Source organism: Aureobasidium melanogenum, assembly GCF_000721775.1.
Source record: "Aureobasidium melanogenum CBS 110374 unplaced genomic scaffold scaffold_11, whole genome shotgun sequence".
Taxonomy (NCBI): domain Eukaryota; kingdom Fungi; phylum Ascomycota; class Dothideomycetes; order Dothideales; family Saccotheciaceae; genus Aureobasidium; species Aureobasidium melanogenum.
Genome location: NW_024470063.1, coordinates 1 through 130,658, shown reverse-complemented (window position 1 = coordinate 130,658; position 130,658 = coordinate 1). Strand labels below are relative to the sequence as shown.

The 130,658-nt window shown below is 49.9% G+C and overlaps 54 protein-coding genes across 54 annotated transcripts in view; 27 read left to right on the top strand and 27 right to left on the bottom strand.

Annotated features, from left to right (window-relative positions):
- Positions 1-2,116, top strand: part of M437DRAFT_49184 (uncharacterized protein) — a gene marked incomplete at both ends in the record, with an annotated part of 3,275 nt that extends 1,159 nt beyond the window's left edge. The window contains one exon of the mRNA XM_041021795.1: positions 1-2,116. This exon is cut by the window's left edge and continues 307 nt beyond it. Within this exon, the coding sequence (XP_040879406.1) occupies positions 1-2,116 (2,116 nt within the window).
- Positions 2,117-3,137: 1,021 nt separating this feature from the next.
- M437DRAFT_75546 (O-methyltransferas-like protein family 3) lies at positions 3,138-3,884 on the bottom strand (the record flags this gene model as incomplete). The annotated part of the gene is made up of 1 exon (XM_041026446.1): positions 3,138-3,884. The coding sequence occupies one exon, from the start codon at positions 3,882-3,884 to the stop codon at positions 3,138-3,140; it is 747 nt and encodes a 248-aa protein (XP_040879405.1).
- Positions 3,885-5,038: 1,154 nt separating this feature from the next.
- M437DRAFT_84725 (uncharacterized protein) lies at positions 5,039-6,608 on the top strand (the record flags this gene model as incomplete). Its single annotated transcript, XM_041028151.1, has 2 exons — positions 5,039-5,536; positions 5,562-6,608. 2 exons carry the CDS (start codon positions 5,039-5,041, stop codon positions 6,606-6,608), a joined length of 1,545 nt encoding a protein of 514 aa, XP_040879404.1.
- A 243-nt stretch (positions 6,609-6,851) lies between these two features.
- M437DRAFT_49302 (uncharacterized protein) lies at positions 6,852-8,519 on the bottom strand (the record flags this gene model as incomplete). Its single annotated transcript, XM_041021816.1, has 2 exons — positions 6,852-8,058; positions 8,287-8,519. 2 exons carry the CDS (start codon positions 8,517-8,519, stop codon positions 6,852-6,854), a joined length of 1,440 nt encoding a protein of 479 aa, XP_040879403.1.
- A 509-nt stretch (positions 8,520-9,028) lies between these two features.
- Positions 9,029-9,820, bottom strand: M437DRAFT_75544 (uncharacterized protein; the record flags this gene model as incomplete). Its single annotated transcript, XM_041026445.1, has 1 exon — positions 9,029-9,820. One exon carries the CDS (start codon positions 9,818-9,820, stop codon positions 9,029-9,031), a length of 792 nt encoding a protein of 263 aa, XP_040879402.1.
- Positions 9,821-11,062: 1,242 nt separating this feature from the next.
- On the top strand, positions 11,063-12,945 carry M437DRAFT_84722 (uncharacterized protein; the record flags this gene model as incomplete). The annotated part of the gene is made up of 3 exons (XM_041028150.1): positions 11,063-11,274; positions 11,326-11,645; positions 11,744-12,945. The coding sequence occupies 3 exons, from the start codon at positions 11,063-11,065 to the stop codon at positions 12,943-12,945; spliced, it is 1,734 nt and encodes a 577-aa protein (XP_040879401.1).
- A 2,250-nt stretch (positions 12,946-15,195) lies between these two features.
- On the top strand, positions 15,196-19,792 carry M437DRAFT_75543 (uncharacterized protein; the record flags this gene model as incomplete). The annotated part of the gene is made up of 3 exons (XM_041026444.1): positions 15,196-15,380; positions 15,444-15,546; positions 15,605-19,792. 3 exons carry the CDS (start codon positions 15,196-15,198, stop codon positions 19,790-19,792), a joined length of 4,476 nt encoding a protein of 1,491 aa, XP_040879400.1.
- A 1,154-nt stretch (positions 19,793-20,946) lies between these two features.
- Positions 20,947-21,864, top strand: M437DRAFT_49454 (arad-like aldolase/epimerase; the record flags this gene model as incomplete). Its single annotated transcript, XM_041021838.1, has 1 exon — positions 20,947-21,864. The coding sequence occupies one exon, from the start codon at positions 20,947-20,949 to the stop codon at positions 21,862-21,864; it is 918 nt and encodes a 305-aa protein (XP_040879399.1).
- Positions 21,865-22,195: 331 nt separating this feature from the next.
- Positions 22,196-23,356, bottom strand: M437DRAFT_66249 (uncharacterized protein; the record flags this gene model as incomplete). Its single annotated transcript, XM_041024709.1, has 4 exons — positions 22,196-22,612; positions 22,667-22,801; positions 22,861-23,160; positions 23,213-23,356. 4 exons carry the CDS (start codon positions 23,354-23,356, stop codon positions 22,196-22,198), a joined length of 996 nt encoding a protein of 331 aa, XP_040879398.1.
- A 2,556-nt stretch (positions 23,357-25,912) lies between these two features.
- M437DRAFT_49189 (putative delta-9 desaturase) lies at positions 25,913-27,341 on the bottom strand (the record flags this gene model as incomplete). Its single annotated transcript, XM_041021797.1, has 2 exons — positions 25,913-27,236; positions 27,292-27,341. The coding sequence occupies 2 exons, from the start codon at positions 27,339-27,341 to the stop codon at positions 25,913-25,915; spliced, it is 1,374 nt and encodes a 457-aa protein (XP_040879397.1).
- A 3,979-nt stretch (positions 27,342-31,320) lies between these two features.
- M437DRAFT_49778 (L-lactate/malate dehydrogenase) lies at positions 31,321-32,361 on the bottom strand (the record flags this gene model as incomplete). Its single annotated transcript, XM_041021892.1, has 3 exons — positions 31,321-31,710; positions 31,760-32,046; positions 32,109-32,361. 3 exons carry the CDS (start codon positions 32,359-32,361, stop codon positions 31,321-31,323), a joined length of 930 nt encoding a protein of 309 aa, XP_040879396.1.
- Positions 32,362-33,087: 726 nt separating this feature from the next.
- Positions 33,088-34,368, bottom strand: M437DRAFT_66246 (uncharacterized protein; the record flags this gene model as incomplete). Its single annotated transcript, XM_041024708.1, has 3 exons — positions 33,088-33,537; positions 33,590-33,863; positions 33,914-34,368. 3 exons carry the CDS (start codon positions 34,366-34,368, stop codon positions 33,088-33,090), a joined length of 1,179 nt encoding a protein of 392 aa, XP_040879395.1.
- Positions 34,369-36,129: 1,761 nt separating this feature from the next.
- M437DRAFT_49485 (uncharacterized protein) lies at positions 36,130-36,692 on the top strand (the record flags this gene model as incomplete). The annotated part of the gene is made up of 2 exons (XM_041021844.1): positions 36,130-36,242; positions 36,296-36,692. Coding segments are annotated over 2 exons (510 nt in total), but the record flags the coding sequence as incomplete, so codon positions are not given.
- Positions 36,693-37,404: 712 nt separating this feature from the next.
- M437DRAFT_75537 (NAD(P)-binding protein) lies at positions 37,405-37,917 on the bottom strand (the record flags this gene model as incomplete). Its single annotated transcript, XM_041026443.1, has 2 exons — positions 37,405-37,781; positions 37,830-37,917. 2 exons carry the CDS (start codon positions 37,915-37,917, stop codon positions 37,405-37,407), a joined length of 465 nt encoding a protein of 154 aa, XP_040879393.1.
- A 971-nt stretch (positions 37,918-38,888) lies between these two features.
- M437DRAFT_84713 (EF-hand) lies at positions 38,889-39,494 on the top strand (the record flags this gene model as incomplete). The annotated part of the gene is made up of 4 exons (XM_041028149.1): positions 38,889-39,054; positions 39,114-39,254; positions 39,312-39,404; positions 39,466-39,494. 4 exons carry the CDS (start codon positions 38,889-38,891, stop codon positions 39,492-39,494), a joined length of 429 nt encoding a protein of 142 aa, XP_040879392.1.
- A 284-nt stretch (positions 39,495-39,778) lies between these two features.
- M437DRAFT_49744 (bis-tetraphosphatase) lies at positions 39,779-40,405 on the bottom strand (the record flags this gene model as incomplete). Its single annotated transcript, XM_041021888.1, has 2 exons — positions 39,779-40,285; positions 40,346-40,405. 2 exons carry the CDS (start codon positions 40,403-40,405, stop codon positions 39,779-39,781), a joined length of 567 nt encoding a protein of 188 aa, XP_040879391.1.
- A 512-nt stretch (positions 40,406-40,917) lies between these two features.
- On the top strand, positions 40,918-41,197 carry M437DRAFT_34199 (uncharacterized protein; the record flags this gene model as incomplete). Its single annotated transcript, XM_041019272.1, has 2 exons — positions 40,918-41,090; positions 41,143-41,197. Coding segments are annotated over 2 exons (228 nt in total), but the record flags the coding sequence as incomplete, so codon positions are not given.
- A 901-nt stretch (positions 41,198-42,098) lies between these two features.
- Positions 42,099-42,959, top strand: M437DRAFT_33752 (uncharacterized protein; the record flags this gene model as incomplete). Its single annotated transcript, XM_041019258.1, has 3 exons — positions 42,099-42,221; positions 42,276-42,400; positions 42,431-42,959. Coding segments are annotated over 3 exons (777 nt in total), but the record flags the coding sequence as incomplete, so codon positions are not given.
- A 1,287-nt stretch (positions 42,960-44,246) lies between these two features.
- M437DRAFT_49530 (ARM repeat-containing protein) lies at positions 44,247-47,213 on the bottom strand (the record flags this gene model as incomplete). Its single annotated transcript, XM_041021849.1, has 2 exons — positions 44,247-47,036; positions 47,091-47,213. The coding sequence occupies 2 exons, from the start codon at positions 47,211-47,213 to the stop codon at positions 44,247-44,249; spliced, it is 2,913 nt and encodes a 970-aa protein (XP_040879388.1).
- Positions 47,214-47,665: 452 nt separating this feature from the next.
- Positions 47,666-48,062, top strand: M437DRAFT_75531 (sm snRNP core protein Sme1; the record flags this gene model as incomplete). The annotated part of the gene is made up of 3 exons (XM_041026442.1): positions 47,666-47,806; positions 47,861-47,954; positions 48,013-48,062. The coding sequence occupies 3 exons, from the start codon at positions 47,666-47,668 to the stop codon at positions 48,060-48,062; spliced, it is 285 nt and encodes a 94-aa protein (XP_040879387.1).
- Positions 48,063-48,153: 91 nt separating this feature from the next.
- Positions 48,154-49,031, bottom strand: M437DRAFT_84707 (nagb/rpia/CoA transferase-like protein; the record flags this gene model as incomplete). Its single annotated transcript, XM_041028148.1, has 3 exons — positions 48,154-48,281; positions 48,350-48,856; positions 48,914-49,031. 3 exons carry the CDS (start codon positions 49,029-49,031, stop codon positions 48,154-48,156), a joined length of 753 nt encoding a protein of 250 aa, XP_040879386.1.
- A 356-nt stretch (positions 49,032-49,387) lies between these two features.
- M437DRAFT_49114 (uncharacterized protein) lies at positions 49,388-50,241 on the top strand (the record flags this gene model as incomplete). The annotated part of the gene is made up of 3 exons (XM_041021782.1): positions 49,388-49,516; positions 49,572-49,865; positions 49,924-50,241. The coding sequence occupies 3 exons, from the start codon at positions 49,388-49,390 to the stop codon at positions 50,239-50,241; spliced, it is 741 nt and encodes a 246-aa protein (XP_040879385.1).
- Positions 50,242-50,855: 614 nt separating this feature from the next.
- Positions 50,856-51,794, bottom strand: M437DRAFT_49071 (uncharacterized protein; the record flags this gene model as incomplete). The annotated part of the gene is made up of 1 exon (XM_041021770.1): positions 50,856-51,794. One exon carries the CDS (start codon positions 51,792-51,794, stop codon positions 50,856-50,858), a length of 939 nt encoding a protein of 312 aa, XP_040879384.1.
- A 4,222-nt stretch (positions 51,795-56,016) lies between these two features.
- On the top strand, positions 56,017-57,552 carry M437DRAFT_49206 (kinase-like protein; the record flags this gene model as incomplete). The annotated part of the gene is made up of 1 exon (XM_041021800.1): positions 56,017-57,552. A coding segment is annotated over one exon (1,536 nt), but the record flags the coding sequence as incomplete, so codon positions are not given.
- A 1,253-nt stretch (positions 57,553-58,805) lies between these two features.
- On the bottom strand, positions 58,806-59,534 carry M437DRAFT_75526 (orotate phosphoribosyltransferase; the record flags this gene model as incomplete). The annotated part of the gene is made up of 1 exon (XM_041026441.1): positions 58,806-59,534. One exon carries the CDS (start codon positions 59,532-59,534, stop codon positions 58,806-58,808), a length of 729 nt encoding a protein of 242 aa, XP_040879382.1.
- An 828-nt stretch (positions 59,535-60,362) lies between these two features.
- M437DRAFT_66235 (translation elongation factor 1-alpha) lies at positions 60,363-62,098 on the top strand (the record flags this gene model as incomplete). Its single annotated transcript, XM_041024707.1, has 4 exons — positions 60,363-60,367; positions 60,439-60,565; positions 60,795-61,933; positions 61,990-62,098. 4 exons carry the CDS (start codon positions 60,363-60,365, stop codon positions 62,096-62,098), a joined length of 1,380 nt encoding a protein of 459 aa, XP_040879381.1.
- A 1,647-nt stretch (positions 62,099-63,745) lies between these two features.
- Positions 63,746-65,559, top strand: M437DRAFT_49399 (tannase; the record flags this gene model as incomplete). Its single annotated transcript, XM_041021825.1, has 2 exons — positions 63,746-64,088; positions 64,139-65,559. 2 exons carry the CDS (start codon positions 63,746-63,748, stop codon positions 65,557-65,559), a joined length of 1,764 nt encoding a protein of 587 aa, XP_040879380.1.
- A 485-nt stretch (positions 65,560-66,044) lies between these two features.
- M437DRAFT_49296 (uncharacterized protein) lies at positions 66,045-66,665 on the top strand (the record flags this gene model as incomplete). The annotated part of the gene is made up of 2 exons (XM_041021814.1): positions 66,045-66,361; positions 66,413-66,665. 2 exons carry the CDS (start codon positions 66,045-66,047, stop codon positions 66,663-66,665), a joined length of 570 nt encoding a protein of 189 aa, XP_040879379.1.
- A 323-nt stretch (positions 66,666-66,988) lies between these two features.
- On the bottom strand, positions 66,989-69,150 carry M437DRAFT_66232 (uncharacterized protein; the record flags this gene model as incomplete). Its single annotated transcript, XM_041024706.1, has 5 exons — positions 66,989-67,135; positions 67,330-67,547; positions 67,684-68,445; positions 68,754-69,022; positions 69,071-69,150. 5 exons carry the CDS (start codon positions 69,148-69,150, stop codon positions 66,989-66,991), a joined length of 1,476 nt encoding a protein of 491 aa, XP_040879378.1.
- A 696-nt stretch (positions 69,151-69,846) lies between these two features.
- M437DRAFT_66231 (uncharacterized protein) lies at positions 69,847-73,567 on the top strand (the record flags this gene model as incomplete). Its single annotated transcript, XM_041024705.1, has 9 exons — positions 69,847-69,855; positions 69,908-69,996; positions 70,047-70,878; positions 70,963-71,462; positions 71,766-71,808; positions 72,105-72,340; positions 72,504-72,983; positions 73,059-73,148; positions 73,210-73,567. 9 exons carry the CDS (start codon positions 69,847-69,849, stop codon positions 73,565-73,567), a joined length of 2,637 nt encoding a protein of 878 aa, XP_040879377.1.
- Positions 73,568-74,286: 719 nt separating this feature from the next.
- M437DRAFT_75522 (uncharacterized protein) lies at positions 74,287-77,503 on the bottom strand (the record flags this gene model as incomplete). The annotated part of the gene is made up of 7 exons (XM_041026440.1): positions 74,287-75,319; positions 75,369-75,560; positions 75,609-76,040; positions 76,091-77,148; positions 77,209-77,226; positions 77,277-77,301; positions 77,361-77,503. 7 exons carry the CDS (start codon positions 77,501-77,503, stop codon positions 74,287-74,289), a joined length of 2,901 nt encoding a protein of 966 aa, XP_040879376.1.
- Positions 77,504-78,447: 944 nt separating this feature from the next.
- On the bottom strand, positions 78,448-79,101 carry M437DRAFT_49141 (uncharacterized protein; the record flags this gene model as incomplete). Its single annotated transcript, XM_041021785.1, has 2 exons — positions 78,448-78,696; positions 78,769-79,101. 2 exons carry the CDS (start codon positions 79,099-79,101, stop codon positions 78,448-78,450), a joined length of 582 nt encoding a protein of 193 aa, XP_040879375.1.
- Positions 79,102-80,074: 973 nt separating this feature from the next.
- Positions 80,075-80,546, top strand: M437DRAFT_84693 (uncharacterized protein; the record flags this gene model as incomplete). Its single annotated transcript, XM_041028147.1, has 2 exons — positions 80,075-80,212; positions 80,286-80,546. The coding sequence occupies 2 exons, from the start codon at positions 80,075-80,077 to the stop codon at positions 80,544-80,546; spliced, it is 399 nt and encodes a 132-aa protein (XP_040879374.1).
- Positions 80,547-80,581: 35 nt separating this feature from the next.
- Positions 80,582-81,100, top strand: M437DRAFT_49544 (ribose 5-phosphate isomerase B; the record flags this gene model as incomplete). Its single annotated transcript, XM_041021852.1, has 1 exon — positions 80,582-81,100. The coding sequence occupies one exon, from the start codon at positions 80,582-80,584 to the stop codon at positions 81,098-81,100; it is 519 nt and encodes a 172-aa protein (XP_040879373.1).
- A 975-nt stretch (positions 81,101-82,075) lies between these two features.
- Positions 82,076-83,477, top strand: M437DRAFT_49158 (uncharacterized protein; the record flags this gene model as incomplete). The annotated part of the gene is made up of 3 exons (XM_041021790.1): positions 82,076-82,347; positions 82,398-83,031; positions 83,085-83,477. The coding sequence occupies 3 exons, from the start codon at positions 82,076-82,078 to the stop codon at positions 83,475-83,477; spliced, it is 1,299 nt and encodes a 432-aa protein (XP_040879372.1).
- Positions 83,478-83,908: 431 nt separating this feature from the next.
- M437DRAFT_29994 (uncharacterized protein) lies at positions 83,909-84,127 on the top strand (the record flags this gene model as incomplete). The annotated part of the gene is made up of 1 exon (XM_041019172.1): positions 83,909-84,127. A coding segment is annotated over one exon (219 nt), but the record flags the coding sequence as incomplete, so codon positions are not given.
- Positions 84,128-85,112: 985 nt separating this feature from the next.
- Positions 85,113-87,380, bottom strand: M437DRAFT_49748 (uncharacterized protein; the record flags this gene model as incomplete). Its single annotated transcript, XM_041021889.1, has 2 exons — positions 85,113-87,033; positions 87,154-87,380. Coding segments are annotated over 2 exons (2,148 nt in total), but the record flags the coding sequence as incomplete, so codon positions are not given.
- Positions 87,381-88,445: 1,065 nt separating this feature from the next.
- On the top strand, positions 88,446-89,415 carry M437DRAFT_75518 (putative dioxygenase; the record flags this gene model as incomplete). Its single annotated transcript, XM_041026439.1, has 2 exons — positions 88,446-89,171; positions 89,233-89,415. 2 exons carry the CDS (start codon positions 88,446-88,448, stop codon positions 89,413-89,415), a joined length of 909 nt encoding a protein of 302 aa, XP_040879369.1.
- A 113-nt stretch (positions 89,416-89,528) lies between these two features.
- M437DRAFT_66224 (putative MFS transporter) lies at positions 89,529-91,130 on the bottom strand (the record flags this gene model as incomplete). The annotated part of the gene is made up of 3 exons (XM_041024704.1): positions 89,529-90,101; positions 90,159-90,582; positions 90,637-91,130. 3 exons carry the CDS (start codon positions 91,128-91,130, stop codon positions 89,529-89,531), a joined length of 1,491 nt encoding a protein of 496 aa, XP_040879368.1.
- Positions 91,131-91,950: 820 nt separating this feature from the next.
- On the bottom strand, positions 91,951-93,280 carry M437DRAFT_84687 (uncharacterized protein; the record flags this gene model as incomplete). Its single annotated transcript, XM_041028146.1, has 4 exons — positions 91,951-92,205; positions 92,259-92,390; positions 92,444-92,764; positions 92,819-93,280. The coding sequence occupies 4 exons, from the start codon at positions 93,278-93,280 to the stop codon at positions 91,951-91,953; spliced, it is 1,170 nt and encodes a 389-aa protein (XP_040879367.1).
- Positions 93,281-95,544: 2,264 nt separating this feature from the next.
- M437DRAFT_84686 (MFS general substrate transporter) lies at positions 95,545-98,207 on the top strand (the record flags this gene model as incomplete). The annotated part of the gene is made up of 12 exons (XM_041028145.1): positions 95,545-95,562; positions 95,621-95,994; positions 96,054-96,161; positions 96,211-96,291; positions 96,341-96,412; positions 96,476-96,535; positions 96,593-96,790; positions 96,840-96,928; positions 96,981-97,224; positions 97,286-97,376; positions 97,693-97,950; positions 98,010-98,207. The coding sequence occupies 12 exons, from the start codon at positions 95,545-95,547 to the stop codon at positions 98,205-98,207; spliced, it is 1,791 nt and encodes a 596-aa protein (XP_040879366.1).
- A 306-nt stretch (positions 98,208-98,513) lies between these two features.
- M437DRAFT_66221 (uncharacterized protein) lies at positions 98,514-101,462 on the bottom strand (the record flags this gene model as incomplete). The annotated part of the gene is made up of 4 exons (XM_041024703.1): positions 98,514-100,156; positions 100,203-100,342; positions 100,394-100,719; positions 100,773-101,462. The coding sequence occupies 4 exons, from the start codon at positions 101,460-101,462 to the stop codon at positions 98,514-98,516; spliced, it is 2,799 nt and encodes a 932-aa protein (XP_040879365.1).
- A 780-nt stretch (positions 101,463-102,242) lies between these two features.
- On the bottom strand, positions 102,243-103,917 carry M437DRAFT_84684 (MFS general substrate transporter; the record flags this gene model as incomplete). Its single annotated transcript, XM_041028144.1, has 2 exons — positions 102,243-103,504; positions 103,557-103,917. 2 exons carry the CDS (start codon positions 103,915-103,917, stop codon positions 102,243-102,245), a joined length of 1,623 nt encoding a protein of 540 aa, XP_040879364.1.
- Positions 103,918-106,077: 2,160 nt separating this feature from the next.
- On the top strand, positions 106,078-107,634 carry M437DRAFT_84683 (uncharacterized protein; the record flags this gene model as incomplete). Its single annotated transcript, XM_041028143.1, has 2 exons — positions 106,078-106,103; positions 106,956-107,634. The coding sequence occupies 2 exons, from the start codon at positions 106,078-106,080 to the stop codon at positions 107,632-107,634; spliced, it is 705 nt and encodes a 234-aa protein (XP_040879363.1).
- A 1,540-nt stretch (positions 107,635-109,174) lies between these two features.
- M437DRAFT_49799 (ribosomal protein S17e) lies at positions 109,175-109,754 on the bottom strand (the record flags this gene model as incomplete). The annotated part of the gene is made up of 3 exons (XM_041021897.1): positions 109,175-109,267; positions 109,325-109,525; positions 109,608-109,754. 3 exons carry the CDS (start codon positions 109,752-109,754, stop codon positions 109,175-109,177), a joined length of 441 nt encoding a protein of 146 aa, XP_040879362.1.
- Positions 109,755-110,066: 312 nt separating this feature from the next.
- On the bottom strand, positions 110,067-111,614 carry M437DRAFT_75514 (uncharacterized protein; the record flags this gene model as incomplete). The annotated part of the gene is made up of 1 exon (XM_041026438.1): positions 110,067-111,614. One exon carries the CDS (start codon positions 111,612-111,614, stop codon positions 110,067-110,069), a length of 1,548 nt encoding a protein of 515 aa, XP_040879361.1.
- A 629-nt stretch (positions 111,615-112,243) lies between these two features.
- Positions 112,244-113,681, top strand: M437DRAFT_49074 (uncharacterized protein; the record flags this gene model as incomplete). The annotated part of the gene is made up of 3 exons (XM_041021773.1): positions 112,244-112,901; positions 112,950-113,317; positions 113,421-113,681. The coding sequence occupies 3 exons, from the start codon at positions 112,244-112,246 to the stop codon at positions 113,679-113,681; spliced, it is 1,287 nt and encodes a 428-aa protein (XP_040879360.1).
- A 629-nt stretch (positions 113,682-114,310) lies between these two features.
- M437DRAFT_34912 (uncharacterized protein) lies at positions 114,311-115,162 on the bottom strand (the record flags this gene model as incomplete). The annotated part of the gene is made up of 1 exon (XM_041019293.1): positions 114,311-115,162. A coding segment is annotated over one exon (852 nt), but the record flags the coding sequence as incomplete, so codon positions are not given.
- Positions 115,163-115,564: 402 nt separating this feature from the next.
- M437DRAFT_49149 (uncharacterized protein) lies at positions 115,565-119,347 on the top strand (the record flags this gene model as incomplete). The annotated part of the gene is made up of 4 exons (XM_041021788.1): positions 115,565-115,993; positions 116,147-117,419; positions 117,473-117,562; positions 117,612-119,347. 4 exons carry the CDS (start codon positions 115,565-115,567, stop codon positions 119,345-119,347), a joined length of 3,528 nt encoding a protein of 1,175 aa, XP_040879358.1.
- A 927-nt stretch (positions 119,348-120,274) lies between these two features.
- Positions 120,275-121,310, bottom strand: M437DRAFT_66213 (uncharacterized protein; the record flags this gene model as incomplete). The annotated part of the gene is made up of 3 exons (XM_041024702.1): positions 120,275-120,408; positions 120,506-120,865; positions 120,929-121,310. 3 exons carry the CDS (start codon positions 121,308-121,310, stop codon positions 120,275-120,277), a joined length of 876 nt encoding a protein of 291 aa, XP_040879357.1.
- An 893-nt stretch (positions 121,311-122,203) lies between these two features.
- M437DRAFT_66212 (uncharacterized protein) lies at positions 122,204-124,214 on the top strand (the record flags this gene model as incomplete). Its single annotated transcript, XM_041024701.1, has 4 exons — positions 122,204-122,576; positions 122,678-123,518; positions 123,573-123,589; positions 123,742-124,214. 4 exons carry the CDS (start codon positions 122,204-122,206, stop codon positions 124,212-124,214), a joined length of 1,704 nt encoding a protein of 567 aa, XP_040879356.1.
- A 730-nt stretch (positions 124,215-124,944) lies between these two features.
- Positions 124,945-126,428, bottom strand: M437DRAFT_75510 (mannan endo-1,6-alpha-mannosidase DCW1 precursor; the record flags this gene model as incomplete). The annotated part of the gene is made up of 3 exons (XM_041026437.1): positions 124,945-125,386; positions 125,448-126,282; positions 126,338-126,428. 3 exons carry the CDS (start codon positions 126,426-126,428, stop codon positions 124,945-124,947), a joined length of 1,368 nt encoding a protein of 455 aa, XP_040879355.1.
- A 918-nt stretch (positions 126,429-127,346) lies between these two features.
- On the bottom strand, positions 127,347-128,297 carry M437DRAFT_66210 (AN1 zinc finger protein; the record flags this gene model as incomplete). Its single annotated transcript, XM_041024700.1, has 2 exons — positions 127,347-128,148; positions 128,200-128,297. The coding sequence occupies 2 exons, from the start codon at positions 128,295-128,297 to the stop codon at positions 127,347-127,349; spliced, it is 900 nt and encodes a 299-aa protein (XP_040879354.1).
- Positions 128,298-128,691: 394 nt separating this feature from the next.
- On the top strand, positions 128,692-130,124 carry M437DRAFT_75508 (Queuine tRNA-ribosyltransferase; the record flags this gene model as incomplete). The annotated part of the gene is made up of 5 exons (XM_041026436.1): positions 128,692-128,733; positions 128,788-128,945; positions 129,001-129,093; positions 129,147-129,687; positions 129,747-130,124. The coding sequence occupies 5 exons, from the start codon at positions 128,692-128,694 to the stop codon at positions 130,122-130,124; spliced, it is 1,212 nt and encodes a 403-aa protein (XP_040879353.1).
- Between the last annotated feature and the right edge of the window lie 534 nt (positions 130,125-130,658).

Here is a 130,658-nt window from a genome sequence, read left to right as displayed (position 1 = left end):
ATCCCTCTCCAATCGCTCGTCTCGTGCTAACAGCTTGATCCACCCGGGTGCAATGACAAGTGATGGCAGAGGCAGCCTCGCAGGTATGTATAGATGTGGGAAACAATACCGTGACCAGTACTCAATCGTTTCTGCAGGTTACCCTAATGGCGTCCCCTACAGCGGCATGCGTCCCCACTCGGCCTCGAACCCCATGCCGCCGAGCTATAGCTTCCAGATGGCCAATGGAGGCCAGTTTTATCCTTCAGGCGTCAAAGCCGAAGAGCAGGCACCAAACGGCTACACTCACCAACCCGCCCCTATCAGCGAAAACCGCCAACCCAACGGCGTCCCCGACTGGTCCATGTTCGCACCCCAGCACGCTCACGATGGCTTCATGACACAGTCTCATCCAAGCCAGCCGCAGATGCCTGTTAAAGCTGAGGGTAGTATGGAAGGTCACAGTTACAACTCGTCGAACGAGCACAGCAACGAGCAGCAGTTCTTTGGTGGACTCTATTCACATCCGTCGGGCTTCGGCGAAGATTCAGGTGCGCACCACCTGTCTGGTTTTCCAAACTGGAACATGGATCTCGTGCAAAGCGATCCATTGCAGGCCAAGGCCAATGCATTGCTGACGTACGTACTTTCGAACAGAACATCCTCAAGCAATGACGCTTGCGACGAGATGAGAAAGTGCTTGACTGTTGAAAACATCAAGCACTTCATCGAGAAATTCACCAGCTTCCAGGGTCATTGGCCGATCATCCACATGCCCACTTTCGAAATCCTCAAAGCCAACGATGGCCTGGTATTAACCATCATCTGCATCGGCGCCGTCTACTCCGAAAAGCGAGACCTGTATCAAGTTCGAAGAATGATGGAGCTTGTCAAAGACGCTGTCAAGAACGCTTCAAGAGTCCACAACGTCATCAGAGGCGTCATCCAAGAAGGCAACCAACCTCTAGGCTCACTGGAATCCGATATTGAAGAGCTGCAAGCTTTGTACATGCTTAAGGTATTGTTCTGCTGGCATGGCACTCCAAGCCAGCGTGCAGATGCTAGAAAGAACTTCGACAGTGTTGTCGAAATCGCTCGCCGAATGGTTATTTCCCCTGCAGTACCTGGGCAAGCTACTTACAGCGTCCTCCACCAGCCCGGTCCGATATCTCAAGAGGCCCTTTCAACATGGACTTGGTCTTCCTGGATCGCACAGGAGAAACGTAGCAGAGTTGCATTCACTCTATTCCTACTTGACGCCGCTCTTGTTATGTACTTCAACAATGAGCCCAAGTTTGATCCACTGGAATTCCGTTTGCCGTTACCTTGTGACGACGCCGCTTGGGAGGCCAAGACTGAGCAAGAATGTCGCGACGCGCTCGGCCTGAATGGCCCGTCCAACCTTGGTAACAATGTTTGCGGCAGTCAGCGACCTCGCCAGCCTGACATGAGAAGTGCTATGCGAGGTCTGATGGAGCCCAACTACACTTTCGCGTCACGATCCACCAACATCTACTCTAAATTCATCCTTATCCATGCGCTTATTGTCCAGATCTGCAAGTTCCAAAGGTCAAGCTTCTTGCAGAACATCACTGGCCAGTTTGGCCATGGTGCTGCAGCAAGCGGTCCTGGCACCCCACTTGGACAGAACGACTGGATTGCTTCGGACGGCAATAGCAATATTGGCACTCCTGGTGACACGCCGCAGGCTCACCATGCGCAAATCCAACCTATTCTCAAGTCCATTCAGCTCGCCATGAGCAAGTGGAAGTCAATCTGGGATATGGACATAGCTATCCAATACCCACAAAACGGTATCGGCTATCGCCGCTTTGGTTTCTCGCGGGACGGGATTCATTTCTTTTACCTTGGTCAATCGTTGTTGCGCTCAACAAAGGCCTCGGAGTGGACGGCACCGCCGGATCTTCGCTTCTTGCAGATTATGGGTCTACTGAAGAAGATTAAAGGCTTTGTCGCCAATGAAAACACTCAAGGAGGCTTAGATACCGGTTCCGTCGGCGATATCGATGATACTTATGGAGTCGGTGACCTTACACTCGACATGAAACTGCTATTCAAGCCCATGGGAGAGGCGGACAGCCCGATAGCAGGTGTTCGAACAGATACGATACGATGAGCATAACGACACCTCCTCAATACAAGCATACTTTCACTGGATTTGTGAAGGTCAATGATCCTGGAACTTATCTATCTTCTCGATGAAATCTGCATGATTTAACAACAGTCAGGCATTTTCTCACCTCGATTCAACAACACGGTCGATGATTTTTTTTTATCTCATGAACAAAAGTTCGGGAGTAGGACGGCAGCCCGTCCTGCGTCCCAGTTCACGCATTCCTTACGCTTTTTCTTCTTTCCGGAGTCGGTGCATATAAGGACGATGGAGTTCTGACAAAAACAAAAATAAATATAGATAGATGGATGGGGGAAAGAGACGGCAGTCCTACACTGCTGCTGGTGTGGCTGACATGAAGGTTCATGAGTCTCTCTGTTCTTGCTCTTTCTTCTTTTTCTCTTTTGTCCACACATTACTTGGTTTGGCTTGCTATCTCAACGCATTTTCAAGGAGTCCGAGGCTATCTCTCATTGCAAGCAAAAACACGAACGGTACGACGGATGCCTGAAACAAAAACGAGGCAAAGCTCTTCTTTCAAAAAGGCTCGAGTCACCTCTCTGCTAGGAACATTGGTTTCTATCAAGAGGCTTGGTCTCGCCTTTCTAGACATGTAGATTTCAAAAGAATGGTCTCGCGACCTTTAAGCTCTGCAAATACAAAACTTGTATCAACACATACTGTACCTTCTATATCTAGGTTGCATTAACATCAATTGTCTAGCAATAGACATAAGTCTTGTAGAACTTGTCAGATACTAAGCAGTGAACTATTAAGGCCAGGTTCACGCTATCTACATCATAAGGGAGAGGGGTAGACTAGAAATTCTGATCACCATATTGCTCAGGAGGCTGATCGAGTACTGACTGAGGGTGATGAAGCGTCATAAAGTCGTCATTCGAAAAGAAAGAGAAGAGAGCAAAAATTCCATAGGGTGTAAAGACCGGATAGTTAGGAGCTTCAACGGAGAAGAAAAGACGAAGGGTAATGGCAATCCAACAGACACTAGCACAACATGCTCCAATCACTGGACGATAGCAAAGAGGAAGCCATCATAATTGCCCTCTCCCACAGTCTGGATAACGGTACCAGTGACTCTTTCATCCTTGCCCACTTTCTCAATGACTTCCCGAGCACCACTAACATATCCCGGTTTGTCAGAGCGCTCAATCCCACTGGCAATTTGTCCACCCTGTACGACATTGTCCACAACAATAATAGCTCCCTTCCTGCATCCCTCGATGGCAAGATCGACGTAGTTCCAGTTGTTCATCTTATCTGCATCCACATAGACCATATCAAACTTGTCCAGCTTTCCAGCCTCAATATCGGAAAGAACAACAGGCAGTGTCTGCATCCCAGCTCCCACATGAACAGTAATCCGATCAGAAAGTCCAGCATTTTCTATATTCTCTCTAGCAACCTCAGCATGATGAGGATTGTATTCCAGCGTCGTGACTTTGAGGCTAGGATTCTCAGATGCCAGCCATATACTAGCATAGCCTCCCAAAGTACCGACTTCGAGAAAGTGCTTTGCGTTTATGGCTTTGGCTTGAAGAGCTAGAAATTTTGCAAATGCGCGCGAGGAGTAGATGGCAGGTAGACCTTGAGCGGAGGCGTTGTCGAGGGTACTTTTCAGAATCTTGCTGTTGTGGGTGGTTGGAGGGTCGAGGTGAGAGAGGGTGTAGAGGTCTGTGGCTACCCATACGGCATTGGGATCTGGATCGCAGATGCCTGTGAATGGACCTGAAGTTTGCTGTTGTTGGGTCATGTTGGTCGGGTGATCTTGAGGCAGATGTGCAGATATCACAGTAAGCTGTGGCTCAAAGCAGAACTCAACTGATGGAGAAAGAATGAGCTTGAAGGTAGGAGATGTTGACAGCGCCTACCTCGACTCATTTTATATTCAGACCATCATCATCACATGAAGATAGCACAACACAGTGGTCTGACATCTTATCAATCGATCCCTACCTATCAATCAGATAATCACGCAGCGATCGTCGCTGTTGCTGGCAATGGTGGTCGCTGACTGCTGCCTGAATCCTTTGATGGAAAGGTGTATGCCCGTACGATGGTTCGGTGTCCGAGCATCTCGGCCGACAAGGACCGACGTAGGAGTGAGTCACAATCAGGCATCTATGCGCGTCTACCTGCCTTGCGCATGAGAAGTGGCAGCTACTGAGATACATGAGCAGAGATAGTTGAACTTGCCGCGTTGTTTAGCTGCGGGGCGAGGTATGCATTCGTCAGAACCTAAGTAGGGAAGCAACGAAATCAAGTGCTGAGCTCGAGAAACACACGATACTCTGGAATAATAGACGGCATCCAATGACTCTCCATACGCTGAAGTATACAACGCGTGTAGCTACACGAATGCACGACAGTATCAGGAAACGGATGGTGCTCAATGAGAAGCGACAACTTATCAGCTTTCTGTAGGCACACGCCTGCTTCCGAAAACAGCTGAGTCTTCTCAAAGTGTGCACGATGCTCTTCAATATAGTCGAAGGGCGACGCAAGTCATAGACCTAGCACATGGGGAGGAGGGAGTCATTCATTTGACGGATCTCCTTTGAGCGCTTCTCCAAGCTGAAGAAGATCGTGTATCTCATCATGGCTATACGCGAGACGTTCTGACGATGGAAGAAATGCGCAGAGTCACTCTCGACGTCCATATGATCTCTCATTGTCTCAAGGTCCAGTAGATATTTTAGATGAGGTCGTTCATGTTCATTGTTTGCTTCAGCTGCGAGCAAGGTGTGGTGAAAAGGCGCGAAAGATCGGCGCTGAGCATGACGCATAAATTGTGCAATGCATAAAGATAGAGACGTGTACAACGCGTTCTCCAACCTCGACCCTATCCCCATCAGATATACCACGCAGACAACTTACATTGTCACTTGTTGTAGAACGGGCATCAAGATGCCGAACTCATCTGCTAATATATCCAAAGTTGGAGGAAGAGGTCAACGCCCATCGAAAGGCAACGCAAAAGAGATCCCATACGATCAGAGGATGAACGACCTAATGGTTGAAAACATGAAAAAGTACACAAACATGTCCGATGAAGAAATCGACGAATTCGTATATTACTTGGTAGCAATGAACTATCTCAGACTTCCCAACCACATGGGTGGTGCCATCATGCCAGGGAACAAACACTATCGAATGGACGGCACCGAACATACCCTCGCAGACGTAGATCACCGTATCGTGGCACAGGAAATCGAGAAGCAAATTGCAAAGCAACCCGAGGATCGTCGGACGGAAATGTACAAGAAAGTCGTAGAAGGAGTAAAACATGCGCAGAAGGAGCCGGATTGGAAAAGACCAGCTATTGAGCCCAATAAGGATCCTCCAACGCCTTTCTCGACCTCCAAAGCTATATGTGGCATCTCTCCTCCTGAAACTTTCAAGGGCGTTCGCATTTCTGATGGATTTACAGAACGAAGCCAAGTCTAACCAGCAGCTTATCGATGACCTGGCTTCAGCAGTTGGGATGAGCGACAGAACAAAGGGCATGGTACAAGCTCAAATCATTCACCGCGATGCGTCGGGAGACGACAAAAGGCCTGCCTTCGTCATGTTTGGCGGACCCGAGGGAGGCAAAGTATCCGGTGGTCGCTTAGGACGTGATCATCAACTCACAGATGTACCAAACCATTTCGTCCGCGACACCATTATGGATTACATCAATTCAGAAGTTGAAGAAGACAAGAAAAAATATGCCCGCACAGCAGTCTTCTCCGACCTCAGCCCGTCAGAAATAGCAGCATACTCCGCAACAGTATCAGCATCGAAGGACGAAGAACGCCGCAAAGAAATCGAACAAGAACAGCACGATGAGGACATCTTGAACATCATGGAGAACCATAAGCCGAAGCCAAAGTCCCTAGACGAAGCCCTAAACATTTTGCAACAGAGAGACTTGCTCGACAGCATCCCTGACGAGGATCTCGATCTGACTCAACGTGGAAATCATGGATACTTTGACACCGACTTCGAAGGCGTCTTCAAATCCGTCGTGAAACCAGGGTCAAAAAAGCTTCCGTTTGAGTCAGAGACAAGACCTCCATTGGAGATAGACCTCGACTGCGATCAGATTCGCGCATGCATCAAACGTTTCACTCGCGATGGAATCTGGTCAATTGATCAATTCAGACTGGCCTTGGGGCAAATCGCGCGACCAGAACTGACCAAGTTTTTGGGTTTGAGAGGGCCGGGTGAGGGTAGAACCTTGAGGGTTCGTACAGTTTGTTGGCAGTTCTTCAAGTGGAGAGAGGTGCTGGGTCTAGACATGACTAAAAGCTCACAGGATGATATCAAAAAGATTCAGGAAAAAGGCAAGAAGCGCGCAGCTGGTGATGACGATCAGACTCCGGGAAAGAAAGCGAAACCATCAACCGCTGAATGGCTGGATACAGCTCAACAGTCAGCCGTGAGAGTGCAAAGAGATCCATCCAATCGCAGTAACCCGACTCCAACAAGATAAACAGCCACACCAATTGATTTGACTGAGTGAGAATTAGGTTCGTGTTTCGTGTGGTTGACAAGCCTTTCTACTTGTACACCATGTCCTGCTTAAGTGCAAAAGTTATTGAGCAAAGAGATGGTACTGCGCAGAGCAACGACTTGGCCGAATCTCCTTTTCATGTAGCTAGCAACGGAAGCAATCCATTCTCCCTAACCTTGCATAGACACACTCTGCATCTCACGGCCCTAACTCATTCGATTTTCACATGTCCCACTCGACGAACTTCTTGGTGATCTTCTTGACCTCCTTTTCGACATCCATTTTCTTCTCAGGCAGCAAACTCACACCACCTTCGTCATCCTCATCGGAAGCCTTCTTCTGCAAATCCTTGATGCACATACCGATCATGGCGTGCACAGTGTAGACAGCATCATTGCCGGCATTGTGAGTGTTCCAGGACTCAAGCTCAAGCGCATACATGATATGAGCCAGACCACGAATAGACTGCTCACCGGTGATAGCGCGCCACATAGCAGCCGTGTCCTGGAACTCGAGCAGGTTGGCCAAATTTTTGGGATCGTAGCCAAGTTTGTGAAGGTATGCAACGTCCTGCTTGGTGTCATGACCGAGGAAGATGATGTTGCGCTTTTCTCCGTCATCTTCTGTGGTGTTTTTGGCATCCTTTGCGCTGTAGGGGTACTTAAAGCAGGAAGCTACCATACGAGGGACGTCCTTCAAGTTGACAAACTCGCTTTCGCCAAACTCGAATTGGTCCGGACAGCCGCGGACAAACTCAGAATTTACATAGTGCTTGTACTCGTTGATGCGGAAGTGGCGAGCGCGGATAAACTTGTGCCAGTCCTTGCCAGCCTCGCCGTGGAGAACACCCTTGACATCGCGGGTGTCAAGGGTAGCAAAGTCAATTTCGGTGATTATGTTGTGGTTGCGTTCGTAGGACTCGACATCGACCGCGATGTAGATGACATCGAGATTAGGGTCATCTGATGATGCTGGAGAAAGACCGAGCGAGACTTGAGTACGTCCGACCTGGCGGCGCATGTTATACTGCTGGAGGGCACGTGCTTCCTGCTTTGCTTCCTTTGCGGCCTTTGATCTGCCTTTGTTCTTTCCTGCATCAACGGCAGCGTCCATATCTTGGCGGAAGTACGAGATATGCTCAGGCACAGGCTCATTTTCGTCTTCAGCAAGACGGCCGAAGTGAGGAGCACTGCTGCTGAGCCGATCAAAGTCATCCTTGTTTGATGACTTACCCAAGAAGTGAGGTCTGAGGAGTCTGTGCTCACTGTACTCGAAAGGAAAGACAAGAGTACCTTCGGGATCGTTGGGCATGCGAACAGCAAAGCTCGGGTAGGTACTATCAATTTCCCAAAGCAACTGCTTGAACTGTGCAAGAGGTACGAAGATGGTGGGCCTTTCAGATTGGAAGTAAGGTGAGTGAATGTACCATCTACCAAATATTAGTCTTCGAACAGAAACTGATCAAGTTGTTCTTCCATAGTGAAACCATAGCGGCAAGTTCGGCGGTCGAAAATTTGAGAGACCACTTCGAACAGGATAAGTTGCAGAATTTATGGTGAACCGCTTTGCGCCTGCAAATATGCTATTTGAGGACAGAAAATGATGGAAGGATAGGGCACGCAGAGTAGAAAGAGTAAAGAAATTGAGCAATACTTACAGATCCCAATCGCGCCCCCAGAATTTGCCGCCGGCAAAGAACTGGATGGAGACAGGCTCGCTCTGTGATCTCTTCATGTACTTGTAAGGAAATTTGGAGACGGCGTTGATGGGCACGAATTGCATGCCCGTGGGAGCAGTCTCGCAGAAATTGTGCGCTGTGCCATTAGCAGAAGAAGAAGTGTTGGGCGAAGTGCCCAGCAGTGCGGCAAAGCGCTCTGCTTTGGAAGTCATTGCTGATGCTGTGACAGATGAACTGTCTGTGAATGAAGGAGACGATTTGGGAAGCACGCGTGGTTGAAGTTGCGTGTAGTCGCAAGCTCGTGCGGTAAAGAATGCGCTCGAGCTGGTGAAGATTTTCAGAGGGATTGCAATAAACTGTGAGTGAAGGTAAATTACCGTGTTAAGCAAATTCGTTGTACAGATGCGCTTGCAATCGCAGGTTTGTGAAGTTCGTTGTTGCGACTTGAAAGTGAAGGCCAAAGTTCAGCGTCTCCAACAAGTTCGAGCACAGCCAGCCAGACGAGACAGTCAACCATTCGCATGCCTCCAACCACTACACAAGCAGCAAAGTCACATAAAATTCTATATATATTCTCTGGTCGCGAAATTTTTGGGTAGGCTTTACTGTAGTCGGTTTAAGAGTTGCAATGATGGGTATATACAGTAGAATGGCTGAATGCAACAAAAACAACAGACCCAATGCGCCATAACAGATGCAATACTTTTCGCCAGAAGACTTCTTACTCGAAGAAACCTCCTTCGCTGTCCTCATCTTCATCTTGTCCGCCCATGGCTTGATCCTCATCGGCCTTCTTTGCAGGCTTCTGGGCTGCCTTCTTCTCCTTGTCCTTTTTGTCCTTCTTTTCCTTCTTTGCTCTGGCATTTGACGCCTTCTGAACAATGCTGTCGTCGTTGTCGAGTTGGGCAGGAGCAGACTTCAACAGCTTGCCGTTTCTCAGGGCATCCAGCTTACCTTCTTCCATGCACTTCTCGACTACCAACCACATATCTGGGTCTCCTTGCTTCTCGACCTCGACTTCATTGCCATCGGCGTCCTTCTTTCCCTTTGTCGGCCAGAGTGCTGAGTAGGCCATGTCGAGAGGGTGGTACATGGCGTAATTCAAGTCGACCTTGGCTTCGTGTATTTGCTCCTCGAGATCGGCCTCGCCTTCCTTGGCTCTCCTCTCCAGCTTCTTGAGGCGACGCTCTGCTTTCCGTCGCTCGAAGAAGCGCACCATGTGATATTTGCCAATCAGGTCTTTTTTGCGTTGCTGGCTCTCAGCTTGAGCGAGTTCCCACTCGCAGGACTTCAACTCTCGCTCATGGTTGAGGCGGACGTCGGCGGGGAGGTTCTCTTTGTGTTGTAATAGACGGTTCAGACTGCGGATGCGCGACTTGATGGGGTTGATGGGATTGGTCTTGCGCTCGAGTTTGCGGTGAGGGTGTGGGTTGACCTTTCGTTTCTTTTCTTGGCCAGGAACTTGGTCTCGACGAGAGGGATGAACTTCGCTGTGAGGACGCTTGGTTGCCATGATTGCTGTTTGTAGGGAGAAAGTGGTTTGTTTGGAGATTATTTTTTCGAAAGATCGAGACAATCCACAGGCACGGGAAGGGCAAAGTCAGCCCGATTTGTGGGGAAAACTCACCGCCTTGGCGTTGACTTCCGCCCCTTCACCCTCCCCGTGGACTAAACCATGTAACGCGTATCTATAGAAATGCAGAATAGTAATAGGAACTAAGACGGTATCCACTGAGAGGTGACAAGTTGTCGGCCCTCGTAGACTCGTAGACATGCCTCTGCTTGCTAAAGTATTTATGCCTTTTTACAGTCTATATTTTGCTCTTCACTGCAGTCGGAGTATAAGCTCGTCCATCCCGAGTTCTCTATCCTCAAGCATGCGCCGATAACTATAAAGCATGTATTGAGGAAGAAGGAACCTTAAAATTCGATCTTGACAGACAAGCATGATGAAGTCCCGTTCTTGCTCTTGCAACACGACGCTATGTTCAGGTAAGCAATGGATTTCGTAATCGATCTACTCATTGGAAATGCTGGCTGTCATTGAGAGCTGGTCAGATGGTCGGCTCATTTTCTTTCTTCGGTCACTATCGTTTTGCCAGTTTCATATTCTTCCTTGCATCCTCCTGCCATCCTGCTAAGACGAGCGTTCTTGCCTATGCCACTTTGGGTTCAATTGATTTCTCTGCTTCTTGTTGAGAGTGACTCTCAACTGTCCCAATTCTAGGAAGATCTCTTTCGCTTATCCATGTTAGCTGAGTCGAGCCAATAGTGTCTACTGAGATTCTTACATCATATCTTGTTCGTCTGGATTCCATTGCCCCATGCTCTTATCCTGTGAGGAGACAAACACTGCAGAATCGATGGATCTTGGAGAGTGTGCCCTTTAAGATGAGTCCGAGAGCCAGCGAGGAGGCTACCGCTGGTGCACCTTGCCCTGTTTTGAAGACTTTTGTGCATCTCTATAGCCTTTTTCTACGCCGAATAGCAGAGTGGAGAGTCATCTATTTCCATCACGTTCATGAACCCTGGCCCAGTAAACTTGTGTAGTTGCTGCTCAGTTCTTTGTCGACCCTGTCCAAGATTTTCCATTCATCTCTTTTCTTTCTCCTCGTGCGATATGCTTAGAAGTATCTACACAGTCAAAGGCAGTTAGTTGTTTGTTGTCATGTGGTTATGCGGTAAGAAATCAATACCTGTAGTAGTAGAGGTTTGTGCAGAAGAGAACAGACAACATGAGTTGTAAGCACTGTGCATGTCAAACCTCAGGTCATCAGCTGGCAACCAACCTCTAGAACGTTCCGGTCTGATCCATCGTGTTAGTGCTTTGCCAAAAGACGTGATTTATGAATTTGCGACCATCACGACCACAACACTGACCTACCAAAACACCATCGCAACATATCCAAGGCTATTGCTTAGCATCATCAACTTCAGTCAGAGAATCCACGATGCCATCTCCGAGAAGTCAGTATCAGTAACCCATATGATGTTGATATAATAACCCTTTCTAGATAGCAAATTCATCGAGAACTTCGACGACGACGAGTCAGACCCACCCTCGCCAGCACCACCCGCATCACCACCATCTCCAAAACGTCCATCTAGACCAAACATCTTCTCGGATGCGCTTGCTGAAAGGTTTTCTGCTATGGTGCTTAGGACGCAGCCTCGGGCACCGACACAGGTCCATGCACCTGATGCTGTTCAGGGTAGTGGGTCAAGTGCTGTGGCTGTTGAAACGCTTGTTCAAAGAGCAATGGATGCTTTTGATTGGCTGCAAGAGGTCAATCCTGAAGGGAGTCTGGAGGAGAGCAGTGCACTGGTCACCGAACAAGGTAAATTAACCAGAGGCTGAGCCTCCCCAGCATGGCTCATGTGCCTCTGGTTCCACGATACATTTACCTCAACAAGGACAAGACTCATGCTTGCTTAGGTACTAGTCAGCACGAACAACAAGAACCATCAGCCAAAACTGCCAACGTCTTCCTACATCAGCTCTTTGACAAAGTCCTCGAAAAACAAAAAGTAACCCCAGAAGAGATGCGCCAGTCCACCAAGTACATCAAAGAAAGCATCCAAATACTCGAGCAAGATCTCGAAGTCTTTGCCGAAGAACGACTCCAAATCTCTCTGGAGCTCCAGAAATGGTTCGTCATTCACAAACACGACAGTGACTGGGAAACAAAGACCTATTGCTCCAAGTGCTTGCTACTTTTCGAGCAGATTGATGAGCTTTACTTTGCGGCCTTTTCGAACGTCAGAGATATGATGGAAGTACTCGAGAAAGGTCTCAGGGCATCTGCCCTGTTTTACAAAAGCGATGACATGCCTGATTCGGACTTTGCGCAAATCCAAACTCTCGGTGAATTCTGTGCGCCACTTTTGCAACATCTGGAATCAACTGAGCGTATGCTGCAAGCCTTAGAGGACGATGCTGAGGATAGGAAGGGTTGGCCACAGGTGTATTCAAGCGAAGAATACTCTTCAATGATCTCGCAACTTGAGGATGATCAGGATGAAAACCCACAATCGAAGAGCGACCAAACCAAGGCCAAAGCCAATGCCAAGTCATCAGCCATGTACTTTTCCCAGGTCAACAAGGTCTTCGGCAATGAAGTCATTCCTCTTGCGGAAGTTGGACACATTATCGGAAAAAATAATCAGGTCTTATTCGCCATCAATACCATCGGTGACGTCTCGGCTCAGCAATGGTCAAAGTCCGATGGTCAGTGGTTCCGCATTGGTCATTTCTCCAAGTTCTCCAAGTGCATCAAGGGCACTCTCGCCTTGCATCAGTTGAAAGATGAGTTAGCGCAGTCTGTACCTGCTTTACCTCGGAATGGCCTTGCGTACTTCAAGGCACTTGCAAGGCAACATGAGGCATCTATGATGAATATCGATTTTGGCCTAGAGCAGCTCCAAGCTTGTCTGAGGAATGTTTCTTCCAATGGTACTGGCCAAGAAGTCGCAAACACTCCAGCAGACGTCGGATCTACAGCTCGACCGCAGGCTGAGCCAGTTACTGCTGAGATGGCGAACGAAGACCAGGATGCTGAGATCCACGATCCCAAGTCGCAACAGGTGAACAGCAAAAAGAGCAAGTCGAAGAAGCAGAAGAAGAAGGGCAGGCGATGAAAGGGTAACATCCTTTGGTCTGATATTATGACCAGCAAGAGGAGAGAGAACCTTTGCAGCAAGTAGCGTTGATCAAGAAGATGCGAATTTTCTTTCTGAACATGGCTCTGAGCCGAAGACGTTGCTGTAATTCTACACGTTCATATCAGCAGACCTGCTAGCTGGAAAACAGCCAAGGAGAGTGCCTGTCGTGCTGGGGAAGTACGGAAGGCGAACTTGCCCAGCACTCGAAACCACCATGCATGCATAACAAGGCAAACGAATGACACGCGTGACCTGCGATAATCAACAACTTGGGATCATCAATCCGAACATCCGGCATGATATCTGTAAAGAGTGAGAGGAATGCAATGCTTTTGCTATGAATGTAAGCATTTGGGTCGGTAATAAGGATACCGGAGGATCTGTAGCTGATACAAAGGTAGCGATCTGCTGTGATGTGGGAGATCTTGTCTCAAGGCTGAAAGCGTAGCGGTTCCGCGGTAAGCCTATAAAAGCAAATCTGTGATTTGACCAAACGTGCGGCGCATGTGAAGTGCGCAATTTGACATAATCCAATGTGACATTCGTCGACAACCAAGGCTCATGATCAGAATAATGTCGTATTCTTGTGAAAACATGGACACACTATTGCTAGACGTCCATCTGACATGGCAACGATCGAAGTTATAGCACGATCAGAGCGAAGAGGCTGACAACGGCGTCGTTATGGTTTGGGCACGGAGGTGTGCCAAAACCCCTTTGGTTTGCGCTGTCTAAAACGAGCCAAACTGCCGAATACCGTTGGGCGCGTCGGATGTGAAAAAGAATTGCAATAATTTGTGTACGAGTACGCTTAGAGGTGACGATATTTTTGTCCGGAAGGGAAAGCAAGCATGGGAACTGTGCTACACATCAGGATTGTTTAAACGAAAAACGACAGACAAAGCGAGAAGTCGAGACAGGCATTTTATTGAAGTGGTTGCGCCTTGTCCAAAGTCGAGAAGCAGGAGGTCGAGGCTAGAGGCTAGACAGGGTCGCAAGCCACAAAAATGGCAGGCGATGACGAGGGCTCTCGGAGGTTTGGCAGCGCCCATCAATGCACCACATCTACCCGCAACCTTCTCGAGTCGACGGAAAGTCGTCACGAAATGAAGTCAACGGGACATGCAGATTCGTTAAGGCATGAAGGAAATCTGACACAAGAGAAGAATGAGGATTTGCAGAAAGTAGCAACTTCAATCTGAAGCGAAATGGAAGGCCATCTCCCCGTGCGCGCGCGACATGGAAGGAGTAGCAAGCTGTCGGGACTAGAGCCAGTGGCGCGCCAAAGTTTAAGCCCATGCGGAAGTGCTGTTGACTAGTTTTAGCTCCTCCTAATTGGAGACCTGAGAGAGTTGCAATACAAGCCCGAAAAAGAGAGCAAGAGTTGGGCAAAAAGCAGTGGTAGGCTGGTTAGATAGCATATCTCTCGCCGCAGAGCAGCCAGACAAACGCAAAGGCATTTCTTTGTTCTTGTTGTCGCAATTGTCTTGCAGTAAGTCAGAGGACCCCTGCAGGCATCAGTAGGGCGGCGCACGGACGTTATAGACGTTATTCGACGAACACCCAGTGGTAGCGGAGACGTGTGAAGCTGACTCTGAGCGGTGGGCGCGATTCTGAGCTGCTCTTGTTCGCGCTTGTTCGTCTGGCTCTCCTCATCCCAAGGCCGTCGTCCTCGTCGCTCCTTCCCAAACACCTGCGACTCTGGTCGACTCCAGTATTCATCTTCCCCAACGACAAAGCAGTGCGTCGATCGACAGAGTGCAGCCGTGTTTTTCTGGCTACCCACACTCCGAGCCTCCGGGACGCATCCATCGTGCATCCTTGTTTGACAGACGTTTGGGCTACAAAGTCGCGGCCTCTTTTTGCGCCAGTGAGACAGCACAGTCAGCACCCCTCTTGGACACTCGACACGACACGACTGGAATTCTTTTCTTTCTTCGCATTGCCAGCCCAACATCTTGGATATTGCTGGCCAATAGATCACCTTCCGGCTACCAAATTAGCGTCATCTGCCTGCTGCTTGACCTGGTGCTACTCGACTACCCTCGTGACACGCGCCCTTCGACGACCACGAACGAACGCCCCTTCTTGTTGACCCTCTTTCCTGCTCAGACATCTTCCTGCTGGTGCATGCTCGACACACTCACTACCACCGTCACTATTTCCGGCCATCGTGCCGCCGCTGCCACTCTCGACTCGACCTGATCCAGCAAGAATTTCGCCGCCATGGATCCTAATGCCTTTATGGTTGGAGGTGGCATGCAGATGCAGCAGAGACCACAGCCTCAGAATGACCAGCACACCAACGAACTCCTGGCTAGGATCGTACAAGAGTTGAACAAGAATCCCATACACACAGGATGGCAGGCTGGCTTCGACCTTCGCACTCGTGCCGTTTGCATTCTCAACCTGTGAGTGCTGCCATAACTTGCTATAATGACCCATAGTCGCATGACTGACATATACCCAAACAGAGTGAAAGCACTACGTCTACTGAATAGTGCTAGCGACTTGGCGAGCGCCGTCCAAGTCGCAATGCGCTTCGAGAGTCAGATCATCGCAAACAGTCCCTCCGAGGTCCGTTCACGCTTTGTAAACACATTTCCTCATTCCCACATGCTGACTTCTGGAACAGGACCAGTGGATGGCTGGCATAAAGCAAAAATTGAACGAGATCAGTCAGGCCCACCAACAAGCGCGTATGAAAGCACAGCAACAACAGCAACAGGCCATGGGAATGCAAATGCAGCCCAGTCGCTCGCATCAAGGCGAGATGGCTCCACAAATGCCCATGGCGCCGCAGATGATGGGCCAGATGAATATGCAACCGCACATGCAACAGCCTCAACAACAACCACCGTCACAGCAGCAGCAGCAACAACCGCAGCAACAGATGGCACAAAACCAGCAACCCCAAGCCTACACTCCTGAGGAACAAAAGCAAATAACAAATCTTGCACGCAGCATGATAACTTCAGTCCCCGAAGATCAGAGGAATCTCATGCGTCAGCGTCTGCTAGCCCAAATACCTCCACAGCAGAGGGAACACTACCAGCGTCAAGGAGTTGACCCTCTCGCCAAACACTTCCAGCAGCTCGCAATGAAGAAGTTCAATGCTTCGAGGAGGCCTCAACAGGCTGGAGGACCCATAGACTTCTCATCTTTTGCTGGTCAACAGGCCGATGCCATGAAGATGGCTGACCAAGGTCAGCTTGTCGTGCCAGCTAGCAACAACAACATGGGAATGGATCCTGCAGCCGCCAACATGGCCAACATGGGTCAGATGAACATGCCGCCTGCTATGCAGAACAACCAACAACAGATCCAAAACATGATGGCTCAGAGACAGCAGCAGACACAGGCTCAGATGCGCAACACCCAGATGCAGCAACAGGCCCAGGCTCAAGCTCAGGCTCGTAGCGCTGCTCAGCAACAAGCCCAGCAACAAATGCTTCGAGGGCAGCCCGGTGGCCTTAACACCACTCAGCCTCCACAGCAGAGCCCTGCCATGTCGATGCTTAACCGTCCTATGGTGCCACCTGGCCAACCCTCTCAGACCCCCCCTCAAACTCGTCCCCAGCCCACACCTCAACCTAATCAGCAGATGAACCCTCAGATGATGGCTCAGTTCAGCCAACAGATTGCGAACAATCCTGGCATGTTTCCTACTCCTAAACCAGACTTACAGATTCCTCCTGGAGTTCAGCTCCCTCCCCAGTTGAGGGCCAAACTCGAGGGAATGCCACCTGATCAACAACATCAGATCCTACAAAGGATTCGCGACTCACAAAAGGCACCGCAGCCAAATCAAGCACAACAGCAAATGATGATGAACGGCATGAACCCCGGAGCGCCTATGGGTCAGCAACTACCAAATGGCACTATGGGTATGCCGCCACAAGTTCCTTTGAACCCCCAGCAGCAGATGGCCATGGGTATGCCTGGAGGTCCAAACCATCAACAGATGCAGCAGCGACTTTTGTTGCAGCGGCAGCGGGAGATGGACGCAAGGCCGTTCCCTCCAAGGGTCCTGAACGAAATATGTTCGGTGCCACCGAATGTCAAGACATGGGGTCAGTTGAAGGAATTTGTGCAACAAAATCAGCAGAATTTGCCTCCAGATATGATGGACAAGGTCCGTCGCTTCCAGTCACTCGTCATCCAAAAGCAGCAGCAGCAAGCAGCGATGGCCAATGCCAACGGCACACCTGGATCTCAGATACCCGGCCAATTGCCACAAGGTGCTATGCCCAACCACCCGACAATGGCCGGTAGCCAAGCCCCTCAAGCACCGATGGTACCACAACCATCTCAAATGGGTCAAGGGCCAGGTATGCCCAACATGAACGCAAATCCTCAGAACATTGCCAATATGGGCAACATGCCCATGCCTCCGGTCACAGAGCAAGAATTACAAGCCTTCAAAGCGAGGATTCCTGCAGCTCAGGGCTGGTCGCACGAACAGCTTCGAAAGAACTTTATGCAGTGGAAGTATTCACAAATGCAGAAGCAGAATCCCGCCATGATGAACGCGATGCGGCAAGCACAGATACAGCAGTCTGGAACACCTGGCATACCGCCTCAGAATCCTATGGCACCTCAGGTACCTCAGATGGGTGCTCAATCTGCTGCCATGGTGCCCCAGTTGTCTCAACAGCACAATGCGAACATGCAGCAGCAGAACACACCAGCGAACAAGAAGGGTCAGAAGCGCCAGGGTGCAAGCGATGATGTTGTCGAGATCCCCAACCCAAACCAGTCACCTCAAAGACCTGCACCCAACAACGCACAGCAGAAGAACCAGAAGCCAACTATGCAGCTCGATCCTGAGCAGCTCAAGAACATGCATCCTGACAAGATCAAACAAATGGCACCAGAACAGCGTGCTGTTATGCAACAGTCGATGCAGCAATTGCAGCAGAAGATGCAAATGGATGCTCTAAAGAGAGCACAGTCCTCAACTAACCAGAACCAGAAGATGTTAGACGGGCAGCAGGCATCACAATCGCAAGCTGCACAACTATCGCAGGCTCAACTGCAGACTCAAGGTGGTTCACAGCCTGCGCAAGTCTCGCAGCTCAAGGTACAGCAGCAGAGAGCCAGACTAGCAGCCATAACTGCGGAGACAGAGGCTAGCTACAGGAAGGGTCCTCCTCAGCAGGTGACTGACACCAGCTTCAACGAGGTCGTCCTGAAATTGCGTGGTTGTCGAGACATGATTGTGAAGCTGGATAAGATGCTGCCTACTGCCATGACGTTCGTCAACGACAAAATTGTTCGCCAGATCTGCCTGGAGAGGGCTAAGCTTCTTGGTGAGATGCGCTTGGATGGCAACGTCAACGAATACCTCTCGTTGTCGATACAGCAGATTAACGAGGCCGAGTCGAGGATTCGTCAGTTCATCATGCAATGTTTGCAGCACATACATAAGTTGAAGTCAACCTCCTCACCCGAGCAAGCGCAGCAGAATGCCGACCAAGCGAAGCCCTCGCAAGCACCACTGGCAGCTACCGCTGCTATGGCGAGAACAGCATCCAAGAGCGGAGACCGATCCAAGCCACCTCCAGCGCCTACATCGGCCGTGCCTCCTCCATTCCCTGTCAGTCATCCTTCCCCCCACGGTGTACCCGTCTATGACGGCAGTATTCAAGGACTTACACCCGATAAGCTACAACTCCCTGCCAACAAGCGCAGAAAGACCGGTCAGCCTGGCAGTTCAGCTTCTACACCTGCCAACGCAGGCACAACCCCCGGCAGCATGCCTAGCCCCAGCATCAAGATGCAAAGTCCTGATGACAAGAGGAAGCAAATGCAGCCCAAGGTTGAGCCACCACGAGGTCCGGAGAAGAAGTTCAAGTGCGCAGACGAGTACTGCGAGTTCCATGTCACCGGCTTTGAAAAAGAGGAAGAGCTTCAGGCGCACACAGCGGAAGCACACAAGCAGATCGAGAATCCTCTTGACTTCTTCCTCGAGAATGCGGCTGCAGCGTTTGAGCTCGACATGGATGGTAATGAGAAGGCACAACAGATTGACAGCAAGCCGGTTCTTGCCAGCGCTAAGCCATCTGCACTGGGACCAAACACAATCAAGAAGGAGGCACTCAAGGTTGATGGACACACTCCTGGCAAGACCATCAAGGCAGGCACGCCTTCTCCATTCATCAAGCCTGGAACGCCACCGACCACTGGCCGTACACCGCAAGGTCAGAAGAGATCTGCGCAAGATGAGCCGATCTCGGCATCGCCAAAGAAGAAGACCATGCTTGACACTATGATGGAGAAGGCTGGCGTTACTATGCCGCCGACCGAGAAGCCTGCTGTGCCTGAGGAGGATCGTAAGCAAACTTCGACATCTCCTAACATGTGGAACAGCAATGACGCCGATGACAACTTCATGAGATCTGTTCGTGAGAGTCTCAATGGTCTTGATGATGGGCTACAGTACTCTGATCTGGACTGGCCCGTTGATCCCTCGCCTGATCTCACACCGTCGAGCTCCAATTCTGGTACTTCAGCGGCAACCTCTAACTTCACCGACATTAGCGAGCACGATCGTCTCAAGATCATGTTCGAGAGTGACCCCTTCGGTCTCGGCTCTGGTATCCAATTCGATATGAGCGACGACCTTGGCATGGGTATTATGGGAATTCAATCTACATTTGACAACAAAAAGGAAGGTCAGGACAAAGCTACACCACCACCTGACGTTAGTTGGGACGCCTTGTTTGGGCCCAATGCTGGCTTGGACAGGAACGACACCAATTGGGACAAAGATCCCATGGGCAACAGCATTTTTGACGGCGTTACCTTCTCCGACATTTAGGTCACGTTGCGAGAAGGAAGGAGTTTTCTGTTTCTATTGAGGGTGGAACACACATTTGATGCATTTTCGAGCGTGGAGTTTTTGCCTTGGTGTTTTACCGTCGTTACAGGGGCCTGAGCAATAGGCGAGAAGATTAGTCGTGGTTTTGTGATTCCCAAGCAAGTAGCTTAGCACGTTTTGAACTTGACTTTGCTGTTTTCCAGCAGTGCTTCATCTCTGACTGTCCCTTTGCCAATGTGTCCTCTCCGTGTGCTGAAGTCTGCTACAAAGGTCCTGTAAACATGCACGGTAATCTCTGCATCGGAGAGATGTCCAGGGAGAGCTGGTAGAAAAGTGGCTCTCACGGGTGCTTACCACTTCTTATGAGCTATTGTGCATTTTTACAGCTCTGGTCTGCTCCTGTGCAGCCGTGGGGGATGCATAGAAGTCTCGTACCTTAATCTCAGAATGAGCTATAGGATCCCATTAGAAGCTATCACAATGCACGATACTTTTCAGAAGCAGAGACACATCCGCTGAGAGCCGGTCTGACAAAACACTGACCTTCTAACACGACCAACCATCCCTGAGTTTGAGGTCTGTCGTAAGCGTAACTGTTTGAATGCACGATTGTATTTGTGTCATGAACTCATCCATAGAGAGTCGCTGAGATGGAGGCTCTCAATGGAAATGACTATGAATCAAAGCTGATCGTGCATTGCGACAGCGATCACTCTACTTGTTCTTGTGGCGGAAGCAGGAACACTATCATGCATCTTCTTACATATTGTTGAAACTTCAAACATTCCGTGCCAACGTGGTGGTGGTGGACAGCGAGACTGACTCTGAAGTAACGATTGCGATAGGGCAACTCTATCCGGAATGGCAATTTTATGCGACGAAAGTGGCGGATAGAATGATAAGCACCCTGATCAACCAAACATCGGGCGGGGTGTCCGACAGATAGGCAAGCGACGGCCGACCTCAACAACCTAATGGGCAGTCGTCGCCGACGTTCATAGGCATATCTAGAGGTAGGCACGACTCATTACGACTTGTCCAATTCATCTTTCTTCTCTACTCCTCTGATCCACAAAGTCGCTCCACACTGATCACATAGACATTGTCCTTTCTATACCACCCTTCGAGCATACACACATCACACACACACAGCAATGGCTCCCTCTGCTGTCTCGGCTCCCGAGCCCCCCACCACCACAATGGCCATCAAATCCACCAAACCAGCCAACCCGAACCCGGACCTCGAAGTCGAGAAAAAAGAAAAGACCCCCCTCGAAGCAATCAGCCAAGGCGTCTGCCTCCCCGGCATTCCCAAATACGTCTCTTTCGATGCGCACCGCCGCGACATGTTGCAACACATGGCCGGCGCCTTCCGCGTCTTCGCACGCAAAGGCTACACCGAAGGCATGAGCGGCCACATCTCCGTCCGCGACCCCGAAAATCCACATACCTTTTGGACAAACCCACTCGGCAAGCATTTCGGTCTGCTCAAAGCTTCAGATATGATTCTGGTCGATTATGAGGGTAAAGCTATTGGAGGCAATATGTCGCGTCCTGCTAATGCGGCTGGGTTCTTGATTCATTCGGCCGTGCATAAGGCCAGGCCTGATGTTATTGCTGCGTGTCATACGCATTCGCCTTATGGAAAGGCTTGGAGCACTTTTGCTAAGCCCTTGGAGATGTTGAATCAAGACGTCTGCTATTTCTATGGCGAGGCGCAGGCGGTGTATAAAGAGTTTGGTGGTGTTGTGCTTAATGAGGAGGAAGGTATTAAGCTTGCTAATGCTCTGGGACCAAAGGGCAAAGGCATGATTTTGAGAAACCATGGCTTGTTGACTGTAGGCACTACAGTTGATGAAGCTGCGTATCTTTATACGCTCATGGAGAGGAGTTGCGAGGTTCAATTGCTTGCTGAGGCGGCTTGTGCCAGTGGCATCGAGAAGGTCATTGTGCCTGACGAGTCTGCTGAGTATACCTTCAGGATGGGCGCTGACCCTGACTCTCTTTACGAAGAGTTCCAGCCTGACTTGGAATACGAGGATGTCATGACGAATGGCGATTTCAGGAACTAAGAGCTTCGCATAGTAGTCGGTATGTAGTTCATCTTTACGAATTCATGGTTTTCTTCTTTGGAACTTTTTCAGTTTTGCGAGAACGGCGTCCATCGAAGTCACGTCTACACTCATGGTCTCCGCTGTTCACATCGAGAGTCAGTCTCAATATTGAAAGGAGTGTCTGGACGGTGAACGTCTTTCAATAATGCTGCTGATTTTTTATTCGTATGTTTCTCGACATCTTCTGTCTCAGGGCCTGTATTGAAACCTCGAATGACTAGTCCAGCAATACCAGCAAGCTTAATGTTCAGCGTCCTCTCTCACTCGTTGTCCTCGGTGTGTGCGCTCATCATGTGCTCGAGCTTCGCTTTCTCTTCTTTCCAGGGGCTGGCCTGTTTCTAGGATAAAGAGCCTCGGTCACGAGTCTGTGTCTCCTGGCTTGCTCGCGCTCTTCTTCGTCAAGGTCTGAATCTTCTGCCGAGTTGTAGTTCTCCTCATCTTCCCTGCGCAGAATAGTGATACCACCATCGTTGTGCATAACCATATTCTTGGGTCCCATCTGGGCAAGGGTCATCTTGTAGATTCTCTCTGCGCGGTCCCTCTCGTCAAAGTCACTATGTTGGGGCAGATCGGTCATCCAGCAGACAACAAAGGCGCGTAGGAGTCTCAGTTCTAGATAGATGTGAGCTGCACGAACAGCTCTACCCATGGTCTCCAATTGCTGGGCCGTTGGGATCAGCTTGTCTTCAAGGTCTGGCCACAATTTCTACCTATATGTCAGTAGCTATAGGGAACTAGTCTCTCACGTCAGAGCACTTACTTGAAACTCCTCACGGCCCTTTTGGCAGCTGATTTCAAGGCCCCGAATGATTGGGAAGTTTTCGAAGATACGGTAGAGTGTTGAAGGCCATTCCGCTTCAAAATGGTCGATATAATAATCTCCCGTGTAGAGACGCTAAATACAAGAAGTTAGATTTCCGTACAGCCAAATCGGATGTGTTAAAAGCGTCGTACGTATGGACCATCTTTAATCTTCGATGCGTTGGCTACATCGGCTGCGACAAGATCGATGGCCGAGTTTTGCTTCTCGGCGGGACCAAGCTGGAGAGGGACCAACCGATGTATAACCACCGCAATTTCGATCATTTGCTGAGACGACAGTCCTGGTCGTTTCATAAGATGGTCTTTCCAGAGGACCAAGAGAGCGCGCAGCATTCTGAATTCGAGAGTGATTTTTGCCGTACGGAGGGTAGTTGATAGCTCGACGATGTCCTGGGAAGCGAAACGCTCTGCCTTGAGGTCCGGCCATAATTTCTGAAGGCGTCAGTATGGTAGACATCAAGCTGCAGCCTGTTGTCTCACTCACCTCGATCTCGCCGACTGCTTGGTGGGCAAGGTCTTCGGCGAAGTCTTGATCGATGGCGATGAGTTTGCGAAGAGTAGTGTCCGGTGCTTGATGGCTGGCCTGGTCGTCCTTGTTGAGGTCGATGACAGTGGGAGGATCAGCCATGATCGAGGCCTAGGATGGTGTCAGCGCGTTGGATTATGTGGTAAATGCGTGTACAGAAGATCTGCAAGACTTACAGTGCGCCAGTCGCACTAGATGCGGTTTTTTATACAGACGAAGGATGGCAAAAGTTGTTGTGGGACGGAAGGAAGGTTGTGGAAGAAAGCTGAGAACCAGATAGACAAGTGAAAGGTTCTGGTGGTCATTCACAATCTGGAAGTGACGACCATGAGTGTGCTTTCCGTTGCAATGAACAAATCCGCGTTGTTTTTCTGATGGCCTACGTAGCACCTGCGTTTTTCGTTCGTGGCTTGAATATCTTGGAAGGTCCAATGTAGAAGGCGCGAGACTGACTCTCGATGAGCTCTTTCCAGATCACTTAGGTGACTTCACTTCTGGATTGGTCAATTCTCAGAAGAGTTGGAATCAAATCCTTGCTGTGACAATAGGGATGACGAGATCGTATGTCTTCATGTGGCTTTCTCAGGTACTATGGACGATACTTCTAATACAGGAACCTGAGAGTGACTCTCATCGAGCGAGAGTGACTCTCATCGAGCAAGTGCTAGCGAATTCGTTCAATATATCTGCTCTTTAAAGTGCTGTTCTATCCCAAGAAACATGGCGCCATGCCCCCAGAGTCCTTACCAATCGTGCCTACACATTGCAAAGCTACCACAAAATACAGAAAATCTATGTTAGTATGGAAAGACTGCATCTTCAAAAACAGTCACATAGCCTTCAAATTTAAAAAAAGTATGATAGATAACACTCTCGTACAACCACGACCAGACTTCTATAGCTGAAAAATGTATCTATCTCTTCTCCTTATGCCGAACTCAGTCATAGTATAGCTATATAAATGCACAATTATCTCATAAAGAATATGGTGACCACAGAGACATCCCTACTAAAGGCTATCTCAATGGCCAGTTTTATTTTCAACCTACAACTATGCATTTCCATAGCTTACAACAACCCTTACATCTGGAAATCGAGAAGGAACCATGAGCAAACCCTCTAGAGCTGGAAGATCATGCCTACCTCCCCTCCATGTGCGAAAGACTGTTATGATGTAGCTATAGAGATGCACAATACTTTCGCAAATAGAGAGAGCCCTACCAAGGGCTATCTCAATGGCCTGTGTTATTTCCAACATACGACTCTGCATTTTGACAGCTTACTATAACGCTTGCATCTCGAGCGGAGAAGTAGTCAATCCCAACTCATACCTGTCTTCACCACTCAGAAAGGCTCAGTACACCAAGTTCATACTACCATCTCCCTGGCAGCCATCCCAACACCAATTACTTTGATCACGATCAGACAGCAAACAATTCAGGACGTGAAGTTGCAACAGCTAAAACACAAAGTAAGTTGAACCGAAGTCTGGCCATGAAGACAACCTCCACACCGGTGTTTTGAACAGAAACGAAATTGGAAGACATTTCCTCACGTGGGCCAATGGGCGGTGAGAAAATGCAGGGAATTGCAATGTTTACATTGTTCGTGTTTTCTTCCCATATTTTCCCTATGATCGATTGGATGAACGATTGTTTGGATATTATAGAAAGAAAAGAGGTGCAGGAGAAAGTCGGTCGTCCAACAACGGCAAAGACTGCAGCTCGAGAGAGAGAAAAAAGGATAAAAAGAAGCAAAAATCCACAAGAAGCCCAGCCGATAAGGTTGTGGAGGTGGCTACTGGGGAAGGAGATCTCGTGCTCCTCTTACAGTTTCAGGCAACCAGGCACGTGGTCAGCAATTGTCATTTGTGATATTTGATGTTTGTTATTTGACAACTGTGGTTCGTCAAAAGCAGTCAGCAAACAATCAGGTCCTTTGGGAGGAGTCAGCAAACATCTTGGGGTCTAGTCGAGAGTCACTCTCACGATGCTCAATCCGTATGGTTCGTCATCATTGCAGATGCGGGATCGAGCTCCGTGTCCTCCACGAGTCCCGTCGGTAATAGAGTGCCTAAGGTAGTTATTGAGATGCAAAAATTGTTCAGTAGACAAGCTTGTTGACTTCTCCCTGTGGACTAACGAATTTCAGGTATAGCTATGGAAATGCACAATAGTAATAGAACCCAAGATGGTATCCACTGAGAGGCCACAAGTTATCGACTCTCCATGGACATGGCTCTGCTTCCGGAAACAACTGTGCCTTTTTATAGTCTACATTTTGCCCATAGCTACAGTTGGGAGCAAGTTGCTAGTCGAACAGACGATCACCTCAATGGATATTTTTGCAGGTTGTGGATGGTTAGATATCACAGCGTAGTCACAGGCACAGAGGAAGAAGAGTGATTTCAAGGCGTAAATGACATTATTTGCTCATCCTAAGGATGTGCAACCCATGATAGGGAATTGTAGGTAGTCATATCTAGAAGTTTGCAACAAGACGCGTCTAGAGCGATCGTGATGGACCCAAACCAAGAGTAGGGAAGAGGAGACGCGAATGCTACCAAAATATACAGTATGATGATCGCTGAAAGGCGAGAAACAAAAAGCAAAAAATGACAAGGTTGTCTTAGGCACCAAGCCTCGACGGGGTATCTCTTCATGCAGCGCCAGCGGAGGCAGAAGGCTCAAAGACCTTAGTGGGTTGGAGGCCAGCACGAACGACACGCTGGCCGTTCGAGTCCTTGGCGATGAAGGCATCCTTGTTCTCCTGCTGGGCCTTCTTCCAGATCTCGACTTCCATACCACCACGGATGACACCAACTCTCATGGTGGAGAGCAGGTTGTGTGCAGCGTTGGAGTGGAAGTAGACACCACCGTTGAACATGGCGGTAGCATCCTTGCCGATACCAGAGCGGATCATGGCCTTGCCACCAGGGTGGTCGTTGAAGAAGTCGGTAATATCGTGGACGATGCCTGCGACACTCACTAATTGACGACCGTTCTTGCACTGCTCAACATAGTCATCCCACTCCATGACGGGCAGAGACTCGAGGGGAGTTCCCCAGTCAAGCTCAGCACGCTTGCGGTCAATCTTCTTCTGGAGCTGCTGAACACGACCCTTCTCAATCTCGTTGGAACGGAACTGCTTGAGGTCGTAGGCAAGGCCGAGCTGCTTCCAGGTCCAGATGGACCACTTGGTGGGGTCGTACTGGTGCCACTCGATGGCGTTGCGGTAGTCGGAGGGGAACTCGTGGTGGAAGTTGTGGTAGCCCTCACCAAGGGTGACGACAGCGGTGATGACGTGGTCACGAGGAGAGTTGCGGTCATCGAAAGGCTGGTCACCGAGCCAGTGGGCAAGGGAGTTGACACAGAAGGTGGCCTGCTGGACAAAGAAGATACGAAGAATACCGGCGTAGATGAAACCACCGAGGTAGTCACCCCAGCCGAGACCGGCAACGAGAGTGGGGAAGATGAGACCCATGAAGAAAACAACCTTGAGGTAGTTCTTGTGCTGCCAAACAACGACAGGGTCGTCGTTGAGGTCAGAGATGTCGGTACGGCCAATTCTCTTGGGGTTCTGCTTCATGAGCATCCAGCCGAAGTGAGAGTAGAGAAGACCCTTGCGGACGGAGTAGGGGTCCTTGTCGGTGTCGGTGTAGCGGTGGTGAGCGCGGTGGTCGCGGGCCCACCATCTGATGGAGCCCTCAACAGCACCACCACCAACAGCGGCGAGGAAGATCTTGAGAGGAAGAGTAGCCTGGTATGAGGTGTGTGCCCACAGACGGTGGTAGCCGGCAGTGATACCGAGACCAGTGGCGAAGTAGTAGGCAACTGCCCAGATGGCGGTCTTGAGGTGAAGAGGAGTCCAGAAAGCCTGGACGCAACCGATGAAGGGGATGCCAACAATCAGGAAGACGTTGAGCCAGTTGACGTGCTTGTACCAGTTTGCTCTGGTCATAGGAGTCTCAGTGATGTGAGGCCTGGATATTGGTTAGTGTCTTGTCGATGAAAACAGCCAATTGATGGCGGACTCACTTCTTGGGGTCGTAAGACTTGCTGCGGTTGGGCTCGTCCTTGGAGGCCATGGGGGAGCCCTGCTTGACAAAGTCAGGGTCGACGGCCATCATGCCGGATGCGGGTTGGTGCGAAGGCATGTTGCACAGTCCTTGAGAACAAGTGCAGCGGATGCGAGAGTCTCCTTCGAACAAACGAGTGTCGAGGGGTAGGATTGGTGTGGGTGGAGAGCACTGAGAAGAGAGAAAGAGAGCAGCGCTGGCGAACTCAAGTTTTTGAACCGACGCGAGCTTCGGACAAATGTGGCATGGCCTGATAGACGAGGCGAATACTGTGGGGGAACCTAGCACTCCCGATGGCCAGAATTCACCGTCTTTCGCGCGACTGTTGGGCTGCCCCCAACCAATTCATACGCTACATTGCATCACCTTGCCACTCTAATGGGATGCACAGTCGTGGTACAACACCCCTGCTGCTCTCTGTACCTGCATATATTTGAATGTACAACTGTCTGATCACTCCGCTGTTCCGACCGTCTGCTCGTTCACGCAGCAGCGACAACAACAATTCGTTCAATCCTTCACAAAGGACCCTGAGACACTACTCACATTCCACCGCCAGCTGGCCAATTTTTCGCCACCAGGACTTTTGCCTTTATGGATGGCACGCGAAACATCCGGCCTGCTTGCCGATCTCCTCTCAATTCTAGAAAGCTGTTCCCGAAGCCCGCGCGCTAATCCCGAGGTTCATCGTTGGAAACACGTAAAATCAACTCGAGTAGAAGCCTCCAGACGCTGTTCATCTCTGATCATCTTTCTTTGCTTCTTTACGTCCTTGTCAATGCAGCCGACCACGAATGCAATTGTTGTCCCCTTCTCATTTTCGAGTCAATCTCCTTGTCTCCGCGTCGAGCCTCAGTTTTAGATTGCCAGTGTTGTCTGAGATCTGGTTGAATTCCACTGGTGCTGACCTGCCAAGCATCATCTCGTGCGGAGGCTAGCGTCAGTTGACCAAAAAGGCGTGTCACCTCATGCTTCCTTTCCCAGCAGATGGCCGTTGATGGCTCCAGGCACGCGCGCGATCTGACGTTTGTCTCGACCTGCCTCCTCATTGCGCGTCTTATGCAGAGATATACCTCATTATTATCAATGCTCTTCCATCATCAAGTCGATGCGCGACTCAGCCCTGTATGGTCTCAATCCGGCTCTTTCCAGATTGAGGGTCCTCGCGGTTACTCCCGGCATACATGAAACTAAGCTGTCTTCCCAAAGAGGGAGTGGTTGCGAGCCAATCACGGCCGTTGCTATCGAGCTGCCTTCCACCTGGCACCTGCTGTTATCCATGTCCTATCCCCAGACTTTGTGTCATGCAACCCAAGAGTTCAACATAATTCTTCAGTGAGCGATTATGCATCCTGCTCAACCGACCACTCAAAGGCGTACTCACGTTGAATACATGGACTTCGTATTGGCTCTTGATCCTTTCAACAAGAAGCAAAGCTCCCAGCTGCACCACCCTTATCGTTCAGACAGCCCACGCACATTGATCGCTGGTACACCTCTGAACCATATGCATGACGGTTTATCAGCGCTTCCCCATACATGAATCAAGAGTGAACATACTGGGGTTCCTCAGTGGACCTCACGTCATTTATCTGGTATTGGATATCCTTGAATGTCATCAGATTGTTGCGTCTCATAATGCCTTCTCTGAACTGAAGCGATACATCCGGACGAACAAATCGCTCACACCTTGTTCCTGGTTGCTCTTACTATCTGGCCCCCATTCGATTTTCACATGCAAATTTTCGTACTTGCTTGGGTTGTTCAACGCTTTCTCAATCATTCGAGTATTGCATGGGGCTCGAGATAACAAAGCTACGTGCCTCAGGGAACAAAAACGCAACCAATGAGCTCCATTCGATATCGCTCATTCACATGGAGCTCAACACCCTACTGCGTCATCTACTTGTTATGCTCGTGCCTTGCCGAATGCTGCAGTTGCAACGAAGACAAGGATAATCACGCAAGTCAGATAGCAAAGCCAACACATCATGACTGTTGACGTTTCTCAGCTGCTATAAAACCAGACTCATTCGGTTCACCTTCGGTAGGCCATAAGAAGTTTCAACTCAACAGCGAGCCTTGTGCATCAATCTTGCGATCTACAACATAGACTATCAGTAGCCAGCAGTCTGCTTGAATCTTGTGCACAGCCAGGAGATAAACACGTCTGACGGCTATATTCTCACGCTATCTCTTCTATCCGGCTCCACCTAAGGTCGATAGGACATGTCTTCGTGCTGTCTTTTGAGCAATGGCATCAAGTTCTATCCACTAGCAAGGCAGGTATCTTGTGGTATAGATACTGGTCATTACACAACTGCAAAAAAGCTAAAAGAGACATTTTGGAGGCAACTGTATTCCTGCTTCCCGTTCGCTATTTACAATATTTGTCGATCATGGCTAATAAAGTACACCACAAAATGTGTGAACCAGATGTAGCTCCTCCACTTCCCTCCATACGCTCTTATAATTATGAATCTGTTCACTATGTTCCTTTTCTGGTTTTGAAAACCAGAGAACATACGTCCATGATCACAGAACTGTGGACCTGACGAGTTTCTCCTTTCGAGATAGATGTTAGCAATAACGACTATGCTCCATCAGTGGTGTACCTAGCCCCTTGATGGCAACCAGTTCACGAGCCCACCTCCTCGGTTGGGAATACTCGGCTGTCCTGACATCACCCCAATCGTAGGATGTATGTTCTTGTGCGGATCTATTCTTACGCCTGAACAAACGAAACTTGTAGGTCGGAGCGCTATCATGTTGTCTAGTATGTTTCGGTGATATCTTTTGATGTAGAAATAGGAGACTTCTGCCTGTCCTGGGTGGGTTGTTCCATACATTGACTTGCCGCATCTCGAAAGTCAAGCAATGTAGAAAAGTATCTACTTGCTTTTCGTCTTGCACTAACCGTTGCCGAATGATAGTCCGGCTCTCGATGCGTGCGGTAGTGATCCATCCTTCGACGTCTTCGATATCAAATTGATTCTCGATATTCGCGATTCTATCCTGACTTTTTCCTATTCTTCTTCTCTGTACTACAGGAATGACGATCGCTTCATCATCGCTTATCAAGTTCTGTCAAAGTACAAGATAAAGGGAAAATCAACATCGCAAATGCTAAGAATAGAAAGGCTTGACTATAGCTGGCAATGTAACAGAAACTCACTCTTTCCAAAAACCCATATATGACGATGTATATGAGTGCACAGATACATGAGCCTGTAGGCTTATAATAAGCACACTCACATTTAGATCAACAACTTTGCCTCTCGGGAAGTCAGGAGCCGCTATAATATGTTCACTTCAACGGGTCACACAAATCCACCCGACAAGCACGCTACATAATGCGGCTTTGGTAGCATTTCTGTCAAGTTCAATCCAGCGTCTCTAGACGCACAGGCGGAAGAGAGTATGCATCCTCTTCGATTGGAACAATCGTCACCATTTCTGGGCTTGCGGTCTTGGTCTCTAGAATCAATCCATAGTCAGGAGAGGCAGTAGGTCAACGACCCTTGAGTCCTGCTCCCTCTCTCCGCAGAACCTCACAATCGGAAATATTTACCGAGTCAAGCAGGGGTTTGGGGAGCACGAGTGACTTGCCAGGATCATGGACCTAGGTTCGGCTGGTGGGGTGGTGTCGGTTGCTCCAGCTCTGCTAAGGGGACATTTGCCTGAGCCAGACATGTCCATGAGGGCGTCCTTCGTACATGGCTTGGAGCGATGCAAGGTGGTTGTGGTTGTATTGTTCGTCGATTCTTAGCGGTTTTGTGTCGTTAGAAGATGATGCTTGTTGCCTCTGTGGGAGGTCCACTTGGTGTTTCGGCTTCACTGTGGCGCATCCACTTCAAAGTGTGACTACCGCTTTGAGGAATCTGGTTTTGGTAGTGGAAAGTTTGGGGCCTGATCGCGGCTTCTTCTCTAGTAGATATTGTTTGAGATGTGTTCATTACGTTCATCGCACCTTCTTCAGGCTCCATGTCTACTCCTTGGACTGCTCCTTCTCCACATCGTCAATGATCTTCCTCAAACTCTTGCCGCTCTGCTCGAACTCCTTCCTCTCACTGTCATTGAGCTCAATCGGGATCTGTCTGACAATACCCTTTCTGCCGATAACCACCGGCATCGAAAGGCAGACATTCAAGTCATCTTGGTAGTGACTGATGGGTCTGATGTTGCATTGGTCAAAGAAGATTGACTTGCAAATGGAAGCAGCTACGCCACCAATACCGTAGGCTGTGGCACCCTTGGACTCCATGATTGCAGCGGCTTTCTTCTTGGTGTCTTCTGCGATGGCATTCTTGTCGATGCCAGCATCTGGAAGGGCGCGTTCAAGAGGTACGCCGCCTATCGATGCATGAGACCATGCAACCTAGTGTCGGGTTAGTCAGGATTATGAAAGATACACAGTCACAACTAACCATCTGCGATTCACCGTGCTCACCCAGCACATAAGCGTCAATAGAGCTAGCGGCCACACCACACTTCTGAGCAAGGATACCACGAAGGCGAGCACTGTCGAGGAAGGTACCGCTACCAAGAACTTGGTTCTTTGGAAGACCCGAGAACTTTTGAGCGTAGTAGGTCAAGATATCTACAGGGTTGGTGACCAGGAGAATGATAGTGTCCTCGCGGAAGGGCTTCATGTCCTCAATTGCTGAGCCCAGAATCTTGAGGTTGCGGCCAACAAGGTCGGTACGGCTCTCTCCTGTTACAGAATCAGTACACGAATTCGTAAGCATCGACAATGGTATTTCTTTCGAAACTTACCCTTCTTCTGTGCTGCACCAGCAGTAATGACGACGATATCACATTGTCCAGCTTCCTTGTGTGTGCCAGCGCGTACCTGAGTACTCGTATCGCCATGGAAAGTAGCATCAGAAAGGTCCTGTACCTGAGCATCACGAACATCCTCCTTAGGATCGACAAGCAGGATCTCTCCAGCAACAGGGTTCAGGATCAGCGAGTAGGCGATTGTGGAACCGACCTCTCCAGATCCCAAAATGGCGATCTTCGAAGTCATTGACTTTTGCGACATGGTCCTGATTGTTTGTGTGAAGATTGTGTGTTTGGGTTTCAAAAACGGCCTCTGTTGAGTGTTTGAAATGCTGTTGATGGGTGAGGTAAAGTGGTAAGTTGAGGTTATGTAGGTTGCTTTGGAGGTGCGAGATACCCTTGCAGAAAGAGAGGGTGTTAGAGTAGGGCGAGCAAGGAGTCCACCGGATCGTGAGGCTACGCGTAACGTCATTTTGATTGTGTTCAACGAACTTCGGAGAAGGTGCTGTCCAGAAAACGCGTTGCAGATGTTGCTGAATTGGAAGTTAATGACGTCGATATGGGTCATCAAGGTGTTGAGAACAGAACTGTTCTCAACAAGATTCTTAGCGTGTTGCCATCGAGCAATGAATGGTTCTCTCGTACTCTTATTCGAAGAACATGATGACCCTTTCAGAGACGTCGAAGTCATGTCTATTGGGGACTGAGTGGCATCACCAGAGGTCAGTCTCGTCGAGGGGGTCTTTGTCACATAGAGCCATCTCGTCCGTTCGTCAAGAACCATAACCACGTATTGAGAGCTGAACATTGAGACCACACTGGACACAAGAACAATCAAAGTGAGAGCAATGAAATTCGTACTATTCGTGACCTCGGATATCATGTGTTACTGGGTGAGGTCCGTCCATAAAACAAAGCAAATATTAAAAGCAACTTTTTGGCCGTAGAAGAATCGAAGATATCATGTTCCAGCTCATTTCGGAACGCCGATGCTGTTCCAAGTGCCGTGCGCGATCGATCCTGTTTCCTCATCGCGACGAGTCGTGCGAATAGCGTATGAGGTCTCCACGCGGACGCCATCATCGACATCATAAGGGTGGGCCTGGCTACGGTTGCTTCTTGTGTAGACCATCTTTTCTGTCGAGGCGTTGCTCTCAATGTCGAAGTCGTCCGAGGTTGGGGTTCTGTCCTCGAGTTCGTACTCATTGATAGTACCTGATTTGTCGACTTCACTAGGAAGCTTTGTGCCCTTGTATGACCTGTTGTGGGCTGAATGTAGGTTGTGGCCAGATCTACCATATCCCGAGCCTCTTCCAGTAGCGTTGGGATCGTATGGGCCTGGGAGCCAGAATGCTTTGCCGAAGAGAGGACGAAGGATGGGTACGTTGATAGTGAAGATACCGATGAAAGTTTCGCGAACACCCTGAGACGTCATTAGCATGTTTCTTATACGAGACAAGACATCAACCACATACCCATCCGTTGATGTTGGCGGCAGATGGTGCTGCATCAAGCGACAATACAACACGAATAATAGCAGCAGCGATGACGAACAATCCTGACGAAAGGACAATTGCAATGACGATCTTCTTCTTAAGAGGCATCTTCAATTGCCAGAGCATTGGGATCGGAACCATAAGAATGGCCGCGTCGGTCAAGATGTTGGGAATGGCGACAGCGAGGAAGTTTTGTGGTCTGAAAGAACACTTCCATGGAGGCACGGGTGTCACCTGCCAGTTCTTCTGAGTGCTAAGATAGTGTTAGACAGAATGCATTGACCCACAGACTCAAGTACTTACGGGAAACAACCAAAGATGAGTACAAACCAGACAACAACGTAGCTGATACCAGTGAACCAGAAGAGGTACTTGATCATCTTGTTGTGGAAAGAGCCCAGCGTCAAACGCTTGTAGAAAAACAGCATAGTGAATTTCATGGACCAGATGAGAGCTGGGTAACTGCACCAGGCTGTGTACTCCAGCTTGGATCCATAGGTTATGCGATCAATGTCCGCTTGAGTGGCAGTTCGAAGCCATTCCTCGGTGACCACTGAGCTCTCACCAGTGTGGTGGACGATATGTACGGTGACAGCATCGATTGTGTTGAAGATCATGACAAAGAAACAGAACAAGTCGTCCCAGTAAAGACCTCTTAATCCGACAGTTCGTAGACGGACTGCATAACGAGTGAAGAGGATGAACATCGAAATGGCGTAGAGAGCCCAGATCTCTTGCAAAATGGAATCGAGAGCCATGGTGGTCTACGTCTACCCTGAAGAGGGCTCGAAGATGGGCATCCAATAAGAGCTGTATTGAAATCGATGGATCAAAGAGAATCCAAGACTTCCCTAGGGAAGAAAAGACAAGAAGGTAACAAGAGGGAGGATGGAATTGTGTCAAAAGGATACAGCCAGCAGCAATGAGAGGGATTCAGCCATAGTTAAAGTGCGAAAGTATGATGCAAAATGGTCTCAGCCTACCAGTCGTAGAGTTGAACACTAAAGATAGCCCTGAGTCAATAGGGCGACGGTCAAGCCTACTTTAGACTTGAAACGGCTAGGTATTGCCCGTTTGCAGAGTCGAGATCTGTCAGCTCTCTTCTTCTAGAAGGAACGTACACAAACAGCATTAGAATGACTCGTTCAACAGGGCAGCATTCCCAATACCACCAAAGAAGTGACCTAATGCCCCTAGGAACAATTCAATGATGAAAAGATTCGCGCAATGCCTCGATAGTCTAGTCCAACCATGTAATGATATAGGCTTCAGCCACACTCGTGGAGTGACAAGGTATGGGTATCGGCTAAAGCAGATTTCAGCTTCCGAGTATCTGGAAGCTGGTGGCCTTGCAGTCGTGATTGGGCAATGCAAGTAGTTATTTCGCATTGTGTGGAACAGGGTCGGAAAGGTAGCATGGCGGCAAACTCAGTAGCAAGCGAGAAACGGCATTTCAGATCCGTACCCGGCTGGACGATTTGGGTTTGAGAAGGCGATTCCAGAAAGGCAGGTGCAGGTTGGAGCCGAGAGGATCAGACCTCAAACCGTTGTGCATAACTGTTGCCGGCGGAACGGGGAAAAAGGCTCCAGGCAGTTGGATATTCCATCGAACACGCACGTACTCGCCGCACTATCAGAGAACGGATTGATTCGACATAGAGTAGATCTTGTTTGTGACTCGGTAAACTCTATACATAGGCGGTGAATCTCGACTGATCATAGATCAGATGGATTTGAGATCGATGTGATTAGAGATTGAGGCCAAAGCATTGTGGGGCCAGGGTACAGTCCGTGGTCAAGGCTTACGGCGCCCACGTGTGCTTCTGCTAAATGTCATGGCAGAAGGGTTGAGCGGGTGAAAGAAATTGTGACAAGAGTCAAAAGACATGTCGACAGGACAAAGCCGCATGTGCAAGCGAGTGAGGAAGTTCTGACTCGCCTTGTGCGACTCCGTCGACGTTGTGCCGTATATCGATAAAGTTTCAGCTGCCCGCGGGACGGCACTTGAGGTGGAAATCAAACAATAATGTGGCCTGGAAGTCGTCTGAGTATCGAGTGGAAGCGGAAGCGCATGCAAGGCCAGGGTGGGTTGGTTGAGCGTGCCCTAGCAAGGAGCTCGATCGGTAGTATCGTCAATTGAAATCATGCATGCGCTGAACGAATGCGGCAGTAGTAGCGACTTGGCCATGACTCTTGAGACTTCAACCAATTCTCGAGCTGCGATGACACCACAGGCCGACGGCCAGGTGAGATCATGCAATGGAGCAACGGCACGCGAGGCAAGCCCGTCCGAGGTGATGCCTCAGCCTCTAGTTTCTACTTTATAGAACAGGACGGCACTTCGAGTACTGTAGTCTGTAGGTATACAAAAGACTTGGCAGTCGACTGCGGGGAAGAGCTTCGAGATTCGAGAAGATCTTGATTGCAGAGCTCGTAGGGCTGACTCGATGCTGTGACCATTCCCAGCTGCACTGCTGCAGTAGACTGCCGCTGTCTGTCAGCTCTTCCAGATCAACATTATGGCTGCGCCCAATCGTCCGCGCGTCTTCCTCGAAATCACCATTGGAAATGAACCTGCAGGTCGTCTAACCATCGAGCTCTTTACTGATCGGACTCCAAAGACATGTGAGAAGTACGAAATATTGAGCTTCCCTTTGTATACACTTGCACTGACTCCGCCGACAGCTTTCGCGCGCTGTGTGCAGGTTCGCACAAGAATCTCAGCTATGCCCTCAGTCCCTTCCACCGCATCATTGACGAATTCATGGTACAAGGCGGAGACATAACCCGCGGCGACGGTACAGGCGGCGACAGCATCTACGGCGGCGACTTTGAAGATGAGAATCTAGGTTGGCGCGACATGGATGCTGCCGGTCTGGTGTGCATGGCCAATCGAGGAAGGGCTACCAACAGCAGTCAATTCTTCATAACTCTCGACGAGTGCCCGCACCTGAACAACAAACACACCATATTCGGACGCTTGGTGGGAGGTGAAGACACTCTTGCTCGCATGGCAAAGGTCCAGGTCGACAAGGACGACAAACCCCTCGAGCCGGTTCTGATCGCTCGTTGTGGAGAACTTGAGCGCAGGAAGAAGGCTCCCGTCGCATCACCCGAACCAACGAGCAAAGACAGAGGGCGAAGAAATAGACGCGGAAGCTCTGCATCACTCTCGCGCTCTCCCTCCCCACGACCCAAGAGGAGCCAGCCAGTACGAAGACAAAGCGACCACATAATCGACGAAACTCTGCGCGGTAGAGTACGCGCAAGATCGGATGACGAAGATGTAGAGTCGTCTGCAAAAGAGCGTGCCATCGAGTCCGATTCACAGAGCCCAGACAGCAGGTACAAGCGGAAACGTAGTCCCAGTCCGTCGCGAGGATATGAGAGAAAGAAGGCCAGTCGCGAGTCAAGTCGAAGTCCGATAGACTCACGCCGGCGAAGAAGAAGCTTGCCAAATCAGTACTACGATCATGATGCACCAAGTCAATCGAACGATAGTGATCGCAGACGACACAGGAATAACGATCGGTACAGACCTGGCAATGGTGGTAGGAATTACGACAGAGACGGTGGAAGAAGAGGTGGAAGGAACTCATACCGCCCACCAAGGCAAGAAGAAGGACGTCTGGGTGGAGATTCATACGGTAGTGCTGGGGCAGGAGCGGGCGAAGAGAGCACCGTCAAGTTCAAAGGCAGAGGCCATATGAAGTTCAGGGAACCAGATAGGCGCTGGTAATGATCATGCGTAACGTGAAATGAACAATTAGATGCAGCACACTGCTTCCTTTTCTTTACAAGCGACCTTGCTCCCTTCCAGCGGCTCTGAGGCCACTGTCTCCATCAACGAGGACACACCAACCTTCTCCACCTCTACCTCCATCACCACCTACCGCTGCACCTGGAAATTCCTTCTTCGCATACTCGAGGATGTCGTCGTTGAAGCTGCCAGGCTGAAGCCACACAGCTCTCACACCAGCCTCCTTGGCCTCTTGCAGTAATTTCTTGGTAACGGCGGGAGGTGTGATGACGCTCAAGCCCGTCTCTTTTGGCTGCTGCAGAGCTGAAGGCGAAGACACGGTATCGTAGTCCTTGGAGGCGACAGAGACACTTGGTCGTGATGGATTGAGTGGTGTGACTGGTAGCGAGCGCTGGAGGTACCATGCAAAGACTGTAAAGTGTTAATGGAGGTTGTGAAGGTGCATCGAAGCATATCTACCTCTGTGGCCGAACTTGGAGGGGTCGCTGCTTGCGCCTGCAACGGCAAAGCGAGGACTGGCGAGGAAGTTCTTTACAGCTGCGTTCATGTCTTGAGTTGTCATCGTTATCGTTCTATGGAGATATCGATGGAGGAAGATACAGACTTGAGGTGATGACTGAATGATCACATGCGGACTTATGGAGTTAAGGCTGTGCCGAGGTATGAGACTCTGGTTCTCTCCGCGATCAAGTCAGATTGTTAAATATACGACCCTGGTCATCGGATAGTTTGCAACATGTCGGGACCGATACATCCTTCTAGGCCACTTTGTCCCACAGAGAGATATACTCAGAGCTCTGTGATGGATCATGACTATTCCTTGATAGCTGCGTGTAAGAAAAGCGAGAATGTTCAACTGGTGATGCTTTTCTCTCAACCGCGAGCAGATTTACGTAAAGACACACCTGTCCAATAAACCATGACACACATAACCGACATGTAACAGCCAATCGAGATCAATCTTCACAGATAAGCTGCTCCAAGCAAGTTATATTGTCTGTACAAGCACTGCAAGAAGAAGTAGAAAGTGATAGGTAAAAGGCAGGCACAGTTGCCTAATCGGGGAGTGTGTTGATGAGTTCCGCATGGCAACGGGCCTGAAAGCGTGCTGGGCCGCCGAATGGCCGCAGCGCAGATTCGACACAAACACATCAAACGACTCCTTTATACTGCTGAGGGGTTCTTACAGACGCAGACAGCCTCACGGATACCTCCTCAGTCGCCAAAAGCCCAGACTTCATTTGTTTAGAAGGAACTAGACAAAGACAAGAACACACACAACCAAAAGATGGTGAGTTGATCTGTTTACTGCGGGCAGACCCTGCATGGAGACCCGAAAGTCAAGATGCAGCCAACCAAAAGTCGCCAATCGCCCTGTTTTGTGTCGGTCGATAACTCCCCGTCCCAAGAACAACACACCACAACAACGGCCATTCCACTCTTCTCCACCACTTCTCTTTCCCGCAACACAGCACCTCTACTACAGCGCAACGTCGCATACAGATCAAGACTAAGACAATGGATCAGGCCAACACAACAAACTACAAGGAGGCTTTCGCTCTCTTCGACAAGCGCGGTAACGGCCGTGTTCAACTCGAGTCCCTGGGCGACCTCCTTCGCGCATGCGGCCAGAACCCCACCCTCGCTGAGATCAGCGACCTTGAGAAGAGCATTGGCGGAGACTGTGAGTCTCGGCAGAAGAACAATCGACCATGAAACACAGCGACTGACATGCTCAACCAGTCGACTTCGACTCATTCTCAAAAGTCCTCAACCGCGCCGGTGGTTTCCGCGACCCTGGAGAGCCCGAGGAGTACTGCCGCGGTTTCCAAGTCTTCGACAAGGACATGACTGGCTTCATTGGTGTCGGTCAGCTCAGATACAGTACGGCTGCCCCTGAAGACGACGATTGCCAAGAACAAGACACTAACATATGCGCAGTCCTGACCAACTTGGGCGAGAAGATGAGCGACGATGAGGTTGACGAGCTGCTCAAGGCTGTTGACACCAGCAGCGGCGAGATCAACTACGTTGGTAAGCAGACTTCAAGATGTCCCTCTCAAGTGTATCGCATGAATTGACACCTACTTCCCAGACCTCGTCAAGACCGTTCTCGCAAACTAAGCGCCCTTTCTACTCTATACCCATACCCTTTACCTTTCTCGAAACAAAACAATCTTGGCGCTTTGGCACGGGATATGAAGCATGGATGGCGTTTTTCTGTTTTACTCTGTTTAATTCTGGAACGAGAATGAATTATATCGCGACCCTTTGGAAGAGACGATCGATATCTGTACAGCGGCAATTCTACCTTGATGGGGCTTTTCAAACACACCCGTCTATGACCTGCTCTCCAAGAGCTCTATATCTTCTGTAACACGGTGCAATAAGCCGTCAGACATAGAACGCTATAACGAAGACTCATTCGAGAACTTCTGAGCGTCCTTCTGAATCTCTTCTGCTAGCCAGTGGGCCTCTTTCTCCATCTCCTCCATGCTTCTAGGCTGTCTCTTGTCATCCTCGACTTTGGGGAACTTGCCCTTTCTCACACCCTCTTGTTCTCTCTGATGCCTGCCCACGTCTCCTTCATCACCTTCTAATTGCTCATAAATCTTGTCACCTCCGCCGTGCGCATCCATGTCGCCATCTACTCTTGGTATGAGATGAGCATGCACATGGGGCACGCTCTGTCCCGCAGCCTCGCCATCTTGTATCGCTATGTTGCATGCCGAGGCATTGTAAACGCGCTTCAGCGTCCGCGACGCCAATTGTACTGTGCTGAACAGATCTGTGACTTCATTGGCGCTGAGCTGATCGATGTGTTGGACGCGACGGAGAGGACAGACGAGGATGTGGCCAGGCAATAAGGGTTTAAGGTTTACGAGACAGAAGGATAGAGGTGTTTTGTAGAAGACCTGCGTTTGGGTTAAGTCTTGGTCGGTGTGGAGGGGTCGCTGTGTCTGGAATTGACTGACTTGCGAGGTTACAGTGAATGGGCCGAATTGAATGGCCTTGGCCAACGTTGAGGGTGGCATCTCTGCCTGGCTATCAGAGCTCATTGATCTCTTGTGTGTTGTGTGATTTGTTGCTGTGGAGGGTGTTCTTTGGAGATTCGACCCGCGACGCGAGACGTCACTGCCACATGCTTTTCTTCAACCATCTCTCTACCATGAGCTCTGAACCACAAACTCAGCACTACATACCTTCGTATGGTCCTGTACCTGGTACTATCTTCTTGTCGCGAGAACATAATGCTCATATATCAACGGTATGTACTGTCAAACACTGACATCTAATCGTGCTCCGCGACCTCCAATCTCGCCTGAGCATCCAAGCTCTTTTGCGGTGTGATTGCCCGAACCCGGATCTATGGCGCTATCGTTTGCTCCTTCATTATCTGCAAGCTTGAGGCTCAAAAGACCCCTCGCCAGAGCTGTAGCTATATCTCAAGCTTAGAGCCCATCTTGATTTCCTTCTTCTCATCTCAACCTCAAACCCCAACACTCCAGCATAACCATTACCATTCACCTTCAAGCCTAAACCTAAGATGCCTTTCAACAACTCCTCCACCTCGAGCTCTGGCTCCAACTCGGCTTCCAGCGGCAGCGGCTCTGCGTATCAGATCATGTCAAGTGGCACCAACGACCAGGGCAACCACTACTGCTCGCGCGACTACGGATCCAGTGCTGCCAATGGCAACTCCTACCACTACTCCAACACGTAAGTTCAACCTACAAGTTTTCGAGGAGCGATGGCAATGTGAAGGAAACAGCGATGGCTCGTACTATTATAGCAATCCCAATGGCTCGACCTACTACAACTCGGGCTTACAGCAATCCCAATGGCTCGACCTACTACAACTCGGGCTCTGGCTACTCCAGCTACACTCCTCCTGGCGGCAAGTAGAGACCAGGCTGTTATAGCATCGTTGTTAACGTGTGCTTGGCTTTGACGGCCTCTCTACGGTACGAGAGACAGCGAGTATAGTTAGACGAGATATGATGTGATGCAAAATGCTTTCGGATGCAAAGGTCTTCGGAAGCGCGAGGGTGAAACGATGTGGGTTCTGGGAGCAACGTTCCTTGTCTTTTTGGGAAAGATGGTTGCATGACAGAAGGCAGTTGGTAGACAGTCACTCTACCTATGTCCAGACTCATTCAGCCTCGAGCAAGATAAAGCCTTGCACATATCATTTGTTTCTTTCTTCTCCATCGCCAAGCAGTAACGACACTGACAAATTCGAGTCCCATGTCCAACTGTTTCTCTTATCGAAAGCGGTTCGCTTGTGCATCCCAAAGACAAACCCCAGGTTTGAGACACGCGATTGCGAAATTTCAGGTCAACGTCTTTTTCGTCGACAACGGTCCTTGTGGCTTTTAGATCATCATGCCGACGCCTCGAACCTAGCGATCGCCATAGTATACCAGCTTTCGAGGGCTGTGTTATAGTCTTTTTGCACAGCGTGACCCGTTTAGCAGACTCACAAACCCCCAAAATGCAAACGGCATGTAATAGAAGCAAGGTTTCTGACAGGTAGGGAAAGTTTGATACTTGCACTTCTTATCTTGATGGGTGTGCCCTCCATCTCTCCGTTTCTCCTTGTTTGATCTTTGCTTTTGTTTCTGTCGTGTCGCTCGTCTCTTCCCATGCTCGAATCAACGTGAACAGAATAAGAAAGCAACAATGGTTTCGCCAGATGTTGCAGAGTATAATTTACATCCGATGGCGATTATTGTGATGCCAATTCCACTTGCGATACTCGCGAGCATCGCACTCTCGATACGGTTATGGGTTCGATGCTGTCTTGTTCGAAGTTTCGGTCGTGATGATGTTTTCTTGATACTTGCTCATGTGAGAAGGGCAACTCTTGCTGCATCGGCAAAGTCTACTAACACATCATTTCAGATCTGCTTTCTCGCTGCTTGTGGAATCTTCATAGCCATTGGAGTTACAGAATGGACCCAAGGTCTTGAACCTATCGTCAAACTCGCAGAGGTAAACCAAAGCCTCTTCACTCTCTGCATCTCACAGTATCAGACTGACGAGATATAACAGCTCAGTATCCTAGGCATAACATTCTATCTCCTCAACCAATGTTTCTTCAAACTCTCCATGGCCTTCTTCTTCCTCCGCATCCCTAACCGTCCTTTACACCGCTGGATCATCATCGTCAGCGTCACAATCTCCGTCGTCTTCAACCTTATCTTGCTCGGCATCTCCATCGGCCAATGCGGCAACATCGCAACCATAAACCTCGATAACCTACACTGCCTCTCCTGGAGCATCCAAGGCCCATTGAACTATTTCTGCGCCGCCCTCAACGCAGCTGTAGATTGGATCTTCGCCATCCTCGCCATTTACATAGTCTCTGGCCTCAGTCTTGACACGCGATCAAAGGCGTCTGTGTACTTTATCATCTTACTTGCTTCAGCGGGAAGTATAGTTTCCGTGGTCAGGATCCCATATATCCCTGGCTTGCGACTGGATACAAACTACTACTCGCGCCAAAACGATATTATCGCATATACCTCACTCATCGAGTCTGCAATCGGTATAATCGTAGCGTCCATGTCGGTAATGCGACCTCTCGCCGCTCGCATCGCCCAAAAAGCGAAAATTGCACTGAGTAGTGGGAGTAGAAGCAGATCAAGTGCAAGGAAAGACAACACTCCTCAAAGGATAGAAATGCCAAAGCTGGACAACGGTGGTGGGAAAGAGATCAAGTTGTATCAAGCATTGCCGGATCCGACGCCGACATATCTTGATATGGAAACGAGTGGGACTGCGATGGAGATGGATTATTTGAGTGTTAGGGATGCGAGTGTGGATGTGGAGAAGGGGAGGGAGAGGATTGAGTGTAGGGATTGGGCGAGATGAGAGGATGACACTGCGATGTACGGCACAAAGCAGCGACAACAACACTACGACTACCTAGCGGTTCACGCATCTCTGGTAGTCTCGAAAGAACCGAATGGCTCGGTAACACAGGACCAGTCAGAGCATCGTACACGACACGATGTTACCATCTCCAGACCTCCGACTCGATCATCGATACTCATCCTGGATCGCAGCCGTTGATTTCACAGCAAGCAGACCAGAAGGAGAGAACAGCGACTCCACCGCAAGATCGAGGCATCACGGCCATCAACCAAGTCCCACACCAGACAAACCCATCCAGAATCCCCCAGCCACGGGTCTTCAGACCTATCCACGTCCGCCCAGCAAAACCACCCGCCATAAACCCACATCCTCTCCCTCTCCCTCTCCCACAAATCAGCAAAACAAATCCCCGCTCTAGGCTCAGTCGTCTAGAGCCTATCAGCGAGCGGGGTGAAAGCCACCAGATAAACCTGGTTTCATTTCAAGATTGGTCCGACTCTGAGAATCGAACCGAGGACCTTTCCAGCGGGGGGCGCCCAACTACCTCTAAGAGAAGTTGGCGTGAGACCGCTGGGCTACAACCACCGCTTGTCGGTAAAGCGATGGTTGGGAGGTGGGAGGGAGGGGGTGGTGGGGGTATATAAGGGGTGGGTGAGGGAAGGGCGTGGTGGGCTTTACTTATTAGTGATCAGGAAAGGTCTTTGCGAGAAACCGATCACCAACAACAAGACTGGAATCTGACATATGGCAGGAACAGAGACAGAAGCATGATGGACCAAGTCTTGAGTGAGAATGGATAGACAGCAGAATCTTTGGAAGTAATCTTTTATTTCTACCAAAAAAAGAGCGAAAAAAAGGCTAGCAATGCACTAAATGCTTTTTTTGGAGAACCCCATTCTTCCTTTGTTCAATCAGCAACAACATTTTTGTAGACGCTGTCCAAGAATCTATTGACGTCGAAAGGAAAAGCAGGCAGGAGCGATGGAACAGCCACATCTACCCGGCAAAGCGGAATCTCGCAGCTTCCAATCTACCGAGGCCTTCTCTGGGTGCAACGTTCCTTCTCCTGTACGAGTTTGTGAAATCTTGCAGAAGTGTGCGGATCTTGCGTATATCTCCTGATTGAATGCGTTGCTCGATGTTGCGCAACAGTCGCTCTTGTTCTTGCGGGCTGATGGATCCAGCAGGAAGCATGGAGACTGTGTTTGCCGTCCAAGTCGCGGTTGCCTCTGGCATCAATTGGAACATTGCGAGCAATACTCCAGAAGCATCTGGGAAGCAATCGGCCGGGAAAGTGTACATCATGCCAGTCATGAGGCGTTGTACCAACACTTCGCCTTGCTGGGATGTGAGTGTTTTGACAGCGTTTTGGATCTCTGGTGGGTTCAGGCGGCGATTAGGATCCTCGCTGAAAGTTGAGATAGGTGCGTTCTCGCCGCCGTAAGCGAGGAAGTCACGCAAGAAGTGAAGAGTCGCCAGAATTGGCTCGTCCTTGAGGAGAGTGAGCGAGGTGGAAGCGGCGGACAGAAGAGTAGGTGTCAGCTCATTTGCAATGAATTGGCGTGAATGATAGGCTTGTACGTCTACACAGAGACGGAAAAAGTCCTCGATGACGTCGGGTAGTTGTTCAGGAGGCAGGTCGTTGAGCGCGCGCAAAAAGGTAGTGGCTTGTTGCACATAAAAGTTGAAAATTGCTTGTGTCGTCTCAGGAGTGACACCTTCTGATTCGTCGGTGAACTCACGAACGATCGAATCAGTAGCCCAGAGGAAGCAACCTTGCCTTGATGCAGCGAAGCCAGATGCCAACTTCTCGGCTAGATCGGGAAGCAGGGGTGCGGTGTGTGTGCGGTATGCGAGCACAATGTGACGCCAGCATCTACAGACGCGCTCAAGAACGGGAGAGAAGTTGGAGAAGTTGTCGGCAATGGCGGCCAGAACAGGGAAAATCTCCTGGCAGTATTGCACGGCAGGGTGTGGCTCACCAGGTCTAATCTCTGGTTGAATCCATTGAACAAAGATAGTAATAAGGTTGAGGTGGTCTGCAAGAGCCAGCTTTTCCTTTTCACCAGTGGCAGACTGAGCCATGTCCATCAGACGCTTGACGACAGGGTCGCAGCACATCTTGAAAGAGGCATAGATCTGATCGATGGGCTGTTTTGAGAGCACCGATGCCATACCTTCTGTGATCTCCTCCTGACTTGTTGGCGGTAATCTGTTGATGACGGTTTCGTAGAAGGTCTGGAGTTGGTTGGCGAAGCCCTTGAGGAGCTCAGCGCAGTCGTTGCAAAAGAATCTGAAGGAGAGAGCAGCAGCGGTGACGACCTCTTTAGAAGGATGATCAAACGCAGCCATAATAAAGTTGAGTTGAGCTTCAAGAGTGTCAGGATGTTGAGCGGTCCACTCGGTGTATCTTCCAAGTGCCATGACAGCCTGGAAGCGGACCTTTTCTTGATCCGGAATCTGGACGATCAGAGGGATCAATCTGGGCAGCATGATGTTCTCGTCCGGAGGAACCATACGACCCATGGCGCGCATACTGAACAGAGGAGCCTCGAGCTTCTGCCACTCGGGGACATTTCCTGCGCTCGCTTGGGCACCATACGTGTTGACCCATTCTTCAATCTTGACATATGACTTTTGAAGACATTCAGTGACGCCAATAACCTCACAACAGTCCTTCAATACGTCGCCCATCTGATGACGGAACTCACGGAATCTGTCCTCCTGTTCGCGATCACCATCGAAGAGGTCGTTGTCGTTGCCGCTTTCAGGCTTGGGGAATTCGAGGTGTCCTATCATGATATCGACCAAGTTGAGGTAGATGTCGACGAACTGCATGCGAGCCTGCATGTAGCGTTCCAGAGTGATGTACTGCTTAAGTTCGTACCAGAAGATGAAAGTGCTACTGATGGCTTCCTTCTCGGTATCTCTAGCAGCGCATTCAAGTACAGCCTCAACCAGACCACGGAACTCTTCAGGCAGACGAGCGATGAGAACGACCCAGGCTTCACCAGCCTCTGCGAAAATGCGCGTAAGACCCTTGAGCATTTCAAAGTCTTCTGCCTCGGCAGCTTGTGCAATCTTTGGTCGGATGGCCATGATTCTAGGGTAGACGGTCTTGATGATGGCCATGCATTCGTCAACGTCTCTTGTTTCTCTGAAGATGGCGCAAAGAGTTTCGACACTGGACTCGAAGGATACGTCGGCTTCCAATGCATTCATGACAACGTTCAGGAGAGGTGAGTTGACAATGTCGTTCAACGGGACTTCTCTGATCCATGATGTGATACACTCCATGAGTTGAGGGTTCTTTGAGGCAGCGTCTGACGACTGAGCGTATTGGTTGAGCAGCGTGAGGACTTGGTTTCCGTTCTCTTCCAACAGTTCGATTGTTCTATCCCTCAGCTCATCTTCGGTAAGGTTGATCTTTCTTCCTTCTGTAACCTCCTCGGGCAGGACGTGCAAGAACTCGAGGACGCAAGCAATGCCATTGGGGTCGTTGCCGAGGGTGGAAACGACGAGCTGTAGTACGTCCTTCCATTCGAGCATTTGGATAGCGAGATTGGCGAGGCAGACACATAGTTGTGTGCGAATAGGCTTGGGGCCCTGGCTAAATTGGGCGAGTAGCGACAGCAAAGTGTTGCGCAGTTCGGGCAGAGATTCGCGAGGCAGCTGGTGGAAGTCGAAGATGATCTTGCCCTTGAGAGTCGTTGCGGCGAAGAGCTTTGATTCGGTAGAGGCTTCAGGCGAGTTCAGGATCAGAAAGGTTGTGTTCCATGCTTCGTTCTGGTATGGTTAGTGGGGGATGGAGGGGGCCATGTGGTGTGTGATTTTGCATACAGATTTCTGGAATTGTTCGAGAAACTCGTGTGCCTGGCCCTTCTGTGAACGATCGACGTTGGACTGCATAGTCTGAAGAGCAGCCAGGACTGGCGCAAAGGCCTGGGTGCCGTTGGCGGCCATGGTGGTGGGATGTCCTGTACGGAGCGACCTGCACAGGAGCAGCGACGATGAGCTGGGAGAGGGAGATGGATGAAGAAGGCGTGGCTGCTTGCTCGAATTAATAGGCCCTAAAAACAAATAAAGCAGTGGGCAATGAATAGACAAAAGGAGCGAGTTTGTTGATTTGAATCGGGCTGGTCTCCATGTTTCTTTGGCCGCAATTGACACTGACGCAGAAACACATTTTGTCCGTGCGCCTGCTGCTTTCACCTGGAGACTGCGGTCTTGGTCGCTCCTGCTGCGCTTGCTCTGGCTGCTCTTGCTGTTGCGACGAGACCGTGTCGCATCCACTTCATCACCACAATCTGTTCTTCAAAACCACTCGCCCATACCCTGTCTCATTCTAGGCATCAACACAGCCGACTGCGACTTGCCATATCGATCCTACACGCACAACCAAACCACTAGACAAGATGGAGAGACGCGGACGCGGAGGTGGTGGAAAGGTGCTGCTGCCGCCAATCAACTACATTTTCAAGCTTCTTCAGACCCGCGCAAAGGTCTCGATATGGCTGTTCGAACAGCTGGGCATCCGTATCGAGGGTACCATCAGAGTCCGTCATGCTGCCACCTCATTTCATCTGCGCGCATGCTGATCAAATATACAGGGCTTCGATGAGTTCATGAACCTGGTCGTCGACGATGCCATTGAGGTCAAGCAACCCACAAAGTCCGATCCTGAAGAGTCGAGAAGAAGCCTCGGTATGTCTACATCTGCCATGCGACATGTCTCGACTCGTGCGCTAACCTGTACTCTCAGGCCAAATCCTCCTCAAGGGCGACAACGTTGCTCTCATCCAGAGTCTATGAGTTTGATGAATTTCTTATCTTCGCAAATGCCTAGAGCAGCTATGACTTGCTCTGCGTATCCGCCATCTACCATGAGCGCCTCGCCATCATCTCAAGCCCTCACCAATCTGGCCTCTGACCCGCCATCTCCGAGCACCACCGCATCTACCTTCCAGTCCCATGGATCAATCGGCAGACGATATTGAGAAGGAAGCATTTGCTCAGCAAGCGCAAATCCCACTAGGATACCAAGAGGTTAGAGAGAGGGGACATTATTCGAAAAATGCTAAAAAGGCGTCGGTACATACCCAAAAACGGTTTCTTTCTGTTCTGTCCATCTGCTGTTTGTGCCGAACAATACCGTGTGAGGAAGTTGTCGTAGTAGCCTTTGCCATGACCCAATCGATTCAGGTCTTGGTCGAAAGCCATGCAGGGCATGAGAATCACATCTAGACCTGCTGCATCTGGAGCTGGTGAGTCTCCATTACTAATACCTTTCCCTCCGAACGAGTTTGCACGATCTGGGACAGTTTCTTTGGGGATTGATGGAATGCCCCATTTGTCAGGCAGAAGCGAAGCATAGTCTTCTTCATCGGCCAGCTGCAGCATGTCCATGATGGAAGCGGGCAAATTACCTTGACGAGGTTCCTTGGGTTTGTAGATGTACGGCACAAAGACGTGCTTTCCTGAGCTCAAAGCATGTTTGGTAAGATCTCTAGTGTTGATCTCGCCAGAAGGCATCGACATGAAGATGCTGATAGAACGAGCATTTTTATATTCTGGCAGTGACAAGAGCAAATTTGTGGCATTGACGGCTTACAGGATGTCAGTTTAACTATGGGAGACATGGCGCAACTACATGAAGAACGGACATTGACGTTGGACGTGATCTGACGGTAGCGAAGATAGGAGGCCGTGCAGTTTCTTTCTCACAGCCTTTTTGTCCGACAGTTGAGATTCGGCACCCAGGTCTAGAGTGGCTGACGACATTTGAGATGAAAAGGTCCTTGTAGCAATTTTGGATGTATTGACAGTGCGAATAGCAATCGTTGCTCTTGCAAGGGCATTCAGCATAGTGTTGACCGAAGCAAAGTGTTTCAGTGTGGAGAGGAGGCTGAGGAGCTATTTCGGGCAGGGGCTCGCTGGGCTTCTCCTTCTCCGTGTTTTGGGCCCGCCAAGCGCGTCGTCGTCCTCAGAGTCGCAATAACCATTCGCTCAACCTTGTTTTCCACCCAGTTATTCTGTTTGCCTTCGAGAAAAACACACGACCGATCCATACCCTGCTCGCCTTGATATCCGTCTACCAACGACGAAGACACCACAAACGCAGAGCGCCACAGACAGACATGAGACTCCCCTCAGCATACGCCCTGACGGCGACCCTCGCCTTTGGCAGCGTCGCTTCAGCCCAGGTCACCGACGCCAAAATAGTCGGCACATGGTCAACAAAGTCCAACAAGACCTTGACTGGTCCTGTACGTTATGTCTCCTCATTACGCTTTGTTGAATGCTCGCTAACCATTACTGAAGGGCTTCTTTGACCCCGTCAGCGACACCCTGATCGAGCCCGCGCGAACGGGCATCTCATACTCCTTTACGTCCGATGGTTTTTACGAGGAAGCCTACTACCGCGCAATTTCCAACCCTACCGACCCCTCATGCCCTGGCGCCATCATGCAATGGCAACACGGCAGCTACGTGATCAACTCCGACGGTTCCATGGATATGACCCCCATCGCCGTCGATGGCCGACAATTGCTATCCCAGCCCTGCCAGAACAGCCACTCGGTTTACACGCGCTACAACACCACTGAGCACATGAAGGTATGTCAAACATCCTTCTTCGGCGATTCTCAAGTATCAAAACTAACAAGAATAAAAGGCATACCGCATCTACACCGACCCCTACCACAACATCCCGCGCCTGGACCTCACCGAGTTTGACGGCAAAATCATGCAGCCCTTGTACCTCGTCTTCTCTCCTCCCCAGATGTTGCCCACTCAAACTCTCAACCCCACTCTCGGCGCTGCCTCACCCACCTCTACCTCAAAGGCCAAGCGCGACATTCCCAGAGAGGTTCCTACAAATTTCAAGACTGGTGTTCAGAGCCAGGTCATGAACCCTGACCGCTGGTGGTGGATGGGTTTGACCTTCACTGGTATTGGTGGTCTGCTTTACTTTGGTCCTAGAAGAATGTAAGAGCCTGGATGGGAAGCAAGTTACATATTACGGAGTTTGTTGTTTTCAAGGGCAGAACTTTTCAAGAAGGAATGAAGAGTACACACGATACACCTCTTCTCTGTCACGGCAGTTTCAAAGCATTTCTCGGTTGTAGATGATTTTATGGGCGTTTATGTTCTTATTTCTTTTTCCTCTTTTTATGTTCAGACGATATCTCTGGGAGATTGGGCTCACGCTGCTTGAGGGTTTGAATTTGTAATTATGGGATGCTTGGAGCCTATGAAGAATTGATTAACATTGATCTCTTGTTATTTCTCCTTCCTTTGCAATATGTGAATTCGATAATGAGATGTTCGGTGAATGGCTCTCCCTGTGAATGAGCCTGTTCAAAAGAAAAATGCAAAACACAAGGTCAAGTATGCTCGAGACTTTCCTTGACGAGAAAGTCTTCTTCTTTCCACGCCCCTTGCGCAAGAAAGTCTTGGGGGAATTCCATAGCTCCTCCGTTGTCTTCAAGAACTGTCGAGACTCCTTTTCTCCCGAACGTTGGTCGTGTTGACAGCACGCGAGCTGCTTCTCTCTTCAGCTCCGCGATGTCGACGACTTTGTTTCCTACCTTTGTCTTCGCGTGCTTACCACTTGATCGGTCTTCCCTTCCTTCCCAACAACCTCAACATCTCCTTTTGTCTTTCTCTCTCCTTTTCTCCATCCCTTCTTCCTTCCTTCTCCCAATTTCCTTCTTCCCTAACCATCATTTCGTAGAATCCCTTATCCCACCCTTCACACCTCAACCCCAAACACCAGAATCTTATCCCAGGCATCTCGCCACCTGTATCCGGAGCCTCGAACGCAGCGAGGATGTGTTCAGTCTTGAGGAAGGAAGTCTTGAGGTGCGTGTCGCGATGCCAAGATTCGTGGATTTGAAGGTGTTGCGTTAAAGCTGAAGACGCAGTATCATCGGAGACATGAGAAGGCAAAGGACCGGAATAAGTAGGAGGGGGACAGAGGTGTTGTTGCAACAGCTCTGTAACCCATTTTGGACGGTTTGGAGAGGTGAGTTGGTTTGCCCAGAATGCTTTTAGCGAGGAAGGGAGTAAAGAGGAACATCTGTCGATGTCTAGACGATCGGCGCGGAGGTAGGTATACATCCCAAAGTAAATGTATTTTTGCCCCGACTTGAGGAACAAAGGGGCATTGTGCATAGACTCTGGCTTTGGAGTGTTAGGATTGTTATCTTCTGGTAGACGCAGGATTGGAGTCACAAGGCTGCCGTGGAGGCCTGGAGATGAGGGCGCTAAGGGCTCGGTTTGGTCGTCGAGGAGGTAGAATCCACGACCGGGGAGGAGGGAGAGTTCGTCTTCGGGGACGCTGTAGAAGGAAGGGAGCCAGCGGGTGCCGCCGAGGTGGCTGAGGATGAAGGAGCGGTCGAAGCGGTGCATTTCTTGAAGCGAAGGGATGGTAGAGGGTTCATCTGCAGGTATAGAGGGTAGGTCTCTGAGATAGGTGGGTTGCCATGTTTGGGTCTTGGTTTCTGGCAAAGAAATAGTCTCTTCTTGCTTCTCTGATTGCATGCCCTCCTTGTGTTCATTCTGCTTCTCTAATGACACTTCCCCTTTAGGTTCATCACGATCTCTGATTGTTAAAGCTGCCTCAGCTGCCTTAAGTTCTTCCATCTTCTTTGCCCTCTTTCTCGACTTCGACTTTTTTTTCGTCTTCACAGAAGGTAGCGGCGTCTTCTCTCCAGTCTTGTCGACATGCTCAACTTCATGAAGTCCGGGAGCTTCGACTGTCATGGACTTGTTTGTTCTCATGGAGGAGGATGGCATCTCTTCCTTAGCTGTGATGTTGGGCTCAACTCCAGAAAATTTGGGAGCTTCAGCTTTTTGTGTAGGACCAAATCTGCGATGGGGTGGTAGTTTTCTGAGCGGCACCTGTGCCTTGTCAACTTCAGTCTCAACCTCAGCATTCTCGTGAGTGATGCTTGGAGCCAAGTCCCCCTTCATAGGAGCGTTTCCGAGTGTAAATGATGGTACTTGTGCCTTTGCAATTAGGTCTGCAAGTAATAGGTCTTCAACCTCAGCAAATTCGGGAGTAATACTCGGAATCAATCTCTCCTTTGCAGATGCGTCGTCCTTGAATGATATCAAACTTTCTGATGCTTTGGCTTGCTGAGCAGCGTACTTCTTGTGCGGAGCCACTTTTCTGATTTGCAGTTCTGGAACTGCTTTGACCTGAACTGGGCTGGCACTCTTCTCTGAGGGTTTTTCGATCTTGATCGGGACTGCTTCGATTTTGGCTGCGCTGACATTTCTTTCAGAGGATTCTTCAATCTTGGTAGGGACTTCTGAGGAAAGAGCATGCAAAGGTCCAGAGCGACGAGAGGCGTGGCTGTTTGTCGACCATGACTTTGTTGATGTCGGTCGCTCATGTGTGTAAGTCACGTCCTGGTCAATGCTGACATTCCGAGCGACCGGAGCAATGATCGTTGCATCTGGAGTATGACTTCCTCTCGAAGGCGTAACGACCTTACTACGAGGTGAGAGATTCCACTCCACAGGTTCGTCTGGTTTGTGAGCTAACAAAGCGTCCCAACTGACATCTGAGAATTGGACCTCTGGGTGACTGACTGCCTCAGGCTTATCCTCCACAGGGATCTCAGCATTTTCCGACAACTTGTCGTTGACTTCGCGCTGCTGGGAAGGCTTTGCATCCTCCCTTAATTTTGCAGCCCATGCCTCTGCATCCTCTGCTTCGAGCAGATACGCCGCACCCCCACGATTGACCCTGCTACGGAGAGTCTTGGCCAAAGCCTCCATTTGCTCTGCTGCTCTGAGGGATACTTCCTCAAACGTCGCATTGCCAGAGAGAGAAACACCAGCATAAATACGCATCAGATTGACATTCTTCATTGCCGATGCAAGCTTCTGCTCTTGACTTCTTGGCTCCAACTGAATGCGACGAGTGCAGTCTTCATTATCTCTTACCTCCTCTCTCGCTTCAAGGTCCAGGATCTGATGGCGGAGCGAAGAATTATCGTACGACAACAATTTCTGCATATGCTGAAATCGATACTCAAGGTTCTGGAGTAATTGCGAGGTTTGCAAGTTGCGGAAGTGAGCATTTAGACCATCCTGGAAGCATTGCTGCTCTAGGATGTTGATGCGGTCTTGAAGTTGACGGACTATGGCGGGGTCTGTGTGGGCGGGCTGTGGGTTGTGAGGTATGTAGTTGTGAGGCACTACTGCGTGCATGGAGGTTGCGAGTGGCTGATCCATGAATCTTGGGTTGTATGGATTCCAAGTGCTGCTGAGAACATGATCTGCCATGGCTGGTGACTGCATGCCTGAGTTCATGGTTATGCGGTTGTGGAATTATGGGTGATTGGTGAAGGAAGGAGTAGAGTTGTAGAATAGGTCGAAGAAAATTAGATGAGCAAGGTGTGAGAAGTAGACGAAGATATATATGGGATAGTGGAAGATGATGTGACAAGGTGGAAGCTGTGAAGCGTAGGAGAGGCAGAAGTATGAAAGAAGTGGAAGGAGCTGGAGGACTAAATGCAGGAGAGGGTGAGTTGGAAGGAAGTAACGGTTGAGTTAGTGATTAAGGCTGATCGGAGTGTGAGACTATGGGTAGTCAAAATAGCCCGACTTGTAGCTGCAGTGAAATGTAATTTCAATGGCCAGCTCCGATGCTTTGTGATTATGTTCGAGAAAGAACGATCGGACTCTTCACGGAAGGTGTTGACACAGCTGTCTAGCCGTCACGCGTGTGACACTTTTGACCAGAGGTTGGTGGAAGACTGCGTTTGTCGTCGAGGAGTCAGAGATGGCAAGAACGGTGAAGTGAGACTCGATGATAGAGCAGCCAGCAGAAAGGTCCTTGTATGAGTACGGAAACTGATATCGTGTGGTACAATATTGAGAAATTCGTGAAACATAAACAGAAAAAGAGAGCATACAAATCTGGCCTACTCCCGAAGTCTGCAGTATCGCACTTCGAAGTGAGGGTTGTACTTAACTTTGCCTATACAAATATCACCACCTTCAATGATCTTGTTGGCGCTTCTTTCTACGACTTCTTGGAGCAAACAGGAGTACCCTGCAAGAGCTCCAAGGGACAGCTTGCATTGAACGACTACTTCCTCTCTCCAGCCAAGTCAGTCAAGCGTGAGGTTAACGACATACTAGGCCCAGAGTCCCCGCTTCTCATCTCCAGATTCCGATTTGCAAGTTGGTGACTGAGATAGTCACATGTTTGTAGTCGATAGATGATAGAGTCGTGTGATATGTCGGCCAACGTAGGTTTGAGCTAACAGAACACAAACAAGCTATTCGCAATGGGTTATCCAGTTCATCAATCAATAATGCCTGTTATAGATTTCGATGATGATAGTTGGGGTTGGTGGCTCTCTCAGTAGTGCAGCTACGCAAGCATGGTTCGGGTTGGTTGAATGTTGCAGCTGCTTTATCAGAAGCGAAGAACAGTGCAGCAACGATGGCGGTAAAAACTTCTCGAAGTTAAGGTGGGGCACAATCAAGCTGCATGTGTCAAAAGGAAGACTGCAGAGCTAATTTTTGTCCCTGACGATGGAAGCAGCGCTATGGCTGCACGCGTTTGTTCCCCGGAGAGCCAGCTCAGCGTAGCACAAAACGGCTGTCGTGGCATATCTAGAGTCGTCAATAGTTCATGCCTCTGAAAGTAGACTGCAATGTTATATCCTTCAGAGGATCAGACTCGTTTCGCAGTGGTTCCAAGATTATCCTTCGAGGTCAGATTGGCGCGACCCCACCTTGTTGCAGGTAGAATAGGGACAAAACTCAAGAAACCAATCAGTAGCGAGGCGCGCACAAGGGGTGCTTATAACCGAGATGGTGGAATGGCATCGATGCGCGCATGTCTGCAGGAAGAGGTGCAAAGATGCAATACCATGAACTGAGGTGCCTCAAGGCGCTTCAAGGCTTGCGGCACTGACCAACAGACGTCAAAGGTCGACTCGTGTTGGTGACAAGCATTATATCATATCTGACAGCGGTTGCGTGCACTTTACAAGTAATCGAGAACAATGTCGGTCGAGGTGGCTGGCTGGATGATGGCAGAATTATGAACAAGCAACATGATTGACCAGCCTCGCGATTCAGAATGTTGGCTTCCATTCCATCCGGCTGGGGCGATCATCTGTCTCCACCCACACACCGCGTCGCTTTCCGGTGAAGCTTCTGCGCCTCCCATGCAACATGCGCCCTTTAAGGCCATGGCACGCTGGATGTATTTCAGCCTCCTGATCCCTGTGTAACTTGTGTGAGGATGCACTGCCTCCCCTTCCCAACAGCACCCGGTCGCTGTCCCCCGCATTGCCTGGAACTAGATTAGACCATGGTCCCGCACAATTGTACGACCTGGGTTCGAGAATAGTTCCTCGTACAAGTCTAGCCTGCCTTGGTCTCGTTGTTTGGATGACGGATACATGAGCGAGGGTGCCGCGAACTGTGAATGGTCAGCTCCATCGTTATGCCACAGCTTTTCCCACTCGCCAGTAGTAATAGCCATGGGCTTCACCAAGACATGTCCAATTCTCGACGCGACCTACCCAGACATGACCCCTCAAGAAAACGCTCTTCCTCTGTCCTTCGAACTTTGCACAGGATTGGCGGCTGGTTGAAGAGGGACGAAGTCGATCCTGCTTTGCCTGATGATTCGTCACACCAGCAGGACCCTCAAAAGCAAGCCTTGAATGACCACCACCTTGCGCCAACACAAGAATCAGGAAACGATGGCTCAGTACAACAGGATGCAATGCTGGCACCATCAAGGTCGCGGGGAAATAGCTTGCTCGGCCGTACCTTGTCCAAGTCTAAAAAAGTTGTTCCCGAACTGTCACGACAATTCACCACCAAAAGGCAGAATTCCGAAAAAAGAGAAAAACTTTTAGCAATCGAACCCAGTGCTACAGAAAGAAGAGCGGTGAGCGCCGAACGGCGACCTCGAGCAATGAGTCCCGGACACTGTCATTCTCCATCATCATCTCGCTCAGCCCCAGATATCAGTACCCCAGGACATATGCGTTTGCCATTTGCCGACACTCATGCAGAGGGTTACTTTGATACTAGGCCTCTCCCGTTTGGGGACGGCCAGCATGACCACCTATTCAATCCTCCTCCCCAGAACAATCCGCCTTTGTTAGAGGCGGCTGGCGAAGCTACCTTTCTGGACGACCATGAGCTGCAAGCAGAGCTCGAATCGACGTGGATCCTCAACTTGAGTATGCACTTTCGAGATAAATCTGATCGTGAGAAGTTCTTTGTTACCTACGCCCAACAACCAAACCGCTGGTGCAGGGTGACTGTGTCTTGTGACTACAGAGACGCCCCTCCATCATCTCTCGAATCAGATCTCAAATCTCTCAAGTTCCAACGAGACAAGAATCAACGTATATATGAAGCTATCAGAGAGTCTTTACCCGATATCGAGTTCTACGACACAGTTACAAATCTGAAGCTCGAGACAGAAGACGGACAGCTGCATGTCCATGTTACCGAAGACATTAACGAGGTCATCACATATCCATCAGTGGACTTTGCACAAGAAGGCTGTCGTATGTATCGTGAGAGCGAGCTCGATTTCCAATCACACATCTCCGGTTTCGTCTACAAGGTCAGAGTCGGCAATCAGGTCTTAATTAAGAAAGAGATTCCAGGCCCAGATACAATTGATGAGTTCTTATATGAGATTGAGGTGCTCAATGAACTTCGCGGTTCGAACGGCGTGATTGAATTTCATGGTTTGGTGGTCGATGATGAGGAAAGGGTTATCAAAGGGTTACTGATATCTTTTGCATCACTTGGTGCTCTGGTCGATGTCATCTATGATGACAAGTTGAGCAGTTCGTTGCCGTGGCATCGCCGACAAAAATGGGCTTATCAAATCGCTCAAGGTCTTTCTGAGATCCACGAAGCTGGGTTTGTCCAAGGCGACTTTACATTGTCCAACATCGTCATCAACTCTGAAGACGACGCCAAGATTATTGACATTAATCGTCGTGGCTGTCCGATCGGTTGGGAACCTCCAGAGCTTCTTCGTCTTGTTCGAAGGGGGCAGAAGGTTAGCATGTTTATCAATGTGAAGAGTGACATATTTCAGCTGGGAATGGTTCTTTGGGCTTTGGCGGAGCAAGACGATGAGCCTGAGCATGTCACAAGAACTAGCTCCGGAGGAATGCCTCGCATAACAGCACAGGATGTGCCGAACTGGTTCGAAGACATCATTGATGCATGCTTGAGCAATCAGCCTAGAGATCGGCCGAGTGCAAAAGAGCTGCTATCGATGTTCCCGCTCTTTCCACGGGAGTATGAAAGCAGACGCATGGCCCAAAAACCCTCTGATCACGGCTTCACAAGTCAACATTCTCATGAAGACTTCAACGATCCAACGTCTGCCGTTGACTGGAATGCAGTTGAAGAGTTCAAACGAGGCCAGCGGAAAGCAGCTGGCTTTGCTCCTTCATTCCCTACCACAGACCCGTATCAATTCATTAACGCAGCGACATCTACCGAGTACAGGATTGAAAGCACCGGGAGTTATGTCATACCAAACCGAGGCAGAAGTCCATCTGGCCATCGTCAAAGGTCGGCAGCTAGTAGCACGACCAGTCTGTCTTTGAGCCAAGGGTTGCCAGCATGCGAGTATCTTTGCGATGAGGATATGCCAGGCTTTGGATACGCTGAGGGCTCACAAGACCATTCCACAAACATCATACCACAAAGACCTTCAGTACCTGATGCTCCGCCATTCCAATTGGACTTCAATCCGGCCGAAACAGCGAACAACCAACATCAACGACCATGGAGACGGGCTCCAGAGAACGATGAAGGCATTCCACACCCTCCACGACAGCAACGTGTTTTGTTTGGGCCACCGGTACACCAAGACTCAGGGTTTGATGAGTACATGACTGAATCCATCGAGCACGGCCAGCCATCCACACGCTCGACTCACAATCTACCTCCTCTACTGACAACTACTGGCGAGACTCGAGACGATAGCGACCAGGAGACATCAGCAGTGACACAGCAGTCGCAGCTGCTCACCAGCCCTACTACATTGCGATCACAGCCCTCGCCCATCACGCCCTTCTCATATCATACGCCATCCACTTTCCCATCTTACTCATCAAACACCAGGACACAGAGTCCAAACGCAAAGTCACGTAACCCATCAGGATCAGAATAATAACAAGTAACAGAGCTACCCAAGTAAGCCTGCCGCAGGTCGGAAGGCAGATGTTTCTTTCTTTTGGTGTGGCCAGTAACGTCTCCTAGCGAGTATTCATTGGCAGCCTGTTTCATTAGAGCATGAACTCGAAGGGGTTGTTGGGCATTGATTACCTCCTCCGAACGAGGAGCTGTTTCGAAAAGCAATCTTTCGGTCACAATGAGTTTACGAAGGAATGATGCTGGCAGCAGGAGCCTGATCAAGTACGGCGGTCTTTGGAAGTATGACGGAAGTACAATGCTTTTCCATCTGGGTTGTCATGGGTATCTATTTTAATATGCCGTCCTCAATCTCATATGCTTCATCTCATTCATCTAGCTGCTTGCGCCATACTTCGTCTTGTAGTCCTCCATGCCCTTGAGCTGTTCCTCGGTAGCCTGGCCCTTGACACCTTCAATGACATCGTCGAGGGTCAAGACAGCAAGAACGGGAACACCAGTCTCCTGGCGAACCTGGCCGATGGTGCTGGGTCTGTCGGAGCCGTCATCAGGCTTGCCCTCCTTCTCGCTCTGACTGGGAGTCTTCTCCTGTCTGTCGAGGGCAACGATAATGCCAACGAGCTCACCACCCTGGCTCTTGATAATGCTGATGGCCTCTCTGATGGCAGTGCCGGCAGTCATGACATCGTCAATGACAACAACCTTCTTGCCCTTGAGGCTCTCGCCAACCATCAGACCACCCTCGCCATGGTCCTTGACCTCCTTGCGGTTGTAAACGAAGCCGAGGTCGCCATACTTTGCCTCGTCAATGCCAGCAAGCTTCTCGGCAGTGGTGGCGCAAAGAGGAATACCCTTGTAGGCAGGGCCGAAGAGGACGTCAAACTTGAACTCTGGGTGGGCGGAGCAATACTCGGCGATAGTACGAGCGTAGGCCTCGCTGATGCCGCGGATGAGCTTGCCCTTGGAGAACAGACCACAGTTGAAGAAGTAAGGCGAGATACGGCCGGACTTGAGGGTGAAGGAGCCAAAGGTCAAGATGTTGGACGAGAGGGTGAGCGAGATGAGGTCGCGCTTGTAGGCGGGGAGAGCTTCTGCGGAAGACATTGGTGGCGGCGGGGTAGCAAAAGTGGATAGCAAAGGAATAGTAAAAGGAGGGTTCAGATACAAATTAGCAACAGGCCAGGCTAGACGCGCGACTATCCACTGCGGCAAATGGTGAGCTGCAAGCAACGGTAAGATGTGACAGGACGACGAGCGGTGTGCCGGAAAAAAATTGGAGGGGCAGCGCACAGCGGCGGCTGTTCCTCAGTGGTGCCCAAACGTTATCGATAGTAACTACACCAAGCATACGCAGTGAGCGGCTATACAGAGGGAATAATAGGCATATCGGCACGAATAGAGAGCCCTGAGAGCAGTTCATTGAGCATATTGTCACGTGGAATGCGATAGCTGTGTCCAGGTCGAGACACCGCAAGTGAAAGATACACACATAGATTCTCGATTCAAGCAGTTTGCCTCCGCCACCGCAGTGCATAGCAAGCAAAAAAAAACGACAGTTGGCTCATCATCCGTTACATCATTTTTTCCAGCTGGCTCCGCTCTCAGTTGGTGGGCTCCCAACGAAGCAGCAAAAAAAGTGAGAGAAAAAAACTAGCTTGGCGGGGCAACTGAAGCTAGACCCTTTGGCTCGCTTAGTCAGTGCGCTGGCTCACACACACTCAAAAAGGCCACCCCTCCCGCGCCCTTCTTCTCATCACCGTCTTCATACCACGGTTCGTCAAGCAATCGTATCTGGTAAGCTTTGACCTCTTGAGCGGGCTCCACTTTGCTATTTCTTGGATCTGCTCTTCTTTTTCTTCCTTCCTCTTTTTCTAACCTCTCTTCAGAAAGTTCAACCGTACTTCACTCCATCTTCCATACACAACCGTCAACATGGGGTATGTCTTCTTCCATGGCGCTCTGCCATCCTCTTTTCTGCTACGTGCAAGCATCTAACCATCGCCTGCAGTAAGGAAAAGTCCCACATTAACGTCGTCGTTATCGGCCACGTCGACTCCGGTAAGTCGACCACCACCGGTCACTTGATCTACAAGTGCGGTGGTATCGACAAGCGTACCATCGAGAAGTTCGAGAAGGTAAGCCATCCTCTTCCTTCACCTTATTCACATTTCTGCGCCTTCTTTTTCGACAAGATCGCTGCGTTTTCCCACATTTTCACCCTGGTGTTGGGCGCTTGGTGGGGTTGAGCTCAGCTTCGCGCTTTGACTCAACCGCTCTCGACGCCCAACTCGCAAAATTTTCACAACACCTCTCGCCACTCATATCATCCACCATCAATAGCAACAATGTCTGACAACCTCATAGGAAGCCGCCGAACTCGGCAAGGGTTCCTTCAAGTACGCCTGGGTCCTCGACAAGCTGAAGTCCGAGCGTGAGCGTGGTATCACTATCGATATCGCTCTGTGGAAGTTCGAGACCCCCAAGTACATGGTCACCGTCATCGACGCCCCCGGTCACCGTGATTTCATCAAGAACATGATCACTGGTACCTCCCAGGCTGACTGCGCCATTCTCATCATTGCCGCCGGTACTGGTGAGTTCGAGGCTGGTATCTCCAAGGATGGCCAGACCCGTGAGCACGCCCTTCTCGCCTACACCCTCGGTGTCAAGCAGCTCATCGTTGCCATCAACAAGATGGACACCACCAAGTGGTCTGAGGCCCGTTACCAGGAGATCATCAAGGAGACCTCCGGTTTCATCAAGAAGGTCGGCTACAACCCCAAGCACGTTCCCTTCGTCCCCATCTCCGGTTTCAACGGTGACAACATGATCGAGGTTTCCACCAACTGCCCCTGGTACAAGGGTTGGGAGAAGGAGACCAAGGCCAAGGCCACCGGTAAGACTCTCCTCGAGGCCATTGACGCCATCGACCCTCCTACCCGTCCCACCGACAAGCCCCTCCGTCTTCCCCTCCAGGATGTCTACAAGATCGGTGGTATTGGCACGGTGCCCGTCGGCCGTGTCGAGACCGGCACCATCAAGGGTGGTATGGTCGTCACCTTCGCCCCCGCTGGTGTCACCACTGAGGTCAAGTCCGTCGAGATGCACCACGAGCAGCTCGCCGAGGGTCTTCCCGGTGACAACGTCGGCTTCAACGTCAAGAACGTCTCCGTCAAGGAGATCCGTCGTGGTAACGTTGCCGGTGACTCCAAGAACGACCCCCCCAAGGGTTGCGACTCCTTCAACGCCCAGGTCATCGTCCTGAACCACCCCGGTCAGGTCGGTGCCGGTTACGCACCCGTCCTCGACTGCCACACTGCCCACATCGCCTGCAAGTTCTCCGAGCTTGTTGAGAAGATTGACCGCCGTACCGGCAAGTCCGTTGAGGCCGCCCCCAAGTTCATCAAGTCTGGTGACGCCGCCATCGTCAAGATGGTTCCCTCCAAGCCCATGTGTGTTGAGGCCTTCACTGACTACCCTCCTCTCGGTCGTTTCGCCGTCCGGTATGTTATCCTTTATCCTCCTTGACACAATTATTCTTTACTGACTTTCTTCACAGTGACATGAGACAGACCGTCGCCGTCGGTGTCATCAAGTCCGTCGCCAAGTCCGACAAGGGTGGTGCCGGTAAGGTCACCAAGGCCGCCGTCAAGGCTGGCAAGAAGTAAACGATTTGACACTTTTGTCTTTCAAAAGCTTGTCTCTTCTTTGCTTCGGTGTTCTTCTCAAGGTCACATGAGTTGAGCATTTCACTAACGATACCACCTTTCTGCTGTCACGACCTTGCATGAAACATGATGGCGAGGCAGTTGCTTCGAGGGATCTGGGTTTACGGCTTAGATTATTAGTCTGCAGCAGCAATTCAAAACTCATTGTTGATTGCACACCATCTCTTTTTGACTTTCCATTTGCTTTATATGTGCTCTGCTGTACCTTCGCTACTCTCCGTGACCTCTCGTCTACTTTCTTGCGTGCTCTCGAGTGTCTCTTGTAATGCTGCTCGGTCGCTTGGACTGTCACGACTGTCTTGCTGAGCCCATTGTCGCAAGTCGGTCAATCATGATCACTCTACGCCTCTATCTCGCTTGGTATCCTTGCGCACTTGCTTCATTCATGCTTTGAAAAGTGCTCGCTGTTGCGCTGCTGTCCGACCTAGTGAAAGGGAAGACGCAACACAACGCAAAGCGCAGACAACCGCGAGCACCTCATGTCACAAAGATTTTCCTGTCGTGGATATCACCCTGACCATATCTTTGGGAGTTCTTCACGGCTTGTCCCTCTACTGTAACTGTATCATGCCTATGCGAAACGAGTGACTTGTTATATAGCTTGCTTTTACTTCCTTGGTTTTCGTCGTCAGATGTTTTGTAGACAAGTTGCCGACATTTTTGTGAACATCTGAAATCTATCTGCAACACACACGGAAACGTCACGGCAGCTCGTTTGAAATTCAAATATTCCAAGATGGGCAATTATGCAAGATAGTATACGACCGTCATGGTAACAACATTCCTCCAAGATATACTCATCAAGTTTCAGACACAGATTGCTTTCAACAAAAAGCATGATTGGAAAACACTGTACGGTCAGGAAGTGGTCTTGAGGCTGAGATGACGCTGCCGCTCGGCCGAAGCTTCCTCCGCGACACGAGAAACATCAAACGCGGTTTCAACATCTCAACTTCTGGAAAACATGCATACTTGGTGATTTACGTGCAAATCATCGGTCCTACCTTTTATTGAGTCGCTCTTCCACCCAGAATCGAATGATAACAAAATCCCCACTCCCCACCACAATTAATGATGATCCTCTTATACAGAATCGATTCTCGGCGAGGTAGGTTGACGCGCCGCGTTACACTTCATTCTTGAGACAAACTAGACCGAACGTCCTTGGGATGGCCAAAATAGACAGAACCGCGACCTTCGCAGTACGAGTCAATGACAGGCGGCATCTTGAACATGTATGCGAGCCACAACCGGCCTGGCGGCCATCAGCCACCACTTCATGCGACGACATGGTATGCGTGGAGAAATTCTACTCATGTCACTAGCCCGAACTGTCGATTCTTGTTAGAGCTCTTGCATACATGGTTTTTGGAATCAATGCATTGCTTGCGAGCCATCTTACGTGGCCATCGCTACGCCGTCTCCACCGTTGCACGGCCTATGGTCTGATGAATACCTTTTTGAGAGTGCTCGAGTATAAAGCAGCTTGCAATCACGAAGATATCTGCAGAACAATCCACCTCGACCTACTTACAATATCCTCCTCCGCTTTCCGGTACCCTTTCGCTATTTGAATTCCAACCAGCCATGAGTCACCTCGCTCGCGCAGTCGTAGCTGCAGGTCTCACGGCCGCTGCAAATGCTTCATCCCTCGCCGATGTCTGCACCATCTCGAATATTCAGGCCGCTCTGCCTGCCAACGGTACTCTCCTCGGCATCAATCTGATCCCGTCCGCTGTTACCGCAAGTGCTGTCTACAATGCTTCCACTGGTATGGCAGGCATGGGCGGAGCAAGTTCTGGCATCACCTACAGCTACTGCAACGTTACCATCACCTATACTCATACCGGCAAGAACGATGAGGTCGTTGTCAAGTACGCTTTCCCTCAGCCTTCTGACTTCAAGAAGCGCTTTTACGTCGCTGGTGGAGGTAAGTCTGATGACTTTACCTTATCCGCGTCATCGGCTGACAATTGCCAGGTGGTTTCTCCCTTTCGAGCACCGCAACTGGAGGTCTCGAGTACGGCGCTGTCGGTGGTGCCACTTCTGCTGGATATGACGCTTTTGACTACAGCTACGACGAGGTCGCACTCGCTGGCGATGGATCCATCAACTGGGACGCAACATATATGTTCTCCTACCAGGCTCTGGGCGAGATGACCAAGGTCGGTAAGTATATTACCGAAGGATTTTACGGCATGAACAACACCAAGATCTACACCTACTACGAGGGCTGCTCTGATGGTGGTCGCGAGGGCATGAGCCAGGTCCAACGCTTTGGAGATGAATACGATGGAGCTATTACTGGTGCACCTGCCTTCCGCTTCGCTCAGCAACAAGTCAATCACGTCTACCCGGCCACTGTCGAGCATACTATGGACTACTACCCTCCTCCCTGTGCGCTGGCCAAGATCGTGAATGCGACCATTGCTGCTTGCGATCCCCTCGATGGTCGAACCGATGGCGTCATCTCCCGTACCGATCTGTGCAAGCTACATTTCAACCTGACTTCACTCATCGGAGAGTCCTATTACTGTGCTGCGGAGACTAGCTCATCCCTTGGCTTCGGGTTCAGCAAGCGTCAGGCTGAGGGTAGTCAAACCAGCACCACTCCTGCACAGAACGGCACCATTACTGCTCAAGATGTTGCTGTCGCTCAAGCTGTCTATGATGGTCTCCACAGCTCGAAAGGAGAGCGTGCATACCTCTCTTGGCAGATCGGTTCTGAGCTTTCTGACGCTGACCCGACCTACAACACGAATACCAGTTCTTGGGAGCTCAACATCCCTTCGACCGGCGGCGAGTACGTGACCAAGTTTGTTCAGCTCCTGAACATTGACAACCTCTCCGACCTTGATGGTGTTACCTACGATACTCTCGTTGACTGGATGACCGTCGGCATGGTCCGCTATTTGGACAGTCTGCAGACCACTTATCCTGACCTGACCACCTTCAAGGAGACTGGTGGCAAGCTCATTCATTACCACGGCGAATCTGATCCCAGTGTGCCTGCTGCTTCTTCAGTCCACTACTGGCAGTCAGTCCGCTCTGTCATGTATGGCCATCTTTCGCACGAAGATGCTCAGAAAGAGCTTCAGGACTGGTATCAGTTCTACCTCATTCCTGGTGCTGCCCACTGCGGAACCAACAGCCTTCAGCCTGGTCCTTACCCTGAGAACAACATGAATATCATGATCGATTGGGTCGAAAATGGCAACAAGCCTTCGCGTCTGAATGCTACTGTTTCATCGGGCGATTACGAGGGCGAGACTCAGATGCTTTGCCAGTGGCCAAGCCGTCCTCTGTGGCATGGAAACAGCACTTTTGACTGCGTACACGACAAGGCTTCCATCGACAGCTGGACTTATACCTTCCCAGCTTTCAAGACTGTTGTCTACTAGACATCTGCAAGCAAGCACATTTTCATGCCATACTTGTGACGGCGAGCATGAAGAAGCAACAGCAGCAGCAGCAGCAGCAGCAGCAGCTAGGTTGCACACTTATGTATGCATCAAATTTTTCACAAGACATGTAGAACATTTCCACAGACTTCTGCCACTCATCAAAATACCTTATCGCCCGCAGCAACACTAGGACATCCCAAAAGTCATTGTGACCTTCGTCTTTGCCATTCTGATCGTCTTCAACATGCTCGCTGTTCTCGTGTATTGTGGCGAGACAGCATCCTGGTAGTAATGACTGGCTGTTGTGCCCCATCGCATCGCCAACAATGGTCAGTGCGAGAATGAACAATGCAGCTGCTCCGGCTGCCAGGACCAGATGGTAAGGTTGCTGATCAGATGCACGGTCACAATAGAAGTGGACCGTCAGTAACCCACACTACTCGACGTATCCTTGTTGGGCTACCAACCTCCCCTCTGGGCAGATGCCGCAATCTGCTGGGGAGTGGGTACCTGCTGGGCATCACATCGCACTTCTCCGCGATCGTAGCGAGCTTTTACACCCTCTCTACGCCACCGCATACTCTCAGAACCCCGGCCTCTATGGCAAAGAAGACACTACTAGCTCATACCGCCAATTCATCATCTCTACAACCATCTCTGACACCTACGGCACCGAGGCTGCCCGGGCACGTCCTCAGGTTGAGCAAAAGTTGCACATCGCCGAGGTCGTCTACTGGTTTAAGCTTGCATTGGGTAATGGAGCGCTTGCTCTGCTTGTTCAAAGCAAGTGGAAGAAAAGGTAAGACTATCCATGAAACTTTCCAAGAACATTAACTTACACTTACTCCAGCGCTCTGAAGGCATGGGACTTCCGCGTTCCTGCCGTCCTCCGCTACCTTGCCGCCACCAACCCTTCACTTGTCAAAGTCTGCAAAGTCGCCGAGGCCAACTTCTGGTCATGCTTTGATAACACCCAGGGCCTCAAGGTGCCTCGTCATCTCAAGTATGAAAAGTACAACAAGAAACAAGGCAGAGCCTCGCTCTTCGAGCTCCTTTGCTCGGAGTTCGAAGATGCCGCTGTTCTCGAGGACAGCCTCGATTAGGTACGTCATGTATTACCAACCAGATGCTACACGTCTCTTTTGTTGGTGTCTTCCTTTTCGTTGCCGTCGCTTTTTTTTTCCAGCTCGGTCAGAAACAGCAGGGGGTCATCATCAGAGAGTGTCATCATTTCTGGTGGAGATTTTGCCCTTCTTGGACCTGCGAGAGCCGCATTGAAGAGGCCAGTACAGTCATAAGCTCCGGTCAGTCGTCTCCTATGTGTGTCTCAAGGACCAACCATCGTGACGCCCGTCAATCATAAAGCGCGCTCCTGCCAATCGCTGAGCAAGTCGCAATGACTTCGTTGTAGTTGACCTGTTGTCCTCTACACGCTTGCTCTCCTTTTCGACTTGTGCATTGATGCCACGTTGGTCATGATTCCGGCGACGTGTGCGATGATGTACTGGCAACGCTTGGATATCTGCTCGACATCCTCTGGGCCTAAGGCGAAAGCCAAACCAGTGGCCCAGAACTGTTGCAAGTCAGCGATGTGAGCACCCTCAGGTAATGGCTGTCGGACTTCTTCGGGTAACCGATCTTGGGTGACATCGATCTCTCGTATCGCGCCCACGCTCTCAAAGTGATTCTGACCGCTTTCCTTCAGAGCCTGCCACCCCCGCCGCACCGTATCTCCGCCACTGCGACAGCCAGCAGGCCCAAGCTCACCTTGAGCATGCCTTCACCCGTCAGCAACAGATGGGCCGGGCCATTCTGGGTCTGAAGCAAGACTCGGGCGAGATGAAGAAGGCCATTGAGACCCTCAAGAAACAGCAGCAGGTCGCCGCTGGCCCCAGCACTCCGGCCAGATCCAACATCGCCGGCCTGCGCAGTCTCTCGGGCAGCATCATGCGCCACCAGAACACCATCAACAGCCCCGCCAGCCCCTTTGACCAGCAGGGTTGAAATTCACAAAACGTACTAGATAAGCACCGGCAGAATGAATTCATGTTCCTCAATCCATTTGTGTTTACAACTATTCGTGATACCATCGTCTTTGCTTTGTCTACTTCAAAAACATACCGTTTTCGCTCTCATTGTAGACCCTCTTCAACAGTACTCTTGCTACTGCACCCGACTTGATCTTCGGCTTGAGAGTGCGCCCGTCAACCTCTCTGCAAGAGCCCTTCTGGCCGTCACATTCGAGCCAGCCTTCCACGGCTGTCTTTGATGAAGCTGTCTTCTTGTACTTGACCTTGACTGCGGACACGAAATGATTGAGACCGCTGGAGTAGACCAGAGCGATGGTCTTGTACTTGACCGAGCGCTCTTCACCCGAGATATGCTCAAACTTGAGCTCGACGCCGTCTAGGACAGTGTTCGGATCTTTGAGGTCCGGCAGGCTGTCTTTCTCGCCGGTGTTCATGCCCACGCAAAGGAAGTGAGGTGGACGATCGAGCATGACCGTTTTCTGTTCGAAAGGAAGTTCATTGTTGCATGAGGAACAAGTTGAAAAGTTGTCCTTGTGTTTTCTGATGGCTTGGTCCTTGAACCAGGAGTTGAGCACATGCGGGAAGGTGTTTTTTGAGCTTGCTTGGCCATACAGCTCGATAGAATTGACATCAATGTCTTGTGGTGTTTGATAGTAGGTCGAATCGTGACAAGAAGTGCATGTCTTCTTCTTGATGGTGTTGAAGGACACGCTTGGTGATCCTCTGGTAGCAAACTGCCAAAATTCGCATGGGTTCTCCATAGAACCTTCTTCGGTATGGACTGACTGAGCAGAGACCTGGTCGAGAATTGGTGACGGGTAGCGAGCGTGATACTCTTTCTTGAACTTGCAGTCTGCACGGAGTAGGCGAGCGTCAAGGATGTTGCAGCTGGTGATTCTGATGCATCTGAAGCGTCATAGGCGAGTCTACCCAGGCCATGCATTCTTATTGCGGTAGCTATACCGTCAGCTCAGCAAGTGCTCACGCCTTGCTTGAGATAAACCACTTGTTCAGGGCCTGACAGCAGCCAAGTTCCGTCTGGTCGCTCGGGCATTGCGCAAAGTGTCAAGTCGTGCTTTTGTAGACCGGGATACACACGAAAACGGCCCTGCGCAGTGTTTGCCCAACCATGCTTCATTCAGTGCATAACTTGATCCGGACTGTCGTCGTGTGAGGTTTTGGCCTTTTTGGCCTGCTTGGGTGTTGTTTGTGTATTCTTTCTCTTCTCACGCTTGCGGAACAGTGGCATCTCTGAAACATCGAGCAGACCTTTGGAGATCTCGCGGGTCAGAGCTCCTTCCTTCGACTTGTGCTTTGTTGCCTTGCTGTCGGCTATTCTGCCCAGGGTCGCGATGAGGGATTGAATATCGGTGAGACTGCTCCTTGACGTCCTTTGGACGGTCCAGGAAAACATTGACGTATGCCCAAAACTGGCGGTAAATTAACAAGACTCGGCTGTGGTGCAGGAAGAAACTCACTGCTGAAGACATCTCATCCTGGCCTGGGTTAAGCCAGGATATGTTGCAGGCTCTGTAGGCATACTAGCAGTTTTGTCCATCTTGAGATCTCGTGAAGTGCTTTCTTGCAGGAAAAAATGGTAAAGCAAATGGTGAAGCAAAGGCGAGTGAATTCAGAGCAGAACAATGATGCCTGATATGGTGCCACAGGCAAGGACCAATATAACAGAGCCAAAAGCATTAGAGAGCCAGAGCAGGGCTTCACCGATGCGTAGGCCTGCTCAATTTGATGGATTTCTGCATCAAATCACCTAAGTATCGCCCTCGCCATTCCTTTCGGAGATCAATCCATGGCTTCTTGGTATACACGTGCTACCCCGTCGGCGCGATCCGACCAGGACAGAGATATACCTGAGTTATAGAGATACACAATCCTGTCCTGGGAACAGTCATGTCCAGTGAGACATGAGCTATCTCTCTGAACAGAACCGAGTGGCTCAAAATATCGTGCATTAGTACAGCTCATGTTCTACAGTCTATGATTGACCGTGAGAGAGAGTGAAGGTTCCGGAAAATTCATTTCTTGTTGTTGTTTGCTTCACCTTTGTTTTCATTCACCACCACACCAACACCTCCGCTTCTTTTGTTCCTTCCCTCACCACACTCTCTCGCTTCTACCTCGTCTTCACCTCCACCTCCACCATCATTCTTCCATCGCCATTTCCCATGAATCTCTGATCCTAGCATCCATCTTACATTACCGTGCCCACTCGCCATCATCTTAGACTTGATCAAACATGACTGAAGTGAGCACCCTTATGGAAAGCAGTATTGACGCATGCTAACCATCCCCGCCAGCCCGAAGATCATCTTGCGCCTGCCAGCAGGTGCGAGGTGCCTCGTGACCGCCAACGCAATCGTGTAGCTCCTGCCTCGTCAAATGAAAGGTAAGTCGTCAGTCACTCCCTGGCGATGTCAGCACTAACAAGATCTTCAGCTCGCTGCTCACTCGCACCGAATCATCACCTGAAGGACTACACGGTTTTGAGCCTGTTTATGGTCTTCCAGAACTTTCCGTCACTGCCTTGAGACGCGCTGGCATCGAGAAATTGCTTCCTTCTCAGAAGCACGTTCTTGAGTCTGTTCAGTTCATAGAGAACCGCCGGGCAGACCACCACAGAGTCATCATATCTCGCTTCGCGGCTGGTAAGACCACACTCATATGTCTTGCTAGCTTTGTTGCCGTCATGAGATGCTCAGCTGGTGATTCTCAACCTCCGACTTTCAAAGAATCTCCTTCTAGCGCCGAGCTTCCACCCGCTGCGCCTCCTAGCGAGAACTCGTACAATACAAGGCATTCATCTGCAGTAGCCAAACCCTTGGTCCTAATAGTGGTTCCGTTTCCTGAAAATGCCAGAGATGCTGGTGTTTTCCTTGAACAGCTACTCAAATGCCATGGCAACTCATACGCCGCAATAGTTGGCGATGAGCTCGCCGAAGCCGACTTTACTGCGCTGCGCAAGTGGCCTACCGCAGTAATCGGCACTTTCGACAGGTTGCTCGGTCTTGTCGAGCATGGCTATCTGAACCTGTCTCAACTTGTTTACTTGGCCATCGATGACTTGGACACCTGCCTACAGGATGTCACTTTCAACTCGTTTCTCCAATTTTTGCACGAAAACCTTCCGGAGTGTCAGGTGATTATCACGAGCTCCTGTATGACCCTGGATCTAGTGATTCCCGTCTTAACCCTTATCGGGCAGAGCTCTCCCATTCCTGCTGTTGTGAGGATGGGGAGAATTCCAAAGGACTCGACTACCTTCGAGGAGGTATGGCATCGCCTTTCTGCCACCGAGTTTGATCGGCTTCCGCATTGATTTGCCGAGCACGGCTTGCCCAATAATTATCTCAAGGGCAAGGTTCTGATGTGTGGTGAAACCCCTGATGGCGTAGAAAAGATCTATCGTTTGTTCGACGACTATCTCAAGACCAATGGCTGCAGCGACATCGACAAATACATTCGTCTCGCCCACCACCATCATCAGACTGAGGCCGAACGCCGCATCACACTCGAACAACTTCGCAAAGACGACTTTTGCATGCTGATTACGACTTACAAGTTCGCTAGAGCTGTTCATATCCCCAATGTTAATACCGCCATCAACATCCACCCTGCAAAAGACTTGGACGTCTATCGTAAGGTATGCAATCGAGTTGGTCGAGAGGGCAGGGGTTTGATTTGCACTCTGTATGGAGAGGAGGATATGGAGTCGGTTGAACAGTACAAGCGTGTGTTCAACACGAAAAACGACTACTCGTTAGTGATCGATGGTGAGGTTGTTCCTCCAAACGGAATGCGGGAAATGACTTCTATGGAGCTCCTCAAGGAGTTCGGAAATGCTCGTGAAGCACAGTAAAGAGGTGAGAGGTTAAGGAGTCGAAGCACTCAGATGAATCGAGGTTTCTTTGCATCATTTCCTCTCTCAATATAGATCGCCTGCTGTGACTTCTTTAACTGCACTACTATTCTGCTCTTGGACTACCAGTATTGTCAGACTGTCGTCTAAAGATGTCTTTTTACGACTTCTCCGAATCGGGCATCAACGATGCTGAATGATCCTCCTGTCAAGTATGACGAAACTCAGACAGACCATGAGCTTGGTTGGTAGAACTAGAGCGTTGATATTGCTGATGATAGCGCTACTCCAAACACCAGCCGCCGCAAGCGTTTTACTACTGGAGTTGCTGGTGGAGTTTTGGTGAGAGGCGAGTTTGCATGACATGCTAACCACATTCCAGGAGGTTACAAGTCATCTCGTGCTCGATTGCAAGCCATCTCTCGGGACTGTAGCAAGCGACTTCAGTCTTCAGATGCACGACGACATACCTGTTTCTACCTGTCTTGATGCTGTACTGCCTGCTGCATCAATGACTACGCCGCACCAGAACTTACCACTCTCCTAGCAGGCCTCGACCCAGCCCAAGAAGACATACCAGATGAGGCAATATGGATATTATTACTTGTCATCTCTGCCGGAACTCTAACACTCTACAGATCTGGGCTTCGTTGGCGGCCTACGTCGCCCAGCCATCCAATGCGGCAGGCCAGTCGAGCCGAGTCGCAAGGCTCATTAACGGAGTCGCCCGCATTGCTGGCAATGTGGCCAACAACAACAAGAAGAAAGAGGGTGCTCTGAGTCGCGAGGTTCACACCACCTTTCTCGAAGCTGGCCGGAAAGCAACCCCAAAAACATCAAACAAACGCAAGGCGACCACCGACCAAGCATCTGAGTCGGCGAAAAGAAAGAAGACTCAGCCCATTCAACCAACCGCACATCAACACTCAGCCGAAAGTACTCCGGTTGAGAATGCCGCAGTACGCAGAGGAAGATGGTCTCGCTCCAGAATATCGCTCATCTCCAACAACACGCCGATCTAGCAAAAAGTCTCGTAGATATATGAATCTGAGTCCTACCAAGGACGGCTTGGAATGGCAAGCAGTTTGGGCTGCCATCGTCGAGAAACAACCTCTCAACAAGGTCACCAACAAGCCTTTCGTTTGGCTGGAAAACATTACGAAAGTTCTCATGTTCATGTGGAGCTCGCCCCAGGGTGTAGATTGCGTGTTGAAGATGGTGGAAGCAGTATACCGCGATTTTGACACACTGAAGCTCGATGCCATAACCTCCGCCAGCAACTCCAAATCCTCAGTCTATACACTGGAGATGAGATACAAGCGAGTGCTTTCGCTCTCGAAAGCCGCTGCCCTTCAGACCGCCGAACTTCTTCTGGAGTATAAAAACATGGCCGACGACTTCGTTCGTCTTGAACAACAAACTCAAGATCCTTCCACCGAGCTAGGTAAAGAGTGGGCAAAACGAGAAACCAATGCGAACAAAGAGACAACAGATCAGACTCGGTCGAACGTTGCCATGTAGGAGGTTTTCAAGTCCATGCACCTAGAAAAGACGACTAATTAAGAAAGATAAGCAGACCTTGCAAAGCTTAGAAAGTTGCGGGTATACGTAAGAAGCATTGCTATCATGATTGCCATCTTCGGTTGGGGAGTTGTACCTCTTCTGGCTTGCGCAACATGGAAGTAAGTGCGAGTACTATGCTTGATCCACCCTTTCCAGGTAGTCGACTGACAATTGATGCAGATTTGCCGATGTTAGCAATGCTTCCGCTCACGCGTGTCTTCAAGAGCTCGCCAATGCTGTCCCTATGCTGCGTCAAGTTTGCGATCGCCTTGACAAGAATTTCTATCGTTTCTTAAGAATCCCTGGGCAGATCACTCAGCTTCCCAAATACTGTCTTCAAGGTATGAGTGTGAAGAAACAGGATCGACTGAGCTATACGATTGCATATCATCTTGCTGCTCCGGGAGAGAGGGAAGAGCTTGGCGGCATGCTCAATGTAAAGTCTCCGTCGCATGCGGGACAGAAGAAGACGTCAATCACAGGACAGAAGGGCGCGAAGGGTGCGAAGGGAGGCAAGGGAAGAAAGAAAGTGTTTTAAAATCCACACCAGCTCTACTTGGAGTAGCCGGCTGAACAATGATCAATTTTCCTCAGCTTCTTCTTGGGCGCAGACGTGATATCGATGCGATAAAGACTTGTCGCAACGATCTGCGGAAGTATTTGATCAAAAGAAAGAAGCGGACGAGAGTGAAAGTGTGATGAAAACGCAAAAGCAAACGAATTTTCCGCGAAAAAACAATCTCGTTGGTTCGTTTGGTATCATCATCTCATTGGACATGAGTGGCTAGAAACAAGGAAATGTGGAGAGGTCTCTCCATAGAAGGAAGCCGTCCTCTTCGCATAAGTATTGTGCATTCAAGTAGCTGCACCGTGAATGACTTTAGCATATGGAGAGGCAACGTATCAATCGCCAAGCTCTTCGATCAAAGAAGAACAGAAAGCACTCGGAAGCAGGCAACAGGGGTATTGACATCGAGAGAAAAGATCTCATAATGCTACCGGGTATCTTTGTTTTGTTGATATTCATACTAGGACTCGATTCCACAAGCCACTCCACACGCTGCAATCGCAAAACACAATAGTCTGGCATCGTGACACGAAACGCATACATCGTTTTCTTCACAAGCCATCTGGACAATACTGTGACGACCGCCGCTACGCCTCCCACTGATAGCATCCACAACAGTGGAAAGTGAACAATACACATAGAAGGTAGGCGCTGAAGAACGAGATAAAACACGATGAGCGCTTGAGCGATTAATATTGTTGCGCATGCAATGCCGATATGTCTCCGTTGGGAATGCCAAAGAATTCGAACCAGTCGCCGACGTTCAACGTGGTTGGCACGATGGGACCACCTCCAGTAGATCCACTGTTGGTACTCCATGTATCATCCATGCTTGTTCGACTATGATCACCGTTACCTGGCATTTGTCCGTATGCGTTTTGTAGATGTTGGTGGCTAGGGTACTGCTGCTGCTGTTGTGTTGAACCAGCGTCCATCATATCATTTCCAAGTCCTACTGCTGTAGTTGGTTGCTGATAATGAGGCGGCTGTTGAGCTGTGTTCGCGTAGGCTTGTTGTGGAGGTGCTCCTGTTGGCCCTGGTAAAGCTGGATCTACCAATGCTGGTTGCTGTACAGGACTCTCGTTCGGGAAGATGCCAGTAGTGTCTGGTGGGAACAGCTGATCTGGTTGATAGTTTTGCCATAAGTCTTGAGAGATATTCGGAGATGTACGAGTGTGAAGGAAGAGGTCTGGAGGTGTTCCAGGATAAGAGTAGGTATTGAACGGCGTGGTAGGGCGCGTGTTGGCTCGGGACGTGCCCATGAAGGCGTCTTGACGCAGTGAAGGGCTTGCATTAGGGCCTGGAAGTCCTGATATTGACTGAGGGTCTCGAGGAGGATTGACAGGAGATTGCGGTCTTGAGCGTTCATAGGACATCTGGGCAGCTGGTGGACCGCCAGTGTAGCCAAACTCCATTTCATCGAACTTGCGCTTCTGTAAATCGCTGTTGCTGCGTGATAACGGATTCTTGGTGGACTGCGGATTCTTGGACTTTGCATGACGTTTGCCGGCAGCCTTTTGCAAACGCTCTTCCAGCACCTTATTGCCGAGGATAGAGTCGAAGAGAGTGTATACCATCTTGGCTACGAGCCAAACTCGAGACACGTCTTTGAGTGCGTCCATGCAAGTTGTCAAGCGCTGCCGGGTGATATGGACAATGGAAAGGTTGGACGACCGCATTTGGTAGACATGCATGATGAGGGCAGAGAAGAGAGAATAGACACTGGAATTGGAGTCAGTACAGAGTTCGAGGTTCCGACCGGATTTCTTACATGAAGGCAGGCGTGAATCGAAGCTCATTGTGGTCAGTCAGGGCCTCGATTATGGAAGTGATCATGCCGGCTGCCTGAAAAGCAATGTTCTTGGATGGATAGGCCATGTCTTCCGGAAACCCATTTAACCGATTCACATCTGATGAACCAGCCGGAGGCATGTGAGCGCGATGCAGAAGACAAAGTGTGGTGCTACTCATGTCAGCATGTGGACAGAAACACAAGGGTCGAGCGACGTACTAGTAATTGGAGTGAAGAAGAGCAGACCAGAAATGGTGTCGACTCTTCTCCCAATATACTTCCTTGGGGCAGTTTTGAAGCCAATCAGCCAGAGCCATATCACAATGAGTCAGGTCAATCGCATTATTACGGCCGCGTCTTTGCGAAGCGACCGAGTAATTCTGTGAAAGAACTAGGCCCATGATCTCGCATAGTTTGACGTAATTCAGAAAGAACTGGATGTGTACCGGGTTCAGAGGATATTCAGGCGTTGCATCTGTTTCATCCTCAATAAAGTCGTCTTCGGATATCATCTCGACATCCGAGTCTTCAATATTGATTCCGCAAGGGCGACCGAGAGCGACGGCCACTGAGCGATCTCGCGTGAATAGCGTCCACCAGATGCGCTTCCAGAGACGCTTGTCCTGTTGGCTCAGCTGGGACTTTTCGACACTGCACTCGAGTCAATACTTGGAGAAATGTATTCAAGCTCACGACCTCACCTTCTGTGCATTCCAGAACCTTGAGCAATCACGACAGCAACTCTGCTCCAATAGAACACGTTTTTGGTCACATCTGAAGCAATGTCAGATTCACTGGTGATGTGGAATCTGTCTCGCATCTTACCCTCTGGGCCCTCCCAATACCAGCCCATCAGAATGACAGCTTGTACAATGGTAATGCGATCATCTTCGTAGCTGGCATCAAATAAGGCCTTGGCTCGTTTGTAGAAGGTCATGGCAGCTGGCGTCGTAGAACCATTGGCATCCATGAGTTGTGGATTCGTGCACACGCGTGACCCAGCCAGAAGAATGGCCTGCAGCAGGAGTAGCGATGGAGGATTTTTGGGGTCTCTATAGCGACGCATAAACTTGTTGCGATCAATCACAGGTACGACCGGGGCAATCCAGGTAAAGAAAGCATCGACCAGCTCGTCGCACAATTGGCGTGGGGGAAGCAAGAACGCTCCTCGCTCGTGCAGAATGCGCAGTTCGAGCTCGTCAAGTTCGTTCATGCGTGCCCGGGGACCACGCACATTCTCAGGTAGAGGATAGTGCACGGTATCCGGATCGCCGTGTTTGTCTTGGACAAGTATAGAGAGATTGGATGACTCGCCCAAGTATGCGACACGTCCAGCCTCTTTGATAGGAGCGCGAGCGAACTTGGGCTTCATGTACTGACTCCAGGTGGCATCATGGATCTGCTGTTGTTCTTGGTATTTCTCCGAGAGTGTGGTGGGCGGCATGCCAGTAGCGGTGGAGTAGTCGACACCGTTCCGAGGAGGTAGCTGAGGCATAGGCATCGGGGCCTGACTGACGGCATCGGATCGTGCAGCAATGTCGTTAGTGGCAGGCGAAGGCTGGACTATGCTGCTGCTGTCTTCGCGGTCACTGCCAACAAAGTTAGACGCGTCTTCAGTCGGCAGGCGGACAGCGCACCTGTTGGATTCTTTCTGCTTGGAGGATGTCTTCTTTCGTTTGGGAGAGGGGATCTTGCACTCGATATTGAAGGCGACACAGTTGGTGCAAGGCACACCGAGACTAGCGGCATCGCAGCGCACCTAAGAAACGCGTCAGAAGGAGGTTCACGGGTGGATATGGGATGTGTCGTTGGAGCGGACCTTTCGCGCGTGGCAAGTCTATTGTCGACAGTCAGTATTGTCTCAGCAAAGCATGGGCTTAGTCTTACCTCGCAAGCTCTCGAAGCGCGTTGTCTGCCATAGTCGCGTCAGTTTCGGACCAAAGGGGTGTACCAGTTTCTCGTAGCGCATACCTCCTGAAGCTTGGAGCCGAAGCTCCTTGTTGGCTCGTAGAGGGCGGCGATGCTTGATGCTGAGCATGCTGTGGTGTGGCATGTTGTGTGGGTTGCGACTGCTGGCCTGATGGTTGCTGCGGAGGCGGTGGTGGAGCAGACATGGCGGCGGCGGAGAGGCGGTCGGCCATGGAAATATCGTTATAGCAGTCTTGTAGCGCTTTGCATGTCCACACGGGTGACGTGCCGAGTTTGGAAGGCTTTCGCGAAAGTGGTTCGTGAAGAAAACGATGGTCAGGGCGAGCTTGGAGCGAGTCCGATGCGCATGTGAAAGGAAAGCACGAAAGTAGGAAAGACCAAAAGAAACGAGAAACCCCAACAGCCCGCGTCCTTTCCTCCGAGTTCGCTGATGGACGTCTGCGACTTGTTTTGTTTACGGCCGTGTAACAAGTATGCGGTTCGAGGTATTTCTTGTCGCGACACGCTGCATATGCTGTTCTTCGCTGCTTGCTCTGTTGAAACCCTCTCAGCCTTGTGCCGAGGTTCACTTTGCTGCCCATCGTCAGCAACTCTCCTCCGCCTTTCCCCTGCGATCCAGCCATCTTGGCGGGTCATCCCGGTTTTAGTTCGATTCTTCAACCTTGAATCCTTACTCGGTACTCTATTTCGAATATTTCCTGCCTGTCGCAGCAGCCAACTCGTCATGGATCGGGTGTTTTCTGTACCTTGCCGCAAACATGTGTTTGTCTCTATTGGAAGACATGCAGCATTGCCAAATTGGGTCATCTTCATCGCCACACCATGTGTGCAAACTCTATACACGTTTCATGGGGCAGGCTTCGCGACATGCGCATATTCTAAAAGATGTTCTTCTGCTTGTGTTGCCAATTCTGTTTCAAGTCTTGATTGACGCCTATCGTACACTAGCCTCATTGCTGTCATCGTCCGAAAATGCCAAACCCTGAAGCAAACCCTGCCCAGTCCGCAAGCCCTATCTTATCTCCGTCCTTCTCTGCATGCATTAAAAACCAGATTCTGCCAAACCTCGTAACTCCGTTTTCTTTTATCAGCAACCCGCTCTAGCTCCTGGTACTGCATCATCAAATACTCAGAGCTTTCCATTCTCCGTTTCAGTCACCTGCAGTGCTTCACCATTCTCGGCCTTCTGAATGTGCTTGTTCAAGCGGAACGCCTCCAGAATGGTCGACACACTGTCTGCTGAGATGAACTCCATGACGGGCTCGCCGGGCATTGCCACTCTGTTCTTGATGACCTCCTCAGCTGAGATCCAAACATACTTCTGGTGTTCCTTGTCGTGAAGTTTGATGGCAGGTGGATCAACCGCAATGACACTATCCTTGCGCGTGAGTTCCTGGCTTCCTTGCGTCTCAAACTCATGCTGGACCCGCTCCTTGGACTCTGCCGTGACTTCGACCACGAAGCTGACCTTGAGCCATGTCTTTTGACGCTTGCCCCAGCCGGTAGAGAAGGTTGTGGGTGGGAGGATCTCGGAGAGGATGCGCTTCATGCGAAGACCGGTTTCTTCGAACAACTCGCGGCCAACTGATTCGCTGATGGACCTGTCGGCAGGATCAGCAGATCCGCCAGGCAGTTCCCAGTGGCCAGGATAGCTGTCCGTCTCGGCACGCTGGACCAGCAGGAGACGATCCTCATGAAAGACGGCTGCAGCGACGGCTACATGAGTGAAGCCTTGAGGTTGACCGGCAATGAATTCGGCGAGGCTGGAATCGACGAGCGGCATGCCTGGCTGAGGGCGTGGCTTGGGTGGAGGGTTGATGATGGCTGAAGTAGTGGCGTCCAGGCTCTTAAGACGGAACATTTTTGGTGGTAATAGATGTTTGATTGTGGCTGATGGTCTAGCCGATGGGGAAGGAGCGCTTGAAGTGAGTCCCTTTATGGAAAGTCGATTGGATTGAGAGAGAGGTAGAATTGACTTGTTTGTGAGGTGGGATGAGGGAAGAAGATTGACGCGCGAGCAGTCTTCTTAACGTATCATGAAGAGTGAAGGGGAACGAAGAATCAGTGAGAGTAAAAGAAAGCTCAGATCAAACGCGATCAACTGCCTGCAGTCCGTTTTGAGTGAAAGAGAAAAGAAGTGTTGTCGCACAGCGCACAAAGCGCAGAAATTGAAGGCAAGTAGCCGCAAGTGAGGTGTTGAGTGTTTGTCTGGGGACGTGGAGTGATGTGCTACTGGCTAGCGTGCCTTGTCATGCAGGTCCGCAGGTGCAGGAACGATTGTGAGTGGGTAATTAGTGGCGAGGCTGAAAGTCTCACGCTGAAGCAGGTGTATTGAAATGAGGTATCGGATGGAGAAGAGAGAAATTACTGAAGGAGACCTACGAGCCCAAAAGAAAAGAGCATTGGCATACGGCATGATGATCTCGATCAATAGCAAATTGCTAGAAAGTGCGATGTGGTCTCGTGCCCTTTGTGGGGATGGAAACGTCGATCCAGGGATAGCCCTCAAGGCTGAGCACCGCTGAGGATGCGACAAGAATGTCGTCCCCAAAGGCGACCGAAGGGTGAGAACGGGCAGGCAGAAGAACTGTTGATCTTATGAGGAGCAGTCCGGGTCCCAAAGTATCGAGCATGTCCCCTGCAGTTGAAGTTCAACAGAGGCCATCCCAACAGCCGTCTCTCGGGATTTCAGACAAGGCAGTTGCCCCATGGGTAAAATCAGTGGGGACTGGAGAGAGGAAGGAGCGATGACGGAGATGGCCCAAAAGGGCAATCCGTGGAATTTAGCCCCGCCTTCCTTCCATCTCGCAGTTGTCGCCGACACACCACCAAAGACGACCCCTCAGCTGCAGCGACCTCTCGGCCCACCGCCGTCGTCCAATAGCACCAGAAACGTGCTTACTGCCATTCAAATACCGGCCGCCCTCCTGCGCAATCAAAATGCCGTCCTCGACTCCCTCAAAAAAGCGCATCCAAATCTCGTCGTCCTTTACCACCGACGCTGAACATCTTCACGAGCAAGTACACGATACCAAGACCGGCGAGACTAAGACCGTCACTCACGACACCCCTCACGAAACCTCACACACAACCACCATTACCACAAACCCCTACACCGTCGAGACAAACGGTGTCGAACAAAAGACCAAGCAAGGCGACTCCATCACACTCGATATCGAGCCATCTCACTGTCCAGCTACCGTCGGCTACGATACTAGCCAGCTGTGATCTTTCGCTCCCTCCGACTCAACGAAGAAGAAACAATGTCCAACAAACCCCTCACCATCGCCATTGGTTGCGACGACGCCGGCTGCGGCTACAAGAACAAGATCAAGGAAGACTTCGAGAAAGACTCTCGCGTCAACAAGGTCATCGACGTCGGTGTCAACAGCAGCGATGACAAGACTGCCTACCCGCACCCTGCTGTTGATGCCGCAAAGCTCGTAGCAGAAGGCAAAGCCGACCGCGCACTCCTGATCTGCGGAACTGGTCTTGGTGTCGCTATTTCAGCAAACAAGGTCCCGGGCATTCGTGCCGTTACCGCCCACGACAGCTTCTCCGTTGAGAGAGCGATATTGAGTAACAACGCTCAAGTTCTGTGTATGGGCGAGAGAGTGGTCGGTGTCGAGGTTGCAAGGAGATTGGCCAAGGAGTGGCTTGGCTACAAGTTTGACGAGCAGAGTGCAAGTGCAAAGAAGGTTGATGCTATCATGGAGCACGAGAGGAAGAACTATCAAGGTGCGCAACATGTTGAGAACATTGCTCTGGGCAACGTTGCTTGAACAGAGATGAAATAGTCATGAGCGATCTGCAAAAACATCATTAATACTTATGCGTATACTACTTCTACCTTGGAGGTACGGTTCATCTTCAAATAAGCCACGACAGCCAAAATCTATGTCCATCAGGTTTTAATCCTCATTATCGCCATTCGAGCCTGAAACCTCAAGTTGCACTGGCCAATGCTCGAGAACGTCATGGCGATGTGCGACTTTCTCCCCTTTTCGTTTACTGAAGTGTTTAAAAAATTCAGCTGTAAAAGTGTACGACCATATTCAAAGACAGAATAGGGTGTACTGAGAGGTGACACTTCATATGCCCTCGTAAGTGTCACTTCTGGTTGAGAAAACCTTTGTGCCTTTTTGTAGTGCACAACACACTCGATCCCGTCGTGGAGTGATGGCCACGGACCTCACCCAATGACGAGACGCAGCTGCTTCCACATGATCGAATTGTTCTTGATTGTTGGGAAGGAGCAAGGCTCACGACAAGCAAAGAAGTACATGAGTCAACACCAACCATCATCCACGTCAATACAATTTGCTCTCCATTGCCGAACCACTATCAGCCTCGTTATCTGGAGACCATCCACCACTCAAAAATATGCAAGTATGAGACTCAAGCAGGGGCCACGGCTCGGATCAAGCCCAGAATAGAGGCCAGCGGCTAAAGGTATGCTCTAATTGGTGCTTCATGTACCGATTGATGTGAAGTCTCCCACGGAAAGCAGCCAGTTTTGCGGCCTTTGGGCTAGAAAAAGGTAATGTATTGTTGCTTCATCACAATTGATGTACATACATCTTGGGAAGTCGACGTGAACTGTCAGCCTTGCTGACGGCCCGTACTTTTCCACACCCACTAACTCGCTACTTCTAGATATCTTGTAGGTAATACTATCTGCCTACAAATTCTTTCGATGTCCCAACTCGCACATCACTTCGTCCTCACCACCTGGCTCGCACAAGTGCTGTCTAGTCATGGAACATCTCTATGAGGCCCACGGCTTCAAAACCACGGTCCTGCACAGACAGTATGGATACTTCAAACACAGGCCTGGTGAGACCTTGATTGGGACACGAGTCAAACTCATGACGCTCAAGCCAGGTGATTTCGCGTCAAAATCGAATCATGAGCAGGGTGGTTGGGACTCGCTCGATACACCAGACGATATCTCGACTGAGAAGTATCTGAAATATCACCTCGAGGAAAAGCTGCGTTCGTCGCCCGCGGGTGATTCTCTACAGATCTGGTATGGTATGCCTCTATTCCTCTTACTATCTCACTGACTCAAATGCTCAGCTTCCTAATCTTGGACTTCGGAAAAACCCAGCACCAGCTCTCCTTCTGGCACGGTGCCATAGAAACGTTCCTGCTCTGTCAAAGAGATCTATATCTAGCACCTGCCAGGGTTATTATTCAATGTATAGAGTCAGCTTGGGACTTGAACAGCACCAAGTCCCCTGTGCCTCCACAGCTAACCAGCGATCAACTACCATCAAAGGAGTCACCCAAAAGCATCGGCATTCTTTCTAACGATACCGAGAAGACATACAGTCTACATTGGCAAAAGGAGCTCTTGGATTATAGAAACGATCTATATGTATACGTGTGGCAACCCCATCTGGAACGGACACCGAGTGCCAGATACAACTCAGCAACATCGACTGCCAAATACAACTCAGCAACAGTCGTCATACCGCCCCTAAGCCTAATCGGCGCATCGTCTGCACATCGACTTCTCGTAATCGCTGACCCGCCCTGTCTCATGTCACGATTCCTGAGGACTGAGACCGCGTTCGTTAGAAGCACTCAAACACAACATACTTGGAACGCAACTCACGAGAAGCTTCGAATCCTTGCTATACTCCTCAAATGGGTGGTTGAGGACTCTTCTAACCTTGTTGATGACATGACTTCCAAGGCAAGGGAGATGGTGTTGCTTGCCTGACCTATTGCTGCAAAAACACACACTGACTTGTGGTATAGACTTATAGAGGCCGACGCATGCCTACCAGGAGTAAGATACAATATCTCATTCATCTGGACGATTGCCGCCGCCTCGCAATATCGGACTTGAAGCACGGCAAGACTGTCGTCGACGAAGCTCAAACGACTATGGAGATGGTTGACTTCTGCTGCAAGAAGAAAGGCGGGCTAGACGAGGCCATGGCAATCAAGGCCTTCTCGAGCTTCCACGAAGACTTCGATTTTCTGATCATGAAGTTTGAGGCATTGAAGACGACCCTAGCAACCGCAAGAGAGCAAATCAACGAACAGATCAGCCTCTCTCAGGACGAAAGAGCCCTGATTCTCACCATTGCCGCCGCTTTCTTCATACCACTGTCTTTTATCGCGGTAAGTTCAACAGACTCTTGTTGAGCCCACGAAATGCTGACAAGAATTGGAAGTCGATTTTTGGTATGAATGTCAAGCAGCCGCTGTTCCCACCCTCAAAGTCAAAACACACATCCAAGACCACCACTACAAGTCATACCATATCCCCAACACCCACCGCCAGCCCCAGCGCAGACTCATCGGGTCCGTCTCAACACTTCTGGACTATGTCACAATACCTTGAAATATCCCTGCCATTGACGGTAGGAGTCATCCTGCTTCCTCTGATCGCAGGTCCTTGGCTCAGATTAGCGGCGCAGCAATATGATGTCAATCGTCGACACTGGCGCGCTCTCTTTGTAATGTTCAGTGCCTGCTATTTCGTCGCCTTGTTCGTGGCATTCTATATCGGCGCATGTGGCTGGGACGTCGAGGATTGGGACAACTGGTATGCGACATGGGTGTACCTTGCGGCTGGCTATTCTGTCATCGCTATCATAGGCATTGCGCGCACGGCGAATGCCTACAGAAACAAAAAGGGTCGGCTGAGATGGACCTTACTGCTGCTTATGACCGGACCCTTGGTGGCTGTCGATTCCACGCACCCATATGGATATGTGCCGTACGCCATATTTCCATTCTTGTATATGTTCATAACGTCCAGCATAGTTGTTAAGGTCTTACGACGGACATGGAGTCGATTGAGCGGGAAGGACGAGAGACAGTCTGTGGCTCAGTATACATCAGTCACACAGGTGTAGCTATATAGAGCTGTGTGGTTTGTGCGTTGTACAAGTCGTTGGTGGTTAAGTCGGACAGAGAGCTGCGTTCGTGGCTCTCTTATAAACTTTTGCTCTTCTGCTATCTTTACTCTTTGCAATCTTTACTTTCTTTTACTCTTTCACAATCTTAACAGTCTTCGCTTCAACATTCTTCTTCCGAAGATTGTTCTTAACAATTTAGCTCGCGCAAGATCCACTTAAGCTCCAAAGTACAACTGCCTGCACCTAAGAGGCATACAGATGACAAGTCAATTTCTCTACTCTTTTCTACCTTCTTCTACTGCTCGGTCACTTCATCATACATCACAGGCTCAGTCGCTCTGTTCAAAAGAAAGCACGGTCTAGCCAAGAATAAGATGCTGCAGTTTCCAGATCCTCTGCTCCAGTAAATTCCTCAAAGAAAAAAATTCATTGGTGACGGACATTATCCCCACGGGCAGAACCGAATAATCGCTTGGTATTTAAGCCTCGTCGGAAGGATTCAAGATCAAGACATTGATGTATCAGACTCTTTTGGGTTTTTTTTTCCGAGACTCTCTATGCTCTTTCCGTTTCTGCAATCAGATACCTAGCGTACATTACCGATTAATGCGCTTGTTAACTCGGGAACTGACTATTACTAATGAGATGTGGCGCAGATTTGCTTGTTCCACTGCAGAGATGTACTCTTTCGGTCTGCGCGCATACGATTGCAAACATACACGAGAGCAATCGCCTGAAGATATCATTGGCCAGACACCGGCAGAGCAGCGTAGATGAAGGAAGTCACAGCAAGCGTGTGACCAAAAGACAACCTCTTTGTGGACCGACAGGGACGAGATACAGTGCTTTTAAGCCATTTCAAAATACAAACAGTCGCTGCGTAACTTCATTCCTCGAACCCCAGCTCAGCTCGAGCTCAGCAAAACCCAAACATGGACAAGTCCTGATCCATGAAGTAGTAAGCATCATCTTGGTAGCCAGAGCCATCAGCCATGACTCCAGGCAAGGGTTGCGGTTGTGCATAGAAGCCGCCTTCTATCAAGCCAGGCAACTCTCCTTGAGCATTCATCAATGGGTATAGATCAGTCATTAGTGCTGACCGTGTGTATAATGATGGATCGATGTTGATTGATTGCGCAGGGTCAATAATGTCGGCATTGTTGGCAGTTGGTACGAGTTCAATATTTTGATCTTGAATGGTGCCTTCCGCGCCACCAACTTGTTGACCGATCGTTCCGAAAAGTCTAGTGACGTTGCTGCGGCGTGATTCCAAAGACTTCTCGCTTCGTTGACGAATATAAGTTTTTGTAGCGTCTTGCAGGTAAGTGATGATTTGCGCATAACGAGCAGCATGAGGATCCCATTGCGCAAAGTGATTGAGGATACTGATGCCTTGTTTCAAGCCATCTTCGAGAGGGAGGAACTTATCCTGGTCCGCAAAGGTGGCAGCTCCGAGGACTAGAGAGGCATTGCAGACAGAATTAATGATAAAGGGTAGTCTGTGTGGAAGCGAAGAGTATTGCATGAGCGTCGATGCGATGTTGAGAATTCTCAGAGACGAGTCCACACACGCGTCTGCATATGTCTTGATTGATGATTGCTGAACTTGGTCGTGAGTATCCTCGAGATTCTGGCTGCCTCTGGTCATGTCTTTGAGAATTTGGAACCTCAGAAAAGGTCGAGTAAGTAGAATGATAGACCAGTGATATGAGCTGATGATGTGACTGGCAGCCAGAGCCTTGGTCAATGACTCCGGATTGTCCTCGCTCGAGTCGAGACTTGCCAGCTGTAATGAGTCTGGCAGATCACTGGTCCAGTCTCTGTACTGGCCTGATATTGAGTCGGCAAGGTGAGTAGAAACTGCCTTCTTCATGTAGACATCGATGACTATGCGCTCGAAGATGTCGCAGAGAGCAAGGACCTTGGTTGAAAAGGGGTCTGTGGATGTCGCTTGTGCTACTTCCTCAGTAACATCCTTGTCTCGATTCGCTGACAAATCTGATGTGGCTGGCGGTCTGCCAAGCGACGCACTGAGGAAGATGTCCAGTACGCGAACGCTCTTCCAAATTCTACGTCTTGCCCCTGCTTCTGTTTCGTCGAACAGCGTGTGGGTGCTGCTCTTGTGCATGCCTAGAGCAAATGCAGCTCTGACAGCAATGCCAAACTGCATGAAAGCTGCATTTCTTCGACATGCGCCTAGCATATACATTGTGATACAAAGGTGGGCTTGTATGGTCAGGAGGCTTGGTGCGTCAGTAAGGGTCATGACAGCCATATATCGGCCACGATTGAAGTATGTCTCGGCAAGTGTTTGATCACCATCTGGTGACGACACTTGCGCGCCAATGGCGAGTACCATATAGAAGATAGCAGACTTGAGATCATTATCACGAGCCTTGTCGATTACCCATTGGTCCAGGTAGCGGAAATAGGTAGGCACATCAAAAATCTCGATGAGTCCACTAGTCGCAAGAAGATAATGCCGAGATAACCGCTTACAATCCTCCAGATCCAATTGCAAGGGCGACATGTCTGGCATTTGCATAGTTGTTTGAGGCGTGGGTTCGATGATTTGATGGCGTGAAGGGTCATTGGTGAAGTCACACTCACCAATGGCAGATACGACCATACGCCTGACACTCTGTACAAACGACAGACTAGCAGAGTCGCCGACGTACATGAATTTGCCATGCATGTCACGCAGTAACCTCGCGGACCTAGGTACAGGTGCCACAGACTCGGGTCGAGATTGAGATTCTACGGTTGCCCTCGCGCCTCGCTGGTCGACACTGGCGTTCAAGATACGGTCGATAGCCATCTCTGCCTGACTTGTATCGCTCAGATTTGCAGACAAGGTGATGCTGGGTGGAGAAGGATCGGAAGGAGCACCCAGACTGGCGATGTTTGTCGGACCGCCACTCACAGCGCGAGGCCTCGACGCGTTGATCGAAGGAGACGTCTGACTGACACTTGTGGGACTTGTGTTGTTGGCAGATCCTCTCCGGGGACCCCTCAGCAATCTGGCAGGGGTTTCGGAAAATTGACATTCGGATTCCCTTCGTCGTCGGATGCAGATGCTGCACGGTCGGTTGCCATCGCATCTTTCCTTCCTGCGCTTGCAATTGTCGCACGCTTGGGCGATGCGACGCCTTTTGTCAGGTGCGACTATCGGCCGAGGCATTGTGTCTGCTCTGCCCTCCAAGAGCTCCGGTCTTTCGCCAAACAAAAACAAGATGGAAGTTTGGTGTAGTGAAATGCTTCGGAAGGTGCAAACACATGAGTGTCTCACCCCCGCTTGTCGTTGACTCGAACAAAGTGGAAAGCTCGAGCGTCATATGCGCAGTCCTTAACCGACTTCCGACTGCCAAGACATATGGAAATCATGTCGATACCCGACGACAAACATCAATTTCATGTGTTAGGCTATGTGCACATCTGGAATTCCCATGACAAGCGTCTCTGAGATGTTTCTCTCAACAGTATGCGTGGTCAACAGACTCCAGAAGAGAGTAGTTGTCAGCCTGGAAACAATGATTGATTTCCTTGTGTGCTGCGTTGCCGTTCGGAATTCAGCCTGCTCAACATCGACTATAATCTATATCTGACTATCTGCTGATCTGACTCCCACAAGACTCTTACATGCGAAATGAGATTCTGTATAAAACTTTTTTCCAAGTTTATCCACTCCATTTTCTCGTGTGTTGCTCTGCTATGATCCATTTTGTCGTTGAACAGCTTGTTGGAGATAGCACCCTGCTATCTAGGGTCTGGAGACCCTGCAGATCGGAGCTCAACCAATCGTAGAGGAAGAATTACTAAATAGCATCGCGACAACCGTCGGGCGTCCATCTGCATGCACAAGGCGTGACTTTTACATATCTCTAATTGGTGACTTGTGTCCTACCAAGAGACCAAAACCATGCCTGGGAGTCACCCCACAACAGACTAGGCCTGGTTCGGATGTGGTGTGGACAGATATATCGGAACGAGACGTTTCCGAGAGCCAAACCACGTTATCCGATGAGAACATCGTTGCTTACCTGCCCCGCCAAAGACGGCGGAAGTGGCCCGATTCGGAGCTCAATATAAGAATCACGCGAGCCCCTCATGTGTTCTTGAAGAACTTGACATAACATCAAAACACTCAGACTATTGACCAGAAGCTCGACTTTGTAGGCATAACCAACATCTACCAGCTCAAAGCCCCGCACCTCGCCCGAAACACAGCAAGAAACTCGCATTCTCAATCATGTCAGCAACCACCAACAAAGCACTGGAGCCAGAAGACACCCTGAATGGCGCCGGTCGCTACGATCCAAACTTCACAAGCCATGTCATTTCCTCCATCGGTCCTAACACCGACCCTCGCCTCCGCAAAGTCATGACTTCTCTAATCAAGCACGTCCACGACTTTGCACGCGAAGTCGATCTCACAGTAGACGAATGGATGGCAGGCGTAGACATGATCAACCGCGCTGGTCAAATGTCCACCGACCGCCGCAATGAAGGTCAACTTCTCTGCGACGTCATTGGTCTGGAAAGTCTGGTCGATGAGATCACATTCAAAGCTGCTGCAGACGCTAAAGATGCAGTTACCCAAAGTGCGATTCTGGGTCCATTTTTCAGACATGATGCGCCGTTGAGAAACAAGGGCGATACTATCTCTTTTGATACGCCCAAGGATGCAGAGGTTGCGTATATGCATGGTGTGGTTTACGATGCTGTTACCAAGAAACCAGTAGAAGGAGCGGAAATTGATGTCTGGCAAGCTTCCACCAATGGATTGTATGAGCAACAGGATCCTGCACAGCAAGAACACAACCTGCGTGGAAAGTTCAGAACCGGCAAGGATGGAAGTTATGGCTTTTATTGCATTCGACCTACGCCTTACCCGGTCCCTGATGATGGTCCTGCCGGTGAACTGTTGAAGAAGCTGGATAGACACCCCTTCAGACCGGCACATATTCATTTGATCGTAAGTACTTGCCCTGCTGCTATGTTAGCTTTTCTTGGATGCTAATATGGACGAATTGCAGGTCATCAGACAAGGTTACAAACCAATTACAACACAGATCTTTGATGCAGATTCCAAGTATCTGGACAACGATTCAGTCTTTGCGGTCAAGGATTCTTTGGTAGTCAAGTTTGAGCCCCGACAAGGAGATGAGAAAGCTGGACTGGAGTTGAAGTACGATATTCTGCTTGGATCTACTGAGTAAAAGCAATCCTAAGGAAGCGAATTCAATATCCAAATTTACCTAAATCATTAAACCACGTCGTAGCTGTTTTTTGCCTGGTTTTCCTTCCCATCATAATTATCATTGACCACAATTTAGTAGAACCATCTGAACTCATCCGCAGCAGGTCCGTCACCCAACTTCTCAGTAGGCACATCAGCAGCTCTGAGATTGACACCCTGAGCCCTATCGCGACGACGGTTGTCGTAAATCATCCACACACCAAGCAGCAGAGTCAACACAAGACCAGTGCCACCAAACGTGGCAATGGTAACGAGGGCAGTCATGTACTTAGGTGCTTGCTTTGGCAAGAAGATGTTCGAAGCCAAAACACCCATAATGTTGGCCATTGGCACGGCAATGGAGGTCAACACTGCTCTCTTGTTCTCGTCGGCAATGTTGTTGCAGTACCAGACATCGAGCAAGACTGAAGGCGCTGATGTTCCCCAGGTCATCATGAAGGTAGCAAAGTACGCCGTGTTCACTGAGTGCTTGACGTCAATAGCCGAGAAGATGATGAAACCGCAGAAGGTGAAGAAGAAACCAAGAGCGATGAAGGGGAATCTCCAGCGAGTCAGATCGGAACAGAAACCAAGGATGAGCAGCATGACTGCGCCAGTGATGTTGGGTGCGACAGTGTACAAGTTGGTCTTGATAGTTCCTTTTACCTGAGGTACATTGTTAGTGCCATGTTACATGGATGTAGAAGACCAAGGCTAACTTACCACTCGCTGCACAATTTGAGGCAGGAAGAGCTGGACACCCTGCAAAGGTACACCCAAGCAAATCTCAATGAGCAAGAAAGCCCAAGTGGTGGGTTGCTTGAAGATGGTGAGAGCTCTGCCCAACTTGAATTCCTCGTTGACGACAGACGAACTATCGACTTGAATACGGTGGATGGCGATCTCCTTCTCCTCGGGTGTCAAGAAGCGGGCTTCGGCAGCGGAGCGAGGCAGGAACCAGAAAGCGATGACCGAAACAATCATGGTGGCGGATCCCTCAATGACAAAGAGATAACGCCAGTTTGCGAGAGCACCGCCATGGACATGGAAAACACCAAAGGCGATCAGACCAGAGAAGGCGCCGGCGATTGACTGTGCGGCATAGAAGATAGCGAGTCTGCGGGCCAGTTCGCCTCTGCGGTAGAACCTGTCATAATGTTAGTATCATTGCTTGACTTCTCCAGGAAGAAAAGTGACTCACATGGTCTGGTAGTAGATGACGAGAGGGAAGAAAGCACTCTCGCACATGCCCAAGAACCAGCGGATAGCCATCAAGCCAGCAAAGTTGTGCACGGCAACAACAAGAAGTGTGCAAGTGCCAAAGCCGAACATCATGCATGGCAAGACTCTGCTAGGACCATACTTCTTTCCCAATGCAGCAAGGAAGGGTGCAGTAAGCACGTAAGGCACGTAGAAGATCGACAAGATGAGATTGTATTGGTTACCATGAAGATGGAGATCCTTGGAGAGACCAGCAGTTTTGGCGTTGCCCATGTTTGACTTGTCTAGAGAGTTGAACAGATACATGATGGCAAGAAGAGGCAGTAGATGCAAGTCTAGCTTCCATACTACTGCTCTTTCCTTCTTGGCGTCAAGAGAGGTGATGAAACCCGTCTGTGTAATGGAGACATTGTCCTTGTTGATGCTGTCGAAGGACTTTCTCTCCTCCGGTACGCCGTGATCTTTAGACTCCATGATTGGCAAGACAGAATTGTATCAAATTGAGATGGAAAAGAGACACCCTGGTAGGGCAGCAGATGCTCCTTTTGAGCTCCATACCCATGCGACGCTGTTATCTTGCTTCCAATTCGTTCCGAGAAGTTACACATGCTGGCTGCAGAAAGGTTTCTCAACTGCAACATTGTGGTGATAAGAGCACAAAAGCAGCAAATGATGTTCAAACGATAAGATCGATCCGATGCCGGCTTTTGACGGGGTGTGGTGGTAAGGCTGGATAGCGATACGGGGTAGACGACTGTCATAACCACACCTGATAGCGTCCTTGAGACTTCGCGCATCAGTCTGTCAGCTTCGCATACTGGAAGGAATGAGATGCTGATCTCGGTACGGAATTGCGAAGGAAAAGTTTCTTTGACACTTATCATCGAGTAAAGTTTGGAATTGAGTTGGCCGTCGGGGCGAGATCCTTCTTCTTGGCTGTCCAAATTAGCCGACGAAGGACTCAACTTCCAATCCCCCCAACCTCAGCTCCTGGTCGAGAATACTGAACCATTGCAAAGAGGCGTGGAACGATAGTCCAAGTTTCGCAGTGAGATACAGGTACTTGGATTCGCCCAAAAGACGATCTGGCTATTGTCCCTGAAGCCTCATTTCATCCGCTGGAATGTAAATGGTCGCGCAATCAGCACGACCGAATCGATCTGTCGAAGAAATTATGTTTTTCTGCCAGATCGCAGCAGAACTCTGCTCACATTAATCGTCTGTTTGGGCTAGATGAATGAATGGTTTCATACAGACTATACCTAGGCATCCAAAACGTTGCTTGAATTGATAATCACGTCTTCCCTTTCTCCAGGTCCTTAGATGAACTCGTCACTTGATTCTTGCGATTGATCAGATTGTTCTTCATCTCCGTACTTTTGCGAGAGATCGTCGCGGTCTTGAACGCCATCCAAGCACCGAGTATGGTCGCAAAAGTCAAAGGAAGCGTGACCTGCAGCCATCGCATCATGGCAAGGTGCGAGTAGCTCGTCTCTGATCCGGAGTCACCCGAAGCCTGGTAATGGACGACATCGGTGCTAAAGAAAGTCTACACCCGGATGTCAGAATCGGGCTTTGTAGTACTCCAGACTCTTGACTTACCGAAACGAATGTTGCAGGTAGGTAGACAAGAGTAACAATGGTGATTATGCGCATGACAATTGCCTCTTTTTCGAGGTTGTGGTTCAGTTGTTCGGTCCTCTCTGCAACCTGATTCTGGAAATGTTGAGCAACCTGGGATAATTAGATATGTGAACCTTCGTTGTTCCACGTATAGTAAGACGTACCAAATCTTTCCTGCCATCAATGACCTCAGCTAGGAGGTTCAATCGGCATACTTGCATCTTCGCCCAGACAGTGTTGCTTTCGATATATACGGCAAAGTTCTGGATGCTCTTCCGACATTCTGTCCTCAGCGGAAAGTCTTCGTTGTCCAAAAGCCTGACATAGTATGCTCGAAGAGCATCCATGACATTGGAGTTCGATGTCAAGAGCATTGCCGCCTGGCTTGTCATTTCTTTCCATAATTGAATCTTCTGTAAATCTCTAGGCACGTATGTTTCACGAGAATGCTTCGACTCCTGCGAGCCGTAGATAGCCAAGGAGGTCTGCGCATGTTTCTGTTAGGCCTGGGCAATGTTTCAGTGTTTCACCGTGCTTACATTTGACTTAAGACCATCTTCCAGCCAATCGATATATTGTCGCCAACCATCTGCTGCCCAGTGACACAACATACGATGTACTTCTAGACTTGTCCCGAAGCAAGCTTGCGGGGTGTCGAAATTTGGTGCTGCCAAACTTGTGGTAAACTGATCAAGCTTCTCAAGTAGATCCTGCCCACCCTTGGTAAGAACCCACACCGCGGTGCCATTGACAACATCGAATTGATGATGGACTGCGGCTTGCCGGACAGACCATTCGGTCGCCTTTCCGTTGAGCCGCTCGATGCATGTTACTCCTCTGAGGTTGTAACACAGTTGATACTGACGCCAACTGTGACCAATCATCCTCGGAAGCCGAGCATCACTCTGGAGCATGGTTTGTTGGTAGAAACCTGCAAAGAATTGAGCCCGAGAAGTATCTTGAGCACCGAAAGCGTGAAGGAAGTCAAGGTATCCTGGCATTACTTGGTGAAACGTCAAGACGCGGGTAAGCATCTCGTGAGTCAATCGCAGTCGAGCGCGAGAGTGCGCGGCATGTACATATCTGCAGATGAATCATCAGGCTGCTGTCTCGACAGAAGAATGGTGAGCATACATGAAGCGGCATTTTGGATGTTGGCCGGACTGCCTCTCAGATGTAGAGTCTCGAGGATCGAAACTATTTTCTAAATGTTTCTGTAGCTCCAGTGGCGTTTTGATATCGTACGCCAGTAATTCTGACAATTTTGAGTCGATCGTGTCAGGTTAACGGCACAGTATCGAACTTACCATTGCCACGTTCCAGAGTTGAGTATATGTCTCGAAACGGCAGGTCGACCTTTTCTTCGCTTTCTAGACACAGACTGGAGCGCAACCCCGCAAACTTGTTACCGTATTGTTCAAGCTCCCAGCGATACGCTTTGGTCAATCCTGGGACCAGATTGCGTGGATACTGTGTATGGTCTTGATATGATTGCATGATCGGATCTTGACAAGATTGCTGCATCGTTTTGGAAATCGTGTGCTAGATTGTATGAAAACACTAGGGTCTGTTGATCAACGTGTATATATCTGTGGAGAGACATACAAAGTAACAGGAAGACGCAGTTGAGGCAATGAAGCCTGATCAAAGCGGTCAGGCTGTGTTGACATGATATGGGGCTCTGTCATGGTAGATACATACAAGTCTATCGCTAAGCCTCGACTGCGAGTCCTTACTTCGACCGGGCACTGCCAAGATACATAATGAAGTATGCATGAAAAAGGCGCACTAGGCTGATCCTCCCAACAAGTGGCCTCCTTTCACATGCTCCGCTCGGCTTCGCCTCTCGGAGCGGGGCTTGTGATTTGTTTGGCGGCTATGAAGAGGCTGACTATCACTCTTGGTTCCGGAGGCGTATGAGCTCGCGCCTATTGGTCTATTCATGTCAGAATACCAACTTGACGCAACCAAAAATGGGCTGAATACTTCAGTGAGCCGACGCGGCACCTCAAACTGCCATTGGTCTCCGATCTAACGTTAGCAGAGTACATGTCAACAAACGAAACTCCTTGTGTTTAGCAGAGTGGCTTACTCGTCGCTCGTTCCACTCCGTCCAACCGACATAGATTTGTTCCAGGAAATTCTGGAGTGTGTCCCATTCAAGGTGATATGACGAGAATGTTTCTTGTACGGCTGGGTTGGCCGCAGTCGGGTGTACCCACGAAGTTCTTCTCAACGCCATGGCGCGTCGAGTACTGGGCTGACAGAGGACGTCGGTCGCGAGAAGAGTCTTAGAGTCGAGAAGTCACGAAGAAGCTTGAAGTTTCGAGCCATGTTATATCAGAAGCGGGCAAGAGCTTGGTTGCCGAGTTCGCGGTGTTGGGCCTCCACGAGGGGTATCTTTGCGTTTTCGAACGCGCACTTGACTTGCATCTCGCTTGGCTTACACCCGGTAACCCGAAGATTCGCTGCAATCAACGCATATGCAGATGCATGCTGTTCAATGGACCATTCGGAACTTCCATTATATCGATCTGGATCGTACGATGTGCTGCAATGCTGCAATCACGGACGCATAGATCTGAAGCAAATGCGGAGTTGTTAAGACCTTTGCACACAATCGGTAGAGATCAGCATAGCTGCTCATGGTCATTGGTATGCATCAATCACGCGCCAGTCTTTGGGGCTGCATGAACCGCCCGCCAAGGCAGAGGCTGGTACAGCACCTACACTGCCTGGCTACATTTGAATTTGTCGTTGGTGATGCGACACGCTGATATCGTGCGCATGGTACCATGGGCTCAAGTCTTTGGCATAATTACAGGAAAGGAACGAGGTCAAAATCAAGTTCGAAGTTTCCCTAGGCGGAAGCAATCGGCCGAAAGTCTTGTCCCGCCGCTGAATTATGTCCAGTAACCGCAACTACCATCATCATCAAGGATATAGACATCAAGGGCGATGATCATATCAGCTTCTTCGGACCTGGTGTTCTGCACTCGCTAGGATAATTTGGGAGCGTGCGTCTCGTTGCATGCGCCATATGTGCACATGCAATGCAGGCTGACATTTCATCAAAGGTGTTTCGGGGCCGAACTTGCAAGGCTGTGCATACTGAGGGCAGGCTATAGGATGTCCCGCAGGCCTACCTAAATATATCTTATCGCGCCCATGATTATCAGACACGGCTACAGATGTTCATTGAGCCTTCGTGACACGCTAGAATCGACATCCACTGCCACAACTCCATAGACTGTTGCAGTCCAGAATGAATTCCCGTGACCAGGTAGCTGCCATGTGTGCCCATTTCTCGAAATACTACCTATGTACTGATGCTCTGGTAGAGCCCCTCCAAGACTGACAAGCAAATAAGGCGCAACGCACAATATGGCTTGCAAGTTTTGCCAATCTTCAGCGTGGAGTGTATAAGAGCTGACGACCAATCGAACAGCATCATTGATCCCCTCTCGGCAATGGACGATGCAACACTTCTTCAACACGTGAAAGACTTTCGCAGAAAAAAGGGACTGGAGGATGTTGTCAGTGTTGAGACTCTGCAACAAGGAGCGCGACTGGCTACAAGACAACAACGTGGCCTAGACAACTTAACGAAAACAGAGACAAAAGAGTTGAAATCGGAGGAAGATGGTGAACTACGATCTCTTACTAAAACTATGAGAGTTTTGCTGTTCACGTGCGCTATAGGAGCCATCGTACAGTAAGTGGAGCTCCCTACTTCGACAGTGTATTGTTCTTGACTAATTCGAGATGCAAAAGAGGTTGGAGTCAGGAGAGTATCGTTGGAGCAAATCTCGAATGGCCTTCGCATCTGGGTATCCAGACTAAGAACGAGCCCTTGGAAGGCCAACACTTACGTTACTTCGGGTGCGGGTTATTGCTAGTGCTTGAGAATAGCCACGCTGACAGTAAGCAGAATCGTGAACGCCATGCCGTATTTTGCAGCAAGTGTGCTTGGAGCATGGGTCTCCGATCCAATCACTTATGTCTATGGAAGGTGAGTCATTCTTCGATCTGCTGCATATACACTTGCTGAACAAAAGAAGGCGCACTGCACTATTCTTTGCGGCGCTCTGTTCGTTCTCCGCTCCTATTGGATCTGCCTACTGTAGAACATGGTGAGTATCGATTGATCCAAATGTCGATAAAACAGAGCCTTCAGCTGAATGCATAAATCTCAGGTATCAGCTACTCGCGTGTCGCCTCATACAAGGTGTTGGTATGGGCGCCAAGGCTTCAGTGTAAGCTCTATGCACAATGGTCAGGAGAATTGTAGGCACCTTCGCTAATCAAATCAGCGTACCGGTCATCGAAAGCGAAGTTGCACCTCCAAAGTTACGAGGCAGGCTCTTAGTCTCGTGGCAGACATTCGTAGCATTTGGCATCTTTCTGGGTGCTTCGGCCAACTGCATCTTCAATGGACATTGGCGATGGCAGATTGGCATTGCATTCATCCCAGCTGTTCCGCTGCTATGTCTCTGTTATGTGATGCCTGAGTATGTCTGAATCTATCCCATGTACATGACCGTTCACTAATTTGTCTAGATCACCGCGCTGGCTGGCGCGGAAGGGGCAGTATCGAGAGGCTTTCTTAGCATTCGTGGAGCTTAGAGCGACCCCTTTGCAAGCAGCTCGTACGTTAATGAGAGGCAAACATGATTGACCCATTACTGACTTCCCCACTAGGGGATTTGTTCTTGGTATACGTCCAATCGCGTGTTGAACATTTGCAGTTGTCGAAGAAGGATCTCACGACCACCACTCTTTCAAGAAGCCTCGATGAAGATGAGGAGGTCTTCACAGAGTCTACCTCGAACGTTTTGGAGCTTGGTTCTAGATTGTTCGAATTCTTTGCGAACATCCTCGGATTGTTTAAAGATGGCCGAAACCGACACGCAGTTGTTGCGTCTGGCATAGTAATGATTGCACAGTATGATGTTACACACTCTGCCCACTGGTTGTTACGCTGACAAGCCCAAGACAGTTCTCAGGAATCAACGTATTTGCTTTTCTGGCGACAACCGTACTGAACAACTCAAGCATAGTATCAAACCCGACGAGAACTCTGTGGATGGCGTTTGGGTAAGTCGAGTAAGTCAAGCTCAGAGACATCTTTCTGACCAAGTTCTACCATCTAGGTTCGCTGCGAGCAATGCAGTGTTCTCACCTTTTGCATACTTCTTGATAGATAGAATCGGGCGCCGCGCTCTTCTTTTGACGTCCCTCTTGTCGATGCTACCTTTTCTCATCCTGACTGGGCACTTCCTAGACAATAAAAACACCCATGCAGCGGTTGCGTTCATTATTATTTACACGGCTTTGTACAGCCCAGGAGCAGGGGTGAGTTTGGATGGATGTAAGTGCCCTGTCAAGAACCCAGTCTGACTTCTAGCTCTAGGTTGTACCGTTCATGTATTCTTCGGAGATTTTTCCACAAAAGTATCGTGAGGTTGGAATGTCTCTGGCGGTCGCTATCAATCTCAGCTTTGCAGGTGCGCTGGCCATGGCAGTACCACAATATCAGGAAAATCTCAACGATGAGGGTCGACATCTGGTGCTGCTTGGATCGTTTGCTGCACTCGACTTTGTTGCCGCAATCTTGGTATGGCTCTTGATGCGATATCCAGAGAGAGCTGTAGAGCTCGAGGACATGAACGTAAGTATCTTTCGGCACTATGCTCTTTATGTAGGCATTCAGATTAATAGGGAGTACAGGTTGTGTTTGATCCATCTACGATCGATTATGTGCATTATCAACTATCGACTACATGGGGTATGATTTCGAGGTTTGAACGAGGGTGCAGCTTCGAGATCTGGCAGCGAGATCGCTTGGACTCCATACAAGAGCGCGAACAACATCAACGGGAGTCTCTTCAACAGGTCAGTCATGAGTTGTCAGACTTTCCAGTATGACTTTTGTGATTTGTATTCATCTTCTGAGGAAAATGATCATAATGGGCAAGACTAAAGCCGTAGCTGTACGGAACGAGATAGGTCAGGTAGCGTCTTGACTCGTTTATGACTTTGAGCTTGGTTCAAGTAGTATCGAGAAGTGTTTCACCAAAGCACTCGTTTCGATGTTATTCAACTCATCAATTTTCGATTGATAATTGGATCGAGGCTCGGGCTGATCAATCTTCCTGAGTTAATATTGGTCAGACATATATCCATTTGATCTATACATTCAAGTCATGTTCTTTGCTAGAGCATTTCTCTACATCATCGAATTTCGTTCCTCTTGTTGAAGACTCCAAAAACTCGCCGCGACGGTGTCTGTATTTGTGACTCGCGCAGCTTTCTTTCGATGATTCGCCAAGCACCAGGTGTCTTGTTTTTGTACTCCCTAAGTCTCTCTCGGTGCTCTAGCGAAGCACCCTTAGACAAAAGAGCTTTTGCTACAGACTCCCTCCCACATTTCATAGCTTCTACCAGTGGTGCACTATCCGCGCTATCACCATTGACTGCTTCAGGACACTGTGCCAACAGTCGCTCCGCCGCTTTCGGCATGTCGAATTGTATGCAGAAGTACAGACACGTATGTTTATCAATGTCTGGCCAGTTGATCCAGCTGTTTCCGGGATATGACCAATGGGCCAGGATTTGCTCTAGGGTTTTCAAAAACTCTGTTGTTTCTCCGTTGCCGTGTGATCCTATGATTAGGTGGTGGAGCAAAGACTTATTCTCATGGTCTCTGGATGACAAGTCTGAATGCTTGACCAGCACTCTCACTGCTTTCAGGTTACCGCAACTCGCAGCCAGCATAATGGGCGTCTCGTGTCTCTCATTGGTTATTCTAGCAATCCATGTTTCGCCGCAACTCAGATGTCCACTGAGAGCAAAAGCACCGCCGTGAAGTTCTTCGACCGCCGCCCATACATGGTCAATCGTAGCTGCTTCTTTGCTGCTATTCACCGGAGCTAGGGGACTGAGTGTAGAAATGGAAGTGGGATGGTCAGCATCGCTTGGACGACCGTCATTGTCACTTTGGCGACGATCCAGCGATTGTTGCTCATGAGATGATGCAAGGGAATGATTTCGTCTTCGGTCCATCAGATTGCTTATTGTCGGTCCTGATAGTACCGACGCTGTAGTTATGTTGCCATCCGTTTCTGTAGATCTGGTCGGTTGGAGGTGATTGAAGCTCGGGTCGACAGACGGCAACACTGGGACATCCATACCAAGTGCAGGCAATATTGTTTCTGTTATGTTTGGCACCTGTGGTGGGATGCTCTCCTCATTTGGAGATTTGAGACTTTGTAATTGCGACTGCCCGTGGACAGTGGGGCTCTCTGGTTGCTGAACCACTGGTTGATAGGATGGGCTGGCATTGCATGAAGTGGCGTTGGCCGGTGGAAGACCCCTCGTGGCCGGAAAACCGTTTCCTCGGAGGGTTGGGCTCTTATGAGGCTTTCTAGAATGAGTTTCGAGAAAGTTCAAAAGCTCTTTGTCTAGCGAGGATGCGCTTGGTGGTGTGCTTGTGGAAAGATCTCTGGTTTGGTTCATAATTTCGTCCAATTCAAGACGCAACTGCTTTGAAGTAAGTCGCTCCGTTTGCAAAAGCCGATCATCCACTAGGCTCAGGATCTTGTTTGTGACATGGTCGGATCTACGTGTGAGTTGACTTAGATGAGTGTGCCAGACTTTGATGTGCGGTAGAACGTCGACCCCGTCATGAAAAGCATCAGGAGGGTGAGATCCATGCCTGACTTTCTTGGCGATCTGGGATCTGTACTCCTGGTACTGAAGAACGCCTTCGTTGCCTTTGACCATCCATGTTGCCGCAACAGACAACACACAGCCGAATGACCATGTGTCGACGGTCTGAAGAACATCCTCGTCAACATTTACCGTCTCAGGCGCACCTGCGCCACGTTAGTCCCTAGATCAATGCGAAGGCTTGTCACTTACCGAATGTCTCTGTGCGCTCGTTCAGGCTTGCTTTAATTCTTCCGTCAGATTTCGGATGAAAGACAGCGAAGCCGTAATCAGCGAGTTTCCATTCTCCGCCTACCAGCAATAAATTTCTGGGCTTGATGTCGCCATGCCACCTATGTTCTCAGAGTCAGGAGCTTTCAGAATGTACCAGAATGTGGACGTACCCTGACCACTGTATCCCATCGTCCTCGAAATCGTGAAGAGTTTCGATGGCTGCTGCGATGTGACAAAAATCTTCCCATTGAGAGTGAATATGTTCCGCAAGCCGAGGAGGATCTTGCTTGAAGAACTGGTGAAGGTCTTTCTCGGCGTATTCGAGGAGAAAGTTGTAATGATATTCATCGACGTTGTGCTCGTTTTTGGTAAAGCTGTAGAAGCCAAGACATTTTAGCATTCCTGGTCTGTCACGGATGCCCACAAAAGCCTGTCTTTCTTGCATGTATGTATCCAGGTGATACCCGCTGATGCTCTTGACAGCCAGCTTATAACACTGTATGTGATCAGTTGTCTACGCTGTATCTTGTGAAAGGCTGACCCACTCACTTTTCCATACTCTGTGTCAACGACCCACGGACCCAGGTGCTGCTTAAACTCAGGTTCATCCGACACAAATTCCTCTTGTATATGGGCAAGATACACATCGGCTGTGCCGCCTGATTCAGGGACGTCCCATAGTCGACAAAATGGCATGTAGAGTTTGTTACCGAAGGCTTCGTTGTCCATATGCGGCACCAGAGTGAAAGGGCAAAACTCCCATCTCAATCTTTCGAGAGTTCTTATCAGGTTGTCAAATTTATCGGGATGGTATTCGGCGTGGGTGATGAGTCCAGTGACACCGTTTTTGAGAGCCACATTTTTGCTGAGGGAATAAAAAGGGTTTCTGAGCTTGACATCATCCACTCCGGCATCGTAAAAGACGTGAATGAGTTGACCGTGACCAGCCCCTAGCAACCAGCTGAACACAATAGTACAGCTTCCAAGTACGGTAGTAGGTGACCGGTATGGATGTCTCTTGATCGGTCCTATCTCCTCGAACAATAAAACACCGTTGGATTTGTCCGACCCTGGCTCTTTCTTGCGCATCCACTTTTCCAGTGCATTGATCCTTATGCAGGGCTTTGGGCAACCGCAATTAGAAGGATGTTCTTTCCGATGGCATGTCGGAAAAAGCTTCCAATCTGTGGAGTTCAGCTTCTGATAGAATTCGAGACGCTTGCTCGACGAGGTCGACATTTCATGGCCAGCCCTTTCGAGGACCCAGATTGCGGCGATTCGAACACGGCAGTAAGCGCATGCATCACAGCGACGCGTTCAGACACCGTCAGACCGATTCTGTCGCAGTTTGGAACGACCGTGACTGCCAGGGTGTCGTTGTCGAGGGGTCAAGGACTGTAGCGAGCGATGAAAGGGAGAACACTGGCGCCGACGCTTCACACCAGCAGACTTATTACCCACGAGTTGGTGCCTAACTTGCAGCACAGTCACGAATTTGGCAAAAGGGCTATGCCACACGAGGCGTCGGAGGCAAATGTTTTATCGGGTCACGCATGCCTCTTCGGCTGGAGCTGACCAGTAACCAACCTTTCCCCACCAGCAGACTGACGAGCCGCGCATGGGGACTTGGGGCCCCAGAGCGGATCTGCTCTAATTACCGAGTGTGCATATGCGCGGGGGCGACATGTCTGCAGTTGACATGTGAAACTTCATTTGATCCAAATCTCACAGCTTCGTCGCATCAATGTTGAATTGAAACCCAATGAAACCTGATTGATACCTGGAATTTTGCGCGTAATGGAAGTATGAGCGATTGCAAGGCTATTTTGCCGCACAACAAGTAGGCTTAAATCTCTTCCGGCTCCAGTGCGCATCGATGCGTGGAACAATCTTGACACAATGTCTACTGTAAGAGTACAACTTCAAGAGGCACTTGAACGTGACTATTTTCTGGAATGTTTCAAAGATCTGTTGAATACTGGTTGATCTTGATAATAAAATATACAGCCATCGTCTCGTTCATTTGTCCTTAGCCATGTAGGCTCTCCACTTGGGATTGAAGAAGTAGACAGGAATGCCAAGTAAGAAGATGCCAAAGTAGATGCCGAAGAGAATCATGAACGCAGTCAAGTAATTGTAAGCATGAACCATGGGCACGATACCAAAAGACGCGCCAAAGGAAATGATGTTCTTGCTTCCGATGACAACAACTAAAGCCGGTCCGGGGTTCTTCGGGAAGGCTTCAGAGCCAAAGTGCGTGGTTGTGACCAATACGACGATGAACGCAAATTCGTAGAGGGTCCAGCCCATTATTATGCCCCAAGAGGAGTGGTTTTCTGGATCATTCGCTGTGACAGCAAAAATTATGATTCCAACCGCGCCGACAATGAAAGGTAGGATAAGTTGTATAAGGGTGTCCTCGGGGATGTGGACGCCGTTGCGGCGTTTGGCGAACCAGAGATTCATCTTATCGCCAATGTATCCGGCGTAGAACATGGCTGCAATAGATGCAGGGAAGACACCAACGTTGACTAGCCCGACTGACTTCTCGGACCAATGAAACTCGGCCGTCAAAATGGAAGCATAAACAAGCGACATGGCGATACTGGTCCCGAGGACAATCGAGGATACTAAAATAGCATAGATGACACCAGGAGAACTCAGAGCTTGGAGCATCTTCAACTCTGCACCAAGACCGAGCTTCAGGGCATTAGGTGCGATACCGCTGATAGGGTTGAGGTGTTCGAGATAGGTTTTCTGTGGATGCTCTTGGCTGTCTGATTGCTGCACAACTCCAAAGCGTTGGCGAGCTTCGGCATCGGTGAGGAAATGAGTAACACCCCATTCGTCAGTGAAAAGGACCTGACCATTCATTGAAGCCGGAGATCTAGTATATCTTGTCTCACTCAAGAGGAACAATGCAGCGATTATACCAGCAGCAGCAAAGATGCCAAGGACCCAGTAGAAATACCTCCAAGATGTGGCGGCAACCAGGTAGGAAGAGCTAATTCCAAAGACGGTATTGATGAGATTTTGAGTGCCCCAGTAGATGCCAAAGTATAGACCACGTTCATCCACAAAAGTTATGTCTGTTATGATCAAAGGCAATACAGATTCGGTCGCTCCAGCTGCAATACCCTGGAGGATACGGCAAGCCATGTGGGTATTGTATGAGTTGCTGGCACCAGCGCCAAATGTGGATCCTATCAGGAGGACAGAACATGCCAAGAAGATAGGTCGTCGACCAAACATCATGGACAGAGGAAGGATAAGAAAACTGCCTGGGAAAAGTGTGAATAGATACTCTGTCTGAATATCGGAGCTATCACATACCAAATGCCATTACCAAGCTTGGGTATGTAGTAAGATTGACGACCTGTTGCACGGAATGTCCAGAAGGAGCATAGAGACCGATGAATACGCCGAGGATCGGACCCAGACTGCCAACAAGGACAAGAGAGAAAATGGAGAACCAGCAGCAGCAGATCAAGATGCCCAACTTTCTCCATTTAGAAAAGCTGAGTGGATCATTTGGATCGCTAGAGGGAATGGGGATTCTTCTGATCTCACCAGTGGTGTTGATAAGCTGGAGATCACCATTCGAGGGCTGTAGGCTGTCTGCGAAACCTTTCTCCGGCATCTCTATGTGGTCCGCTACCATGTTGGCCTTTTCATGTTCTGATTCAGATGCCATGATGAACTTGGGTGCTATAACAGCGAGGAAAATCTCTGAGAAAGAAGATGATTCGAGGAATAGAGTCAAGTTGATAATGCGGGGAACCAGGCCAATACCAGGATGTTATAGCCTGAGCGGACTACACATGCACGCTTCCTCCACGGGATAGTGGGCAGCCTACAAGATGGTGTGAAAGAAATAGGTGGAGGATACGTACTCCCCACGGGGCCCCATCAAGTTCGATGCCAGCCATGCTCGGTCTGATGCACCAGCCACAAGCCGGACCGTCCATTCAGGTCACCAAAGAGTGAGTTTGAACATGGGTCAATATTAGCGACTGCAAGCAGAGCAACGTTGCGCCGAAACCAGCGAGTGTGGCTGGACCGAGATGGACACAAATGGAAGTCTAGAGGAAAGAAGTCAACGGATGAATGTCGGCGAATCTTCTGTGACCAATCGGCGTCACCACAGTTACCCCACTTCTCGCTCGCTATATCAACAACCCGAGCCACCCTTCATGCATATCAAATTCTTCGTCCTCCCGGTGGAGGACAGTCCGTGGCGTTTAGACATTGATTCCGACATCATGAGGCTTTGACATGCACAGCAAGCGATCTTGCAGCGCGGTTGCCAGCCATCCTTCTCAGATCCAAGATGAGAACATTGAACAGCCAAAGGACCTTCAGACCACAGTCTCACAAGATCCAGCACTTCTGAAGGCATTGAAACCTTCTACATTAGGACACACCTTCTCTGGAGTGTCTGACGAGCTCAAGGCCACCAACAAGGAGAGCTTAACCACAAGCCAACCAGTCACAGTTCGCTCCATAATTAGGGTCTGTGAGCCACGGCCACGATTTCGGTGTTACAAATTCGAGTTACGAACAACATTCAAGTCAACTGGACGAATGGAGTTGCCATTTTTCGCGCTTCGTGTTCACCTTGGATGCTGGAACAGTCGAATGAATGAATATTGAGTACTTGATGGGCATTTCTCAATTGTCCTTTGACGAGCCATAGTGAAAAACCAGCCGCTCTATCTTTCTATCAGCTAGTACGGCCAGTGCAAAATTTCAACAGACAAGTATGCGAAATCTTCGCATTGTCAAAGTATACAAGTCCTTTTTCCGACGCTGGAGACATGTCAAAGAGAGCCGGTGAGCGTCTCTTGATACGAATTGAACGTGCTCCGTCAAAAGGTTCAAGAAGTCGACGTTGGACTCTGCAGCAGACTCGACCGAACCGAGACTTCGGGGCTCGGTTCGGAGGACATGCCACCCCACACCTTGGATATGTGTGCCTGTACGGTACTCCAAGTGGTCCCGAGATTGATCGGCAGAAAAAAGCAAGCAGTATAACAATTGATGCGACGACCAGAACCTTCTCAAGCATCATTGAATGAGGTGACATCGCAGGCGACTACTGTGAGACCGGTCATCATTTGAACCATGGACACAGCAGCTGAAGCAAGAATGGGTTATTGTCATTAGAAAGTCCTCCGCGAAAGACCATCAGAAGTCACGTATGAGTAAAAAAGTCGACGCTCTTTTGATCCTACAACCGCGCACACAAAACATTAGAAGACAGCACTACTCATCGAGGCGATCTCATTGTCGGAGCAATTAGCATCCACAGTGTGGTTCGGAAAGCTGTATTCAGAGTTGGTGAGGACGAGCTCGCACACCCACAATCAAGACGTAATATGCCTTTCCACAGTGCTCCAAGGTAATATGCCTTTCCACAGTGCTCCAAGGAGATCTTTGCCCAGGTTCCGAATATTGCGCTTTGGCGATTGAGAGATATTGATATTGATGCTTTGCCTACTTGAACAGTTGGGAGTTGCATAATCGTTGGAGATGCATCATATGCCACGCTGCTGACTCAAGCTCAGTCATGCTGCCATCCTCCTCCATATCACGAGCCCAAGGATCAAGACACCAAAGCTCTTACCGTCCTCTTATCCGCCGCAACCTCCAAACCTACTATCTCTCGCGCTCTGATCGATGTCTTCGAAGCAAGAGGTCAAAAAGCCACTTTGATGCAGGCATACACTTTTCAATAAGCCAGACCTGCTACCGTAGATGGATGCGCCAAGGTTCCCTCGAATCCGGCGGAGTTCTCGACTATATGTATGTACGAGGCAGCAATAAAGTGGTTGGAAGAACAAAAAAAGTCAGAATGGCTGTTACGGACAATGAAGACCAGTAAGTTAGCGGTACACTGCGAACAGCTTCGTCCCAACTACGAACAGCTATCGACGATGCACAACAATGCCAATGAGTAATGCCAAGCTCTTGCTCCACAGCGTGGCTCGTCACTGCTGGTGGAGCGATCAATCCTTTTGAGAACTTACTCACTTCTTCCTTGATCGCGAACACTTTCTTGGTAGTCATCAACTGGGTCCGCGGAGCACAAAATTGGCGAAGAACTGTCAGATCTTCTCTGTCTTCCTTTAGTCTTCCTCCTTTAGCTGCAGATTCAACTTCTGTTGCTTGAAGACAATCAACTCAAACATATCCACTGTCCGCACAACTTGATGTGCGCCATCTTTATCTACTGCTTCCTCAGTCTATGTGCACTCGCAATTGATTTTGTCCTTCTCCAGGTCCAGGTCATTGGGCTGAGAAGAGACTAAGACAACACATATCTCCAAAGCAGATCTACAGACGTGTCAACATCTCAAAGAGTCATGATTGCATCTTGCTACTTGTCACGTACCAAAAGATCCAACCAGGTACTGTGCCCACAAACACATCTAGCTCGCACATCAAGTTTTCATCACTCATCTCCTTTTCTGCGAGCTCAGTTCTGCACCACACATCATGTTCACAGGTCTCTTATCCTTCCTTGTCTTTATCTTGAGTTTTTCTCTCTTGACAAATGGCGAGATGAGAAATGATCAATGTCCTGTCAAGTACGCTTGTTCATTTTCACTTTTTTTTTTCTGAGTACCTTACATCCTGCCACATACTATACTCTTTCTGCCACAAATCATACTCTATGTCTTTGTTGCCTTTCCATGCCGTTCTCTTACACTACTAATCTACATTCTCCAGTCCAATCCTCACATCTCCCGAGCAATACAGCACTCGTTTTCATGACGGCTATACATACTCCCAGCGTCTCGATTATCTCTCTTCTACTGTGCCTTCTGTACAAACCTCTAGCTTCGCAGCAAAACCAATAGAAAATGGGTATACGGCTGCTTCACCCGACCATGCATTGCCACATATTGCTACAAATCCTAATGTCTGGGACATTGATGATGGTGGGGATAGAGAGGCGGTGTGCGCCCCTGCTCAGAAGGAGAACCAAATGGCAACAGAAGCAGCAGAAAAAGAAGATCAAAAACCTGAACCTGGACAACACCCGCAATGGGTGGGTAAGCAATACATCATCGGCTTACGCGATGGTGTTTCTGTCCACAGCCATCTCGCTTCCTTGCCCATCATGCTGCGCGATCAAATCGAACAAGTCATCCCCGAAATCAATGGATATGCTTTACCTGCACCCTACAATCCATCCACTTCTCCTCTCCACCACTCGATCCTCGCCAGCATACGCAAAGACCCGTCCGTCGGTTTCGTAGTCCCCAAACCACGAGGATTTTTTTCCGCAGAAGGAGGGAAGGAGTTGGAAGGAGAGGAATTGGAAGAGTACAAAGAAGAGAGGATGTGGTCTACACTGCAATACTTGGATCCTGGAGTGCAAGTTACGGATGATGGGGCAGAGTAAGTTTGATCCTCTTTCCTATCCCCTACCATTTCCTAGCTTTCCTTTTTTTTTTTTCCCTTGCACATACAACCTACTAATCCCTTCTCCAAAGAAAAATCTCTCTGGCATGGATCATCTCTTTTTCCACCGCCGCACAAAAAGCCCATCACTTACAAACCATCGTCAGAGATTTGCCTCTACAGCACAATGGCAAAAGAGGATATTTTGTCGTTTTTGCGACGGAGGAACAGGAAAAAGAGTATCTAGAGAAGGTCCACAACGATGAAAGTGTCAAAGAAGTCAAACCACAGAGATTGGAAAAGGGGATTTGGTATGATGTGTGGGATGAGGAGGTGCAGGAGTGGATAACTGTTTAGACCCAACACCCACCCCATCTCTGAACAACACAGAAGAAAAGATCTTAATCTATGCACTTTACCCAATCAATCTCATGCAACAAAATCACCATGGAATCAAAATCAAAGCATCAAACTGGTGGTCCAAGATAAGCTCAGGAGTTATTGAGCGACAGGCATGGATACAAAATGTCCATCAGAAAAGAAGAATTCAGTGTCTCAAACATGGGAAATAATGCCGTCTTGATTGAAAACAAGACAGAAGGGACGAGGAAGATGATGGGGAAGTGGGCCGTTCTTGAGCAAAAGGTATAACATATTGCTCTGCATAAATGCTTCTTCTATAGAACAAGGCAAGATATTGTTTCGAGAGTGTAAAAGACAAAACTACTTGCCATCTTATCTCCCTCGGGAAGAATAACAGATGGCAGTTTTGTACGGCCAGAGTCATTGTTACTCTATGTCAAGCGCTCAATAGTGAGGGGCTCAGCCGCGTGGGAGTAGGCAGATGTAGGGATCCTCATTACCAGTTCGTAATGCTATGACTGTCGGACTTAGCTCGTCGAATAAGCAATGTTGCCTTCCTCAAGGAACATATGCCGTGGGCAGGTGGATAGCGAGCCAACAAGCTATCGTTTATCGAGCCAAGCCCATAGAGGAGACCGAGCATATTTGGTTTCTCAGCGATGGACTACAGATAGCCTGGCACCATCACAAATACAGTGGCTGATGAAAATCTTTTAGATATGGCAGTCGCGAACCAGCGAGAGTGCTTGAGCAGACATGCAATGCAGTCGAATAGCCGAGGCACAGCGTGTCAATGAGTACAGATGGTCACGAGGAAACATTTACACATGAGACAAAGTCACAAGCGGCCGAGATTATAGACAAGCAAGAAGGGTTTTTCTCTTGCAAGTCCTCATCTCAGCCAGCCACGAGAAGCACCAACAGAAGCAAGTCTCAGCACTACCCGTAGACTCTTCTGCCGTGTCCTCATGGCCAAAGCAATATGAGAAGAATGTGAATGAATGGCAGTCAAGCATCATCTTTCTTGCGAAAGAATCAGCGACACCTGGTTGTGCAGAGGGGGAGGTAGATTTTGTCATTGGAAGAAAAACCCGAACCTAGCAAGACTAATGCGCCATGTAGAACTCCCGCCGATTTTGTCAAGAACTTTTCCGGTGGTGCCGCAAGCGAACAAACGCTTAGTTGCGGGGGAGGCGGTCGCCGAAGCGGCGAGGACGCTCGGCAACCTGCTGCTGGGCGACGGGGACGACGTTGACGTTGATGGCGTCGAACTGAGGAGGGAGATGTTAGTTGGTGGGATTTTCGAGGAGAAGCGGTCAAAAACTTACGCCGAGGGACTTGAGGAGGTCCTTGGTGTCCTGGTCGACGTCGAGCATGCCAGACTCGGAGTTCTGGGTGAAGTCGAGAGCAGAGACCTCGGGGACGTACTGGTCCTTGCGCTCGCGCTCCTCTTCCTGGAGCTTGAACGAGATACCGCGGACGGGACCACGCTGGATACGCTTCATCAAGTGAGTGGTGTAACCAGCGATCTGTGAAAAACATCAGTTTCTTGCGCTCTTCATGAAAAGACTCTAGAATGTGATCTAGAGTTGTGAGGAGTGTTATTCTTACCTTGTTGCGCAGGCGCTTGGAGGCAATGATAGCAATCTCATCGCAGATGCGCTTGTTGGTCTCGAAGTCGAGAGTCAACTTGGGGTAGTAACGCTCAATGATGACCTTGGCGGACTTCTTGACAGTCTTGGTACGAACGCGACCCATTTTGGCGGTATGTGTGGTTTGGCGGAAGAGGAGATGGACTGAAAATATTCGCGGCGCAACTTCAAAAAGAAGAGAGAAGTTGGCGGATTTGCGAGGGTTGGAAAGTCGTGCTGTCTGCTTCGGTTAATTGCTTGGCGCTGGCGTCGTGCACGGTCCGTGTCGACTTCGTCTGACTTTGACCTCACTCTATTCGGGCAGCTTTATTCAGTATCCATGTTCACGTTAACCATTTTTGGATTCTTATTGAAATGCATTGGAGAAATCTTGAATATTTGTACATATCTATACAGTCTTTTCATCCCGCTCGACTCATCATTGCTGCTTGGTACCCTTGGCCAATGCCTCAATCTGCTCCAAGCCAGACTTGTAGTCGGTGTTGTTGCGCTCAAAAGGCTGGGGACGCTGTTGGCGCAGTCTCTCATCTGGCAAGGCAGTGCCATATCTTGCCGGTCTGAAGTGTCCACTGTCGAGACGCTGCATCTGGTTGCCAGGAATACTTGAGTAAGGTGTCTGTTCCTCTTTAATCTCCTTGCCCAACTTGATGTCCACTTGCTGCGAGCTGGCCTCGCCAACATCCAGTCTGATACGACCTGCCTCGTCGACATAGGCAGATCTTGGTTGCAGCCAAACCTTGTTGCCACCTGTAAGAGACAGGTCAAGGCGGTGCAGAGGTCCAGGAGTTTCCCTCTGTCCTCTACCAGTATCCTTGAAACGGCTCTGGCCAGGGATTGATCCAGGCTGGATCGATGTAACGAAACCACCGAGGCCAACATCAGCCTTGGTGTCTCTGCTGCGGTTGCCCTCCTTTGTCCGTAGAACACGAGCCTCGACAGGTTCGCGATCACTTTGAGGGCCGTACTTGGGATGGTTGTTGACGATGGCGCTGGTGAGCAAGTACGAGAGACCAGCTGAGGGGTGGGTTGACGGTGGTCCAGCGTCATTCCTTGTCCTGACGGCAATCTCATTAGCGAGCGCGTTGGTGTTGTTCTGTCTGGCAGAAGCAGAGGGGAAGGCGGGCAAGTCAAAGAATTCGCGGACCAAGGTTGACAGCTCAGAGCTCAAATCGTGGTGGTTGTCGCGCAGCTCCTTGATCCACTCGTCGAGCTCGCCCTTTTCCATGCGACTCCTGAGTTGCAGTTCGATTTCGAACGTGTTGGGGTCTGCGTGATCGCGCATCAGAGCTTCTTGGTGCTTGCGCTTCTTGTCCAACTTGACAGCCTCGAGGAACTTGCGGAACTCGGACTTGTGCTGGCGGACAAGGTTCATGAGGTAACGGTCAAACTCCTCCTCGGTCAAGCTGGTAAGGTGAGGGCCCTGGGTCTTCCATCGTGCCAAGGTAGTCGATTGGCGGTTTCTCTCGCGAAGAGCACGCTCGGCGGTAAAGGTGGTTTCTTCGGATCCGTGAGGTTGCAGAGTAGTGTTGTCATAGTCGTTTGTAAAAGCGCTGGGACGTGACTTGTAGGATGTGGAGACAATGCCAGTGCGAGCGTTGGGTGGCAGGGAGAGAGGGATGTTCATGTCCTGCCATTTTGCTAGCGACTGGGTGTGATCGGCGGCGGATTCGAAGTCGGTGATGTGCTCGAGAGTGTCGATAGCCTTGATACGGAGGTGGGGAGTGTTCTTGGGAATGGCTCTGTCGGGAAGAGGGCGCTTCAAGCCCCAGTCTCCACGAGATCGTGACGAGGCAGGAGACGAGATGGCCTGGTAGGTAGGGTAGGGCTGTGTGGCCGTGTCGGAGGTGCGCAGGATCTGCCCAGCGGTCGAGTTGGGAATGGGAGCGGCAGGAAGAGGTGGCGGTAGAGAGAAGAGACGCGAGTTGCGCAGTAGCCTGCCCGTAGGCGAGTTGATGGCCTTTGACATGACTGCGACAATCGTCGGCGAACAATTCGTCCACTTCGACTTCTTGTCCAGCCCAGAAATCCGTCCTCGCCGCAAATGCCAAGATTGCAGATCATGTGATTTGAATACTCTCGAGTTCATCAGCACCCTTTCCTTGAGAGATATGATGAGATCAGATTTTTTGGATGTCTAGAAGAACTATATCTAATTTTTTTTTCTTATTCAAAGTTGTATGCGATCAAGAAAGAAGTGGTAGATGGGAAAGTCCTGTTTGGTAGACTCGGTACAGTGAATTGAGCTTCGAGAAAGTCGCTGCTTGGTGACTTGCGGGGCGCGCGTGCTCGTGCTTGCCGTAAACAAAACAATCGTGCCTTCCTTGCATTCCACGACAAAAAGTGGTCGCATCGCCCATCATGCCTTCCAAATCTGTCGCTACCAAGCCGCCTGCTTCTGGCTCCGAAGACGAGATTGGCGCATCCGACCAGGAAAACTCGCGACCTGCTCCTCCCAAAATCAACCGCACTGTCGTCAAGAAACCCGTCAAGAAGGCCACCACAGCTGCGACCAAGAAGACAACCACCAAACTGAAAGCTGCGAAGGAACCCATTGATCCATCGGATGTTAGCGACGCCGATGAGCCTGAACCCGTCATGGAGCCTGCGCCCAAGCCCAAGCAGAGGAAACGAGTCTTGAAGAAGGATGTCGTCGCAAAGAATGCTGCACCTGTCGCTGAGCCCGAAGCTGTTCCCGAACCAGAGCCTGAGACTGCGCCCGCACCGCTGAAGAAGGCGACAAAATCTACCAAGGCCAAAACGACAGAAGCCCCACTTGACCAGGACAAGCCAGTCGCAAAGCCAAAGACAAAGACCAAGCGCGCTCCTTCTCCTGAGCCTGCGCCAATCATCCCAGAGACACAGCCCGAACCTTTGGAGATCGAACAGTCCATAGTCCAAGAGGAACCTCCAGCCGATCTTATGGACATTGACAGAGAGCCCTTGACCGCACCTCCACCACCAAAGACACACTCACGGCAGCGCTCAGCTTCAATACAACGACAAGCTGCTCCCGGTGCTGTCTATTCACGCGCGCGTTCAACATCCAGACAACCAGGTACATATTCGCGAGGACGCAGCGCCAGCGACACGGAACGAAGAGTCGCAGAGTCAGAAGCAAACCGTAGATTGGCAGACATGACCAAGAAGTACGAGGAGATGCGAATGAAGTACGACTCGTTGATTGAGCTGGGTCCAAAGGCCGCAGAGGCAAACTTTGAGCGCTTGAAGAAGGCAACAGACCAGAAAGCAAAAGGTGAGACTCGTTTTTCACATCTCAAAAGCTTAGACTAACCACTCGCAGACGCAAACGACCTGATCGCATCTTTGAAGAAAGAACTCGCCGAAATCCGCAAATCATCCTCAGCAACCATCACCGAATCCGCAAAACTCCAATCCCAAGTCGCAGCCCTGACAACAGAAAACGAAAAACTGAAAGAAGAGCACAAAGCCACCACGGCAAGCCTCACAGAATCGCAAAACGAGTGCAAGGCATTGACCGCAAAACTTGAAGCCGCGAGAAAGTCCAATGCAGCAACGGACAAAGTACCTGGCTCTGCGGTCAAGAAGATTGAGCACGGAAAGTCTCATGGCGCAAGTGCGGAAAGTGTCAAGGAAAATGCATTGAAGGAGGAGCTGTACCGCGACTTGACAGGTCTCATCATCACAAGCGTAAAACGCAAAGACGGCGAAGACGAATACAGCTGCATTCAAACTGGACGCAATGGCAGTAAGTTTTCATCCTCCCTTCTCCCCTCATCAAAACTACTAACAGCATCTCCCAGCTTTACACTTCCACTTAACCATCGCCACCGATGAGGCCATCACCAACCCAAAAACGCCATCAGGATTGAGTTACGAAGATACAGAGTTTGCATACGAACCTCTTTTGGATGCCAACAGAGATTCGGATTTGATGGACATACTGCCTGACTATCTCACCGAAGAGATTTGCTTCCCGAGGAATCATGCAGTCAAGTTTTATACCAAGGTTGTTGAGAGTATGACTAAGAAGGTGGTTGTTGATGAGGATTGAGTGGGACGAGGAGATGGTGGAGGGGGTGGGCGGCCGGGAGAAAGAGGGTGGAGCGTGGGCTTTGATGATTGTTCTTTTTGTTTTGCACTCTTTGCGTTCCTTGATACCACTTTTTGTTTTTCTTGTCGCATTGCATTTACTTTTGAACCGTAATGACCTCTTTTCTATCGCTGTCATCTTGAGTACCTCCAAAGCAAAAGTTTGCCGTCTGCTGCTCTATCCTGCAACTGATTGTTGTAATGTTTATTGTGTGGTGACCAGCTTTGTTGTGCTACCTTGTCCAAAACTTATATTCCAGTATTTTGGTCGAGAGCAGGCTATAGCGAGCGGCAATACATCATACAATCATACAAAGCATCTGAGATATATCTAGAGAAATTGGTAAAATGACCGATCTGGTTGTTCAAGTTCTGTTCGTTGAGAATACAATGTGGTGGAATCATGGCCAGGGTGGTATGATCAACGACTGGGACTTGAGAAAATTGTGATGGGTCGAGGTACAACGCTCTATATGTATTTCGGATGGTTTGATCGGTCTAGAGATTCGTTCTTGGAACTCTGTGTTCTCTCATCTCCAGTAAGCTGCCTGGAAGCAATAATCGGGTATCTGGGATTTCTCACTCCTCTCCCTCGTCGTCGCTATCTGCATCTTCAGATTTTATGGCGATACGATTGCCTTGCTGCACACCCTTTGGTTGATATCCTTCTATCAAGTCATGCACATCTGCATCTGCGAACTTCGTTTGCGTGGGCGGCATAACGGAAGATATGACGCTGTTCTCTTGCACTTGTGCTTTTAGCACTTTGTCCATCTTTGCATCAGCCACTTTGTCGATTTCGCCGCGCTCATAGGCTAAATCCCGTTCATCGGTGGCAGATTGTGCCTTTGTCCGTAGGGGCAATTGCATCTGCGTCCCAGTTTGCGTCTCTGTCTGCGTCCTCGTTCCTGCGGGAGTTGATGTGGTAGAGGGTTTGGATCCGCCATAGAGTACCAATGGATTCCTCTCCCCAGCCCTTCGCTCCCAAGCCGGAGTCTCCGAGAGCTGTGCTTTCACATAAAGTGCCTTTCTCGCACAATCCTCCGAACACCAATTTTCCACCCCTTTGCTTTTCTGCCATGGAGCTTTTACAGCAGCTTTTCTGGGCGCGTTGGCACACAAAGTATACCCACAGCGTCCATTTACGTGTCTTTCTTCTATCAGCGCGTCGTAATCTGATGGCTGAAATGACACCATATAGTCCAAGAAAGCAGAGATCTCGGAAGCAGAAGCAGTGGTGTCAGCAGGGTAGTCGGAGAGTTCTTCGATGTAGTTGAGGTTTTGAGCGAGAATGGATTTTTGTTCTTGGATTAGGTGGGCGTGTTGGATTGCGGTTTCTAGACGGCGGCGTTCGGCGTCTGATTTTGGTTTTATTTTGAGGTTGGAGAGGGAAGAGTCCAGTGGTGATGAGGACTTTTTCAATATGGATTTTGGTTGTGCCTGTGGTTGGGGTTGTGGCGTTGACATTTTGGCGATTCTTGATGAGGTTTCTGATGTTTTTGTGTGATGAAGTGGTTTAGAGAGTGGTATGGATGTTGGCGGCGATATCAAATTATGTCGGGAGTCACAAGAAGTGTGGCTAGTTGTGGCGTCCATTCTGCTGTGGCTTGAGATGGTTCTGAGACGTCGAGGGTCTCGTCAGTCGTTGGTTCACGCCAAGAAACATGACGAAGGCGCGGAAACAACAGACGCCGGCCAGTCCGTCCGACCAGAGGCTGGACTGGACCCCCAAGACGCAGCCCGTCACTGTCACTGTCGACAGCTACACAAGACGTCCCCTGTCTCTCTAAGTACACATCCGCCAATTCTCCTACACAACACCCGGCGACAGGCAGCTCCACCGCCATGTCAGCCCCGCCATTCAAGGTCAAGGCCGTCTACGAGTATGCCAGCCCCCACGAAGACGACCTCCCCTTCCCTGAAGGCCAGATCATCACCGTCGTAGCTCTCGAAGACGCCGACTGGTACGAGGGCGAATACACCGATGCCTCGGGCAACAAGCACAAGGGTCTGTTCCCCAAGAACTTTGTCGAGCGCTACGAGCCAGAGGTCCCTTCACGACCCGCCAGACGCCCTCAATCAGAGATCCGCTCTCCACCGCCACAACCTCCTGTCCCAGAACCTGCTCCTGGTGCTTTCCCAGAGGAAGCCGATAAGGATGATGACGACGATAGCTTTGCCGAGCCACCGCCTGTTCCTGCTCAATCAAAGTCGGTGGTTGAGCCCGAGGCTGCTCCAGCTCCGCTTCCTCCTCGCGACCTCTCTCCTCCCGCCGTGAGACAAACTGCTCCTCCTCCGCCAGCTCAGGAAACCGTCAGATCACCACCTCCTCCAATAGAGCCGGCGGTTGCTCGCGAAACAATCAAGTCTCCTCCACCTGCACCCAAGCCAGCTCCCTCAGAACCCGTCAAATCGGAGCCTGTCAAGGCCGATCCTCCCAAGAAAGAGCCTCCGCCAGTGAGCAGCAAGCCCAGTTCATTCAGAGACCGCATCGCCGCATTTAACAATGCGGGAGCTGCTCCTGTTGCTCCCTTCAAGCCCGCCGCTCCTACCTTTGTCAAGAAGCCTTTCGTCGCACCTCCACCTAGCAAGAACGCATACATTCCTCCACCAAAGGCCGAGCCTGTACAAAAAATCTACAGAAGAGAGGAAGATCCAGATATCCAGAAAGAGCAAGCTCAAGCAGATGAGAATGCCGCAAAGGCTGGTCTATTGCCCTCAGACCATCCTCAATCTCCCACTGGAGAGGAGGATGAGGATCAACCCAAGCCTCAGAGTTTGAAGGAGAGAATCGCAATGTTGCAGAAGCAGCAAATGGAGCAAGCAGCGCGAAGAGCCGATGTTAGCGACAAGCCAAAGCCCAAGAAGCCCGTCAAGAAGAACACGGATGACTCGGCAGAGTCTGCTGCTGCTCCTCCTCCTCCGGTTCCCCAAGCACATGTGCCAGCGGCTGAAGAGGAGGATGATGTAGAACAGCCAGAGCGTCATGTTCGCCAATCACTGGACCAACCTCGTGATCGCGAACGTACTCGTGGCGCTTCTGCTCGTGGAGTGTCCCGTGAACCAGCATTACCTACTGCTGGCAACGAGATGTTGAGCGATTCCAACGACGCCGACATGTCTGGAGCTGGAGATATCACAGAAGAGAACGACGTTGACAGCGACTCGACACAACCTGCCAGAAAATCCATGCAATCTCAACGAGCACCCGCAGCTCCAGTCGAAGAAGCAGACGTCGGCGAACAACAAGACACAACCGAGGATGACGAGAGTGAAGAGGACGAGATGGATGCAGAGACACGCCGCCGTATGGAGTTGAGAGAGCGTATGGCCAAGATGAGTGGTGGTATGGGTATGGCAGGCATGTTCGGAGGTCCTCCTGGTATGCCTGGTATGATGGCACCTGCTCCTCCCAAGCCCAAGAAGACCAAGGAGCCCAAGCCCGAGCACGACGAAGCAGCTGCATCTGCCCCTGCTCCTGCTCAAGCACCCCGTGTGCCCGTCATTCCTATCCCTGGCATGCAGACAGCGCGTAGTCCTGAGGTTGAAGATAGACAGCTTGCTGTTGAGAAGGAGCCCGAGCATGACACTTCAGTCACTAGCGAGAGGGAACCTTTGGACGTGCCAGATGTTGAGGACGTCAAGCCTCAGCCACCACCACACATTGAGCCTGTACACCGCGTTCCTCCAATTCCGCAAGGTGAGTGAACCTCAACAATTGTGATTCGAAACGAGAAGCTGATTGTTTGGCAGACCGTCCTCTAGCATCTCCAACTAGCGAACGCGCTCCCCCACCACCGGTTCCTGGTGCTCGTCCCGTGCCTGCTCCACCAGTTCCTGAGAGTGAGTGCTCCATGTTCTCATTGCCTTGTATATTCTGACATTGTTGCAGGCCGTCCCGTGCCTCCTCCACCACCACCGGTAGACACACAAATGGACCCTACGGAAGGTGAAGAATCAGATGACGAGCGATCTCTGGCTCCCACAAGACAGTCAACAGACATGTCTCGAGGTGCTCCACCACCCGTTCCCAGACCAGAGGCCACCCGCTCTCCATCTATGGGATCGACAAAGCGTGCTTCGACCTTTGGCAGCTTGGATGCCATGTCGCCTACTTCACCTGCCACTCCTGCTTCTGAAAAGAGACAGAGTCGCATTCCTCCTATCCCTGGCACTTTGTCAACTCCCCCTCAAGCCCGCGCTCCTCCTCCACCTCCACCAACTGGTGCTCCTCAACTTCCTCCGATCATCCCGAGCGCTCCTTTGGGCGAACCTGATGAAGGTGAAAGTGAATACGAAGGCGACTATGACACCGACATTGCATCTAGTGTCGCCCACAAGGATGCTTTGAAGTCACACGCCAGAGATTCAAGCATCGAAGAGGCAGATGTGCCTGCTCCTGCTCCTGCCCCTCGTGCTGTTCCTCCCCCACCACCAACTCAGCCTCCACCAACCAGAGCCTCGATTGATGCTCCTCGTATGGCTCCTCCACCTGTTCCAGTCCATGCACCTGTTCAACCCGAACAATACGAGGACGAAGAGGACGATTACCAAGAACCTCCTCGTGCTCTTCCTATCCGTGCCGTGCCACCACCTCCACCCACCGCGCCGGCTCCAGTTCCTGTCCAACAGGAGTATGTGGATGATAGCTCGGATGATTTGTACGACGCACCACCTCCTCGTCAATCCATGGATCGTCCACCTCCACCACCACCGGTTGATCAAGACCGTGCTGCACCTTTGCCTCCTTCTCAACCACCACAGATTGCTCGAACAGGAACTCACCAGTCTCGTCAATCACTCGATGTCAGTCGTCCGTCCATGAACATGCGTCGTAGCATGGATGTTGGCAGACCTCCTCAAGATGGCCACATTGCTACAGATGTCGATCTCGCAGAATCATCTCTCTGGTGGGCAAACCCCAACACTCCTCCACCAGTCTTCCAGAACCGAAGTGATATTCTGTTCGAGGTTGAGGAGAACGTAACGCAAAGACGTGGTGGCAGAACGGCAATCACAAAAGACGTGTATGTTCTATTCATCGACTACAGCCAGACCGTCATCACAGCTCGCTACGACGGCCAAAACCCTCAAGAAGTGTCTTTCGAACAGAGACACGAACCACCTCCACCACGTCTCCGTCAAGACCAACTCGAGACCGCATGGCAGAAGTACGGCGCACGCATGTCTGAAGCCGCAGCTGCCAAAAAGGATCAAGTTGTCGGTGACGGCTCCCCCAACGCCCTTGTCCTCGATCTCCTCAAACCCTTCACCGACGCTTTACGTCCTGTAGGCACTAGAGCCTACGGCGCCCTCGTATACGCCAACCTCGCCAACGCCTCAGTGCAACAATTCGACGAAATCCGCGCTGGCGATATCATTACACTGCGCAATGCCAAACTCCAAGGCAAACACGGCGCAATGCATAAATCGTATGCCATGGATGTTTCTTCGCATGTTGGTGTTGTTGTTGATTGGGACGGTACCAAGAAGAAGGTTCGTGCTTGGGAGCAGGGAAGAGAGAAGGCAAAGACTAGGATGGAGAGTTTTAGACTTGGAGATTTGAGAAGTGGAGAAGTTAGGGTTTGGAGGGTTGTTGGGAGGGAGTGGGTTGGTTGGGATTCGTAAAGTGAACAAGGTAGAAGGTGATGAGAAGAGGTGAAGTGTGTTGTGACTTTGTAAACATTGCGGGCATTAGGGCGTTTCTTTTTTTGTTTTTGTACATAATCGATTTTTGACTCATTGTTCTTGTTTTCTTTTATGTAGTCGTTCGCTTGTACTACTCATCCCCATCGTTTTAGTTTCTGTTATACATGCTGCTGTACATCAATATCAAGTCCTCTCAACTTTTATGTCTGGGATGACCCAAAAGGAGTAGAGGCTTGGTTGACCTGATGATTGTGCTCTACTCTGTCCCTATACCCCACGACCCAAGCATCCTTCTCCAAATTGATAGCCATCTATTCTGCCAGACTGATGAGATGCACAATCGTCACGAGAACATGGCAGTCTCGATGGAGAACGAGTGTCCCTGGCTTTTTTTTTTTTTCTTGGAGCAATGTGCGCGAAAAGGCACTCAGGCATTGGGTGTGTTGCTCTTGTCTGAAGGACTGAATGATATGCTGCTGCACTTCAAGACCCAGAGAGTTGGAGACGAGGTGATTTGGGATGAGTCGAGGAGAACAGCAGGTGAAAGGACCTGGTTATTGTGCTTCGTGCTGTGCTGAATCTTGCTTCAACACCACTACAAATGTTCCACGCAGTCTGAATATTCCTCATGCTGCTGCTGCTCAATCGATTGTACCAACAACCCCCGCCTGTTCGTCTCGCCATGCCAACCCACACCCAAGTGCTCACGCACATACTCTTCTTCCCACCCCTCCCCTTCCTCCCCCACCACTGACTTCGGAACCCCACCCTCAGGATTGTCAAACTTCAAATTGCCGATTCTGATGCTATTAGGCAATCCACAACTAAACGTTTCTATTGCTGTTTTCTTGCACTGTGGTTGAAACTTGGTCTTGGGGTCTTTGCGCATGGCTTGCGTCCAGAGGGTTAGGTCGGTGTGAGATACGTAGAGAGATTGGCATGTCGAGGGGGAAGCGAGGGCAACACATGGACGTCGACCTTGGCATAGCAGAAAACTGACAGTTGGCCATGAGGTGTGTAAGCGATAGGGAAGTAAGAAACTAGGGAAATTGGATGAGAATAGGTAGCATGAGATGTGGAGATCTAAAAATCGGGAACACGGGTCTGGGCTGCAAGCGTCCTTGCCTCGAACCGTACTTGAGGACGAAGAGTGGTGTTTGCGAATCTTGTTTGGGCCTTTGTGTCTAGACTCGACAGGGCAACCAAGGTGTCTGTAGTTTTGCAGCGTCCCAGCCATCTGATCTGGTTTGATCAAGCGTAGATCCAACATCCAAGGAAAGTAAAGTTGATGCAGAACTAGACATCTATCTTTGAGCCTAGGAGCCAGACCAGGAAAATGAGGTTCCACAGCTGCATCGATCATGAGAGTGTAATCAACAACCAGACAAAGCAGCATGCCCAGTGGATAAGGTGCTATCCTTGCAACCTCGAATTCATGTTTGGGCGGTAACTTGTTTGGCATCTTGCGTGCAAAGAACAAGAACCATTCCATGACATCTATTGTTTTGTTAATCATTATGTATAAAACGATCGACAATGTGGTTAGCTCGATCCGCTTACCTGCAGGTATACCGAGCACTCTTGCTGGCTCAAAAATCACTCTGAGTAGTTCTTGCTTTGTGGCCAAAACCTCTTGTCTTGTGCTGAGTTGCATGCCTAAGAGCATACAGTACTTCTTACATAAGTCAAAATAGTGGTCGTAACATGTGGTGTCCTTGTCGATGTCCCAAATTTCACCTTGGATGTCGTACCTGACACGAAGCAACCGGGTGATAAAGCATTGCAAACGATAGACCAAATTCTCCTCTGAATCTGGTAACTTGTGCTTCGATGTCTTCTCCAAATACGGTGGTGGTGGATCGTCAAAGTCAGCTTTATTACTTGTTGCAGAAGCCGTCTTGCTTGACCTTCCCCGTCGAAAGAATCTTGAGAATATACTCATGTTGTAATGTCTTGTGCGTAGAAACAAAGAAATTGTCGAATGTACGAAAGGATTTAGATTGAGTTCATATACTTGCCTCTCAAGTCTGCCTGAAAATCAGCCACATGTCACCTGATCCTGCCTGGATATCCGATGGCTGCCCTGAATCTTCGCTAGCGCAGCCTGATTTCCTATACTTGTATGTGAACTACAGTCAAGCACGATGTGGTTTTATCCGAAGATACTCCAAGAAAAGATAAAGTATACTTCAATTGTGAAAGGCCTCCCGTGGTGGGCACGAGGGTACACAAACGACACAATTCGATTCTTGGCTTTCAAGCCTGCACAATAAAGCAACACTTAGCTCTAGGAATGCAGAGATACTTTTCTTGAATATCTCGAATGCGCTGAAGATGGCTAAATCGAGGAAGGATGTTGCAAGCTTGATTCAATTCTGATCACTTTCGTGCATTGCTGCAGCAGTTGCTACTCCATCGTGCCTTAACTTTGAAGCAATTCAACATTTGACTGTCCCGCCAACCTCCAGGGTACTGTCTGATCTATCGCGATTTCTTCATCTCGATGCTTCCCTTTTTGAACCATCGAAATGCACAATATTATGATCGCAGGACTCTTTTCCATTGAGATCTTGCATTTTGCACCCTCTCTCTGGATCAAGACCATTCTTGAAAGCGTTTCTGCATGTTTACAGCTGCAATAATTTGCATAAGGCCATGAGGAGAGAACGAAGTTTCCAAGAACGATTGATTTTATAAATCATGTTCCACGTGTAATTGTCGTCACATGTCAAGCTCGAACGACCTCACCTCATCTACCTTACTTTATCAATCATCTGTCCTTCGTTCTTCTATCTCTATCACTTTCATCCCCTTTTTTTCAATCTTATAGATATCATGACATTCTTCCTACGACGGCGCAGAAGGGCACGCGATGGGTCGACCGATCGCACCAAGCGTGACCTTGACGATGCTCCACCGCCTTACTCCGATCCTCGAACCGGCACAGGTCCAAAGCAAGACGAAAATCCCGTCCGACGGCTACAGAGATTCCTCACTCAGCGTCTCGTCTCCGAATATGGTCTTTCTTCCGAGCTTGGTTGTACCAACAACGATGACATCGTTGATCAGAAGTATTATCTTGACCTGTGCAGGCAATACTGTTTACTGCTTGGCGCACAATTCGACTCAAGATACGATATTGTGGCGACGAAACAGGAGCTTATGAGGGTCATCTTCGAACCGGCAAGGATGCTTGGTATACCCGCAGGTAAGTAACCTTACTAAACCACACATTCCGTCACATGTAATCCCTGCCGAAAGCGTGTTCAAATAAAAAATATCTCCGCTCGCAGACTGACACATCCACAGAAGTGATGGAGTACTTCCTATTCAGCACGCGCATGCTCTCAAAAGCCTACCCCGAAATGGACTGCTTCAACGATCTTAAAGTCTGCAATTACACAAAGACAATACTCCTTCGTCTTGCCATTGACTATACCATCATCATCGATGCTGCGGTGGCAGAAGAGCCAAATCCGCCCTGGCCTGCTGCAGGCACAGTTGATCCGAGAAAAGCTAGTGTAGGCCGCAAACTCAAGGATAAATGTCTGGCCTTCCATCAACAGTTCTACCCTTGGATGCTGGACCTACGCTTGATCAACCTAGAACAAATCGTGAAGGAGCTGAAGAAGAAAGACAAAGACGCAGATGTGCCAGTGCATTGCGAATCTGCCACTCTACCGGGTCGAACCTATCATGACAACGTCAATGCACGCTGGGAAGCGCTCATCAAAGCTTATGACAAGAAAGACAGTAGCGTCGAGTCCAATCACAAGCAAGCCTCATCCACCTCCTTCTCGACAGAATTCCCTAGTTTCCTACTTCCTTATCGTCAACACACCTCCTGGCCTCTAGTCACAGCCTTATCTTATCAAGCGATGCGCCCTTGTAGTGCCCTTGCCTCCCCCTCAAGCTCCCACAACCTTCGGATCTTGTTCTCAGACTTTCACCACTGGCGCAAAAAAAGTCTACGCGACCTTATACTTGCTTCCAACCCACTCCAATGGAGATCTTCTACAAAAGGAGGTTCGAATGTGGTTTGCCCAATGGAATTAGAGTGGAACACATGGAGTTCAAGAATCCAGACGGAGGGGCTCCAAAGTCGGTCCTCGAGGATGGTGATTTTGGAGACTCGTGGGAGTCGAGATATGTGAGTGAAAGGTTGGAGAAGAGGTGCAGTGTTGAGAATGCACTGGCGGAACAGGACCTGGTCCGCACAAGGTAAGGCTTGTCCATTTATCTTATGAGGGGCTCCGAATACGTTAGCTCTTATCTGTACGATATATCTACTGATGCGTGCCCGAAAATTCACAGCATACATCAAGCCCAGTCGGAGTTGCGTAGCCCTAGCCCTTGCTCGCCACATGACACAGTTCCCCTCGATCTCGGTACAAACTTCTCTCATCTGGAGATGATCAAGGCTCCGAAGATTAAAGCTACTACGAATCTGCTCCATTCCAGCGGTCGCACTTCGTCCCCTCATGCATCCTCAACTCTCCCGATCCGATCATCAAAATCTTCACTGACATCCAACCCTCTAGATCCTTGCGTTTCCACCCCTTCGCAGAATCACAATCATGGTTCCAAGTTGTTACAAAAAGAGTTCAAAGACATGCTATTTCCGGACTTGGATGATCTGGGGGATTCGAAGGATAGCACCACCAGGGATACCACGACATCACCATCGCAGCGAGAAGAACAGATATCGGCAACGCCGTCAAAGCGACTAGAAAAACAGGCACGGCTTGTTCGTGAGACTCTGAAGGCACTGACGATCGCGCTTTATGCCATGGTTATCTTTGTTCTTGGTGGCACTTGGATTGTACGATGGCTTTTGGTCAAGTGAGTTTGGAGAGAGAGGGAAAGGGCAGGGGAAAGAAAGAGAAGTTCATTAAGCCGAGAGGGATCGGATGAGCTATGTAGATAAGAAATGAAGAAAGCATTGCCAGCATTTTTTTTTTTTCAAATGGTAGTGTCAAGAGAAGGAAGCATCCGAACAAGGCACACGTGAGAGGTCAGTTTGCTAGCCAGTCAATCGAGGAGGAGTTTGGGCGAGCACACGGAGTCGCATGGTCATGCCCAACCACAAATTCCCAAATCGCCCGACGAGCACAAACCATGACCAGAAGCCCAATGGCAAGCACTTCGGTAGATGCAACCAAACAGAAGAGAAGCAGAATAAGACCTCAGGTTGGAGCACCAGGATTACAATTGCTCATCTCCCGACTTATAGACGCGGTTCGTGATTGAGTCTTGAAGTATGTCAGAATGTTAAAGTTACTGGTTGTGAGATTGTATACCTACCTGGGCTTGGGGCACGTCTACTTTGACGTTTGGTTAGGTAGCTTCAATTGAATGATGTATCGTCGATGACAGAGCTGTAGAAATGCAGGATACTGTTCAGGGATAGGAGTTGTCCAGAGAGACGGCGGGATATGTTGCTCTCAACGGAAATACAGCAGCCTCCCAATGATGAACTTCTGCATCACAAACAGCCAGAAGAATGGATATCATCGCAGTGAAGAGATACATCAAGAAAAGAAAGATTCATACAAGCAATAGACATATAAACTTTATCAAATAATCAACCAAAACATGGCCCCCACCCACCCTGCCAATACCAAAATCGTAAGAATAACAGCACCAGCTTTATCCGCATCTGTAATCTTCTTCATCTTTGTCGGATCGCTATCGCCCCCACTTCCCGCACTATCATCACCCTGACTCGTTCCTCCAGTCTTATTCGTCAACGGTCCTTGCACCTTGGTAATAAGGTTGCTTTGAATGGCTTCCAAGGCGCAGAGTTGTTGTCCTACGCCCCATGTGTTGTCCCAGGTTACGGTGAGGTCGGAGGTGTTGGAGAACCATTTTGTGCCGCAGGTGACGCCGTCGGTGCCGCCGGAGCAGGAGGCTGCTGCTGCCATGGCGGAGGCGGCGAGGTAGGGTGCAACGAGGTCGGAGAGGAAGGGGGCCACTTTTGTGGAGGCGGCCATCCAGCGGGCGAGGTAGGCTTTGAAGCTGTGTGTTTGCGTCAGTGCACAGTCTGGAGAATGGCGAGGGCAAGGAAAGGGAGACTTACAAGTGCTGATCCACATTGCAGTTACCGCCTGGTTCGCAGGCAACCTCATACATGACCTTGTCGTCTCTGAAAAACACATGTGTCGCATTCCAGAGTCCCATCGTTCTGTCCCTCCAAAGCTGTTCGCCGGTGATGTTCCACATGGTGGCCGCACCAAGCAAGAAAATACCCGCATTGTACGTCCATTGGATCTTACTCGGGTCCGTGCAGTTTGTCGTCGTGTCTGAGCCATCGTAAACGTAGTAATCGTCCGTCATGAGCCCTGACCCTTCGATCCAATCCCACACCTTGACCGCCCAGTCCGAGTAGGTTGTGTTGCCGGTATACATGGCCAGTCTTGCTCCCAAGTTAAACAGACCTCCATTAGAAATGGAGTTTTTGTAATTGTATCCGTTGTTAAAGGTGAAAATCTGCCATCGCAGACCACCACCACAAGTCTTTGTATCCCATCTCAGCGCTTGAGAATTAAACGTCGCTTGAGCAAGAGCCAACCATCCAGGCTTTCCCTTCGCAGGGTTTGGAAAGTTTACTTCGGCGGCCGACATAGCTGCCATACCCCAGAATGCTTGATCGTCGTTTCCTTCTGACTTTGTCTGGTTTTCGGGCATGTAGTCTGCGGTGGGGCCGGCTTGGAAGATCATGGCGTTGGTGGTGGCTTCGTTGTACGAGGTGTCGCCTGTGTAGTACCAGTAATCGACGAGGGAACCGAACATGGCGCCGGCGTGCCACCAGTAGTAGGGCCAGGGGAGGAGACCAATGGTTTGGCCGGTCTCGTTGCCGTGGTAGTATTTCATCATGCCGTAGGTGACGGTCGAGGCGGCGGATTTGATGGATGCTTTGGATGTGTCAGTATACCTTGTTGCCGTTGAAGTGCCTTGTGAATAGCACACCTTCATTGCTGAGATCGAGTTCAATCGCTTGACTAGGCAGTGCAAGCGAGGCAATTGACAAGCCCAGTGATATGAGGCTCGTCGTACGCATGATGGGCGTAATTATCCTCTATGTGGTGAGTCGTCCAAGTGAGCAGAAATCCAGAGAAAGAAACAACTTTGTCGTCTTTGTATCGTTGAGTTTGTATGTTTTGTGCGTGGAAGTAAAGATCGGCAGGAATAGAACAGCTTCAACGGTGTCTCGGAAGGATTGATGGGATCTGTTTCTTGGTATGATGGTGGCGGAGCTGGAGTAGAGAGCGTGATGTTCAAAAATGAATGGACGCTACAACATGTAGCCAGGTAAGGAACGTGGGTGTTGAAGGAAAGACGAACGAAAGAAAACCTAACTCAAGAGGCGCGCATGGCATCTAAATTAACTACAGCTTTCATGTTATTACAGCAGCTCATGCGACCGTTGACAAGGAGTGGGAGGCTTGTCGCAGCGGTCGAAGGACTCTTATACGAAGTGCACGGACATCGTGCCCCACAGGTTCTTCTGTTTTGGGGAATCCAGCCGTCTTTGGTGGGATATTTATTGATCTGTCTCGTGTCATGGTCGTATGGTTCCACGGAGGATTGTAATTAGTTGCTTCGAATCCGCAGTCGCAAAATAAGAATTGCGGTGCCTGATACGAGTATCGTAGGGTTATTCAAGTTCAGAGGGAGAATGACGACGGATGATGGTCAACGGTCAAACCGCATACTAAGATTGCGAGAAATCGATGTCAACAGGAACGGATACACCTCAGCCCCCTTGAGTAAATGAGCTCTACCATGAATCAGCGATCAGACGGGTCGTCGTAAAGATCCTTCAGCTCGTGATATAGGGCTTGAAAGTGAAAAGAGGAGAAACATAGAAAAAGGTATGCTTGTCTAAAATATAATTCGAGATTGCTTGCTGCAGATGGGGTATCATAACAGAGAAAGAAACATGATGACGCAGTTGAAACACCAGGCACAAGAGCATCTACGGATCAAGAACGATAAGATCCGGGACGGGTGGACCGACGCCTCTGAGCAAAACCAGAGTATTACCCGTCTTGACGGCAGCACCGAGTTTCTCGCCAAAATCGAGCAGTCGTCCACCTTCAACGTGAAAGACGCGTAACTTTTCTGCTTCGCCGTCTACACGGTTGTTGAGATTCTCGACTTGTAGTGACGTGGCAGCCAGATCGAGAACCCTACCAATGCTCCACTCGGACGAGTAGAAGAATTGGCCGGTTGGATGCTTGGCCTTTGTTGTGTCTGCTGAGGCCTCGACGTTGATGTAGATGCGTTTCTCCAAGGGTACCTTGGCATCACCCTTTGCATTCTTCTTGAGGTCGGCGGTGGCACGAACTCGCTGAGCAGCAGTGAGTGGTTTGGCTGATGAGGTTGGAGGTTTGGGGTTGGATGTAGAAGTTGCGGTTGCCGTCATGGTCTTTTGTTTGGCCTGACCCCAAGCTCGCAACTTGGCAAGAGCATTCAGACCTTTCTCTTTGTTCGCACGAGCTCCTATGGGAGTGAGCTTTGCGCAGTCGTGAGATTCTCGTAGACGGTGTTTTAGACAGTAGCTGCGGTTGCAGGAATCGCATTCGACGCCGGGAACCAGAGCAGTGTTGATGAGAGTCTTGCATGAGGGCTCGGAGCATTGCGATTCGTGTGTAAGGACCGAGGGCTTGGGCGAGGGAGTGTAGGAGGATCGTTGTTGAGCTGCGCGTGCTCTTGCCCAAGCACCAGCATTAGGACACGAATGTGCTGTTTCGGAGCGGTGGTCCAGGCAGAATTTGCTGATGCGTGTCAGTGGCAGAGCCTCGTGAAATGGAAGGGAGGGGACTCACCCTTTGCAACTCTCGCACTTGAAAGGAAGAAAGTCGAGTTGATGACAGAAGGTCATCTGGCAGTGAGCGCCAATAGCTTCGACATCGGCAGTGGCCATTTTGGTGTAGGATTGCTCTGATGACGGATCCGGAATAGATGAAGACGACATGGCGGATTAAATACAGCAGTCGCCTCTTCTGAAGTCAAGGCAGCTGCTGAGGCAAGCACCAAGCACCTGCTTACGTTACGACTGCGACTTGGTCCGGCTTGGGAAGGCGCGGCGGCGACGGCGAGCCAGCGAAGCTTCGGGAATCGCATGTGAAACCCCCGTCAAGTCCGATCAGCCTGGGGAAGGTGCGACCCTTGGACTTTCTCTTTTTGTCAGGGAAAGTGCGACCCTTGGACTTTTCTTCCTGTCACTTTCTCAAACTAGCAAGTGCCGGGCCTGCAACTTGCGGCAGACAATCACCATCGCGTCCATCAAGAATATTGCAGCAGCCGTAGTTGGCAAGATGCACTCGGCCTTGACGTACCAGCCAGTCGCCCGGTGCTCGGTATGTCGCACCACTCGTGGTAGGTACTAGAGTAAATACTGAATCGCCATCAAGGTCACCAAGGCACGTGCTGCTACTCTCCAATTGCCTCATGGTCCTGTGCCTTTGCCCATTTTCATGCCTGTTGCAACGCAGGCTTCTCTCAAGGGCTTGACTCCTCATCAACTAGAAGAGACTAGCTGTCGTTTGTGTCTGAACAACACTTATCATCTGTGATTGCCCTTGCCTTGTATATCCTTCTTTTCTCCTGCCTAACTGTCTATACAGTGGCCTCAAACCTGGTCAAGCCACCCTAGATGCTGTCGGTGGTGCTCACAAGCTGCAATCATGGCCACACAACATCTTGACAGATAGCGGAGGGTACTCATTCCTCAACTTCAACAAGACTTGTAGCCTCTTACTCACACATACAGCTTCCAAATGGTCTCGCTACTCGAACTCGCCACGGTCACCGAAGAGGGCGTCCGCTTCCTCAGCCCTCACGACCGCTCTCCCATGCTCTTAACCCCCGAACACTCCATCTCGCTCCAGAACAGCATAGGCTCAGACATCATGATGCAACTCGACGATGTCATAGCCACCACCTCACCTGACCACGCCCGCATCAAAGAAGCCATGTATCGCAGTATCCGATGGCTCGACCGCTGCATCGCCGCCCACAAAAAGCCGGAATCTCAGAACTTGTTCTGTATTATCCAAGGAGGGTTGGATTTGGAATTGAGAAAGGAATGCTGTAAAGAGATGGTTGCTAGAGATACTCCTGGTATTGCTATTGGAGGCCTTTCTGGTGGTGAGGCTAAAGAGGAGTATTGTAAGGTTGTCAGTACGTGTACGGATATGCTGCCACCCAACAAGCCACGCTATGTCATGGGTGTTGGATACCCTGAAGATCTGGTTGTTTCTGTTGCTTTGGGAGCAGACATGTTTGACTGTGTTTGGCCAACTAGAACAGCAGTGAGTTCTACCAATTTCCCATTATCCTCCAACCCAGACTGATCACCCATCTTCCATAGCGCTTCGGCAATGCCATCACCTCCACCGGCGTCCTAAACCTCCGCCACGCCTCCTACGCCGACGACTTCTCCGCCGTAGACCCAGATTGCAAATGCACAATCTGCCGTCCCACCTCTGCAGGAGGTCTAGGTCTCACACGCGCCTACATCCACCACGTTGCCGCCAAAGAAACTGCTGGCGCACATTTGCTCAGCATACACAATGTGCACTATCTCCTCGACCTTATGCGTCGTATCCGAGAAGCCATTATTGCGGATCAATATCCTGCGTTCCTACGCAATTACTTTGCGACTTTGTACAAGGGAGACAAGACGAAATATCCAGCGTGGGTTGTTGAGGCGCTGAGAGGTGTTAATGTGGATTTGTTACAAGATTAATCAACGCCTCCAGAATTCGAAAAGTATATGCAAAAGTTCATAATTCATTTAATCATACCCTGACTTCTTGTAAGTCATCCACACACCTTCTTAACCTCCCCAAAAACCTCCCCAATCCACCCTTTCTCCGGCAGGATCACACTGTCATGATCACTATCCGGTACCGTCGTTGCCTTGTACTCAATCTTCGCATTGGTATTCCCTTGCTTCCAACATTCTTCAAAGTATTGCTGGCCTCCTTTACCGATCATGACATCGAAGGCGGAGAAGTAGACGTGAAGCGTAAGTCTCCGAGGGGAAGTAGGGGATGGGGTTGGGTGGGCAGTGGACGAAGAGGAAGGAGGGGTCGGGTTAGCAGTGTAAGTCGTCTTCAACACCTCAATCGCTTTCGGCAAAGAGGAATACACACCCCAATCTGTGCCGGTTCTTTGCATGCAGAGGGTTGCATCTGCTGAGATTGCACTATCCCCCCCAATCATATGTGTTAGTTAAAACCCCACGGCCAAAAAAGATCTCATCATTGTAAACGCCCCC